At 39.8% G+C, this 144,179-nt stretch overlaps 1 protein-coding gene across 1 annotated transcript; it reads left to right on the top strand.

Annotated features, from left to right (window-relative positions):
• The first annotated feature begins 64,441 nt into the window (after window positions 1-64,441).
• On the top strand, window positions 64,442-133,195 carry LOC107179178 (transient receptor potential cation channel subfamily M member 3-like). Its single transcript, XM_015535431.2, has 6 exons — window positions 64,442-64,517; window positions 77,771-77,984; window positions 81,400-81,524; window positions 95,638-95,809; window positions 112,583-112,657; window positions 133,017-133,195. Exons 1-6 carry the CDS (start codon window positions 64,515-64,517, stop codon window positions 133,193-133,195), a joined length of 768 nt encoding a protein of 255 aa, XP_015390917.1. The 5' UTR covers window positions 64,442-64,514.
• The last annotated feature ends 10,984 nt before the right edge of the window (window positions 133,196-144,179 follow it).

The following is a 144,179-nucleotide window of genomic DNA, read 5'->3' as shown; positions in this document are numbered from 1 at the left end:
ACAAAAACAGGAAAGTCTATTCTGTGCGTTAGAAGTCAGAGTGGGGATTACCCTGGGGGAGGGAAGGCAATAGGACAAGAAGGAATCATGAGGGCAGCTTCTGGGTACAGGTAATATTCCGTTTCACAGTAAGGATGCTGGTTGCATGTGTGTTCAGGGTGTGAAATACACCAGGTATGTATAAATTTTAATAGCTTTACAATAGTTCTTATTCTCTGCAATCATTAGCTCTATGTTCTTATGTATGATTAGACACTACCAACTCTGGGCCAGTATTCTAAGTGCTTTGTCAATAGGAATGCAATTAATCATCATAACAACCCTAGATGGTAGTTATAATTATTATCATCCCTGCCTTACAGAGGAGGAAACTGATGCATGGACCTGTAAGTAACTTGTCCAAGGTCCCATGGCCAGTATGTGTTAGAGCTGGGTTTCTAACTCAGTCTGTTTCTCTGCAAATTCGGTGTCCTTACCACTACTATATTGTCACCGCTTCTCGAGAAACTGGACATCTGTGAGGTATGATTTCCCATTTTTTAAAATTGCGATGACAGTACACCAAGGGCTGTGTTGTATTAAGAATTAAATGATATAATATAAGGCAGTCATCGGGGCATCTGGCTGACTCAGTCAGTAGAACATGGCAGTCATCTAGCCTACAAGGGACTTAACTGATATTGGCTAAAAGCATAACTGTTGTACCTTTCTGATCAGAGATGACCCTAGATCTTCTCACTTCAGGGTCAACAAAGTTTGTTGCTCACATACTTCTTTCTCCCTTTTCTGGCCCTCTTGGGACTGCACTGTCTCATTTTTATCCCCCTCTCTATCCTCCTAGCCAGTTTTTCCTACACATTATAGCTGTCCTGCCTGAATAAGACAGTCTCCCTCAATTTTAAATTTATTTGAAAATTTTTCAATATTGTCGAGTTGCTAATGGTGGCTAAGTGACAAGAGCTCACCTAATTAATATTAGCCCATGAAGGTAAGCAATTTATGTTTTGACAATAGTCAGCCAAAAGCCAGATGAGGGAATCTAATATTGGAATTTATGAGCCAGGAATTATTCAGGGAAATATTTTGGGATAGATAGTGACTTGTAGTAATAAGAATAACATTTCTTGGCATTTCACACTATCCACATTAGTTTACGTAGACATGATTTCACTGAATCTTCACAGCGATCTAGTAGTGTAGGTAGTAGTATTTTGATGAGAAAGCTGATGCTTAATGGATTTAAATTCATTTATTTGACAAACATATAATAGGGCAACTGCCCTATACCAAACATTGGTCTACGTTCACTGGAGCTTACAGTCTTGAGAGAGAAGAGTGGCTATTCACAAATAACACCCAAGTCTGTAAAGATCATTTCAGTGGTAGTAATGCTGTGGGGAAAAGGTAATGAAACAGAATCATAGGTTAGAAAAAAAGTGGCAGAGCTGGGCAGGGGCTCTATTTCATCCTGAGAAATTCAAGGCAGAATCTTCTATGCCTTCTCACTTCCTTGTAAATAATATTTCTCCACTCTGGCTGCACATAAGAATCACCAGGGAGCTTTTTAAAAATACCTATGCCCATGCTCTACTCCCAAAGAGACTTTATGATTAGATATGACACATTTAAGAGCAAAAAACAATTGAATGTGGCCCATAAAATGACAGCACTTGCTTCTGTTGATGCCTTAAGTTTAACGTAAAACATGGACAGACACACATACATTGGTCTCTGATCACTCACCTAGCTTTATTGAGGCTTGTGTGGTGTGTGTGTGTGTGTGTGTGTGTGTGTGTGTGTGCGCGCGCGCGTGCGCACGCACTTCCCTGTGAGCATTTGTTTCTACACAACAGAAGAAAATACACCCTACAAAACATAAATGAGCAGAAATGTTTCCTTGCAAACCACAAATGATCACTGTTAAAATTTTTAAAATCAGGGATTATTGCTGTCCTTCTAGCCATTTTAATCAAGTCATCTTTAGGGAATCTTAAGGGAGATCTTAAATTGTGCTATATATTACCCTAAGTGTTCTTAAATCAAGTTTCTTGTTGTGTAAACTCTCTGCATGGAGGTATTTTCATTAGTGTCAAATGATATTTATCACCCACACTCAACCCCTTAAGGTATGAGGGGTGTTGGTAGAGAAGGAAAGGAGAAGTGTTTATAGGGAGAATCTAGAATCACTCTTTACTTGTGACCTTTATTGAACAATAAAGAGATCAGAAAAAAGAGGAGGGGGGAGAGAAAAGAAAGGAATGAGAAATTAAGAGAAAGCTGGGGATGTGGAAATGAAAGAGAAGGATGTGGGCTCTGTGGTCTAAAGCAGTTGAACCCACTCAGAAGTCAGAGAACAAAATAAAGAAACACCAGAGAATCACATGCCTTGTTCCAAGGCTGTTGCTCACTTGGGCTTGTGGCTTCCTTTTTTTTGCTTATTGGAGGAGGGATTATTCAAGCAGGGTGGCCATTAATGATGCTGTGGCTTGTTTTCTCTGTTTCCATTCATCCACCTCCAGCCTTCCAACTACTTCCTCCTTTGTACTGCCAGCTAAAGCAGAGGCCAGATCCAGCTTGTTTCTGCTGCTTGTGTAACCCTGTGGAGTCCTCTTTTTATGAAAAATTACTGTAAAATCATCATCACCATAATAACTAATACCGAATACAATTAGTATTCAATATCAGATATTTTGGAGACCTTGAAGTCTATACAAAAGCATTTAGCCAAATGACAATTTTTTTTAATTTAATGAAGCAAAAGAATGGCTTAACTCAGAAGCGTAGTTCGATAACTCTGACCCATGTTTGCCATCAGTTATGATTTGGATCATAGGAGGATTTGGATCACCTAGTTAATAAAAATAACTTGTAACCCAGCATAACAAAATCTGTTATCAGTCTTTTTGGGAAAGTCAACTCAGATTATTTGAGTTGATGTAAGAACCTGATGGGTTTTACAGGAATTGTGGATCGTATAATCAAAACATTTTGTATCATAAATTTTACTGAGTATCATGTGTAAAGGCAGTGACAGCCATGTATTCAATTGCTACATTTGAGAAATATGTAATCTATTGAAAAAGTCTTGAAAGAGTTTTCATGGAGTAAGTTTTATGTCTAGAGGGTTCTAAATGACTTTACAAATACAGGAAGAGATTCTGCTTTGGCCAACATCCATCCTCCTGTGAGCCACCCTGTCTCATTAAATTCATGACCCCTCAGTGTGGGAATCATTATCCCTGTCTAACAAATGGGCACACTTTGGGTCACACAAGTTGAGTGACTTAGGCAAACTCCCACAGTTAGTAGGCAGGAGAACCCACATAGGAATTCAGGTCTTAGATTGCAAAGACAGCCCTCTTTCCATTTTACTACAAAATCCTAGTTAGAAAACATTTATAGATGTCCAGGTGCTTGTTAAAGTAGCTCATCTTTAATTTCCAAAATCAGTGAGTTTCAGAATCACCTGGGGGACTTGATGAAAATACAAATGATCTGGCCCTGTCATCCTTTAAAGAGCTTGGCTTTTGTGTTCTTTATTAGCTTGCCACCAAAGTTTGAGAGCCACTGGTCAAAACCACCCATATTAGAGATGATCTACAGAGGTTAGTAGTTTCCCCAAAGGTACAGCTACAACTGGTGGACCCAAGGTCAACCCAATCTGACCCCAAACTCTTTGTTTCTGAACTCGGAATGAGATACCACTAGAGATGGAAAGTATGGAAGGCATATGCTACATAGAATCAATATTCATTATGAAAGAAGATAGAAAAAATGATAATGATCAAGAAAAAGTCTTGCCCAGAGAAATCTCCAAGCAGTGTTTTGACCTCCAAGAGCCAGAGTTGATTTATAAATAACATGTCCATGTGCCAATGTGGTAATTAACGTTGAGATGCTTCTCTTCTTTCTGAATCTTGCCATCCTTTTCCTTTGAGTCTCCTCTTAGACTTCCATGCATTTTTGGCCTAAATGTGTTTGTCAATCTCTGACAAACTCCCTACTACACCTGAGACTCCCTACACTATGAGACTCCCTACTACACCTGAATGGTTAGTTCAACTGTGTGTGTGCGTGTGCATGTGTTGTGTATGTAAATATGTAACTGTTTGAGATTCTCAAGGTTAGTTCTAAAAAGGATCCAGGAAATGGTGCTAAGGTAGACTTTTCGGAAGGAAGGTTGTCTCTTCCTTTTCAAAGATCTGTTTCTGGAGAATGTATCAGTTAACAGGAGTCCAATTGCTCCTGCTAGTGCTGTCTTGCCTGAGCTGCCTGATGCATTTGCCTCACAGATAAAAATCAAATGGTGTCCAAAAGGAAGTTGAAAAGAGTATACAGTAAGACTTTATAGGAAAAAACCTACAGGTTTAGAGCAAAATATTTTACCAGATTTCCAAGGGCCTCTACTGATTCTTTCTGGAACTGATAGAAACAGCTTAATTTTTTAACTGATGATTTGGGGGTTGAAACTACTTGCTGACTGGAGGAATCAAGGTAAATGGTAATAATATCTGTTTTTCCAGAGTCCAGTGAGTTCTAAGAACGTGCCTGACATTCAGGGAAGCAAAGTCTGGCCCAGATGTCCATTTGGTACAACCCAACCCCTCTGGGTCTTTCGCAGTGTGAATTGGAAACTGATAGTTTGCCACCTTCAGTAAAATGCCTCTTGGCTTTCTGCTTCAGTCTGTGCATCAACAGAATCTACAGGACATGGGAGCACTGCTCAGCCCAGGGCCGATGGCACACTGATACCCCCTCAGATTTCACTTTAGGCTGCAGAATGATTTTCATATTCTGTTCTTGCATTCTTTAAGTTCAAACCATTAGAAATCATGAAGTGTTCATCATTTCAAAGAGGAATCTTAAATGCTTCAGCTGTAATGCTATCTCAAAAGAGAGTCCGTTTTGTCCTTCACTAAGAGACCACAATGCTGGCCATCTTTCATTTATTCAAATACGAATTAGCTCCTTCTCTCCTCTGGTCCATGCATGGCACTCCCTCCCAGCATCTAACATGCGCCTTCTCTCCACTTGCCATCCCTGCCCCCAAACTTGCCTCTTCAGAGAAACCTTTTCTAACAATGTTATGGAAATAGGTTTGTGCTTGGTGTTCTATTTGTTTCATGACGGTTTCCTTCACGCCATTTATAGTGTATGCTGTTAAATGTTTATATATATATTTTGTTTACGTCCTTTGTTATGTATTTCTTTTAGTTCCCCAATGTACTGTGAGTCCCCTAATGGCAAGGAACATTCCATCACCTAGCATCACACTTAGCACATTGTAGATGCTCAAGGAATTTTTAATGGATTGACCAGCTAAACCAAGAGATTGAGACTGAGCCAGTTTCTTGTCTCCATTTTCTCCTGATTATCCTCCAGTCATGTCTTTACACTCCAATGGAGCCCTAACAAGGTTTCAAATAAAGAGACAGTATCACTCGATGATGAAAAACTTTGCCACTTCAGATTGGAGAACTTAAGCAAAATGTTTCACCTTTCTGTGGGTAAGTTTCTTCATCTGTAAACTGGTGATCATATCTGCATCTAATTCAAAAGGTTATAGTGAGTCTTCAGTAAGTTATCAGATGTTACTTGCCTTTTTTTTGTTTTTAACAGTGGCTGGCACATATGTTCTGGCTAGTATCCCCCAGGAAATAGTTTCAAACGCTTTATACAGGGGTTCCAGCACCTTCAGGAATCCTAAATTCACGGCAGGAGGTTAAAGCCAACCAACTGAGTGCCCGTGTTGTGGGTCTTAAATAATGATTCCTCACTTTAGCTTCTTGAGCTAGAAAGTAGGGTACTGTAATTATAATGGAAAATATGCTTCATCAAGCTGAATTCCAAAGGACTTTAAGCACTCTGTTTCCACACACCCTTCACGCTTCAGGGAGCAGCATCTTAAGTCATTAGCAGGATTAATTAATTTTACCTTAATAGATGGGTACATGGAGGAGTTCTCTCACCCCAGGGCCAGAGAAAGAGTGAACAAGATGCTTGGGAAAGGTTGGGGCAACTCTGTTTCCTAATTCAGCACTCAATCAAAAGACGGAGCTGTCTCTCCTTCAGATTTCCTGTTCTGTCTCTCAGTATAAACTTTAATTAGATTTATCTTAGGAAATTTCTCTCTCCAATTGTTCACTGGCAAAATCAACCCTGTGGGTATGTCCAATCTCTATAACCCAATTAGGAGTTTGTTGATTTATCTCAAGAAACTGTTCCTTGAAGCATATTAGGTAAATCTCCCCGCTGCTATTCAGATCCTGTACTGCTCTGGGCAGTTGAGCTGGCTAATATTTGCTCTGCTGCTGAAATCAGAGTGGGAAGTCATTAATCTTACTGAATAATTAACACATGAGAGAAAGGGAGGAGTTAACTATCGACATCTGAGAGAAGTTTCGGGGACCGTTGGGTAATTAGCAGCAATAGTAGGTGGAACCTCCTGCTCACTTTGGAAAGTTCTGTCATCGATACAGAAAATAGCTTTGGGGAGAATTTTGGAAAAGAACAACAGCCTTAAGCAAACAAAGAGTCATTGGTGACCCTAAAGGGAGCAGGCTTGGGGCTCAGTGAACCGTGAAGGGATTAGGACCTGAGGAAGCGGACAGGATGGCTATTGCGTGTTGGAGTTTGTTCTTCAGAATCTATCCAGGTCTCTGTAGTGTTAGAAGCAACCTCAGGGAACAGCTCAAAGCTCGTGACAAAAGACTGTAGTTCACTCTGCCCCCATTCTGCATACCCAGCACCTCCTTGCACTTAAAGTCCCACAGTCCCATGTCCTGGGGCCCATCCCAGCAGATCTCAAAGTCCTAAAAGTGGCTATTCGACTTCTGCTTACTTACCGGACAGCATAGACTGAAGCAATGTAATAAGAGGAGAGGGTCCTCATTGGAAATTAGAGAACAAATCCTCAGAAACCAACTGAGAGGTCAAAATTCAGAACTGTATTAAATCATAACAAGAGTTCTTTACAAGCAACCGCCTCCCAAAACATTTGCTAGCTTTTAGTCTGAGAATCTAATCAGGTTCTCAGCCGATTTCTGCAGGGCCTAGGAGAGGCACAAGGATTCACAAATACAATTTCTAGAGCCCTCCTGCCCCAGGAACTTGGAAAGATTTCACAATCCATCCAGTAAACCTTCAAATCTCTGTTTACTGATGGCCACATTTTCAGTCAGGTACATTTTGAAGCTGCTTTCCTGGTGAGATTTCCTCACAAAAGAGTCAATGAGTATGCTTCTTACAAATATGTTTAATTTATTTTAACTCAAAAATTGGCAGTCAATTAAAATACTGTGTGTGTGTATGTGTTTGTTCTGTTTTTGTCTACAGGGAGATTTGTATGGTCTCAGTAACTTTGGACACTTCTGCCTGCAATGTGTTGCAGAGTTATTTCAGCAAGAATGAAATATTCTAAAACATTACCATGTTTACTGTTTCCACTGTAGCATCATACAATCCAGATATTCAAAGGATTGATTTTAGAATCATAAATACATCTTCTCATGAGGGTACAGGGAGGGAGATCAGAGATTTTCCCAGAGATGCTAGTTTGTGGCCAAACTGAGAAGGGAAACCAGAGAAGAGAACCTAAATCTAAGTCTAAGCTCAGTGCCTGTTTCTGTGCCAGTCTGTCTACTTTTCACTAAACACTTTTGAAAATTTATTTCATTTTGAAATGGGCATTTATGAAGTTGTCTCATCAACTCTTGCTACCTGGGGAAGATGCATCAAAATATATAGGAACATCTGGATGGCTCAAGTCCTTTGAGTGTCTAACTCTTGGTTTTGGCTCAGGTCATGATCTCATGGTTTGTGGCTTTGAGCCCTGTGCTGACAATGTGGAGCCTGCTTGGAATTCTCTCTCTCCCTCTCTCTCCCTGTCCCTCCCCTACTTGTATGCCCCCCCAAAATAAACTTTAAAAATTATATATATAACATAATTCCTTTAAAACTCTATTCAGCTCATGGCACATTTCCTCATTGAGTTAGTATTGAACAAAAGTGTAAGATAATTAATGCCTTGGGCTGATTTGCTTCAGAAGGTATATGAGTTAGCAGAGATCAAAAACTGGTGATAAGCCAGTTATCTTTTGTAGGATCTGGGATGTCGAGAGCCAGCAAGATCTTGACAAATGTGAGTTATAGCAGAGAAATGATATTCGAATTTCCTCTTTGGTGTGGAAGCTTGGAGTCAGCTGAACTGAGTCAGAAAGAGCTTGGTCTTAGTTGACTTCAGCTACAGGGACTGCTCTTCTCCTGAACAGAGAGAGTTCATCCCATTTTTCATAATGAAAATCTGTTTACAGAGTCAGAAGAACTCTAACAGTTGGAGGCTTGTGTGAAACAAGCCCCCAGAGCACCTGAGGGCAAAGGTTGTAGCTGTGTGTTTATCTGAACCATTACCAAAAACACTCATTAGCCTGGTAGTGATCAAACCATGATCGGTGCTGATTTCTCACCTCTTCTAGCCCACAGTGGTGTCAGAATAAATCAGTTGCTTTCCAGCTGAGCCTTTTCCATTTCTACCAGTTCTACTAGGTTTCCTTATCTGATTCTAAAGAGTTAATGATGAAATATTCTGTCGGGGACTATAAAGTACAGAACCCTACCCTTAGCTGAAGCTTCACAGAGGAATGACACGCTCCCCTCTCTCTTCAAGGCTGCCAGGTCTTCACAGGAAATTTAATGAATGGACTTCAGTTTTTATAAAGTTTTATTTTGGTTCAGAAATCCCTGCAGATTGAATCAAAGGAAAGCAATACTGTTGTTCACCTCTCACAACTGGTACATGTAATCATTTATTTATGTGTTAATTTGCTACCCTTTTTGAAGTGACAAGCATTTATGCCATACAATTAACTTTCAAAACTTCACAAGCTGTAAATTATAAAGTTACTTCCATGGATCAATTGCCCCAAGAAAGCTCTCTCTGCCATGTTTGGAAGCCAAAGTCATTCCCATTGCTAAGCAATGCCAGGTGTCTTTGGCAAGCCCATAAAGTGTTTGCAAGAAGGAACATGTATGAATGTGCCAGTATTTGCAGACCATTTTTTTTCTGGCACTTACTGGACCACTCATACTCCTTTTCATAAGCCTTGCAGCTTTGAAGCACATTAGAGCAAATTTGAAAAAGGGGAACCGATTGGAGTGAACAGCATACCAGAAGATATGGTGCAGAGCATTTATTATGCTAGGGGGAAAAAAAACCTATTTCCTCTTTTTAACGTCATAAATATTAACAAGATTATCTTTAAGTCTTATCTAGAAAACATATCTGGGTGCCTACCTATTCTTGGAATCAGTCCTGGTACCTGGTGATCCAAATATATAGGGCAAAGATCCCTGAGGAAAGGGACAAAACAGATGCAAAAAGACAATAGGTAATATAATGCATTTTCAATGTGTACAGGTCAAAGGTTAGGTAGATTTGCGGGTCACCTGTAAAGTGTAAACAACTTCCTGTTTGGATAGTATTATTATTTTTTTCGTTTAGAGAAAGAGTATGTGCATAAGTGGGGGAGAGGTGGAAAGAAGGAGAGATGGAATCCCAAGCAGGTTCTGTGCTATCAGCACAGAGCCCATTGTGGGGCTCAAGCTTACAAACTGTGAGATCATGACCTGAGCCAAGATCAAGAGTCAGACACTTAACCAACTGAGCCACCCAGGCACCCCTCAATAGTATTTTTTTTATTGTTTTAATGTTAATTTTTGAGAGAGAGAGAGAGAGTGTGAGCAGAGGAAGGGCAGAGAGACACATACACACAGAATCTGAACCGGGATCCAGGCTCTGAGCTGTCAGCACAGAGCCCGATACGAGGCTTGAACTCACCGTGACATCATGTCCTGAACCAAAGTCAGCTGCTTAACCGAGTCACCCAAGCGCCCCAGTATTAACCAACTGAGTCACACCAAGCGCCCCAGATACACATGTTAGATAATTGTGTGAGTCAGCCTTGTTATTTAAAATATCCCCAGTTTTCATTCTTTACTTCACCTAACACTTCTTGAATGCCCTGATACTCTAGTATCATAGTAGGCACCAATGTGATACCACGAATGAATTGAGTTTTTGAACCCAGAGGTGCTCACAGCCTGGTCAGGAAGGCAAACCCACTAACAGCCTAATTCCATACAACCCAGTAAGTATTACAATAAAGATGTGCTCAGAAGTCTCAGAGTGCTATAAGCCTAGAGGAAAGAGGAAAACCAACTACCTGCAGAATCTGGGAAGTCTTCACAGAAGAGAGTATTTCAACTGGGTGAGTGAGAGTTAATGAGATAGCCATGGGTGTGGAGAGGTAGAAGAAGGGATGGGATGGAGAAAAAGGTTTAGTTGCAAAGGAGGAGAGAAGTGATAGATGATGAGGCTGTGAGGTAGTCTGGGGTCCACCTAGGAAGGGTTTTGTAGCAATTTGTGCTTTATTCTCTGAGAACTTGATATCAGACCTTCTGGAATGCGTGTCTCACCTACAGAATTTGTGTCAGCCCAGGAACCCCCTAGCTGGGTTTTCTGGTCATTCCAAGGCATAATTCATAAACCCCCCAGTTAAATTGCCCAGAGCTGTACCTCAGCTCCTCCTCTCGGAAGACACTCATGGGTGAAAGAAACAAAAACATATTCTGAGGGAGAGGAAAATTTCATTGTAGTAGGCATTTTACGTACTTCTCAGCAAGTTTCCGGTTGTAGGGATTATTCATTACTCATTTGTAGGATGGAGAAGTTGAGGAAACAGATACTTACACTATCATAATAACTTTTCAAGTTCCACTTCATGTATTCCAGGTGGTATGCATATATTACATATATTTTATATATTGCTTGACTTAATCTTCACAACACTATGAGATCATATTTTGTTCCCTTTCAGTGATGAGGAAGCAGAGGCTGGGAAAGCCTAAATAATCTGCTTGTGGCAAAACTGGGATTCAAAGCCAAGTGTAGCTGATTTTTTTTACCCATGGTTGTCACTTATGCTCATGAAGCAAACCCAAAACATTCTTAGTTTGTACCAGGCCTAATCGCAGAATCATCAAATACCATGTTTTTCTTGCCAAATCCTCCCATTATCCTTCTGTGTTGCACACTTGTCCTTTGTGTTCTTTGTGTCCTTCTTTGTTATTCCTGAGTCTACCCAGGACTCAGCACCCCCTGATGCTTTCCTGTGCATTCAAAGGACTTGGGTGCATTTATAAAAAGACATAGATGTGGCCTGGGTGACTCAATTGGTTAAAATCCAACTCTTGATTTTGGCTCAGGTCATGATTTCATGGTTCAGGGGACCAAGCCCTGCATCGGGTTTTACACTAACAGTGTGGAGCCTGCTTGGGATTCTCTCTCTCCCTTTCTCTGCCTCTCCCCTGCTCTTTCTTGCTCTCTCTTGCTCTTGCTTGCTCTTTCTCTCTCTCTCAAAAATAAAGCAAAACATAAAAAGACATTGACAAATACATGTTTTGGACAACCCAGAGAAAATCCTTCAGCATCCAGCAGGTTGGTAAAGTAACAGAAACCAGGGAACACAGTTATATGACTTCCTTAACTTCAGGGAGTTAGTTAAGTGACAGAATTGATGCTGAGGAGGATGTTCAATTATATACTCATTAACCTGTAAACACAGAAACATACAGGATAGGAAAACTGCAAGATTTATCATAAAACTTTGATTTTAAAGTTTGGCACAAATCCAGAAAGCTTTGGTGAAAATACTAAAAGACTTGTCATTTGAAGAAAATTCTATCTTTCTCTAGAGAGTTCATTTTTCTTTCTTTTTTGGTCGTCTACTCTGGAATGAATATATGGAGTGAAATAGTGATCAGTCCTGTGTTTCACTTCTTTAAGTGAATTTATTTCAAACTTCATTTTATTATTACCATTTGGAAGCCAAGAGGTAAAAATATTTGGATCTAGGTCTATTTTCTGGGTTCTGTCTGTAATCCATTTCAACCACCAAAAAGTCACATTTATGAAAACATTCTTATTTTTAATTATGGACATGTTTTTTTCATGCATTTTCTTAATGCCTTTGAATACACCATCTTTAAAATTGATACCTTTTGCCTTTTTGTCTCTTGAATGCATTTGGAAATAGGAGTTTTTAAAAGTTAGTCATATTTGTTTCCAAATACAAATTACACATTTCAAATTATTCTTAAAACTTATAACTTACATATGCATATAAACACATTTGCTATAAGGATAGCAATTGTAATGTCAAATGCCCTATGGAATGTAAGTTTCTTCTACCCAAAGTCACATTGCTTATCATTATTCTTATATAACTCATAAAAGGTAGGAAACAATTCTATTACATTCAGAAAGTAAAAGCTCACTTTTTGGAAAAAAGTCAAAGGTATACATTCCTTTATCCAATCCAGAGCTTGGAGGATATGGTAACTGGAGCCCCCAGAGTTCAAGGTTACCTACCTTTGGTTATTGCATTCAGTGCAGGTGAGTACATGTACCATACTTTTCAGCCATTTTCCTCTACCCCACTTCCTGTCTCTCGAGGCCCAAATCTCAGTTAAACACACGTGGTGTTGTCCTGTTTTCAATGAATATTTAAAATGAACTACTCTTGGGGCGCCTGGGTGGCTCAGTCGGTTAAGCATCCGACTTCGGCTCAGGTCATGATCTCGCAGTCCGTGAGTTCGAGCCCCACGTCGGGCTCTGTGCTGACAGCTCAGACCCTGGAGCCTGTCTCAGATTCTGTGTCTCCCTCTCTCTCTGATCCTCCCCTCTCCATGCTCTGTCTCTCTCTGTCTCGAAAGTAAATAAATATTTTAAAAAAATAAAAAATAAAAAATAAAATGAACTACTCTTCCCTTTGCCAAAGTGTTTATGGAAACCGCTTTTGATATTTAAGTTAGTTGAGTTTAAATCATATTTCATTACAAGAAAACAGCCATGGAGTCCTATTTCCAGGACATCCTCCCTCCTCGGTAATCCTGCATTTTATTCCGTAGCAACTCCTAATGCAACATTAATGAGAATATGTGATGCTCGGCTTTATCCTTCACTTGCTGTTTATTGTGGGCTCAAATAATATTGTGGCTTAAATGTTAAGATTTGAATAAATAAAATAGGTCAATGACTTACAAGTTACACTTTTTAAATAATCAAAACCCAGTTGTAAGCAAAAGATAATAAAAGATGATAAAAGGAAGTCCAAAAATTCACCCAGAGAAATAGTTTTCATGGCACTTCTGAATCCTCATGTAGGACCTTATGGAATCCTCATGAAGTAACAACGTGAACAATTCCTTAAACTGTAATTTTGAAAAAGATGATTATTAGCCCTTATTTACCGTTTGATCCCTGTATAAAGCATTGTGCCAGGAACTTGAAAATGTAACTATATTTCTCTCTGTTAATTTGGCTTTTCCCACCCCACCCCCACCGTCCATTGTGTGCTTTCACATTGTATTTCTCCCACCACCCCCAAATGGATGGATATCCACAGTAAAACCAATGGAAGCCCAAGATATTGCCTCCTACCTCCACCGTTTACAATATGTACTTTCTCTTCTTAGAGTTTCTGAGCCTCAGTTGCTGCAGGTAAAATGGGAATAAAAATATCTACCTCATAAAAATTGTTGTGAGGAACAAATCACATTTTGTACATCCAGTGGTTGAGACTTAAGATTTCAGTTTATTTCTCTTGTAGCCGAGGGACTGAAGAGCTGAAGTTTTGAGGCTAATTCTATTTCTACACAGGGAAGGGCGGCTAGAGTGAGGGGCTGGGAAAGAGGATAGCAAAAAGTGTCCTAAAAAACAAAGCACAAAAAAAATCTAGGTGTATTCAAGCACTTAGTGAAGCTCCTGGTTAGGAGAAGACCCTGTGCCAGGAACTGTAGGAGAAGCAATTTTTTTGAAGTATTGTTGCCACACAGTGTTACATTAGTTTCAGGTTTATAGCATGGTGATTCACAGCTCTCTATGTTCTGCTCTGCTCACCACAAGTGTGGCTACCATCTGTCCCATACAATGCTACTACGGTACTGTGGACTGTATTCCCTATGCTGTACCTTTCATCCTTGTGACTTCTTCTTTCTGTAACTGGAAACCTGGATCTCCCACACTCCCCTTCATCCATTTTGCCCATCCTATCTATCTCCCTTCCCTTTGGCAACTATCAGTTCTATGTTTTTATGGGTCTGTTTCTGTATTTGTTTATTCATTTGTTTTGTTGGGGGTTTTTTGTTTTGTTTTGTGTTTTTTTTTTAGATTCCACATATAAGTGAAATCATATGGCACCTGTCTTTCTCTGTTTGGCTTGTTTCACTTAGCGTAATACCCTCTAGGTCTGTCCATGTTGTCACAGATGGCAAGATCCCATTCTCTTTTATGGATGAGTAATATTTCATTGTATATATATGCCATATCTTCTTTACCGATTCATCTATCAAAGGACACTTGGGTTGTTTTCACATCTGGCTATTGTAAATAATGCTGCAATAAACACAGAGGTGTTTTCAAATTCATATTTTCATTTTCTTTGGGTAAATACCCAGTAGTGGAATTGCTAGATCACATGGTATTTCTATTTTAATTCTTAAAGGAACCTCCATATTCTTTTCAGAGTGGTTGCACCAATTTATATTCTTGCCAACAGTGCACAAAGGTTCCCTTTTGGGAGAAGCAATTTTTCTCTGCCTATGTTAAAGATAGATTTTGTAGTAATCAAGATCAGCCATAAAGAGACCCATCTAGAACCCAGTAAATATGTGATTTTGGATAGAACTGTCCTCAAAGACCCCTCCCCCCAGAATATGTGATTTTGTAAAACACAATTTATCATATGGCTTGGACTCCAAAGACATGAAAAAGTATGAAGAAGAATTACATTTAAGAGATGAGGCAAAAAAAAAAAAAAAAAAAGAAGGAAATGTTTGAAGACTATTGGAATTTATCAACTACTAACTAAATAAAACAAGAGACTTTTTTCCACTGTTTGTGAGTGAATATGGCTAACATGTCTCTGAGGATGTAGAATCCTTTCTCCCCTGAGAAGTCTCACCTGGAATGTAGACGAAGCCACAGTTGGCTGGCCAACTAAGAATCAGTAACTCATATCACACATGGTGCTGTGCAAGAACAGGAACCTGGGGCTTTTTTAGGGACAACTTGGTTGCAAGCTACAGAAATCTATTCCAACTAGAGGCTGTGGTAGGTGGTTAATTGTCAGGACAACCTCTCAGAAAGCCAAGGGCGAAGAGCAAAGGTTGTATCACACCCTGCCTCATCTTCTCTCCACACACCTGCTTTGTCCTCCCACATCTCTCCAAGATTGTGTTTCTCAGAACCTCCTGGTTTCAATCCCTCCATAGCATCAATGGCTCGGGTTTGTCATGTTCCCTTTGGAGCCAATTGAAAATGTTTAGCTAGCAGGTGCAATGAAGCATACACAGAAGCAACCCCATGTTGATAGTCAATATCACAGAGTCTCTGTGCTCTGTATTGTCTCATGTATATTTTGTGTGTGTCTTTTAGCCTCTCAAGAAAGACCCCATAATTGGCTGTACTTAATCTGAGGATGGGTTCCCTTGAGATCATGTTTCTACATTGTTCTGTCTATATGGCCAGAGGGTCAAGATCATGTGAATTAAGTCCAGTGGTCCCTATGATCACTCTTTTAGCATGAATTGAAGAGAGAAGGCAATTTTTTAAAAGGAGTGAGGGGACATGATCCGTTCAGACAAGTCCAGATGGCTTTCACAGGGCATTAGCTTGCAATCCTGCAAGTAGTGTTATCTGTAGTTCATGGATGAAGAAACTGAGGCTCCAAGACCTTAAAGCTCCCCAGTGTCATACTGAGTAAGTTACAGAAATGACACTTGATCCCACATCTATCTCTCTGACCACAAATCCCATGTTCTTCCCATCTTGCCTTACTAGCTAAGTATTCAAATGGCCTGAAAAGATGGAGGCAAGTAGCTTGAAGAAGTGAAAACTCACAAAGAACCAAAATGGCTTCTCCACTTCCAAGTAGTATAATCATTATCTTGGAAATAAGAGATTTCTAAGAAAAGTTTTTAATAAAAAATAAACACTGCCTATAAATGCTATTAGAAACTAGTAATTAGTGAGAGGTGAGGAAGCTGCTCCAGAGCTGAAAATAGGTAGAAGGCAGCTTAAATCAGGGGACAGTGGATGATACCCAAAAGCAAAAGAGAGACCGGTCGATTGTGCTGGCTTCATAGTTTTGCCCTAAATCATTCCCGCTGACAGGACCTATAAGCTACTGTGACTTTGCCATATCTCCCTTTGTACAAAATGGGAACCTCAGATTCTGTGTCCCACCCTTAGAGAAACACTGGAAAAAACAATATGGGAGAAAAGTATTCAGAAAATCCTTGCAAATGGTGAAGATCATGAAACCAACCTTTGGAAGCTGGCAACTGAAAAAAGTATATAATAAAACATATCCCACCCCACCCCCCGCTGCCCTCTCTCTCTCTTTGTCTGTCTCTCTGTCTCAGAAAACCTTAATGTACTTCTCCAATTCACAAAATTGGAAGATTTGGATGCCTTTAAGTCTTTGCTCATTGCATCGAAATCCTTTACCTTTTCTGATGCTGTGAATTTCCTGAAATTTTGTCCATTGATCTATATAGCTGTCTGACAGGTGCTTTGTGGACAGCATTTACACATTCATTCAGGGAACATTCAGTAGTGTCTTATCTGCAATTCATTGTATTTTCACCTCCTATAGGCATAACATAATAATAAGAAAATAAATTTAAATTTCTATAAAAATGTAAGGAGAAGCTCTCTCTCTTTCTAGCTTCTGTATAAGAGAACTTTGGCCTCCTCACCTTCCCATGAAAAGAGAACTTGAGTACAATAAATTCAGATACCCAGTGATAGTAAACAGAAAAACATTTCAATATGTTTGTAATAACCTATAGTATAAAACCATGATCAGTAAGACTGAGCCCTTCATCTGCGACAGTCATGGAGAATTCTAGAATAAGTTGTGTGTTATTTGAAATGGAATTTCCTTATATGTGGTACATTTTCAGGCCAGCATTCAACCTTCAAGCTGGAAATTTTCTGATTAAATCCAATGCCTGCCATGGGGAGAGCTGTCCACACAGGCCTCCTCTGATTGGAAGATTTAATTGACATGTTCTGCATTGTGGATATCTGCGATCTCAAACCTGCAAGCTTGCAGATACCTTTGAAAATGTAGTCTTCAATATACTTTCCCTAACCACACCCACGACTGAGATTGTCTACCAGTTATAGCCTGGCAGGAGCAACACAGTCAAGTCTGTCAGACATGCAGAAGACTAAGTAAATTACAGCAAATTTCAAATAATGGTTCACAGAGAAGTGGTTCTGTTTGTTAACTTGTATTATTAAAGCCCCAGACTGGGATGTAAGATGAATTAAAAAAGTGCTGTTATATCTCTTTGAAGCAGATCTACTTGAAGAAAAAGTTGTAGCTTGTTTTCTGGGATGTTTTAAGATCTAAAAAAAGTAATTTTACCTTTGCTGTCTTTCTTCCCCCTTTTCAAATCCCTAACACTTCTTTTTGGGAGAAGCTACTTTTCATTTTTTGGTGAGTCTGTCCATAGAATCACAGGTAGTCTTGTAATTTTGCAAAACAATGGGATTCATAAGTATCTCTGAATTATATAGCCACAAATCTTTACAAGTAAATACAGATAGCTTCACAAATACAGTAGTTTGGGCTAGACCTGACATATTGTACAAATGCTGCACTGTTTCATTTTAGTCTTGGGGATCTCTCTCTCTTGAAGATCAGCCAAACTCAGATTTTAATTTATTTGAGTTTCTTGTCAAATTACAAATTTGGGAAGGAAACCATTGTAGGTTATCTTCTTGTCAAAACCATTGATTATCAATCTCTTCATCTGCAACCTATGGATCATCTTTGGTCTTCCTGAAACATGGATAAGTTTTCTATGTGGATTAGTAATAGTTGTTTGAGATCATGCAGATTGTTTGTTGATTTTAAAGGTGGTTGGAGTTGTTATTTTTTTTCCAAGCACACCTTTTTATTTCCTAGTTACAAGCAGATCATAAGATGCCTCACTGAAACGGAGCCCTCACCTAAGCTGATACTCAGACTGGCTTCATTTCTACATTGTAGACGATTTCTGAACCCCAGAAAGACTCTGTTCTGCTCCAAGCCCTAATTGTGTTTAAGGGAACTTCTAACATGTATTGACAGTGAGAACTTGATCTCCACTGGGCTAGCTGAAAGAGATATTGTGCTTCTTCATCCAACATTAAATTATGTGGAAAATGTTGATGCTCCAAACCCCCCACCATCTAATCCATAGTCCACCAACCCTTGTTCTGTGATATCTACCGTAGAAACAATATAGAATATGTATAATGACTTCTAATCTTTCTATAACTACTCTGTGTGAGACCCACCGTGATTCCTACAGCCTCCCCAAAACATTTACCTTTGTGTCCTTAGGAAAAAGGTTTGGTTTAATAGGTCATTGCAGTAGGGTGGTGATTCATCATTTATTTGCCCTTAGGACTCTCAAAAACATAGTGTTTCCATCAATACTGAGCAAAGATTGGTTTTGTATTTGAAGTATGCTTCTAATTTTCAGGTTCACTTTCGGGCTTGTGAGCAATTTCAATAATACCCTTTCAATAATATACAAAGTGGACTTCATTGAACACCCTTAAGCAAGCCTGCTCAAATCAATCAAAAGTTGCTGTGTAGCAAATTTAAATGTTAGAAAAACAGCACCATCTACTGGAAAGGGGCAGGTAGGGAAACACTTGTTAGCCAAGTATTGGAGAGTCTGAAGGCCAAAATCCTTGACTAGCTTGAATCTGTGCATGTCTGCATTCAAGTAATTTGCATTACAAAATGGCAATTTTGTTATTTCAGTGATAATGAGGCTTCATGGTTGAATAGAAAGAGCACAGAATGAAAGTAGGCTTCTTGCCCTGATTTCGCCTTCATCTTATTTTCTCTTTCTCTTTCTCTCTCTAATCTGTATAACCTTAAGGATATCACTTCTTTAAAATAAGAGAGCCTTGGGAGAGAGTTAGAGATGCAGAGTAAAGTAGGGGTTAGGAATCCAGGCTCTGAAGTCAGAATGGCTGGGTTCAAATCCCAAATCAAAACCCACAAACCAGGAGATGATGACCTGATCAGAAGTCAGACGCTCAACTACCTGAGCCACCCAGGTGCCCCCCAGGACTTGTATTTAATGGCTGTGTGGTCTTTGGCTGGCTCTAATCCTCTTTCCCATCCTCATCTATAAAATTGCTATAGGGGTGGTAATCAAAACAAAGACACTGAATGAATGAATGAATGAATGAATGAATGAATGAATGAATTCCTTATGTGGGTCTTGGGGCATGAGTACATAATAGTAACTAAACTTTCTACCTTACATTAGTCAGCTGAGACAATGGTTGCTAGAGTGCTTAATACCCTGTAAGTCACATTATACCTAGAAGATATGTCTTAGTGTTAGCATTTAGTCAAATTTTAACTGAACAAGACTGTTAGAAGCAGCACAGACCTGATGAGGACTCCAATACACTGCCAGAGAGACTGTTAATTGAAAAAAGTAATTTGGCAGTAAGAGGAAAAGCTTTAAAAACATTCATTTAGTTTGAGTAAGTAATTGTACTTCTAGGAATCCACCCAAAGAGAGTCACTGGAGACATGGAAATAGTTTTATGGTCAAGAATGTTCATACCAACATAGTTTACAATGTTGAAATACTGGAAAGACAATGAATGTCCATCAGTAAGAAATAAATCACATAGAATACTGTGCAGCATTAAATGTCATGTTTTGAAGAATCATGCTATAAGGAAAGTGGATGACCAGTATGATTATTATTTTGGAAGGAAAAAAGGAATCAAGGAAGGAGAAAAGATCTTAATGGCCACACAACAAAATGTCAGCAGTGGTTATCTCTGTTAACGCTGTCAGCACTGTTGACACTCTGAGCCGTATAATTCTTTGTTGTGTACATGGCGGGGGGGGGGGGCTGTCCTGTTGAAAGAAGGATGTTCACCATCCCTAGCCCCTAGCTGTGACAACCAAAAATGTCTCCAGATGTTGTTAAATGTTCTCTGAGATGGGGGTGGGGGATCACCCTTAATTGAGAACCACTGGTTTAAAGGAAAGAAGTAAGTAATAATAAAGTTATTTCTGTGCATGTACATTACTAAGCCCAGCTTGATCAATAAACTGGTTACAGGTATCAAATGGAGAATGTTAAGAGTGACTCACTAGCTCTCCAGGGTCTTGCCTGAAGAAAGTTCTTGGGAAGTGCATTTGACATCTGGCAAGGACTCCTAGGAGATACATTCCTATGCACACATTGAAGAAAAGATTTTCTAACGTATGACCCTCAGACCTTAGGCATCTTTCCCTTTGTATCAACTATATTACCTTACAGACATCTCTTGGCAGAAAAGACTGAATTCTCATCACTGACAGGTGGTGATGACTTAAAGTTTTTTCTTTTTAGTACTTTCTATGGGTTCCATATTATCCTACAATTAAGGTGAATCAGTGTTATCAGGAGAAAAAAAAAAAAACAACTAAATATGTTTTAAGAACTACCCCCACCCTCGTAGCAAGCTAGGAAGGAAGTGCTGTAACCCTGGCTACTGTTGTCCTCACGTAATCCCAATGTGTTGCATCTTCTTTTTGTACTTCATCCATCATCTTCACATAGGACAGACCTTCATGGTTGCAATTGTAAATATGAATGTGTATTGAAAAGGGTGAAATGCTATGGGAATGAAAACTTAGTTGCCTTAAGTAGCATTTCCCTTCAGGTTCTCTAGGCTTTGTTTTCATCAACTAGTTTACCAGCTTGTCAAAGAAATTAACAAACCAAGCAATTTGTAGGCTCTGGTGAATTGTCCCTGAAGAGGCACCGTAGTTTCTGATGGCTCCAATAGCCTACTCCGCTTAGAAAGTCAGAGTCAGGAAGGCCAAGCACCTATTATTGGTGGGCATGATTTCTGAGGAGCCAATCAGTCTTATCTTATATTCTGATAAGCCAGTCAGCGTCCGATGAGCCTCTAGCTGGTGAGCTTCCGTGGAACGTGTTTACAAAGTCAATTCTCTTTCCTCAGGGTCCAAACATTATATTCTTTACAACAACGTGCTGGTTATGTTCAAAATCTCCTTTTGAAAAAATAACCTCTTTGGGAATCCAACCTCAATATTTGGAGAGAGAACGAGCCTGAGACCCCTTAGCTGCACAACAATAACTGAAATCAAATAAAATGAGCTGGCAGTTTCCTTTAACAATTTTTTGAAATGAAATTTCCTTACCCGTGGAGCATCAGTGTGTGAGGGTTTCACCACAAGCTAAGTTAAAAGAGTTGTGATAAGTTCTGAAAGCAATGATTTGGTAGAAAAAAAATGGTAATCAAAGGAAAGTATTATTTATCTTAAAATAACAGCAGGGAGAGTATCTACAGAACACATGCAGAGATACCAAAATGTAGAGATAGATTTTGTGCTATTTAAACTCCTTTTCAAAATAGCTTTATCGATGTATAATTCACATAACTTTAAGTTAATTCATTTGAAGAGTGTCATGGAATAATTTTGAGGCAAGTTACAGAACTGTGTATTTTTAGCACACCGGTTGAACTTCTTTTTGAGGCCTGACATTTGATTGTCCAAGTCTAACCTAATAGCATGATGCATGGGGACGTGTGTGTGTGTGTGTGTGTGTGTGTGTGTGTGTGTGTGTGTGTTTGGAGACAGGCTTCAGAGAGGCGGTGTTTATTCAGAATTTAATTCTTTTGCTAAGAATTGACTATAGAGGAATGTAGTGAATGCAGAGGGAAAGATACTCAGAGTCCTAGTTTAGAAAAATCTTTTTTTCAATCTGCACATAGATAGGTATGGAATAATGTATTCTTTGTTATATCAATTTCTGCTTAACATTATGTTGGTGAGAATCACCCATATTGGTGCTTGTAGTAGGAGTTTATTCTTTCTTGCTGCCACATAGTATTTCATTACGTGAGTATGCCACACATTTGCCTATTCTACAACGAATAGAAATTTGGGTTATTTCCAGTTTGAGGCTATTATAAATAATGATAGCCTACACATTGATCTGTACATCTTTTTGTTAACCCATTATGCACCTCTGTTGCTATCTTCCTAGGAGTGGGATGGCTGGTCACAGGGTATGCATATATGGAACATGAGTACAAAATCTGAAGCGGTTATATCAATTTACAGTCCAAATTAAAGCAATTTATGCACCGCCTACGTCATCACCAACATTTTATATTGTTGGTCTTTTTACTTTTAGCCATGGTGGTCAGAACGTACCAGTATTTCATTGTGGTTTCAGTTTTCATTTTCCTGATGACAAAGGAGGTTGAATACATTTTAATATGTTTATTGGCCATTCGGATTACTTCAAAGGACCTCATCAAGTACTTTGCCAACTTCTCATTAGATTGTGTGTTGGATTCAAGTTATATGCCCTCCCCCCAGCAGTCCTCCTACTCCCCATCCTTGAATCCTTAGCTACTTGCCCAATGGACTGTGCAAGCAGCCCATGCTGTTGCCTCCTTTCCTACACCATAGGCTGTTTAGGGCTCCCCCATTGTGAGGGCTGGTCATTAACATGGTCTCCCTCATGCCCATCATGCTGGAGCTGCAGTACTTCTGGCTCCCAAGCCCAACCTATTAGACTATGAAGGGTCTCCTTCTCCTACCACTTCCCTAGAGGCTACCTGGAAAGGCCAGGTGACTTAACCCAGAAATGTAAAAAAGTTAATTAATGCCTTATTGTGGAGTACTTTGACCATAAGAAACAGGAGCTAGAAGAAAACCCAGGATACAAATTCTTCTCCTTCCCTCATTCCCATATACTCTTCTGATCTAGGTATCTGTGTCCTGTTTATATGTCCTGTCTGGAGACTGAACCGTCAGATATGTTTTCTTATAAAGCTATGTATGGGTAGCTAGGTATTTGCTCTCCCTTCTCTGCCTCTCCTCCCTGTTTTCCTCACTCTTGCTGCCCTAGAATTTTTACCTTCCAATAAAGGCCTATCTCATTAGCTCTCCCTCAGGGTTGGTTTGTTAGGGGACCTGGGCTATTGATTTGAATTTGTTGATACAAATTCTTATTTGGTTGTATGTATTGCAAATACCTTCTATCATGTGACTTGCCTTCTAATTCTTACAAGGGACTATCTCTTGGGCATATTTATTAGCTACACAGATGACGAATGGTTATTCATTGTGCTTGTAATTTCCAGGTATTTTACAAAGTGTTGTTGTATCTATTTATGGCAGTAAATCTGTTGGTCTCTTTGTACAGTGGTATGTTACTCCTCAGAGTAGTTAAATACACTTTATTGGAAGAAAAATGGCATCATTACAACTAAATAGAGGCCATTCCCCTCAGCTAGTTTTAAAGACAGTGAAAATTCTAGTATAGGCATTTGGTGTCTTTTGCAAGATGTTAACATTTGCTTCTGGTCTCTACATACAGGGAAGAGGGACTTTTAATTAGTTTTGAAAATGTTGATTTAAGAGTTAAACAGCTTTCTCTACTGCAATATCTGTGCTCTTTAAAATGTTCACGTGTATTGGGTATCTCTAGAAAGAGATTACAGTGTGCTACAATCTCAGACATACTTAACTTCAGATGTCTTTTAAGCATCATGTTGCAGTAATGATGCTATGAAAAGCATAGATTCGGAAAGACTACTCCAGAATGTGACCTACATTACATTTGTATACTTAGAAATTCTAGTGGAGGAAAATGGATAATTAATGAATGGCAGGAGCCATATCTATCAATTATTGATGCTCTTGAGATGGCTTTTCAGGATTATTGGCATCTCCCCCACATGTCTTGAAACCTGCCAAAACAGTTGAGTTTTTGCTTACATACTTCATTAAACCACACTGAGTGAAGCAGATGTTATGAGATTCAGGGATCACTAGAAGGAAAGCGTCCCCAGCCATAAGGAAATTCTTTGGAATATAAACAAAATTTTAGAAAAGCTCCCTTCAGATTTTGTTAATATCATAAGAAGCTGGTATTCAGTGAAAAGACTCCCCTTAAACTCCTCTCTTAAAATGTCTTTAAGTTAGCAAAATTTTATTTCAACACCTTTGAAAAGAAAGCATTCTAAGTGATTCCCAAACTCAGTACACCAAATCCAATTTAGCCCCTTCCTTGAAAGTGGCATCGTTGTGTGACATTTTGTGCTGAAAGTCAGTGCTGTTCCAGGTCCATTAATATATGTTGGCCATTAACCTCATCCCTAGATGATCCCAGGTTGCTCTGATTTCTGACGTTGTTTCTTATCTCCCTTTGACAACCTTTCATCTTACCCCCTTTCTTCACACCCCTTCCAGCACTGCTTTTAATCTGTTGGGCTCTTGGGAACCACATTCATGCACCAGCCAGTACAGGTGGTGAATTAGAGAAGTGGGCCCAGAATGAACATCTAAGTTGTACTTCTCTGATTAGAAAGAAGTAACTTCTGGGGCACCTGGGTGGCTCAGTCGGTTAAGTGTCTGACTCTGGCTCAGGTCACGATCTCATGGTTTGTCAGATCTCAGCTGACAGCTCAGAGCCTGGAGCCTGCTTCAGATTCTGAGTCTCCCTCTCTCTCTGTCCCACCCCCTTCTCTCTCTCTCTCTTTCTCTTTCTCTCAAAAATAAATAAACATTAACAAATTTTAGAAAGAAGTAACTTCTCAGAAGCTTTCTTAATTCTTACAAGGCAAGTATTCAATCAACAAATAATTACTATGGCTTGGAGCTGTGTTTTGGATAGTCAGGTTTGCCAGAAAAGTGAGTAATCTTTAATTGTATTAATTAATCTTTATTTGTGTTCATTGATTTCAAAAATAGGCAAAAAAGAAAATATATGACAACTTCAAAATCTACATAATTCTGTATCACAGAACATTTTCTCCTTTCCATTCTTGAGTACACAAAATGATGCTTAATTAAACAACCTTTAAATAAACTCATTTATTACATGCCTCTTCTATCTGAGAACCCTGCTATTTGCAAGGAATACGACCAAAACTGTGGCAAATTAGATCCTTGCACTTAATGTCTAGTAGACCTAGCCAATAAAGTTAAATAACATTCTACAGTAAAATTTAACTTAAATCACTCTTTACTGTTTTATATTCAGCATTTTGCTTTTTCACATTTTAGTGATAAACTCTACAAAATTTTTTTCAGTTCCCTTGTCAAGAAAAAGATACTTTGATTCCTAATTTTGATCCATTTCTTCCTACCCAAGTCCTTAAAAAAAAATCCCAAGAACACTTTAAACAGAGTATTTTAAGAGAAATTATCTTTTGAGTGAGGGGTGGATAGAAGCCCCCATTCACACTTTAAGAGATCCAGAATGTTAACGTAGGGATGCCAACGTGGCATTTCCATACAATGAAGCTAATCCCCACAACCAAACATGTCAGTCATTTCTGTGTGTATTAATGCCCAACTCTCATTTAAATAGCCAGGAAAACTCAGATCTTTAAGTGCAAAGCCCTGCTGATGAGTCAACTTTGTTCAGGCCTCCGGCACATTGTTTGTGCTTCATGACCTAGAAAAAAGACCCATTATATCTGAAAATGTTAACGTTTCCGCACAGGAAAGGACAGTAAGGTACAAACCAACACAGAGTCATCTTGCCTTTGTATTAGATTTAGTTTCTGAATTCTTTCCTGGGAAAGAGCTCGGGCTGTAATTTTCCCCCCGGCCATCTACATGGATAACATCTTCACATCCCCCATCCACTTTGCCTTCTCTTTCACGTTTACAGCAGAACACATCATATTGTTCTTATTATTTGTATTAGTGTACAAATTGTATTGTTGTATTCATTGTATTATTGAATTGTAAGTGTTTGGGGCAACCTTTACACCAGACTGTAAACTGGAGGGGAACAGGGTTATATGGCTCTCTTTATGGCACAGCTGTGAGCTCTTTCAAAGGATTCTTTGACTTATTCTAATGAGATTCAAGCCAACAACTTTGTTTACCCTGAAGCATTATTATGTGCAAGTCAGAGGTCATTCATTCCGTCATTAAAGATGTATTAGGCAGGAGGCACTGTGACATTCTTCAGGGAATCCCACCACCTAGAGTGGTGCCTGGAGCTGAGTATGTCCATGAAAATTGAATCAAGTGAATGGCCTGTGTTTAGCTCATTGTAGCTTTTCTGGGAGAAGAAAAAAGCAATTGACATGATTCTTATTCAAATTATAGGTGAAAGATTGGGAGGAAAACCAAAGTGACCCTGACTCACCTCAAAAGGATGGAAAGAATTTGTGCCTCTTGTACAACATCTGAAATCTGTGTCCCTCTCTTTATCTTCCTCCAGACTAAAATGCTTGGCCTTCAGAGTAACAAAATAAATCTTAACTGGTTCCCATTCAGTCATCAACACTTACTAAATATGTACCATGAGTGTCAAACACAAAAGAGATTAGGCATCTCAGATCTTGAGTGTGATGAGGTCAGGCACAACCATGGCTTTGCTGAGTATAGGAGTAAAGAGATGAAGGGACTTGCCTGGACCAGAGCTGCAGCCTTGACCTACCTTGCAAGATTATGCTCATTTGCACCTCAGACTGTCCTGAAGCTCCCTTTGCTAGGTATCATTTGCTTGCAGGTGTGGTGACTTTGGATCCTTATCAGCTAGTCATGCAGGGGAGAAGCAGGCTTCCTAAAGGAGAATTACTTAACATAATTACAGCTGTATGATATTCACCCTTGACGCTGTTCTATGTGGCCATACCCCCAACCACCAAAGAACAAGAATGTCAGTGGCCATACCCCCAACCACCAAAGAACAAGAATGTCAGTGCGTAAAGTTGGCTTTGTGTGGCTACAGGCCAATGTCATCCTGATTGTAGTACAATATGTGACATTTAATAGATGCATAATGATGATGGACATTATCAGCTGGTTGAAAATGTATGCAACACTTTTACGAATGTGCTATCATGCACTCTCCTATCAGAAGTCATCCTCAGGGGACATTAATTATTAATAATTTGGAAATTTAATAACTTGGAAACAGACAAAAGTCGCCTTCTCTCTATTCTTTTATGCTATCATGGAACATCAAAACTTTAATGCTTCAGGTGCTTCAAATTGTCAAAGTCTAGTGATCATTCCTAGCAACATATATTTCTCCTCCCATTGCAAACAACTATTTTTTTTTCTATTTTGAATGTTTAAATTTTGCAATTACTTAATGAATTTATTTCTGGATATAAAATAAAATTCCTGATTATATTTCTTTCCACAATATATTTCAAATTCCATAAAACGCTTTACCACTACAGACATGTTGCTAACCAAAGTCACGTTTTACGTACCTTGTTAAGAAAAAAAAAGTTGAACCTTACATCTTGATAATTTATTCACACAAAATAAACCATCAGATTAGAAAAGCAACTCCAGAATGTCTTTTCTTTCATGTTACTTGGCAATATTTGGAGCTACCTTGTGGAGATTTTCTCTCCAAGAACTGACTCTATTCTTTGGAAATGCTTATGAGATCATTAATGTATTGTCTCTACTGAGCTCAGTGATGAAGGGTGTTTCCCTCGGTTTTAATTTGTGTGGGTCACAGCCACGCCCATAACAATCCTGTAGGTTATTATCGTATGCACTTCTCACTACTTCCTGGTTACATTTTGGGTCTTTTTTTTTTTTTCCTTTTTTTCATACCCTTTTCATTTTCGGCTCTCCTGTTCATTCTGGAACAAGGCAGTATATAAATAGCTGAAACAAAGCACGGTGTTAAGACAAACCAGTCAGGAATTTCTCTTGAAAACAAATGGGGGAGGGGAGGAAATAGAACTTCACACCGCCCCTGCAAATATCGTAGAACACAGTTTTGGAAGCTCTGTCTACACCTAAAAACATGAGTGTTCATAGTGTCTCTGGCCCAGAAGGAAAGTATTGTCCTCATGAAAGTATTGTGACTCTGTGCCTCTGAGACCAGAAACAGATTCTTTCTCTAGGCTGACATTTGTCACCTCATTTTCAGTCCTATGAGTCTGGACCATCACCATGATTTGAGGCAGAATCAGAAGTCCTGCCTTAGCATCCAGTTGTGATTTACTCTGGCTAAGAAAATAATGAGAAGAGTGTAAGTGTAAAGGTTGGTCCAGGTGAACCATCCACTGAGAATGAGAAAAGACTAGAAGTTCTTGTTAAAAGATATTTATGGATACTTCCCAGTTTTGTGCTGTAAGTTATAGACTATGCCTTTTGAGGTAAAGTACTTAATTACTTGATTCTCTCTTAAATTTCATAATATATTTCTATAATGCTTTGGTCTATTTATTTTTCTTGTGTTTTTCCTTACTTGTGTCCTTAAATTCCAAATTTTGTTCCAGTTTTTTTCTTTTCTTTCTTTTTACTTTCCTAAGCTCTGCAAGGTGGTATTAAACTATGACCCACGCCTGTATCTCATTTACTTGATTTCCTAGAGATATATTTCTGGACCTCTAATCCGTTTGAGTGTATCTCTATCATGAAAGTTATAATTCCTATATTGGAACTTGATTTTTCTATTTTGATGAATTTATTTTTAAGAGCTCTTCTGAAATGTCCCTTTTATTCAAGCAAGAAAAGGATAATGAGAGTTTATATAGTGCCTGTTTTTACATTCTTTATAGATACCTTAAAGCAATTATAATGCCACAGTAGTATCATTAAGGCCAGTGTCTTCAAGTATACATTTATCCAGTGATTGGTTGACCCACTCATTCATTCATTTTTTCTTCAAACATTAAGCAATTTCTCTATGCAAGCACAATGCTAAGAACTGTTTCTATAATAATAAAGCAGAGAGGGTTCCTAACCTGGAGGAGTTCACAGTCCAGTTGAGATGAACACACAATTAAGCAGATGCCATAAAGTGTAATCATTACTATGGTCTAGGCATCTGTGGGGTGCACCGGGGCACAAAAGAATGGGTAGTCAGTTCTCCCTCAGATAGAGGTATAGAAAAGCTTTATAGATGACCTAATGATTTAGTTGAGTTTTCAACACAGCAGATCCCTAAGGGGTTGGGGAAGGGATGGTGATTTGGGTGGAGGGTAGAGTACCAAAAAAAATAAAAGTCCAAAGGACATAAACCTGTATCAGCAGCTTAGAGTCTCAGATGTAGTTTTGTGGCTCAAGTGTGAGGTCTGAAGGGGAGACAAAGTAAGAAATGAGTAAGGAAAGAGACATGAAAGGGCTCAAAATGCTATGATAAGAAGTTTGGACACAAACCTTTACCCCATGACGATCTGTTTGAAGAAGATGGTCGGATTTGCCCCAGAGACCATGTTTTAATACATGGAATCTAACCATAGAATTACCTGCAGGAACAGCAAATTATCTTTTAAAACTACAGCAAAATGTGGTGACAGGTTTACAATGAGGGGTGGTAGTTTGGGTTATCTTATAAAATGAAGTCTCTCTTTCCCTCTTTTGACTTTGTTCTGCTCTATTGCTTTTCCATCCTGGTTCGACAGAGGTCGTCTCTCAGCCTTTTCAAGAGACTTCCATGCCGTCCTCCTTTCTCTCTGCAACATCACATTTCAGGTTCTCTGACTACTTCATGCAGGCACTTGCCTTGGCTTCATTTCCTTTCACTGGCTGTTCGCTACAGAGGGGTATTTCTGTTGTCCAAGCTCCATATTGCTAACCAGTTTGCCAGTTAGGCACACATTTCCCCAAGCCACTTAGATCACCTTTATTGCCAGGAAGCGTTTTACTCCATGAGACTTCTTCAGTCCAAATTCTATCCCAAGCTTGTGCTCTCCTCCATCTGCTTTCAGATCGGTAGAAGTAGAGAAAAACTCAGACAACCATTCAAAAACATTTGCCTTCTAAAAAAAATTTTGTTTTAGTGTTTATTTTATTTTTGAGAGTGAGAGACAGAGCATGAGCAGGGGAGGGGCAGAAAGAGGGAGACACAGAATCCAAAGCAGACTCCAGGCTCTGAGCTGTCAGCGTGGAGCCTGATGCGGGGCTCGAACTCACAAACCGTGAGATCCTGACCTGAGCTGAAGTCAGAAACTTAACTGACTAAGCCACCCAGGTGCCCCAAAAACATTTACTCTTAGGCTTACTGCGAGTTGCTGAGTGACAATTTAGGATCCTGCCATGCCAAAATAAAGAGTGTTCTAACAGGTCTCTCAGCACGTAGTACCTGTCACAGATCTCATTTAAGCAGGGATATCTCCAGAGCTAGCAAAGCTCCAGAAATTGAAGTTAATGCTTTATCTTGAACTGTTAATTATCTGTGATTTAATGACAACTGCTCAGACAGCTTGAGCCTTGCTATAATTTACCAGTCTGACCCTCTATGACCTTCACAAGAGATGCTATTAATGGCCAGTGAGCTGGTGCACAGCAGTACAGAGAATTGTCTTCTACTTCATCAGCATAATTCAGAAGCCATTGTTTGTTGAATTTTACAAACCATTAATACTCTGCTTCTTCCTTTCACTAAATGTAATCAGCACCTTATCCAAAATGGAGACATCTACCTATAGATTTTACAATTTTTCTAGGAGATTGCCTCTGGCAAAACAATTTCCTCTTCAAAATTCAGCCTAGACTTTTTCAAACGTTTTGGAGCAACCGTCCAATGTAATTAAAGATCTCTACAAGGAATTGTTGGAAAATCAGGATCTAGTGTCACACTGATATTTATTATCCCTTGTGTACCTGGGTTTTCTCACCTGTCTAAAAGATTAGTCAGGATGTCTCCTTAGCTCTAAAATGTTCTGTGGTGCTAGGCAGTTTACACTGCTTTGTCCCATAAAAAAACATTGTAAACTAGAGACATCGGTTTTAATAAGACATAAATGTCTTGGTTTAGGCATTAGTCCCTATAAGTCTCGTTATTTGTCAGAGGTGATCTTTTTGGTTTTTGGTTTTTGTTCTTTTTTTTTTTGAGAGAGTGTGTGTGTGTGCATGAGTGGGGGAGGGGCAGAGAGAGAGGGAGAGAGAGAGAATCCCAAGCAGGCTCCACTCTGACAGCACAGAGCCCGACGCAGGGATTAAACTCATGAACCATGAGATCATGACCCAAGCCAAAATCAAGAGACATACTGACTCTTAACTGACTGAGCCACCCGGGTGCCCCAAAAGGTGATATTTTAATTAAAATCTGCCTTATCTACTCCAAGAGTGATCTACAGTGAACTTTAAGGCTTCTGTTAATAAATGTTAAAGTATCTTACTGCACAGTGAACATCAGTTGTGATTAGGCAGCTGCATTTTTGTGTGTCTTTTGTTATTGAAAATACTCATTGTCTCTAAACGTTCACAGATTGATTAGGTTTTTTTTGTATAATAATTCTTGCACATTCACTTTTGAATTCTTTTGTCTTTTAGCATCTGGTTCTTGATTTTCTGTGACTGTATCTCATAACAGAAATCAGAGATATGGCAGTTATCTGCTTAATGTAATCAATATGTGTAGCTGAACTAGAAAATTCATCCAGACCTCAATATATTTTGAAGGGTTTTAGCCTTTCAGTGATCAATTTAGCTAAATAAATTTGTAAGATTAAATCACCACTTTCCACTAGAGCCAGACTGTGAAGCCTAGGGTTGTTTAATACTTGTGCTGTCTCTAGTCACATTTGCTCTCTCTTCCAGATGTGTTCCTTAAGAGATTACCCCTTTGGTTTTGGGGGTGTTTTGAGGGTTAGTTGGTGGTCTCTTTTTATAAATTATAAATATCATGTAATTTTCTGAGGTCCTTCTATACCTGTACAATATATTCTCTATGCAGTTTTCCTCACAATGGCTTGTGGCACAGTAAATTCCTGGAAAATGGTGTTTTAAAATATACTACAAAGTAGAAACTTATCTCAAGGAATTCTCTTCACTCATAAGTACTAGGAATTTTCTGTAATCTTTTTGCCTTGTCATAAATACTGGGATTTATCACAGGTCACTTTTAATTGATCAGTTTGTTGTATTAGATAATCCTAATTAAAACTATCAGATGGGAAGGAAAAGAAAAACTAGGATTCCATTTGGATATCAATGACATAGTTCCATTTCAAACAGCTTGGGAATTTAACATGCTTCTCTAGATTTTTAGTGGTGTGTAAGCTATTTTGTGGATAGATATGTCTCGTTGGAATGGGATAGGTGGTCCTGACCTGTTGTAGAAAATCAAATCATCTGAAAAGTTAATAAGCATTAAACATAAGAACAAAATTCAGAGTGGTGTACCCTTGAGAATTCTATACAGGACATAAAATGCATCAGCTGATCCCATCAGAGCACAGATCCACATGTGTTTGGAGTGGCCTATGGAATTGTCCTGCTATTCGTAATGTTCATATAGCACTTGACCCTTTGCAAAGTGCTTTCATGGGCAACATCTCTGATGTTCAGTACACCTGATAAATAGAGACTCTTGTCATCTTCCCCGGGTTTTCAGTATAGGCTCTGAAAAGTTAAGTATCTTCCAGGCCTTCTAGGCTTCTGGGCCCCAGTACCCAGGAAAGCTCACACTCAAACTGGTTGTTGTCTGACTTGTAAACTTGTGCTCTTTTTCCCGTAGCAGATTCACAGACCTACCAGCAGTGGCTAAGTACTTGGGTGGGTCCTGTGAGAACCAGTGTAGCACTAGGATGTAAGCTGCTTAGAGATATAGACCCTGAAGAAAGTCTGTTGTAAGTAGCATTGTCATGATACTACCAGCATTTATGTAGCAAACTGTCAAGTGTTATATAAGTGTTAGTAATACTATGACAATTTTGTATGGCAGCCCAGAGATCTGGACCCTGGAGACACTCTGTGCCTTATTTTCCATTCTTTACAGAATTCTCCAATGCATATAACCTTGTATTTTATTCTTCAATCCTCTTCACCAGTATTGTACAAATACAGTATTTGTATTTGTATTTGTATTTGTATTTGTATTTATATTTGTATTGAAACAGTGCCAAGTACCTGATAGGTACTCAAGGAACATTTGTTGATGGAAAGTGATAAAAGTATCTCTGACCTTTATGCCAAAGGCATAGACCTTGAGTTATGAGATACAAACACTGAATATAACAAACCAGAGTGATGCAGTCCCAGAAAGGCCATGTGACATCCCATGGTCCCTCTTGCCCAGGTATCATTTCGCCCCCATAGCCCAGGGCAAACCTCCGCTGAGTCCTGAGTTTGACTCAGCTCCTAGATGTCAGAGCCATTGGACATCCCCACTGAAAATGCTCCTTTTTGTTGGTTTAAGTAAAAATTCCCAAAGTGTTTTCACAGACGTTGCATTTGAGCTTCAGAATAACTCTGAAAGGAAAAATCCAAGGTCCCTGCACCTTCCCAGGCTCCTTGGTTTCTAAAGTTCTTTGCCATCCTGGTGCTGTAATTCTGAAGACCATACTCTTTCCTCATTTGTGAATTAGGGACAAGCATATATGTGTAATGAAAGTACTTCCCAACTTTTAAGCAAAACAAAAAGTTTTTCCTCCAGTAGTTCCTCCAGTAGTTCATATCTTACTTTTTATTTTGGTCTTAGATCATATTCCTGATGGTTTATGATAAAAGCACCCAGCACCCAGAACCTCCACACATGTGCATGTGTGTGTGTTTGTGTGTGTGTGTGTGTGTGTGTGTGTGTGTGTATGTGAATTTTATGACTCTATATCATAATTAGATGAGTGTGTACATGCAAAGATAGATATATATCTGCTGCATTTGTACAAAATACTGTATTAAGAACACTTGTAGCTCAACAAGAAGCACATTAAAAAAAGCTTATATTGATATTGAAATTTGCTGTGATGGCTTTAGACACCTTTTCATTCTGTCTGCTGTACATTCTCTCCTCTAACTGTTCGAAACAAGATTTTCAAGTTCCTGGACATCCATGACCCAATTTGCCTTCCAGTATAGTACGATTTCCTATATGTAGAGTGATGCCTTAAGCATATTATAATTTCTACTGTTTTCCAGTAAAAAAACAAATTATGCTTACCTCGTCATATTTTTCAACGTCTTTAAAAATAACTGAGAGGCTTAAAATGCTTTGCATAAGACTTCTTTCGTGTCCTAGGCCTTGTTTGGGAGAAAAGAGAAAGAGTCCTTTGATATAAATCTTTTTTCATGTAATCCTATTCTAATATTAATCTTATTTACTCTGTGTCAGTCTTTAATTACCATTAGCCCTTTAATCTGACCACGTGTGGGATTTGGGGGGGGGGGTATTTGCTACCAAAATAACATGACTCTAAGTACATAAATTCCAGTTTTCCTTTTCCAAAAAGTAAGAGTACAGAGCCCTAACCATTCCAAATCTAAGAGGTGTACTTTCAATCCCAAAGTTACCAAGATACAACTGAAAAATTGATGGTCACCATGAAGCATCTTGATATTTGTTATGTTATTATTTGTCTTCGTAGTCATATCATTGTAACTTGTATTTATTTTAATGTTTATTTTTGAGAGAGAGAGAGAAAGAGTGTGAGCAGGGGAGGGGCAGAGAATGAGGGGAGACACAGAATCTGAAGCAGACTCCAGCCTCTGACCTGTCAACACAGAGCCTGATGCAAGGCTCAAACTCACAGACCATGAGATCATGACCTGAGCTGAAGTCGGACGCTCAACCAACTGAGCCACCCAGGCGCCCCTATTGTAACTTGTATTTTTATGGCACTTTATCATTTGTGAAAGAGCTTACACAGTACCCATTCATATTATGTATTCATTTGAACCTTGCAAAAGCCCTATGAATCAAACAGGGCTTCCTTTTTATGGATGAGAAAACTTGGACGTGGAGTGTTCCACTTATTGCCCAAGGTTCCTTGTGGTGACGCCAGCTCTGATTCCAGCCCTTGTCAGGTCTTTGTGCCTTCACCAAACAAATCACATCATGGTTATGCAGTCCTTCCCATCTGGAGGACGTATGAGGAGTAGTTTCATTAGCTAATGTGTTACTGTTGTCCCAGATAGTATCTGCACCTAGATATGATGATAGCAGCCCAGTGCGGGAGACTGTTCCTTGGGGAAATAGATCATCAATGTTGTCTCTTTTTCAGAGTAGGCTGTATATAGATGGTGCTTTGTGCCTGTTTAAAATGCCATCTCAGCGGCCCCATGAGTGGCTCAGTAGGTTGAGTGTCCGACTCTGCTCAGGTCATGATCTCATGGTTGGTGAGTTCAAGACTCACATTGGGCTTTGTGCTGATAGCAAGGAGCCTGCTTCAAATTTTCTGTCTCCCCCTCTCTCTGTCCCTCCTCCCACTAGTGCTCACTTGCTCTCTCCCTCTCTCAAAATTAAATAAACATTAAAAAAAATTTTAATGCCATCTCATGTTGAAGTGTGTTTCCAACCTCATAAGTAGTTACAGCAGATGGTTTATTTTCTCACTTTTATTTATAGGCATATTTGGTCATGTAATTAAGTAATGTTTCTAGACACAGGAAGGTAAGTAACAGAACAAGGACCCTATAGTATTTTTTAAAATTGTTCAAGTTATTTCCTACTCCACCTGTGGCATGCATATGATTGAAATAATAATTACCAATATTAACCACTTGCATGCCATATTGGTTAAGAATTAGAATAGCCTCCTCTTTAATTGAAAATCCTTAAACTGCATGCAAACATAGATACCTTTAGAACTGTTTTTCACCATCTTTGAACATGATAGTTTTTCATAAATGCTTGAAGATTTGCTCCTCTTTTTTTTTTTTTATTCTTTTTTCTTGAGGACAAACATGCAGGCATAAAGCTTGACTCTAGAGAGAACAATGTATTAGAGATTTTTTTTTAATCCTAAAAGCATAAAAAAAAATGGAAGTAACCAAAATTGGACCAAACCACAGTATTTCTTTCAAGATAACTATTCAAAAAATAAAAAGTGGCCTAACCTCTGTAAATCAGCTAAAACTATTCCCCAGAAAATAATCAAATTCCAGAAACTGGCTTTGATTTAATCTCAGAACTCAACATCTAATCCCATTAATAAGGAAGAAAGTATTAATCTAGGAGAATTATCCTATTTCTAGATATTCCTAGCAATTTATATATGCCTAGTTTAATGTAACTATAATAGGGGCTTCTTTGAAAGATATTGTACTTTTGGTAATGTATACTACCCTGTTGACTAAAAAAGTAAATCCTTAGAGCATTGGGGTGGCTCAGTCTGTTCAGCACCCTGCTGTTGATTTCAGCTTAGGTCATGATTTCATGGCCTGTGGGGTCAAGCCCTGCGTTAGGCTCTGCGCTGCCAGCACAGAGCCTACTTGGGATTCTCTCTCCCTCTCTTTTTGCCTCTCCCTTGCTCCTGTGCTCTCTCTCAAAATAAATAAATAAACTTTTAAAAAAAGAGTAAATCCTCTACCCCCATGAAAAATTAATTTCTAAATATAGTTTTTCAAAACATTTTTTTAAGTGATCTCTGCCTTTCATGTTAGAGGCTTTCCTCAAGTCCTAGAAACATTTGGCTATTATTATATCTTAAAACAAGGCACCAAAATGCAAATTGGGAATTCTTTGTGCTGAGATGGGACTTACTTCCTGGTGACTTGTTTAGTGGGTACCCAATATTTTGTTGGGAGAGCCCCCAAAGTCAAGACCATTAGGTCCCTATTTGGTGCTCTTTAGTATTTCCAAAGAAAAGACCTCCAAAGATGTGTGCAGGGTGGGGTAGGAGTGTGAAGGGGTTGTGGGGAAGATATTCAGCCACATTGCTCATGTTCTAGCAGCTGAGAGAGGTAAGAAACCTGGGGGCTCTCAATGGCCCTTTTGTAGACTTTGATTTGATCGTTTTGTTTCCAGTCTGGTGCTTCATGCCTTCCTTCAGCCGTGCCTTAGGACCCAATCCACTGAGAGTCAACCTTTCAAAGGAATAAACCTCTGGCTTTCTGCCTGGGTGGAAGAGGGTCATTTTCCTGGCTATGTGGAGTGGAGGGGGAAATTTGGCTACTTGTCTTAAAGACTTTAAACAAATTATTTCATATGGGTTTGACTCTACAACCCAACCACTCCTCAGCCTTCAAAGATACCTGGTGCCTCAATTCCTAAGGCTGCCTGAGATTCAGCTGAGTGAAACAACATGGTTCTTGTTGGCTTATGCTCTGCTTTCCAGTCACTTATCTTAGAACAGTCCCCAGTCACCTCTACCAGTTGCCACTCATCCACTTAAAGCTTTCAAAATGTTGTTGGCATCTACCATGAATTGCCACCTCCTTCTCCCTCATGGGATATGCCTTTGTTTTGTTTTTATTGTTCCTTTACCATCATTTTAGGAGCATATTTGAGAGAAACCAGAAGAAAAGCATATATTCAATCTTCCATGTTTTATCAGAAGTGCTCTGAATGAGCGCTCTAAAATGTACATTATTACCTTATTCCAATTGTACGTCATCACCTTCCATTGCAAATTGTACATCATCACCTCTTAGAGGTCAGCCTGAAGGGAACCATGTCTCCTCCCTATTCTCTATGCCCAAGAATCAAGTCAGTGTCTCTGCTGAGCCGAAGTAGCTGAATGGAAATGGTTAGTGAACTATCACTGGCCCAGGAGGAGGATATTGTATAGCCATCCCTCCCAATTATCACAGAAATTTTTTAAATGGCATGGATTATACATTAACAATGGAGATAAGACAATTGACAAAGTTGAAAGCAAAATATGTATTGATCAATGGCAAAATAAATTCAAAAACAAAATCCCCTAACAGATAAAAGATAAACTTTTGAGAAAAATCTTGGAGTATATATACTATTGGATCACTTCCAATTTTATAATTAAAATAAAATTCTGGATAATTAAAATCCAGAAAATTTTACATCCAAGATGGGACAAGCCACGCACACACACACACACACACACCAAAAACAAATACAAAAAACAAAAGCAAAAAATACTCTTAATTCCTATTAACCCAATAAACCTTAAAAAGTGAATACACTGTCATAAAAATTCAAATTTTCAGGCAACTACTGTATGTTAGGTGGTTATAACAGTTGAGAGGAAAGACTGAAGCTAAATCCCTTTAGTCATATAAAGCCTCATCATTATAGTGACTTAGGGATAGCCAAATCTAGTTAACACGCCTTCTTGGTTCTATGGAGCATACTACAATCTGTGCCAAATGCAATTAAAGAATGGTTCAAATGGCAATCTGTAGAGCTTTGAAGATATCCGTGGGAAATGGGCTGTCTGGCTGTTCATTACTGTTGAAATAGATTAGAAGTGACATTGGTTTAAAAAAAAAAAAAAAGCAACTCATCATTCTGGTCCAATTGACCAATTAGGGCTTTCACACTTGTCATACTGCACTTGCACAACTGTTGACATTATTTTTCATCGTATGATGTTTATGGGAAAGAAACATGGTGCTTGATAGACTCTTGTAATATCTCTGCCTCCAACCAAATTAAAGTCTTCATGCACACATGAGTTTAAATATGTGTATTTAGATACATAGGTAAAATGGAACAAACCCAGTGTGTGGTGATAAGAAATAAATGAGTTGATACTTAAAAAGCAGATGTCTAAACACAGATAACCAGATAGCAAGAAAATACAAGATTTGTATGAGCTGCCTCACTTCTCTGTGACATAAATCATATGAGAATCATAACTACTGGAAAAAGGAACTTATGGTTTGCTAACAGAAGTTTTTTCTTGTCATTTCAGATAAAATCCCTTCTGTAATATTTCATAAAAAGAAGGCATTAATATTGACGTAAATACTATAGCATCAAATTATACTGATGGGGTTTGCATCAAATGTCCATTGCAAATGCTCTTTAAAAATGCAACAGGAAGCATTTTTTATACTTCTTTTCCTTATATTGTTTCCCACTATTTTATTTGCACTTTAGATGAGGAACAATTGTAGTCAGGAGTCATTTTATCATTGAACAATTAACTCTTCAGAGATCTTTCCAGATTTTAAATCATCTTCGCCTTTCCTTCTGTAACTTCAACACTGAAGTTAGGAAGAAAACTACGCATGTGACACAATTTGCACTTGATAAGACCTGGACCAAGCTAAACTAAGTCACCTGAATTCATGTTCTCAGCCCTCTCTCTTTCTAAGCAGGAGCCCAATCACCTAGATGGAGGTGATGTGATTAAAGAACTCCAAATGACAGAAGTTAGGCGGCCTATATTGGTAAACTCTAGGCAGAATTACAGATCTCCAAGATGAGGGAAGGTCCTCTTTGTTTTGGTTTTATTTCCTCCAGGTTATCGGTTAAAATGTTTACACCTTATGAATGAAAGCAGAAGTTCTCCAAGGGCCTCCAGCACCACAGCTATTTCTTCCTCAGTGGTCCCCACTACCTCCTTAAGCCCTTGTCTCCATCTCTCTCTGAATTTCAGGTAGTTAAGTTGGTAGAAATAAGCCCTTGAGACCTGAGGCTGAGACTGGATGGTTAGGGTCAACTGGATGCCTTTGTTATGCAACATCAAGTAAGGGCACTAGGCAATGGGAGGGAAATGCAGACAAGTTAATTGTTGTCGATTACTGTAATTGTGAAGCCAATAATAGAGGAATTCCTAAAACCTAGAACTCCTTGGGAGTTCTCTTTGTAACAATTCCACCAAAGGTGCTAACGCAGCTCCTACCGGAGTCAGTGCTTTTCAAAGATGATGTGAGGTATAATTTAGATCTATTAAAAGAAAGGAGAAACACTAAAGTGAAAATAGCTCTTGGGCTGGTTTGGGAGTGGGGTGGTTTTACTTAGTATAGGCTGCTTATGAGTAGTTTGGTCACTTGTTCTTACTGGTGTTAACTCTGGTTAAGGACTTAATGCAACTTAAATGTTCTAAAATGTTGATGGCTCTAAGTATAACGCTATAGGTAGATAGCACACACGTTTAATTTTATTTCCATTACTCTTGGTGAGTCAGTGACAATATATGGATTTAAAAAAAATGCTTATTCTCTGGTAACCTTTAAATGTCAAATTTTAATTTATTTGCACAGATGTTATGAAGGACCAACTTGTGCTTCACCTATGCTACATGTTAGTGACCTGGGAAGAAATAAGATCAGGTCTTTGCAATCTATGGGAAAGAGATGGGCAAAATTTGGGTTGCAGGACAAGTTTGAAGAAGTTCTAGGTAGCAGCAGAAGTAAACATGTGGTACACAAGGAAGGAGTTGAGATAATTAGGAAAATCCAGAAAAACTTGAGAGAAAATGAATTCTGAGCTAAGTTTGAAGGAGTCAGTTTTTCCTGGCAAGCAAGCAGAAAAGAAAAGATACTGAAGGCCTGAGAAAAAAGGAAAAGCAAACGTACAGAGGTGTGAATGGGCTAATGTGGTGAAGAGGGAGGGTCATCGAGGAGTTTAACAGTAGACAAGGCCGGAAATGTGGTTTGCAGATAAATCATGTAGGTGTTTGAACACCATGATAAAACATTTGTACAACAGAAGACACCAACCCATTCTTCCCTAAGGTTTAAGAACTGTGGTTTGCAACCAAGGTCAACTTTGCCCTAAAGGGACATCTTGCAATGACTGGAGACAGTTGTGGTTGTTATAATTGGAGCTGACGATGCTACTGGTTTCTAGTGGGTAGAGGCCATGAATGTTGCTAAATGCCCAACAAGGACAGGACGGCCCCCCACAACAAATTATTCAGCCCCAAATGCCAATAGTACTGGGGTTGAGAAACTTGGGTTTAAGAAGATATTTCTATGGCACTCATTGGCGAGGTGGAAGAGGGGCTGAGGGCAGAGAGGCACTGAGAAAGTTATAGTTACAGGGTTGGGGTGTGATGACAAGACTGAACTAAAGCAACAGCCATGTGTTTGGCACATTTTAAGTAATCATAAGCAGCCAACTTTGAGAAACTCCAATCCCAACCAGTGACCAAGAGGAAACATTAGCAGTCGTATCTCAGAGAGTAGTTGACAGAATTGTCTGTGGTTTAAAATTTGAAATGCTGGAGACCCACCCTCACCGACAGATGCAGAATCTGTGAGCCAGGGACCATCATGCACATTTTCCACAACTCCTGGGGTAATATTCAGTTGGAGTTCGACCTCAAATCCTTGATTCCTAAACTTGTTTTCTAATCTGTCAGAATGCTTACAATGATCTCCAGGATTGTCCTGATTTTTTTGATCACTTATATTGGAATAATATTTGGCCCCATCTCTGTGAAGTAGGGACATAAATACATTTAAGATTTCGGAAAAACAAAGGCATAGCCATGTCTTCTGTATAAAGGAACAATTTGGGGCATTTATATAAAATGCCACATCTCTCCAGAAGTAAGGCACACCTTTGCTTCATTTTGCATGCACACTTTGTCCCGTGCTGGGGCCATTACTAGCCCTGCCTCTCACATGCCTGGTCAGCACATTCTCAGATGAATGGTTAATTCAGTTCTGCATGCTTTCACCAGGTCACTGCATCCCAGGGAGAAATTAGACATTTGTCTTGTTGGCTTCTGGGATATCCTATACTTTTCTACCAAGAACACATGCCAACATGTTATCAGAGTTCTCTCTGGGTGGGAGTCAGGGCTAGAAATAATGTGTATTTTCTTTTTCTTGTATAACTATTTCCCAAAAGACCCTCATTGATTCAGCACAACTTTTGTACTACAAAAAGAATATACAAAACGAGTTGTCAAAAAGCATTTGATGAGTTTGCATTTGGACCCTGTCCCTACAAGAGATCATTGTAAATCACACCCTGATACAGATCGACACCCTAGGAAGCCCTTCATTAACAACAGTGGCAAAAGATGGAGACCAAAAAGGGATGAATTTGACAATAAAGATGTGTCCGTCCCTATATTTCCTGAGATCCCTAAAATATGTTTTCCAATACAGCCCAGGAAACAACTTGACCAACCATCGAAAGTCAAGTTCCTTTAGGTGAGTCCCATTAAGTGAAATGTTGGGACATCCAAGACCCATGGATGTCAGAGCTGACACTGTAATTCCAAATGCAAAATAACAACTAGGATTCCGCCCCTGGTATAAACAGAATGTATCAGCCTCTCTGTACTTATCCTACAAATTAGCCCCTTTCCAGAGATGGAAATAATAATCTTAGAAGCTAGCCAACTCTGCCTTCTACATGGAGGGGGAAGTGTGATCTGATTGGAGTGCACTTAGTGTGGTTGGTATCTAGGTCAGAAGAGTTGGCTACAATAGTTGGCTTTAATACTGGCTTTGCTAGTGGTGTGACCTTGGGCGAGTCATATCCCCACTCCAGATGTCAGTTTCTTCCATTGTGGGGCTCACATAGATGAAATGAGATGCTGCACTTGAGAGCTGGATCTGGGACCTATGAAGAAATAAGGTTTTTGGTGCCTTTTGGCTCATATGATTTCCCTGTTACCTTTCCTAGCTATACTAATAAGAATCACTTGAGTCACTTCAGGAGAAAGGAAATTACTGTGAGCCTAGAAATTGAATGGAATTGGAATGGGAAAAAAATCAAGACTATTCTTTCCATCTCTCTGAGTTGTTTTTTGTTTTTTGTTTTTTTTGTTTTTAGGTTTTTAAATTTATTTTTGAGAAAGAGAACTTACGTGGGAGGGGCAGAGAGAGAGAGAGGCGCTCCCAAGCAGGCTCTACACTATTAGCACAGAGCCCAATGCAGGGCTCAAATTCACGAACCTTGAGATCATGACCTGAGTCAAAATCAAATGTCAGATGCTTAACCGTCTGAGCTACCCAGGTGCCCCTCTTTCTGTCTTTCATAGAATACCTGATTTCTTTCTCATACACAACATTTCTTCTTCTGACTGCACAAGTCTTATTCAGAACTCTGATGATGCATGTGTTCCCCTCCAATCTCTACTGATGCATAGGGGAGGTCGCCTTTTTGGAGCTTTGTCTACCTCAAGACTTCTTTGCAATTAGTTCCCCATGGTTCCTGGCTCATTTTTTCTAACTTCAAATTTCCAAGAAAAGGAATATGATTGATCAGCTTCTCTTTGGGGGCTAATCTATAAGTCAATGGTAGTGGCCCACCTATCAATTTTTTGCTGTGGAGTCAGGCACCACCACTGGTCCATGGGACTGTTTTAGCTGTGACCACTGGGGCTGGGTGAGGGGGTGGTGTCGTAATAAAAATCACCACAGGTGGACAGAGACGCACTGACTGAGAGCTCCAAGAAGTACCCTGGTCTGATTACTTGAGTACTTGACTATAACTCCTGGTTTTAGCACTCCTACATATGTATCCTTTTGAAGTTTGTCACTATTCTATTCTGTGGTATAGGAAACATACATGTCTAGGGATATCATCTTGGGAAATGGGTCCATGGTTTAAAAGCTACCCAGTGTAGGAAAAAGTCACTACTCACTCACATGAAGGAGCAAAATCAGGTTTCATTCTCTTTTGCTCTTTGTACTGTTATAAAGTCACTGGGCACAGTTTCCACGACCTACAGGCAAGCATCCTTGCTAAGTCACATGGTAGAATCTTTAAGGGAGAGGGGCGCCTGGGTGGCGCAGTCGGTTGAGCGTCCGACTTCAGCCAGATCACGATCTCACGGTCTGTGGGTTCGAGCCCCGCGTCAGGCTCTGGGCTGATGGCTCGGAGCCTGGAGCCTGTTTCAGATTCTGTGTCTCCCTCTCTCTCTGCCCCTCCCCCGTTCATGCTCTGTCTCTCTCTGTCCCAAAAATAAATAAAAAACGTTGAAAAAAAAATTAAAAAAAAAAGAATCTTTAAGGGAGAACTTGGTAATAATTCAATATAGACCTCTTATGACTAACAGTACCAAGTGGGAGACAGAGAAGTGGGATTGAGTTCACAATCAATTTTAAGGAAAGTGCTATCTCCCAGAATACTCAAAATTGCTTGCCAAGTTTGACATTTGGGGTGTCATTCTGAAAAAAATAAACTACCTGAAAAGCCAGGGGAGAATAAACCATCAATTCCCGAAGACTCAGTCTCCACACCTGTGGTCTTGCTGATATTCTAATATCCAAGGATAAAAGAGAGAGAGAGAGAGAGAGAAATAAAGAGAAAAAAGAAAAAGAAAAAGAAACAAGATTGACTTTGGAAACTCATTTCCAGCCATTTCAAACAGCTTTGGCATTTCCTGTTAAGAAACATTATTTATGTCCAGTCTTCCAGTGTCGCATTTTTCACTGCCTGCTTTGTGACCCTGTTAGAAATATGGTAGACCTAGCAATCCAGGGGAATGAGGACTCTCTCTCTCTTCATGCATGCTACCAAATCAACTAAAGTCAGGACTGGGTCATGTTAAGACACTAAGTTAATTTGTCTAGCCAACTGACTTGAGCTAAATGCTCCCTGTGGCCAAGAATCTATCAGATAATAAATCATTTCCCTCATTGATACAATCTCTTTCCTATGTTGACTCAGTCTTTTGGCTACAACAGCAACTTTATATTCCCACTAAGACTAACTTCCCAAAATGTGAAGCCTTGGTGATAATGCTATTCACGAGCATACTTTATGATTATTTAAGATAATTCATTAATTTGATAGGCAAACAGACTGAGTTTCTCAAGAGGCCAGATGCTGTACTAGGTGCTGAGGAATCAGTTGAGAGAGATGGTCTCTGCCCTCCAGGTACTTAAAATCTGGACAAGGGGATGGATGAAAAATTGTAGGGAATGGCAAAGTTGTGACTAAGGTAGAAGGAAGCCTGGTCTGAAGTGAATATTTGTGTTCATGGCTCACGTTTCATGTGACCACATCTTTAATTGGTCTAGAAATGAAGTAATTTGCAGGTGAGAGATCTGGGTGTCGCCTGCGAGAAACGCACAGAACACGAAAGGCCATACTCCAGCGCAAACTGCAGAAATGCAGAAATGGTCAAAAGCACCATTGTGATGTCGCCTTTTATTAGCCCAACTGAGGAGATGTAATTATTCTGCTAAGTCTTTGTTTGCTATTTGAGAGCAACAAATTAAACCCCACTAATCTACCTTGCTGGATGGTACTTATCAAACCTAAGAGGCTTCAATTATCAACAGCTTAATAAACTTACTAATCTGCATTAAATGAAATCCTTTGCAAAATCACATTGAAACAATGCTTAAGTCATAATCAGCCTGCCTGGTGTCCACAGCCTGCTGTGGCAGAGCCCCAGAATGCACTGTGTAATCAAATTCCATGTTAACTTAAACTCAGAAAACTCCTAATAGTTGGTCACATGTATGTGTGTGTGTGCTTTTTTTTAAAGTCACATTAATTTATACAGAGTCATTTTAATCCAAAGAAAATTGACACTTAGGTATAAGTCAAACAAGAATGTAATATAAAACTGCTTAAATTCTGCCACTGGTTGTACGAAAAACACTTCAAAGAATGTTTTATTTTGCAAAGGACGAGCCAGTGCGGCAGCTAACAAGTCCTCATATAATACTCAAAGAATCCAGGGTTGTCATCACATTATCAATCCAGACCACAGTCCCTTGGGAGGTAACAAGAGATGGGCAGTATGCTTTAGGTTTGCAAAAGGAGAAACTGAGGCAGTGGAATACTTTGCGACTGATCATAATCAGAAACACAAGCAGGCTATCGCTTTGCCTCTCTCTCTTTTTTTTTCCCAAGCATTCTAGGAAAGAAGACTATAAGCAAAATCACTAACTGAGTGATTTAGCATTCACGTGGATGTTCTCCAAATGATTTGTTTCGATGCCTGGCACAGGGACTCAGGGTGATAGTAACAGTGTCTTGAGGAATGCATCGGTTAGGTCTTAAATGTTAAATCATGAGCAGAGCCGTACAGATGCAGGTAAATTTGTGCATCGAAGAACACAAAGAAAGGGAGCCATAGAATTAAACTGAACAAAGCCCTTCAAGATTTTGTCCTCAATCATTTGGACTAATTAATCATATAAGCCCATCCAGGGCATACAGAACTCCACACATATGCAAATACCAACTAACATCCAGCTATTTGGGATTCTATTGGAACCATTTCATTTTTTTAACACAGAAAATGCAGAACTTTCTGTTTGGATACAATAGAGGCTGGCAAGGACCATCACTTAAAGGCTATCTAAGAAACAAAGGTTCTGATCTTCTCTGTTATTTTGAATTACACGACTATAATTATTTTTCGTATCATCTACATTAGCCTGTATTTTCTATGACTTGAAGATTTTTGAGCAGAAAAGTGGTATAACATCTAAATTCAGTGGGAAAACATAATTGACGGGCAATTATACTACTTAACAAATGGTTGGATTTAAATAATGACATCTAACACTAAGAAAAGACTTCTTGTACCTTCAAAATAACATATTGCAGTCAAAAGACTTTCTAAGATTTTTTTCCTTAGACTCCAAAAATATGATTTCCAGACATTCAAGAATGATAGTATGGACCCATTGTTCTTCAAATATGTTAGTAAGCTTTAATGCCAACAAAAGGAAGGGTGGAGACTTAATACATTTTTATATATTTCTCTCTTTTCACTGCTTTTCAGTATGTTTTCTGTAATGCAGAATTGGTAAAAGCAGAGGTTGGAGCGTGTCTACCAGATCCCAGCAACAACAAAAAGAAATGTGTGTGTGTGTGTGTATGTGTGTGTGTGTGTGTGCGCGCACGCGCGCGCATGCCCCTGCATGGTGTGTGTGAACATGTGATCCAGTAAATCACTCAGCCAATTCAGTGGCAATACTTTAAGACCGATGGGTTCATTTTGCCCAGTATTTTAAGACTTGACGGTTCCATTGGTGCAGAGCATGTCAGGAAAACAGAAGAGTAAAGTGTCCATTGATGAACATCTTAAAGAATGCTCCATCCACAGTTGAGTGATCTATTTTCTTGATAACTATATAGTATTATCCACTCTTTTCACAAATATTTCTTAAGAGTCTATTAGGGACCAGGCACTGGGGTAAGGGAAGAGAGTAAAAAGGTAAGTAGATATGGCCACTGCCCTAAGTGAGCATGTGAGGATATAAAATAACTGTGCACCATCAATAAGGACAGAAAGTGGTAACAGGCAGGGAAAGAAAAGTACGTACTTGCAGCTCAGGAGGGAACATTTTTCCATTGTGGAGATGGAAAGAGCAGAAGAAAGGAAAATTAAAGCTAAATCTTAAGAAGTAGAAAGCATGGGAATAGGTAATTAAATTGAAGCCACCTCCCTGAAATCATAGAAATGGTGAAGGACAAATTTAATTAATTCGAAACACAACAAAAATCATTTAAGTGTCTATTCTGCACCAGCTGTCTGCCAGACTCAGCTCAGATACTTCTCTTGGCCAAAACTGGGTGGTGCCTTACGGTCTGCAAGCTGGTGCCAGCCCCCAACCTGCTTGTGAAAAATGAGAGAATGGCAAAAATTGAGAATGAACAACTAGAAATTTTTACAGCGATTCGCCACTACCACAAAGTCCACAGGCATCATCATTTTAGGGCATTTTATAAAAAAGTTTTTAATGGATTGAACACTTACTTTAAATGATCCTTCCCCACAAATCATTTGAAAAGCATTGCTCTGGAACACAGCATAAACTGAAAAGTAGGGTCTTCGTAAAGTTTTGTACTTCTTCTGCAGCTTAAAAAACATTTGCACATGATTTAGTGTTCAACAGATGTTCTTGAATGCTGATGTAAATTAATTAAGAAATAAGCAAATCCAGGTCTGATGGCCCATTTTCAAATTCTCCCTGTAGTGGTCAGAGTCAGGCTCTAGGTAGCATCAACTTTAATGAAGTGTAATTACCTCTGCAACAAAGCTTTTCTTTACATTTTGTTCTTTTTAATTTTATTCTTTTAGTGTTTATTTATTTTTGAGAGAGAGAGTGTGTGTGAGCTGGGAAGGGGCAGAGAGAGAGAGAGAGAGGACCGAAGCAGGCTCTGCACTGCCAACAGAGAGTCCAATGCTGGGCTTGAACCCATGAACCACGGGGTCATGACCTGAGCTGAAGTTGGACGTTCAACCAACTGAGCCACCCAGGTGCCCCTATGTTTTATTCTTAATGGTTGTTGAAAGATTTCTGCCCTGAGAATTGTAAGCACAGAGAGCTGTTTTCTCTACCTGGTTCTCCCTTATGAAATGTTGGATTTGTACATTTGTGAAATGCATACCCTCTCTCGTAATAATTCACCTTCAAATAGCTAATTCTGGGATCCCAAGTGGGACACAATGCATACGTGTGCATTTATATGTGTCCCTTACTTTGTTACTGTTCTTCATTTACTGGGACCTCAGGGAGGGTCAGTAGTTAACAGTCATGTCCACATCAGCATGACCTGTGGTACTCAAAACAAAAAGGAAAAGGAAAAAGAAATACTTGTTTGAATAAAAGACAGTGTGTGTGAGAGAGTGTGTGTGTGTATATTTATGACTTTCCTTTGCAGTTACATCATGAGCTAGCAAAAAAAAGGTGTGGCTCCCAAGTTTTACTAAATATTGGGGAAAGGACCAAACATCTCTTGCAAACTTAGGGCTTGGAGTTTAAGTTGGTAGGTGAATCAGGATACTTCATCTCTGCTCCATAATTTCCCAGTCGTTAATGACCTGACTTTACTTACTGAACACTTATTACACTTAGCCCTCATGTGCCAATAGGAATCTTAGATCACATTATTATTTAAATAAATCTGTAAAGAATTGCTGCTTATGAAAATTTACATTTGAAACATTGAAACATTAAATCGTCCACAACCCCCTTCACCCAGGTGGTGAATATTATCTGTTCATGTTTCCTCAAAAAGTAGTATTCAAATTAAAGACTAATGACATTTTTACTCTTCTGTCTTTTTATTTGGAGCAGTCATGGATCTGAAAGGAGGTTGGTGTGGCTGGAGGGAGTGAGCAGGGATGAGGAAACTATGCAAGACTGAGGACCAGTTGAGGATCTAGATTTTCTTCTAGAAGTAGTGACAAGTGACAAGCTGGATGATTTGGGGGCCAGGGAATGTCACGAGCCAGTTCATTATTTTAAACAGCCATTACTAAAACTGTTCCACATGATACTGCAATGATGGAGTCATGATACTATGCATTTGGCAAAAACCCAGAGAACTGTGCAACACAAAGTGTGACCCCTGATATAAACTGTGGGTTTTGTTAAGGCAAATGTATCCATATCAGGTCATAAATTGGAACAGATGTAGCACACCAGTGCAAGATGTTAAATAAGATGGAAACCATGGGGGTGGGGAAAAAATGAGTCTTCTCTGTATTTCTGTTCAATTTTTCCTCAAACCTAAAACTGGTCCAAGAAAATCTCTTTAAGAGGGAAAAAGAGATTCATGCTAGATGGACAGCGAGGGGGACAAATTAGGAAGCCAGTACAGTGTGTTTTTTTAAATACCTTTATGGGGCACCTGGGTGGCTTAGTCCGTTGAGCGTCCGACTCCAGCTCAGGGCATGATATCGCTGTTCGTGAGTTAGAGCCCCACGCCGGGCTCTGTGCCGACAGCTCAGAGCCTGGAACCTGCTTCAGAATCTGTGTCCCCCTCTCTCTCCGCCTCACCCCGGCTTGTGCTCTGTCTCTCTGTCGTTCAAAAATGAATAAACAAAAAAATTTTTAAAAATTAAAAATAAAATAAAATATCTTTATTAGCATAGCTTCTTTCAAAAGAATATTGCTATCAGACATTCATTTTGGTATCAAATATTCAAAGATTGGAATTCTCTACATTAGAGTGAGGTGAGGTGCTACGAAAATAGAGGAGAAAAAAATCATGCTGCCATCCAATGGAACACAAATTGGAGATTGAATCTGTATTTCTGTACTACCTACTGTCATTTTTTATACCTACTTTTGAATTTGTGTTCATTTCTAGGTGCATCAAATTTAAATTAATATATTTAGAAAAAGCTAGCATATGTATTTATATCTTCCAGGTCCTAAAATCTTCCATAGAGATTTTATATTATACAAAGATAAGAATAAATGAAAAAGATACGAGCTTTGGTATTGAGTATGTAAGAGAAGACAAGGACAGTATTTTGAAGCTAGGCCTAATAAACTTGAACCATCTTAAAACTTTCGTACAACATAAGCAGAGGCTGAATTTATGTGGATGGTTTTATTTTCTAGCTAACAATCTAGTAATTAGAGAAAGATGGCTATCAGACAGAAATACACCTATGCTGCATTAACTTAACACCTAATAATTTTTCATCTCCAGAGAGTAATAGGAAGTTTCACATTGACATTGCTGGATCTGTTTGCTTATAACTTACTTCTGATGATGAAAATGAGATTGATTTGATCTCAGTCTCTCCAGTTAAATAATGCTTGATTGTTAGGTTTTAGAAAAAAGTACAAATCACAGGCAGTCTGCATATTCTGATCTGAATGATCACCAAGATTTGATTTATCATTTGGTGGTGGATGAGGGAAGAGAACTGGTCTTGAAAACTCTCCCAATGGCAGAACTAGAAATGTCAAATATTAATTAATTGTAATAATGTCTTAATAATACTTGGAATCTTACTGAAACAGAATTAGAACTTCTCATGTGTGCCAGATTGCTAAACCGGGGGCATTCTTAAGAATTGTTGGCATCTAGTGAGAATTCTTTAAGGGATTATTTATTAATTCAAATCTCCTTATGTACTTTGTCTCAGTAGGCACAAAACCGTGTGCTCTCTGCTACATTTTTGTTATCAAAAGAATAATGGTTCCACGAATTTGCAAAAATTAAAATAAAAAAAAAACCCTCATTTTCAAAACGCCTCTACATGTACTCTGTAGACAGTAATGAGGGACTCACAACAAAGTTGTCAGGTTCTGACTCGCTGAGTCCCCAGCTCTGAGAACTGAGGTTGACCCAACAGATCACCAAGATTGAGTCCTTTCCCCAAGATCACACACATAGTCACCAACAAGCCATGGCTGAGATGTGTATTTCGGGACTCCTGATCAGTCATGCTTCCACCAGGCTCTGCCTCATGACAGCTTTGAATGGATAAAGACAATCAGAATTTTAGGAATAAAATCCCACAGCCAGATTTAGGTCTTTCCCTCGTGGGGGTAAAGAGTTTGACCTGAGAACGGAAATCACTCATTGATTAAGATAAATCAGTATCTCAGATAAATCAAAATACTTTAAAGTAGTTAGAATGATAAGAATTTTAAAAATAACTTCAAAATGTATATATAAAAATATTTATAAATATATGTAAATATAGGATTACAAATATATTTTAATAATTATAAAATATATTTTAAAAATATAATATGCAAAATTAAGAGCAAATGTAATATAAAAATATGAATACAACATAAAACAGTAATATAGAATATAGAATATATTATGTATTATAGAGATAGATATAGAAATACGAATATGTATTTGTATGTATATTTTAATGTTTATTTATTTTGAGAGAGAGAAAGTGTGAGCAGGGGAAAGGGGCAGAGAGAGAAAGAGAGAGAGAGAGAGAGAAAGAGAATCTTAAGCAGGCTTCACACACAGCGCAGAGCCTGATGCAGGAATCGATCCCATGACCCTGGGATCATGACCTGAGCAGAAATCAAGAGTCAGACACTCAACTCACTGAGCCACAGATACCTCTTTTTGTTTATATCTTAAACTTTATCTATGTGTGTGTATGCACACACACACACACACACACACACACACACACACACACACAGAGGGTGGGACAGAGAAAGGGGACTGGCTTCCTTAGTAGTGAATCCTGATGTGGGAATTCTACTACAAATACAACTACAGCTACCCATCCATCCTTACCCTCTTCTCAAAGTCTTTGGTCCTTCCAGGACAAGAGAGGTAAACAAAATAGAAATTAGCCTCTGAATCTATGATGTTATTTGTCATGTAAATTCCACATTTCTACATAACACAAAATGTTTCCATTTCACAACTCAGCCTATTTCTTTGGCTCCTGACAAAGTCAGAACAGCTCAGGAATGAGTAGTAAGGTAAACAGAATTAAGGGCATAAAGGAGGACTTCACCTCGCTCCAGCTCCTCATTTACTTGATAGAAAACAAAGTTGTGTTTCCCATGGGAGCAGCCTCCATGAATACAGACCCCCCTCCGCCCCGCCCCGCCACGATTTGTGCACCCACACTATTACACAGACACTTCTTTCCAACGAATGACTCATCATTTTAAACATCCTGGCTCTTATGGAGTGTGTCATTCTCCTAGTTTTGTTGATCGTGAGTTTTTCTTTCATTTTCTCCTTCTCTGAAGTTTCTCCTATCATTATCTCTTAAAAGACGTACAGCAGTTTTACGGGGTCAGCACTACTGTAGCTCTGTTTTTCTGTCGATGGAGGCAGTCAAGTCCCTGAGAGTATGTATGTGGCTGTTAAGTATTTATGTTACCATCTATGGACACAGCTATTACTTTCAAACAAGTGGCTAATCCTTGACTAAAAAAGGGATGTTTTGAAATAGAGATCTACATCCTCATTCAAATTTTCAAGTCTGTTAGGCTTGATGAAGTATGTATACTTTTGTTAAGATCAGGATGATGACAACATCCTTGTTGCACTACAGAGAAGAAAAGGGTCATTCAGCACCCCTAAAATCACCCACAAAATATAAAGAGATGCAGGGTTCACTGTACCCCAATAGGAGCACAAGACTTTGGGTTTCTCAGGGTAACACAGTAGCTGATGTATAACTTTGGCACGATGCTTAACCTCTGTAAGCCCCAGCTTTTTATTTGGGTAATGGAATTTTATAATACCTGCCTTATGGAGTTCCTGGGAATATTTCATGAAATGCTATTTATGAAAGCATTCTGTGAACTGTAAAATTCTTTATAAGTATGATGTATTATCGCCAAGCAGTGATTAGCTGCTTTATGATGAGGAAACAATTTTCCAAAGAAACATGGAAACATATTTTTAAGTGGTTTATGAAAATGCCTGTGAGATTAACATTCCTATATATATTCGTATTAACGTCTACATAAAAATTTTGAATGTGTTTAAGTATAATTTACACAGCATTACCTATTGATAAAAAATGAGTTTCATTTATAATTGTAAAGCATAACTTATTGAATTTTTTCCCAATCTGGTAATAAAAATATAATTTAACTTTATGTTAAGGTGTCTATGATTTAAGTTGTAGAGGCTATAATGTGAATTTTGGTATAAATAATTTCAGGGCATGAAGAATTCTCCCCCAAAGATGATTTATTAAAAATGAGAAATTGGGGCCCAGTTGGTTAAGCATCTGACTTCGGCTCAGGTCATGATCTCATAGTTTGTGAGTTTGAGCCCTGCATTGGGCTCTGTACTGACAGCTCGGAGCCTGGAACCTGCTTCAGATTCTGTGTCTCCGTCTCTTTCTGACCCTCCCCTGCTCGCACTCTGTCTTTGTCTCTCTCTCCATAACAGACCTGGAGTACTGAGTATTTACAGGGGAAATTGACAATGAATGATTATCAATTTTGACAGGAAAATCAATAATTATATACCGTATGACTTTTCCCCTAATGGAAGTAGGGGTGAGGTACAGAAGTGGAATAGTAGTTGTGGTGATTCATTGTGTCTGGCACTGGGCAGCCGAGCCTGTTAGAATACACAGTACTTTGTACAGAGTCTGGAAGAACGAAGAGGCATTGACTAAGTATAGAACCCAGAACTTAGCATTTCCAGGCAAATGGGACAGCATATTCAAAGGTTGAGAAGTGTGGAATAACATGGTACATTAGGGGAACAATCAATAATTTAGTTTGCTGGGGCACAATGTGTTCAAAGATTTGGAGGAAAAGGGAGAGATTGTAATAAAGTTACCTCCAAAGCCATTTCCTAAAGGTTTTAATTACTGAACTGACATGATCATGCAGGGGATGGGGAGCCACAGAAGGGTACTGACTGAGGGGTGTTCTAATCGATTATTTTAGGAAGAACATACTGGTGGCAGCACGCTCTGGAGGAAGCTGGCTTTGTGATGTTTCTCTAGCATTATTTTTACTTTATAGGTCAACTGCAACTCTAAATGTTAGAGACCACAGTGTGTTTATTGTCAAGCGTTAGAATGAAAACAAGGAACACTTAAGAAGGATTGTTCCTGTGTTTCCCAAACTCCAGTCACTTTTGTGATACATCATGATTTGTCTCTGATCTACAAATGATTTTTATTCTAATTTATTAAACATTTTTAACAGACTCATTTTTTCCCAACTCCAAAAGGGAAAATGCATGTCCCCAGGGAATAGCATTTGTTAAAGTACAGGTTTAGCCACTGCATATATATTATATATTAACATAAACCCAGCTATTAAAAATGCCCATCAAAGGGTTGCCTGGGTGGCTCAGTCGGTTAAGTGTCCAATTTCGGCTCAGGTCATGATGTTGCGGTTTGTCAGTTCGAGCCCTGTGTTGGGCTCTGTGCTGACAGCTCAGAGCCTGGAGCCTGCTTTGGATTCTGTGTCCTCCTCTCTCCCTGCCCCTCTGCTGTTCGTACTCTGTCTCTGCTGGTAACTCTGCTGTTACAATGGTGGAGATAAATGGTGCCACAAAGAGCCTAAATTATTAACCATCTGACCCCTTACAGAAAATGTTTGCTGACTCCCACTCCACATCATGTTCTTTTTGTTGCTGTTGTCAAATGTGGACCTCCAGGAAAAAGTAAATGCTTTGGACATCTTTATGACAGTGAAATAGGCATTTTTTTCATGTCAAAATCTAGTTGCTGCTTGTAGAAAATCTGATTTCCATTTTTAAAATTGATTTAAGTACCAGTGGAAAGTTTTTAGTATATTCTATCTGAGCATGATCTTTTTCTTTAATGATGAATTAGGAGGATGATGTATTCTGCCACTACGTAAAGAACAACCATAGTTAGCATTACCCTTGTGGTTTCCTCTTGTTAGTATTCAGATTATATTCTCTGTAAACTACATCTGAAACAGGCTAGAAATGTACCCTGTCAGGAGTTGCATTGTTGGGTGATGCATAAGAGATTCTAAAAAGACCCATATGGACAGTATGGCCGAGAGCTACAAGTCTCTGTGGAACTAATTACCTTCTCAAATCAAAGGGTCCTGGAGATCATCTGCGGCCTCTTGTGAAAGCATCTCTGTGCTGACTTTACCTGGGGCTTCCCATTCTTAAACAAAAATGCTCATGGTTCTAAAGATAATGTTTTTGTCTTTGGTATAAAGTTCGTGGAAGATGCCACATGTTCTGGTCCCTATCAAACATTTCCCTCTATAAAGGAAAAGAAGCAAAAAGAAAAAAAATATATATAAGTAAGATGAGAGAGAATAGAGTTAAGAACAATACAAGGGCAGTGTGAATGGGAGGGAATTCAAGATTTAAAGTAAATCAGATGAAGGTTTGAAGTAGCATCTGATGATGAAGGGGGTTGAAGAAAGCTGAAATCTTAAAATATTTCTTACATTGGAGGGATCATCTATAACAAATTCATTCAGTCACACAGATAGTCTACAGCCTACCAGCTTCTTGTCTCTCAGGTGCTTGCCTGCCCACCAACCCTCCTCCTCTTCTCTCTCTCCCATTTCTTGTCTTTTTCCTTTTCTTCTCTGATCCCTTCCTTCCCCCACCTCCTTTAAACTCGAGAAGTCTCATCCAGCACCATACAGAAATTTTCTTTCCAACTATTCCCCACTGAGCCCTCTGTGTTTTCTTTCTTTCTTTTTTAATGCTTACTTATTTTTGAGAGAGAGAATCAGAGCATGAGTGGGGGAGGGGCAGAGAGAGAGGGAGACATAGAATCGGAAGCGGGCTCCAGGCTCTGCGCTGTCAGCACAGAGCGTGATGCAGGGCTCAAACTCATGAACCATGAGATCATGACTTGAGCCAAAGTTGGATGTTTAACCAACTGAGCCACCCAGGTGCCACTCTCTATATTTTTAAGTAATCTCTACACCCAACGTGGGGCTCAAACTCAAAACCCCCAAGATCAAGAGTCATCCACTCTACCGAGTGAGGCAGCCAAGTGCCCTCTCTTTTGACTGAATTCTTCCTAAGTCACTTCCTGAACTACTCTTCTTAGTGAATTCCTGTCATCTTAAGCTTAATAGTTGAAATTTAAGAAATCTGGAGATCTGTCCACAAAGAATTTAGTTTTATGGCTACAAATGTATGGTTAGAGGGGAAAATTTAGGAAAATCTAGAAAAAGAAAAGGAAGAAAATAAAAATTAGTTCCAGTTTGGGGCGCCTGGGTGGCTCAGTTGGTTAAGAGTCTGACTTGGGCTCAGGTCATGATCTCCCAGCTTGTGATTCTGAGCCCCGCATCAGGCTCTGTGCTGACAGCTCAGAACCTGGAGCCTCTTCTGATTCTGTCTCCCTGTCTCTCTGCTCCTCCCCTGTTCACACTCTGTCTCTCCCTCTCTCTCATAAATAAATAAACATTAAAAAAATAAAAAATTAGTCTCCCCTTTAAGTGTATTTCCTACCTATCATGTCTGTCTGTATTTAAAATTTATAATTATTCTTCACTTCCTCTTTTATGCCTGCTTGCCTCACACAAGAATGTGAAAATATGTATTTCTGTATGTAATTAGTTTTCTGAAACTTGATTATGATCATCATCCAACAGCATGAGCCTAGTTCAATTAGCTTCCCCTTGCTGAACTTTTTCCAGTTTTTCTGTGTTATAAATAAAGACGCAGTGAACATCTCTGTGGCTCACATCTCTGGTGATTCCCTGAGAATAAAATGCATAGGAGTGTTACTGCTGCGTGAAAGGAGGGGATGCACATTACCAAGGCTGTCACTATTCTGTAGCCAGCTCCTGAAGACAAGCGAAGGGACTTCTCCATCACACATTTAATGCTGAAGCTCAGTCTGATGTTTCACTTGAACGTCTTGCTGATTTTACTGCATCCTCAGTTGAATGTCATTAGGTAGTTTATTGACTCTTGTGTCTGGGGTGAACTTGGTATGTGAGAGACCGGAGTTTGAAGGAGATCAATCCTGGAAACAGCAGAGAGGCCAGGAGAAGGCTAAGTATTCCATCCAAGTTTGGAATAAGTCATCCAGTTCACACTGTGACTACCAGTGAATGTTCTCTTAACACATACTAGGTATTTTCAGGGAAATAAAAGATCAAAGTGGCATTGCCCTCACAGATTTACAGTCCCTATTGTTGACCATAAATACCAACTCTCTGCTCTGACCTCTTTTTTTTTTTTTTTTTAATGTTTACTTATTTTTGAGAGAGAGCGTGCACGTGCAAAAGAGAGCACACCAGAGCCCGGGAGGGGCAGAGAGAGGGAGAGGATCCCAAGCAGACTCTGCACTGTCAGTGCAGAGCCTGACTCGGGACTCAAAACCAGGCGCCCCTCTGCTCTGGCTTCTCTCTGGAAGGGAGGAGATAAATCCTTTGGAGATGAAATGCTTATATATTTACTTTTTTAAAAAGTATTTTTGCCTTGTTGAAATCAGAGCTCTTTACTCTCCCAATTTGTTCACTTATCTAGTTAAGAACTACTGTTAGGTAAAAAATTCACTCTTGGATGATGTTTGAAAGGGACCTTTTTGTGTGAGCCAGAAGCTCCCAGTCGGGCCACCCCAGGCAGACACCATCCTGCCTAAAGTCTGCGTCCATGATCTGGAATGGTCCCGGCTCATCTCTTTTTCATAGGGAAACAGGACAGTGTAGGTTTCCAGTCACACATTTGCAATTGTCAGGGAGGGGCCAAGGATGAGAGGTGTGATCAGACAAGTCTTATCATTTTATTGACATTTTAGAAGTTGTGGAAAGACGCTGACAAAGTCCAACTTTATTCTACTTGTGTTCCCTTTCAGGGACCAGACCAGTCCTTTGAAACATTCAGAGTTTTTAGCAGTTCCTCTTTAAAGAAATGCTATCATTCCATTCTTTGGGGAGGAATGAACAATGCCCCTTGTGTGTTCGAACCACTCAGAGCATTAATACACTGTTTCTTTAGAAGGATTTGCTTTCCCAAGTTGAACTTTTCAGAACTCAGAACACCTTATCGCACTTGCAGAAAGCTTCTCTCTGAAAATGGAAAAAGCCAAGGGGGGAGAGCCTGTCAGGACTTGTGCCAGTTAAATCCGATCTCTCCGGGGATTTGTTTTTCTTCTGGCGTCAGATTAGATGTTCAAATCAAGCAGTATTTGAGGGCTGCAAGGGAATGTCCATGGGATTCTTAGTGAGGCTAATCCCAAAGCGGCACATTCCAAGGGGCTAATCTGCCCAAGTTCATTGCTTACTTGAAACGTCTCTTGGGGGAAGAGCTGGGCAAGTGGCTTTTTTTCCAGTGGGCGGTCATAAGAGCATTATTAACGGGATGACCAGCCCCAGACGCAGCAAAATGAAAGCAACAGGCGCCGCTCGTGAGACTGTCCCTGCCGCCACCCAAGAGTCAGTGCTCAGGTAAAATGATTTCAGCTCGTTTTCTTCTTGTTCAGCCTCCCAGGAGTGGATTGGGGGGGGAGTGGGGGCCTGCAGGAAGACCAAAGGAATGCCCAGGGAGATGCTGAAGGAAAGCAAAAGTCAAAAATGAACCTAGGCACACAGTTCCTTTGGGTCTTTGGGGTTTTGTTCTGATCAGGACAGAGTGTACATTTGAAACAGGAGAGTCTCCAAAGAAGGAATATAGTAACATTTCACTTGTAATTTGTTCCTCTGAAGTTAGCGAATTTTTTTCTCTTCTAATCTTGTGGTTACTGGTCTGGGTTGTTGTCGTTCTGTTAAGTTATCCAGCTCTAGGGTGGATTGCGGTAGCACTTTCCAAGACATTCTGGAGACAGATTGAATAAGATTTAGTGCATACTCGATGTATGTGCTTGTAAACCAGTCCTGCCTGGAGAAGTTCTTGATTCTGGAGCTGGTGGGGAGTCGGAAGTAAGAAGCATCAGAGTAATTTGGGGAATTAATGTTTGTAGCAGAGCCTTTGTGAGAAAGAATTGAAACGTGCCTAAGTGAAATAACTTAATCTTTTTTTTCTTTTGAAGGCAATATTTACAGCTTTTGTTTGCTTGTTTCTATCATTTTTATTCTTTACTGACTGTACATTTTACTTTCAAAGTTAGTACTTTACTCTTTGAGGGTAATCATTATACTTTGTTCAAAATGTGAATGTCCTCATTTTTGCTTTCAGTATTATTTCCTTTAATTATTAGCCTTTGAAACCACTTCCCTGTTACACATCACACATGACTGATAATGCAGAAAGACAAGAAAGAAAATAGCCCTTCACAAGCTCAGTCACGGCGATGTGACCATTCTACCTTTAGAAAAGAACGTACAAAGTGGCTTTCTAAGGTCTGGTAGAAGCCATCTTTTCTAAGAATACATGAGACTTCCGAAGGATATTTAAAAATAAAAGATTTTAGGGCGTAGTGTCCATTGAAGTTTTGCGTTAGAAGAGAATTAAAGGGTCAATGAGAAACATGGCATGTCAAAACTATTTCATGCTTTCTAACAACAAGGATAGCCATTCTGAGCTAACTAACTTGGATTCCGAGGGCAAGTATAAAACTCACACAAAGCAGTTCAAAGCCTTGGGACAAAAGAAAAGGGAATTAGTTTAGGGAACAAGTTAAACTATGATTATACTTTAAATTTGCCCTCTCCAAGAAAATAACTTTAAAAATCTAAGATCTACCCACACTGAAAACCTGAATAAAAAGCACAATAGAGCAAAGCCCACAGTAGAGCGTAGTCAGTTATGCATATACTTTGTAGAATTCCTAATTCATGTGTTTTACATGCATTCTTTCTATTATATATTATAAATTTCTTCTTAAAAGAATCCAATTCAATTATGAATGTTGGAGATATTTTTTTATATTACATTTCCTCCCCTGCCCCTGCAATTTTCCATGCCTTTACAAGGGGAATTGTTAATCTGCTTGTAATAAACTGGAAACTGATGTTCATTCCTTTTGCTAACAGTGAGGTAGGTTTTTCACCTTTGAAAAGGCAATGAGGGTGCTAAACTGCAACAAGTCACATTATTTTTAGAAACTAAGTAGAGTCGGAAACTCTATGTAGTATTTCTGAGTAGAACTTGCAGGACCATCCAAGTTGAAACTGGGATCCATGAGTGAGAGAAATAATCAAGGTGTCCTTGAAAAGTCTAATTCATCCGCCATGGTCCCCCCTCTTCTCATGTTGTGAATCCTGTTGTAATTACATTTCTTTGTTAGAGGATCATTTGTTGTAATGATCCTCCTTCTTTTACTTCTTGCTCCTATTATGCGGTCTTCCTAATCTCCCACCCCAGTCCTTTATCCTAAGGGGAGAGGTAGAACAGATAGTGGAGGGTTTATTACTCTACGTGTGAGGATAGAAAGAGGGAAAGATCCAAGTATGGGCTGGTTCTAAGCTATGCCTCTAGGAGTCCAGCACTGTCCAAATACCAAGGCGCTCCCAGGCATGCCCAGATGGCACTGCCCAGATCAAGGGTATTTAGTATCAATAATGTGTGATTTGGAGAGGCAGTTTAGCAGACTGGGTAAGAAGAGTATGAACTCTGGAGTCATACTGTCCAAGTTTAAACTTGGTGCATCTCTCTGCCTCAGTTTCTTCAATGGTAAAATGGATATAATAGTAGCACGTCCTTCATGGCATTCTTATGAGGATCTATGGAGATGATACATGTATATGGCACAATTCCAGGCACATGATGAGCCCTTCATAATATTAAGTATCGAGTGCCTACTGAGTTCCAGGTGTTCTCCCTGAATCAGGTGCTTCAGTAAATACAACAATGCTCTGAAGTAGCTATAATTATCTTTATGTTATAGAAAAGACTCAGGGAAGTTCAATAACTATTCTGTATACCTTGTTAGTGGTCAGCTAGGCTGATCATCCTCCAGGCAGAGAGAGATCAAACGAGGTCAGTTCTGTTAGAGCAGGGTTCATAGTGCTCTTGTCTGAATGTGTGTCAGAACTTTTAGTACCAGAACCAACCCAGTGGTCCCTTTTCTTGAAATGAAACATGGTACCCAAATAATAATGCTAACAACTCAGTGTGTCAGCTATTATTATTGTGCCCATTTTATAGATCAGAAAAGCTGAGGACCCCCAAAATTATGTGACTTTGTCCATGCCGTAGAGTCCCACTCATGCCACATTTTCTAACAGCAGAACTCACACTGTATTCATGATACTGCTGTGTCTCGGGGAGTATTGATTAGCACTCCCCCAAATTTGCAGATGCTTCCCCAAAAGATCCTTCTGAATTCTAGCCAAAGTGATCCACAAAGAAGAAAGGAATTACACTCTCCCTTTTCTGCTCCCCGAGGTGTAGGGAAAGTTGGTTTCAAATGTCCAGTGAGGAATATTTTTACCGTCTGTCTGCCAAGAGATGTTATCAATGAAAGTATTCAGTGTCTAGGAAAAATCACAGCCTATGAATAGTTTAACTTACAGGCTTTTCACAAAGATCAAGCCTGGTTATCTACGCCATTCAGCTCATTTCTGTTGCAAAGATGCAACCACTGGCTTTTCCTATATATTTGAGAAGAAAAATTTCCATGAACAGACACTGGGGCCTTTCTCATGCCTAGCTGACAAAGAGAACTGCAAATGTTACCTTCCTGGTGTGAGGAGGTGTGAGGAGGTGCACCTTCCAGGTGCAGAGGGCCACCTGGACCCAGGGATCTCTGAGACAGGATGGGTGCTCCTCTTCATGTAGACGGTGCATAAACCCTGACAAATGTGACTGTGTGACCACTTGTGACCATGACTGAAACAGGATGCAGCTCCTTTGTACCCCACAGGCATCCCCCATGTTGCCACTTTTACAATGTGCTTTGTCATATGAGGTAACCATGGCCTTCACTGCTGCGTGCTTACATAGACTCCCATCACAAGAGAGGAGGGAGATGCAAGACTAAGGATTGAGAGCAAATGAGAACTTTGCACAGTTTATACAGATGTCTAGGTCCTTGGCAGAGTCAATATCAATTAGGGCCACACATGGTGGTTTGTAACAGTCAACACTGGTCACTGAGGCCAAGCAAATCACTAAGTTGCACTTTGGGCCTGTATATTTCAAAGGTATGAATTTAGCCCTAATACTGTGTTAGAGAAAAGATGATGTCATGTAGAAGTAACCTTACAGGATGCTCCAACAACTTCCCTCTTAAATGCTTAGAGAAGGAATCTTCTGAGTAGTTTATAGGATCTCATGGGAGACTCCTCTACTCTTTCCAATGCTGGTAAAAGCTGCACGATGGACACTATGCTTGGGAACAAAGATGGTACAATTTGCTGGAACTTCCTTTATCCTTCTGGGAACCAATCTCAGTGGCTGGACTTCTGGGCAGACAGTCCCAACAATGCCCATTCTAAGAAGCTGTGTTTCCTGTACTTAAAGACATGTGAAAATAAAAAGAAAAGAAAAAGTGCTATCTTCCTTCCTTCCAAAGGCATTACCTGTGAAATTTCTGACTGTGATAAAGACATTTATCTTCCTATGTTTCCATTTCCTTTTTCCCCTTCTGTATTTAAGCACTGCTAATTTGGATTTTAGGAAAAACTCCATGATGGATTAGGGCTCTTGAGTTATATAATTCTCTTACCATTTCTCTTTCTTTGTATAAGAAAAATCGAATGGAAGTGTTAGCCACGAGAACTTCATACTTATTCACATATATTTCTTCCCATCACTGAATATTTGTTAGGTACAGGAATATAAGCATACTGCTCTGTGTTTTTCATTATCTCCGTAACTAGCATTGTTTTTCTGTTCTTCAAAAAAACTTTAAGAATCTGTATAAGGTTCCATCACTAACCATTTTTTTTATAATGGTCCTTTTCTTTGACTCAATATTATAATGTTAACCTAGTCAACAGGTTCTGGCAGTCATTGGTTTTTGTTATATGCAGTGTTTATGTTTGAAGTAACTATCATTTCAATTCAGTTTATGAGATACTGAATCATGATGTGATTATGAAATTTTTGCTTCCTACTCAAAAATACTTGTGGGTTATATTCACCTTTCCTTTTTTTTTTTTTTTCAGGCTCAGAAATCCTGGATAGAAAGAGCATTTTATAAAAGAGAATGTGTTCACATCATACCCAGCACCAAAGACCCCCATAGGTAATCTTGCTGTCTCTATAATACAGTGAGAACACAGAGTAGCAATTATGGGAACAAAACTATAATAGTAATCACTATGCGTTACAAGGGAACCAATGTCAAAATAAGATCATTTTTTTTTAATCGTTGCTGGACATCTCTGAAGCAATCTTATATGTATACACCATATAATGTGTCGCACCTGCAGTTAATTCTCTAAGAGCCTGTACAAAATAACAGATACCCCATTGGGAAGGAATTAATCGCTGTCTATAAGTGGGCTATAAATATTTTTAGTATGGTTATTCATTTTCCCTTTCAAGCATTTCATCAAAATGCTTAGTTTGTACCAATATTCCCTGCCATAATGAAAAGGTATTTTTAAATAAAAGACTCCTAGAAGGTTACTAATTAGACTGCAGACCTTCAGATTTCTGTCCAAGTACGTTTTTAATATCCTACTAATCTTACCTTTAGCTATCCTACTTACCTTCCTGGTTTTGCCTTAAAGATTAACAGCATATTAGGTAGGAAGCATTTGGGATGAAGTAACATATGACTGTCTGGAAATGCCTTTATGAAAAGGCCATATAATCAAGTAATTTAAAATATAGACTATAAAGTCCTATAGACTAGCTGTGTAACCTTGAGCAAATTACCTAACCTTCAAAACTGCACTATTTTACTCCTAAAAGGAATGTCATATTATTAGTATTCAATAAATGATAACCATATATCAGTATTGTCATTAATAGTTATAATCGTGGTACTAGTGAAGCATGAAGCATATGTATCAGTATTATAATGGTGGTGGAAAAGTATGAAAGACATTTTCATGATGTAAGTAGTGAATTTTGTTTTCAAACATCTTGCAAATAATATTTCCATTATTTCAGGAACGCGTAAGCTGTAGGTTTTTATTCTTAGTATTGGATATTTGACAGTGAATGTCAATTGGGGAAAGACAAGTTAGGTTGTGACTCACATATGAGTGAGAGTCCTTATTTAAATGTGCATATTAAAATTCTTCCCTCAAAGCTGTGCAGTGGCCTTTGCGCAAGATTTGATAGATGGGAGGAGTGAGAAGTAGAAAAATCTATAGGACTTTTGTTTGCAGGCTCCAATCCTAAACAGTATGGCAGATGTGGAAGGGGTGGGTGGCAAAGGCCAGGAGGCATGTTACAGCTTATACAGCTGAAGGAAAACGAAAATTGGCAGAAAAGAAAAGATCTCTGTCGGGTAAATCCTGGGTTCACTATTTGCCTGGTATAGCCGTATTGTGGGATTCTGCCTAAGAATGGACTGGCTCACTATGGTTTGCAGATTTCTCCAGTAATGGCTGATCCAGGGGGTTCGCTTTGACCTCTTATGTTGCAGGTGTTGCTGCGGGCGTCTGATTGGCCAGCATGTGGGCCTCACTCCTAGCGTCTCCGTTCTTCAGAATGAGAAAAATCAAAGTCGCCTCTCCCGAAATGACATCCAGTCAGAGAAGTGGTCCATCAGCAAGCACACTCAACTCAGCCCCACGGATGCTTTTGGGACCATTGAGTTCCAAGGAGGTGGCCATTCCAACAAAGCCATGGTAATGAGAAAACCCTTCAGTTGCTTCCCAAGTTCTATCTCATGTCCTGTAAAGGTGTGGTGAAGAGCTGGAGGTTTAGTCTTTGGGCTTAATCCCCTCTGCCAAGTCTTGGCTGGGCAATCAGCTCTCACAACCTTGCCCCGGTGCATTTCTTCTCTCTTCTGTAGAATGGGGGAAAGAAAACCTTCCTCCTAGGATTTTTTAAATAATTAATACTATATCAGACCATGACTATTGCTATTATTAATAGTAACAAGAAGCTTTCTATAGTAATCCACTATTTATTACTTACTTTCTGGGTCTCATCCATTAAAGCATGTTTTTTCTATCTCCTTCAGTTAAAAAAAAAATCTTACCTGTAAGTCTCTATTTTGTCCTATTAGTAACTAGCATTTCTCTCAATTCAAGGTAGAAATGATCATCCCAGACTATTTCCTTCCCTTTTCTAACAGAGATCTTGCCACCTAAAGTGAGTGCTTTTGCTCTAAGCAGCTGTGTTCAATAATGTTCCCAGTAGAAGAACTCCATATGAAAAGCATTTTGTTTGGAAAAGAGGCTTTAGGAAATAATACAAATTTTACTTCTAAGAGTTGTTGCTTCTAAATTTTAGCTTTCATCATGAACCTCTCCCTACTTGGCTGACAGATTTTGCCAGGAGAAAAATATACCATATGTTTTTAGAAATTCTAGAAATGCTCTATTTCATAAAGCTTGCTTCTAACAGAGAGTTGGTTGAGGGTGGGACAGTTGGAGGTAGCTGCTCTCAGGCACACCCCAAAGTTTTCCAAGTTTGGAGAGGAAATTTTGCTTCGAGAAGCATACTGCAAAATGCAAGGGAAATCACTCCACACTAGTTATAGTCTAAAAATGGGCAGGAGAGCCACCCCTCTGCCCTCTCTCTTCTCATCTTCCTCCTCCCCCTTGCATCTTTCCCCACTCTTGTAGGATTTTCTTCACCAAGAATGGCTGACTGCACTATTCTCACAGTATTTCCTTAAAAAAATCAATTCTGAACTGTACATTAGAGTGAAACCAATTTTGAGCAATGTATTGGGAAGAAGAGGGTGCTGGGTACAGCCTGGGGAAAAAGTGGGAGGGGGTGGTGGTTAGTCTTGGCCTATACAGAACCAAGGGCAGTGGAGATCTGGCAACTTCCTCATCCACCCAAGGGATGTTTTCAGCTACACAAAGTCATGAAGGGTCCCCAACTCAGCATAATTCCCATTCACAGTATGGAATGGAACCATACACACCGTGCATTAATTAAAAGTCATGCCAGTTCACACTATAAGAAAAATGCTCAAAAAAAAAAAAAGAATAATCATAGTAAGTATTAGTAGCAGTAGTTAGTAGAAGAAGAGTGAAGGGATGGAAATGGATCCATGGAGGGCCCAAGTTCTTCACTGGAAATACAATACGATAATGTTGAGAATGAAGTGATTAGCCGCCCCCTCCTGCCCCCACAAAAAAGCCAAGTGCTGTAGATGAGGAGGTGGCTTAGCAGACAATACCATCATAGAGTGGCACACCCAGGGATGTCATAGAGTGCTTGAATGGTGACCCGAGGCTTTGTGCCCCATGTCGCACAGCTGATAAATGTGGGTTTTTTTTAAGTTTACTTATTTATTTTGAGGGGGGGGGAGAATAAAGAATATGTAGGGGAGGGGCAGAGAAACAGGGAGAGAGAGAGAATCCCAAGCAGGCTCTCCACTGTCAGCACAGAGCCTAACCTGGGGTTCAGACTCATGAACCATGAGATCATGACCTGAGCCAAAGTCAGATGGTTAACTGACTGAGCCACCAAGGTGCCCCCACAGGATGGATGTTTATTATGATATTTAATGGCAGAGGAAAAACCTGCAGAGGCACATCTTTCACTATGCTCTTCAAGTGTGAACACATAGGACATCGAACTTTGCGAGCCCTCCCCAAGCCCCACATAGCTCTGTGAAACCCAGAACTATCTGTTGGCAATCGGGTTAGGCACGGTCTGCTACATGATTTTGTAGAGCCCAGTGTAAAATGAAAATGTAGGCCTCCAGCAGGGGCAGGGAAAGCAATCCCCCTTCCCACGGCCAACAACCCCAACACACAGTGGACAGGCGACTTTCCAAGAAACTGCTATCTCTGTAGTGGGACAGTTTCAGTATCTGGTGTGGGTGAGATTTGCCACGGAATCACCTGTGAAACACACCAGGGCCCTGCCAGCCTAAGGAAGGGACAGCTATGTCCTTGCTCTGTCCTGAAATGCTGCAGGGAAAACACCCAACCCACCCCTCACCTTGCCTGTGCTCACGTCCCAGGCAGGGATGGAGGGTGATGATGGAACAAAACCCCATTGCTTCCCCAGGCGACATTGTGGAGGGAAGGTTAGACTGGCCAGGACATCAGAGGTGGGAGCAGATGGTCAAGATCCTCTGCCCCAGGGAGGCAGCAGGAGGCGGGATGTGGGACCATGGACCACATGTGAGCCAAGGCTCTGAGCCCTCTGCACGGGCTCCACTGCCCCATCAGACTTTACCTACAAAACACAAATTCCAGGCTAAAATTGTTAAGAATTCCAAGAAAGCAAGTGCAGAGCACTAAACCCTAAGCACTGCCTTTCTGAGCGGTGTGACAATGCTGGTCACACACCCTTGAAGCTAACACTGAGACTGGGTCTCACCTATACTAGATGCTGTCATGGCAGTCACTGTGAGGACAAACCTTTCTTTAAGAGTCTAATCAGCCAAATGAGGGCCAGTTTTCTTCCCTTTTTTTTTTTAACCAAATATTTAACAAGTGGGAGTCCCCACTATTCAGACACAATGAGCATTTTGTCCACTTGGAATACTTGCCCTTGGATTATTCTGAGTCTCCTGTCTAAACAAAGGGGTGGAGCTGACAGCTGGTCAGATGTCTTGTTTTATCAGGCAGGATGGTTGTTTTGTGCCAACCTGTGCCTTCCTTACTTCTCCCCTCCCCCCACCTCGCAACAAACTGGCACACAAAGAGAAAAGTCAGCAACTACTGTCTGTTAAAGAATATCAGTCTTCAGATGGGGAGGGCATGGTTAAATATTCACCACGATTGAAATGAAACAGGTCAACTAACTTCACGTCTTTGATCCCTGTTCCTGACCAAAATATTTGAAAGTTGAGATGGTTTTTAACTCTAAAAACTCTATACAGGGCAGATTAACTTTGACCTTTATTATTGGGGAAAAAAAAAAGATAGACCATTAATTTTTTTCCTTCAAAGACAGCCCAAGATGAGGTGCTTGGGTCTTCAAAATGCCATTGTGGTCTGGACACAGTGTGAGGCAGAATCTGCCAGCGTTTGGTAGAAGTTTCAGTTGGAGAGAAGAGAATCTTTATTAACATGTGCTGGGCCACATGGGAACCATATCTGCTCAGGAACATTATGCACGTGTGTTATCACATAGGCAGTATAGCAGGATGTCAAGGAGCTTTGGTCACCAAAGATGCTTGAGGGGATTGATGCAGTGGTTCTCTGCTTGGAGGCTCACGGTAGCCTGTGGGCCACTACCGACGTCCATGGCCACGAATCACGCCCAGAGAGTCTCCCTCGTTGGTCAGGGATAGAACTTGGGCATCTTAAGTATTTGAAAAGCTAGCCAAGTTATTCTATTCAAAAAGGCTTAAAAAGTGCTAAATAATCTCGCTCTCTCTACCTGTATTATAGATGAGGCAACTCAAGCCCAGAGAAATTAAATTGTTTTCTGAGAGCTCCTCCTTTATTCAACGACAAAGATAATTCTCAAACCTGGGCTGCTCAGGATTCCCCATGAGTTCTATTTCTTCTCTGTCGTGAATGCTTGGTGTAGTCTATAGGAGATGTTTCGAAGGGAAGCTAATTACTATTATTTTTCTAGCTCTTTTATAAGGGTCTTGAGAACTTTGTAGTAGAATTATAAAATTACTCTTATTTGATGAGGTTAATTAAACTCAAAAGCTGTGAGCAGGAGGAAGTCTTTGTAACATTACATCCTAGGTTAGTAGAACCACTTTCTGAGCCTTTCCTAGCACTTTGTGGTATTCTGTCCTCAATTCCCAGGCGCGTCGAGCCTGGGAAAGTACAATAGCAATGAATCCAGCATCTCTCTCCTTTTGCAGAGAAATAGTGATCCAGGAAGGAGGCACTCATAGCTGATAGCGAGTGAAGGATCCTTCCTCCCTTTCTTCTCGGCACCAAGCCGCGTCCTACCAAATTGCATGCCCCAAATGTCATCCCTGGCAGTTCGTTCAAATACCTCATAAGAGTGAAAATGTGAGGACCAAGGAAGAAGATAGTGAGATACTAAAGCTCGGGCGAGACATTGTCTTCCTAGCGTGAGCGCCAGGTAGCTTTTTAAAACTAACTTAGGGAGCAGTAGGAAGATGGCCCCAAAACAGACACTGGGTCCTCTCTCAGAGACGCTTCTTTATCTGGGGCTACAGCTGTAAGTTATTTAGAAAAAATGACAGTGCTGGACTTGATTATACGGAATCGTATTTGCTACTAATCATCTCTTCCAATTAACGCTGAGCGGTCTTGTGGAGCAGGTAAGTATCACCTAATTAAGGACTTGTGTTTAAACCTCTCAAGTCATTCGCATAATGATCTTCAGGTTTTCCCTTGCTAGTTACTCTGCTTATTAGATCGGGTTGAGCCCCTTGTTATAGTTTTTATATAATTTAGATAATTATTTCTATGCCTCATTGTCACACTTAAAGCTCTCACTGTTGAGTGTGAAAGCCTTATTCTCTGAGCACTGCCAGGGGGAGGGAGGGCGAGAGGGAGGCAGGAGGTTCCAGGTTGCTGGGGACACCCCAGGGAGTGAGGAGTCTGTCAAGAGTGAGGCAGCTACCATCTTATACTCTTTAAACACTTCAGGATTGAATTCGATTGTTTAAAAAATGTCTTTCTTTGCATTATGCACATTTAATCTGGGAATCATCACTGAATGGCACATACCAAATATGAAATTAAATGAATTCTACTTTACACAATAAAAGAGCCAATCACTAGACTATGGCTAGCTAAACAGCTTTACATAAGCGTTCATATCATAAGATATCATAAGATATTTGAGGGGTTTGGTAACTGTTCCCTTGATTTCCACTTTCCACCTTCTAATCTTTAGGCCGCTGAATTAGCAGTACCTTGGGAAGTCCTTTCTGAAACTGAGACTAAAACTGGAAATTATCACTCAAACTACCGGTCCCAACACAGACCTGTAGGAAAAGAAGGAAAGAACCAACTTTCCTCTGAGAAACCCATCTTGCCTCTAGAAAAATTCCCATCTCCTTGCCTCTACCAAATTTTATGCTATATAATTCTGGCAGGAAATGCAGAGACCACCCCGTTGAGATCTACTTCTATCTCAGTGAAGTTTTATATTACTAAACCTTTAGCTTTGGCTTATCAGCCAGCACCATTGACCTGGAAACACCCAGTATCTAACATCAAGAAATCACAAAAACAATACAGAATAAATTACAACGGCACTTTCATTCCCAAAGTTTTGTGGGTCATCAAACCAGGAATGCAGTAACCAGTGACACGACACACTTGTTTTCCAAGTATTTTCTTTCTAGGGAATTGTACATGCATTGAACCTCCACCAGTATTAAACTCTCACTGCAAAACTAACCACGCCAGAGACTTAGAGAGCCAGTATCAGCAAAATTATCTTAGCAGTCTGATATGACATGGTCTTCTTGGCCACAGCTTTAATTAAAAGTACTCATTTAAGAATGTGGCTACAAGAATTAAAAAAATAAAATGATGCTTATCACATTTTTCAACATAAAGAAAACTAGGCCAGATTTCCCCCGACAGCCTGGGAAGAAAAGCTTTAAAAGTAAGCGTTCAAATAGAGTTAGCAGTGGTAATTCCATTACTCTGAACAAGCGCTACTCACAAATACCACTCGATGATTTCCCAGAAGTAAAGATGGCTTTGCAGTATTAGGATTTGTCATTTATCGTTTCCAGGAGTGTAGCCAGGTTTATCATTGTGCAGCTTTTCCATTTTCATTTAGGCAACTGGGCAAAGTTATGTGAGTAAAAATTTAGGGCTGAAGAGGTCACTCGTTCATTGTCAGAGCCAAATTGTTCCACCCACTCTCAAGTCCAGAATACCACAAGGAGAATTATTACATCCTAAGTAAACAGCCCCAGCCTTCTCTGAGTAGTAACAACTATTTCTCTTCCCACCCCACCCCCCACGCACACATACAACACACAGCCAGCCTCTGCCCACCCTGGGTGTTATAAAGGGAGAATGATGCTGTCTAGTCTGTGACACGTCTACAAGCCCCACATGAGTGGGGAGTGAGGCCATGGTAAAGTTGAGTCCTGTTCTGATGAACGAATCGTAACATTGCTAGTGAAGAAGCAGGAAGAGTGGCATTAGCAAAAGCTGCCGTGAAGTCGCCTGCTTTTACCAAAGAGACCTTTAGAATCAAGAACAAAAACTCAGGCTTCAGTTACCAAAGCCCTGTGCCCTTCCACCAAAAACAAAAGAAATCCTTAGTTTTCAATGATCGTCTCTCACAATTTAATTTACCAGCTGGTGGTTTGCTCTTCAAAATATGTGTTCTTTATGGAAATCATGCTGGATGCATTGGCCTCTAAAGCACCTGAGAACAGATCAAATGGTACAACTTCAACTAAATCAAACCTCTATTTACTGAAGAGCATTCTTGAGGTGCTGGCCTGGATGTCATCCGCTCATCACACATCAGCCAGGCAGGGGCACTAATGATAGAAGGGAAAAGAAGACGATTATTCTAGGCATGGGCAACTGGTTTGAGCTCAGCTTATCTCTAGAAATTATAAAGTGAGGAACTAAGGGCTCATGAGAGAAGGATGGGCCAGGCAGCCTAGAGCAGAGGTGGTAGTTTTGCTCTCAGCAGGTGCTTTTATATAGATAGATAGGGGCGCCTGGGTGGCTCAGTCGGTTAAGCGTCCAACTTTGGCTCAGGTCAGGACCTCGTGGTCCGTCGTTCGAGCCCCGCGTCGGGCTCTGTGCTGACAGCTCAGAGCCTGGAGCCTGCTTCGGATTCTGTGTCTCCCTCTCTCTCTGACCCTCCCCCGTTCATGCTGTCTCTCTCTGTCTCAAATAAACATTAAAAAAAATTTTTTTTAAAAAAGAAATGCACAGATATAGATAAACAGCTGCACCAGTCACTCCCCAGATAACTCCGAGTTGAGAAACAAAAGGCTACTTTAACATATCCACTAAAGAGTTAAAGGACAGATATTTGGATCCCATCGTATGCACAAGTAATTTAAAAGGTGAGTGTAACCTGTATTCAATTTACATGTATTGGTTTTTCTCCCACACCAGGTGAGTTTCCACAATTTAATCCTCCTAGCATCCTGTGAGGTGGTCAGGAGCGCCAGCATTTCACAAGAGAAGGTGCTCAGATTGGCCAAAGGTCTTAGAGCACCAGTGCCTGATGCTAGAGTGTGGCGCTGCCCATGATGGGAAAATCTATAAATGGAAGCACATATCACTCACCACGTCAGAGTAATGCCCAGGTGACCAGATTTAGTATACCCATCAGGAAGATTTCTTGTTATTTGTAAGGTGATCCCTTAGCAATTAATGAGCTCACATGTGGACAGTCAAAACTGCTTATCTTGACGACCAAGAGAGCTCCTCGTTTCAAATCACATTGACCGTTTATTAATTACTCTGGGAACAACCATTTATGACCTTGAAGCCGCTGATTCGGCACATGAGTTAGCTGTTCTATTACAAGCACCTGGAGAGTTCACTGACTAACTTGCTTTTTATGGGTGTAAGAGTAGAATTTAAAAATTGACATCTTCAGATAATTGTACAGTGTCATTGTATCCCTTCATTTTAATTAGCCTCTTATTCCCAAACCACTTGCTGAGTTACTAAACAATAACAATGACAAAAAGCAATTAATTGATTCATTTAAATTCTTCCTTTTTAAAAAAAGAAAAAGACTCTTGCCTTTTATTCTCCAAGGGTCAGGTAGTTGGAGGTAATTTGGGTAGTCTGAAAATGGTTGCACTTTCCTATTTATTGTCACCTGAATAATTCCTCCAGTATTTCCTCCGTTCTTCTCTATGATTTTTCATGTAAAATACTGAGTGTTCTTTCTTCCCTTTGGCCCAATGACAAACCCAAGACACCACTTAGAATCTTTGGTCTGGGGAGGAGTTGTAATCCTTGCTTCTTACATAGTCCCCGAGGAGCTAGTGAGAAATAAAAAACTTCAAACACCACCCCGAACCTACTGAATTCCAACCTGCATTTCCGACAAGGTCCCCAGGCGAGTTGTGCACGTTAATGTTTCAGAAGCACAGCTCACCCGAGAGTTTTGCACCGCAGCAGTAGCTTAAATAATGGATTATGTGAGTGGTTGATTATTAGACAGCTAGCTCTCAGGTCTCAGTCCCTCATCTTCTAGGGGTCTGCTGTCTTGCCCTGTAAAGCAGAAAAATTGAACTAGATGATTTCTAGTTGCCATGGTGGCCAAGATATTGCTAAGTTCCCTTTGACTTCTAAGACTGACTACTTCGTAGCCAGTGTGAAAGATCAAAAATCACAGTCAAGTCAAACACAGTGCCTGCCCTCACAGATCTTGCAACATGGGCAGAGAAAACGGGCACGTGCAAGAAACAACCAGAAAAAAAAATCCCATTGGGTTAGGTTGATAGTTATGCTGCATCAACATGAGCTTGCATTCTTAGGAAAAGTAAGTAAAAGCCTTTGAAAGGTGGGAATGATTTCTGTAGATGACAAAGAGAGGAACTGGGTTTCTAGGATTTAGGGAACAGCATTAGCCAAATGCAGAGAGAAGCGGGGAACACCTCTAGGTGGGGTCAAGCTAAATTGTGGGGGATCATGACAGGCAGAATTAGAGTTTATATATAATGTAACAATTTGAACTGAAAAATAGTGTGATCAAAAAGGAATTGTAGAAAGATCTCTGTCGGTGTCTTGTTGAGGACGTGGGGTTAGAGAAGCCGTTTGGAGGCTGTTGGCATAATCCAAACTGACATCCTAGTAAGGAGAATGTATTCCTAAAGTGGCAACTGAAGGAATAGAGGGAAAGCCCTGGCTGAAAACATTCATTTCAGAAACGGATCTTTAGAACTTTGAGACTGCTTATAGGTAAAGCAAAAGGAGACGGAAGGTGGAAAGGGCACTTTTACTTTGAGGTCAAGAGCAAGGACTCTGGCATCAGCAGACCTGGGCTATGGACCCTATCATTACCACTTACTATTGGTTGAACCTGATGGATCCTTTCTGTTCCCCATCAGTGAAATGTGGATGATACCAACCTCGTCATTACTGGGAGGAGTCTGTGAAATAATGTATGTTGCAGGAGTGTAGTAAATATACAAGGGTCTTGGTTTTGGGTTTAGGGTTTTTGTTTGTTTGTTTTCTCAGACAAGACACCTAGTGCCTCTGTTTCCCCATCTGTAAGACAGAGCAGGGGACAAGGTGATTCAAGGTCGTTCATTCCCTACTAGAGCATTTACCAGATTAACAAGAGCTCTGTGATCATGAGCAAGCTTTCCTTAACTGGGAAAAATACTAGGCTAATTCAAAAGGAATTTTAATACATTCAGTAGATTTTTTGGTCACTTTTATGAGGTTCTTTTTTTTTCTCTTTTTTTTAAGGTGTAAGAGGATGAATAAGAGAACAGTAATTTAAAAAAGCAATTTTTTATCATCTCCCACAATAAGCATTTTTGGTTTGTCTAGTTGGGAAGCCTTGTGAGTCCCAGTCCTAATTTATTTCACTAAACACCCCTTTCTGGAATTAGTCAAAATGACATAAATTCAATTCAGCAGAGCTGCCAAATTTTAACTACTCAAGTGGCATAGATTCAGTGCATGGGGACAGAAAGCACTTTATTCTTTGATCTTATAGCATTTGTTATCTAGATATTTTTCACAGAGTCACTCAGTGAGCTAATAAATGTAATAATAGAGAAACAATAACATAGTCTTTGTTTAAGAAACACTGTGTTTGCATCTACCACTCCAATACCCACCCTTCAGCCCCAAAGCTCCTTGTGTGGCACCAAAATGCATGCCTGTTGTTACTGAAAATTTCTGTTGGTAGATCTCAGAAAGGTCTTATCCTCTGCAGGAAAGCTTGTGTGTAAACTACGCCAATTCACACATTGTAAACTCTAGTTACAATTCTCTTGGTCTAATGTATTTAGCTAAAATTGCCAACCTTTACTCTTTCTGTTCCGGAATTGGTTTTTGCTACATAGATTAAATCAATATAAAACCAGCTCATTAGATCCCAACACCTCTTTGGATTTCTGGTATTGGTACGTAGGAAACTTTAGCTCCTTGGTATTTCTGGATGATGCAGTTTATTTTGTCAAGCTGCTTTCATGTTTTCAGCTACTTTGCCTCTTGTTTCAGTTAAATATATTTAAAATAGGCTTTAACAAAAGCATTGACATAATTTGAACTTTTTTTTTTTTTTTTTTGCAACAGCGGGGGCTTTTAGATCCAAAAATTTTGCGATAAATTGTCATCTCCTGTATAACTTTCTTTACTTATACATCTAAAAGCATATGTTTGCATTGCATGCACGTCTGCTCTTTTCGTGGTTCTACTACTTCAAGGTGAATACTTAACAATTTCCGAAGTTAGTCGGTGCCTTTCTTTTCTCTCCCACGGGACATACAGAGTTTAGAATGCTTTAATGCTGATTGCTCCCAACTCACGTATATGCTGTAATATCCACTGCTTTAGCTCTTTCCCTTCCCACCACACGTTAGATATTATCATCATTTTATATTATACAGGCGATGCTTTTTTAGATTTACAGTGTATTTGCTAATTTTTTTGTTTGCCATTCTTTCTTGTATCCCAGATCGTCCATGCGGGATCATGTAATTTCTCCCTGCTGTATATATCTTAAAACTTCCTTCAGTGAAGTCTGCCGGAGATAAATGCTCAGTTTGGGTAGTCTGAAAATGTCTATAATTTGCTCTCATCTTTGAAAGATATTTTCGCTGAATATAGAATTTTACACTGACAGATAATTTCTCTTGGCACATTGAAGGCACTGGCTTGTGGCACACATTTTTGCTGTTGAGGAGTAGACCTTCTGCCTTAAAATGACTGTTTCCTTGTAGGTGGTTTGTCTTATTTTCTAGTGGCTTTTGAATTTTTCCTCCCTTCTTTTGGTGTTCCCTGTGAGGTGTTGCTGAGTGGGGTTTGTTTTTGTTTATTCTGCTTGGGATTCATTGACGTTCCCCGATCTGAGAATGTGTATCTTTCAACATTTCTGAAAATTTCCCAGCCAGTATCTGTTCAAGGGTTGGTTCTTCCCTGTCTCTTTTATTTCCATCTAGAATTCAGATGCTCTGTTCCAAGGTTTTCAATGTTGCTTCTGTTTTCAATTCCTTTGTCTCTTAAGGCTGCATCTGGCTTATTTCTCTGGATCTATCATTAGTGTGTCTAATCTGTAGCTTAACTTTTCCATTGTATTTTTCATTTAAATTATTGCATTTTTATTTCTAGAAGTTGTTTTTGATTCTTTTTCAAATGTATTGGTCTTATAGTCTGTTGTTCCTCATTGATGCCTTCAATAATCTCATTCAGGTTTTTAATATATTAAAGATAGCTATCTTATATTCTCTGAATATTTCAATATCTTTGAGGATCTTACTCTGCTACCTGTTATTTTTTTTGGTCCTCACTCATACTGCTTCATTTCCTTGTGCAATACATTTCATTTATTTATTTATTTTTTACTACGACATGCTTATTTTCCAATGGGAACTATCTGAGCGCTGGATTGAGCATGCATTCCTCCACAAACGATCTGCATTTGCTTCTTCCTGTTATCTGGAACCACTGCCCAGCCAGAACCATTTCAAATTAAATAGTCTGGTGTTTTTCAAACCACACTGATAGCGTCATTGTGGATCAAAGTCTGTGTGAAGGGGGGGCCCCTTGTTTATTTTTTTTTATGTTTATTTTATTTTTGAGAGACAGAGAGAGAGGGAGAGAGAATGAGAGGGGGAGGGACAGAGAGAGAAGGAGACACAGAATCCCAAGCAGGCTCCAGGTTCTGAGCTGTCAGCACAGAGCCTGACACAGGGCTCGAACTCATGAACTGTGAGATCATGACCTGAGCTGAAGTCCAAGACTTAACCAACTGAGTCACCCAGGGGTCCTGAGAGCCCCCCTTGTTTATAAATAATCAGAGAGGAATTTTTTCCCCATCCACTCAGAAACAAGGTAGAAGCAGGCAGGCTTCCTTGCTGTCTTCTTCTGTACATCAGACTTTCTTACTTTTTTCCTCCTTACACTTGAGAGTGGAGCCCTTTGAAACAGTGTCCCAGCTTACCTGGGGTGGCCCATTAGACTCATCCATCCTGCATGATGCCAGGAAAGCAGGTGCCGTTTTGCAGAGTTGAGGAGAAACGCTCAAGTCCAAAACCTGCTTTGGTCCTTCCTTGTCTCCTGAGGACCCAGCTTCTACTCTGTTTTAGGAATCTGGATGTTTGCTCTTTAAATGCCCTCTCAGCAATGCATTTCAAAAGGCTTTCAAATGTATTTGCCCGGTATTTCAGTTGTTTCCAGCTAAAGATGGAAATCCTTATATAATTAAACTGAGATCTAAATGAGCATGTATATGATTATATAGATGTTTTTCATTGTGTGTATTTATAGCATTTCCTTTATGTATACTTAGTATCACTTATTTCCAGTTGCATCTGCTAACACCTTGAAATCTGATATACACTTTCATTTTTTAAGATTATTCTACAAGAACGATGGGCACGTCTTTCGTCACTTGTCTTCTTTAAAAGATAAATGTTTGGTATTCAGTTTTTGTAAATTAAATAAAGATAGCTATTGCCTTATTTTAAAATTCTTATTACATGATGTAGAACTGCAGAATTTCTCAAAACCTCTCAAAGTGACAGGGTCGCAGAAACATCTATATCTACGTCCAGTTGGCATAACTGGGCAAAGCTGGGCTCACAGTGCATTTTAGAAAATCGAACAATTTTAGAGTCTGTAATAAGTCACAATTTCAAGAACACCTTTAAAAGTGGCAAATGCCTTCACCTAACGAAGACTCTCGTGGTAAAGAAAATGATTTGCCTCTTTTCAAAAATCAGCTGTTTTAGGAGATGTTTTCTTCTCGTGCTACACCTATCCTTGCAATCGGGAAGGATAAGCCCCAGCAGCCAGCCCTGCCCTGTCTCCCTAATCGGTGGCCACTCTTGTTCTAGTACGTGCGAGTATCCTTCGATACGAAACCTGATCTCCTCCTACACCTGATGACCAAGGAATGGCAGCTGGAGCTTCCCAAGCTTCTCATCTCTGTGCACGGGGGCCTGCAGAACTTTGAACTCCAGCCAAAACTCAAGCAAGTCTTTGGAAAAGGTCTCATCAAAGCGGCCATGACAACCGGCGCGTGGATATTCACTGGAGGGGTTAACACAGGTAACTGGAAGTCAGACAGAGGCAACCTAAGGCCATGAGAATGTTGTACCTAAGATCGTTTTCTCCTAGGGCTAACAATGTTGACATTCCCACGGCTATCTCTCTTCCCCATGTGTCCACGTTCACTGGTTCTCCCTCGTCTCACAGATTCTTCTGCCCTCCCTTAACCCACACGATAACCATACAGTTAGTTTTCAACCAAGAAGAATTACTTACACCTGGGAAGCAGGTTGGGCTATTTAATAGTTGACTATCCAGAATTTGTAAACATGACTAATGGAATTTCACAGGATATTTCAAGTTGCCAATTAAGTATCCAGTAATATTTCAAAGAATAACTTTTGCTCTAAACTTGGAAGCTCTGTGTCTGATCTTTAAGTAATTTTAAGTCTGGTGCACATAGCTCTAAATTTTGCAAAATGCCCATTTTATCAGGGACGTAAATTGTGACAGCAACATCTGGAGTATTGTGTGTTTATTATTTAAAATAGTTTATTAAGGGGCACCTGGGTGGCTCAGTCATTAAACGTCCGTCTTTGGCTCAGGTCATGATCTCACGATTCATGGGTTCAAGCCCTGCAATGGGCTCTGTGTTGACAGCTCAGAGCCTGGAGCCTGCTTGGGAGTCTGTGTCTCCCTCTCTCTCTCTGCCCCTCCCTCACTCATACTCTGTCTCTCAAAAATAAATAAACATTAAACAAAATTTTTTAAGTAGTTTATTAAATCAACTCCAATAGAAGACACATCACACTCTGAATTCCAAGCAATTTTTTCTACCTGCCAAATGAGTTTCTCTGTATTGTGATACAGGTAGGCTGTCAAACCAATTCTCCCAAACCTTTAAGCGCTTACATGCAGCACATTATTAGTGTGGAGCCGATCATGGAATGGATGCCTATAAGTTGCTCAGACATATTTCCCCAGCCTGACACACTTCCCCAGAAGTGCCCATTGGAAGTACACAAGTTATAGTGTAGCATGTTCACTCAGACTTGTTTCCAGGCTCCATGCAGTGTGGAGTTGTGGAACAGTCTGAACATAACCCTGGACCAACGAATTCATCTCAATATTATTTACTCATTTGTTCGCAGCTTGGGTGATATGTGACCAAGACCTACACTCAGAATTCTCCTCAATACCTAGAACTTGTGAAGGCTCAGCCTACAACCCTGTAGGCACATTTCAGCAGTGAACTCTGCACATGGCCCCGCTCCTCATTGTTACGTGAAATCCTGACTCAGTCTGTAAACTGACATGATCTTAGAATGCTCTGTGTCAGCTCTTTGCTGTTTGTTTTGTAGTAATCAAGTATCTACAAAGCAATTAGCTTTTGGTGGCTGTTCAGGCCTTAGGCTCCTGCTTTCATTCAGCTTAGCTGGCATCGTTCACTTGTGATTATTCAGTGTTTTGCTTTCCTGGCATAATCTGCACCTCATATACACACCCACTCAAAGGTTTCTAAAGGTCCCAAAGAAACTCTTTAACAATCTTCTGTTTCTGGGAACTCAGAGCACTGTTTATTACTTTTCTTCCTTTATGAAATGTACCCCGTATCAAAAGAAGTTACAGCATGAATTCTGTAATAAACCAAAGAATTCATCTCTGCCTCACTCCAGGCTAGTGTTCAATCCAATACCCAAAGTGAAGTTCTAATGATGGCATCTCAGATTACCTAAACGGCAATAGAATTGTGGCTGATGGAGGGCATAGGAAGTTAAACTTCTTGTCCAGGATGGGCCCTGAAAGGAGTTTTGCATGTAAATAGGGAAACACAATGAATACTGATATTCACAGCTTGACTCTTACATTTGTTTTTCTTCACCGGTACTCTATTTTAGAAGATCCCTAGATAAGCTACGAAGTGAAATTGTATTCTTATCAACACGCCAGCATATCCCAACATGGATTAGTGTTATTTACACGGTTTTAGTTGATTTTTTTTTTTAAAGGAGGGTGTTTCTGTTTGATCTTCTGAATATTTCAGAATGGAGTGATTCACATAAATGTGTCCTCTCTCATGATTAAATTTCCTGGTGCATTTTGACAGTTTCATGCAGTATTAGAACCCTTACTCTGTGCTAGCACGTGAGGCATACAAAGATGAAGTAAGACACTGACCCCCCCCAAACCTTCCCTGCAAGGAGTTTTGCCCTTAGAGGAGACAGCCTCATGTGGGATTGTGAATCTCGGAAGAATATGTTAGGTAACATACAGCACTGTTTGAGATATGCAAACTGCAATCCTGTTCAAAGGGAGGAAAAAATCAAATCCAATTGAACTTTCACATAGGAGATGGCACTAGGTGTGGATTTTTCCTTGAGGAATAGGTGGAATTTTGATAAGTGGAAATAACTTTTCTTAGAAAAGATATATCGTCTATAAAAAAATGATTATTTGAGAGGGAGGTTAACAGATTAGAAGTTGCATCTTTTTTAAATGCAATTTATCTTTATTAACAGATAAGAGAGAGGTTCCGTACCGTCTTGTAAACTGATTTTTTTCAGTTTAACTACAGTGAGGAAGGCCACAGTGATGTGGAAGGTCATTTATGACAGGAGAGGAAAACACTTTCATTGATGAAGCTAAAAAGCTGTATTTATATATTTTCAACATAAATTTTCCACGTAATATGCCAAGGTTTTCTTTGTAAGTAGGGTCTCCACCTTATATGTCAATAAATAGGAAGATGAAATAAAGGTTAACAAAATCTGAGCTAAGTAACTACTCTATTTGAATGACCCTAACTCATACACAAACTCTGGTATAGAGTTAATATAATATTAAGCATGGTGCTTTTTTATAGGATGTACTCATGGCACTGGTTCTTAGTCATACTAACATCATTATGCTTATAGAACAAGAAAAAGATTCCCTAAGTTTAAAGAACTGTATTCAATTTTTTCTTTCTTTCTTTCTTTTTCTTTTATTTTTTTAATGTTTGTTTATTTTTGAGTGAGAGACAGAGTGCAAGCAGGGGAGGGGCAGAGAGAGACGGAGACACAGAATCCCAAGGAGGCTCCAGGCTCTGAGCTGTCAGCACAGAGCCCAATGCAGGGCTCGAACCCATGAGCCATGACATCATGAGCCTAAGTCAGATCCTTAACCAACTGAGCCACCCAGGGACCCCACTTTTTTTTTTTTGACATTGGATGCTTTCTAATTTTTTTCTTAGGAAAAAAAGAATTTAAAGGAGAATAAGAAATGCATTGCTAGAGTTCATATACAAGTCCTGCAAATGTATCTGACATTAAAGCCATAAATTTATGTTCTCTTCTGAACACATGTAGAAATGTGTCAAAACTTTATATTCATTGTGTATAACCTTGTGAACCACCCTTATCACAGTTTCCTTTAGAACAATGGTGAGTAATTGCTTTAAAAAAAAAAAGAGTAATACTTCTCTTTTTCCTCTTAGGTGTTATTCGCCATGTTGGGGATGCCCTGAAGGACCATGCATCTAAGTCTCGAGGGAAGATATGTACCATAGGCATCGCCCCCTGGGGAATTGTGGAAAACCAAGAGGACCTCATTGGAAGAGATGTAAGTCCTAGAAACTGCCCCTGTCTGTGACTTTTCTTAAAGGTGATATCAAAAGAGCAAAATAAAATGAGAATTCAAAATATGCGTATTACAGTATTCTCTTAGCCCACACCTCCCACAATGAAATTCATGTTAGGAGTAGTTTACTACAAGACCATGTATTTTCCAAAATCTGTCTTTGTAAACTCCAATGTCAATTCTTATGATCAAAACAGGTCTGAAGTAAGATTTACTAACTATCCTCTTGGTTTGAATCAAGCAGTGGTCTTTCCTCACCCATCAAACCTTGCTAGTTCTCTTGACACAGTCCAGTTAAGATGAATTAACACCAGGTAACATAGAGCAGCATGAGTTCATTGACTGCAGTATTAAATGGGGACCCTCTCGCCCCAAGTCTCCAGCTTCTTTATTATTTGAGTGCCCTTCCACTAGCTCAGGAAAGCCACAGAGGAAGATGCTTTCCATTCAAGCTGTGGCTTCCCTGCTTGTGCAGGGAGTGTGCACAGCATCATTCTAGATCTTCCTTTCAGAAACTACTCATAAACCCTTGACCATACTCTGCAAGGTGCCAACCTCTCTTTCCTTTTCTCAGGTCCAGAGCCACACATTGACTGATCAGTCAAAGGGTTTTGCCAGAGAGAATTTATCTTACTTTTTCTGAGTCATCATCTTACTTCCATTTCTTCTAGGGTCTTGTTTTTGTTTTGTTTACCACAAACAGATTATCCACAAACTCCCTGAGAGGGTTTTCTCTCCTACTAACCACCAGACTTTCTCTTATATAACTCTTCTCAAAATGCCACTGATAGGAATTGTGCTTAAACTCTAATTGCCATACTTTATTCACTGCTTTTTCCACTGATAATTTTTACAATAAACTATTGGTCATTGCACCTCTACATCAGATCAATATAGTCTTCCCTTCCTAATCAAGGCCTGCCATGAAGTGTAACACATGTGCTAAGTAGTTTTTTTCCAAGTATCTGAGCCAAAAAAAATCAAAGAGGTTGAGAATTGATGGGTCTTAAATTGCTTCTTCTATTGTGCACTGAAACCATCTTATTTAACATTTTTTTTTTAACATTTTAATTTATTTTTGAGAGATAGAGACAGAACATGATCGGGGGAGGGGCAGAGAGAGAGGGAGACACAGAATCTGAAGCAGGCTCCAGGCTCTGAGCTGTCAGCACAGAACCCGATGCAGGGCTTGAACCCACAAACCATGAGATCATGACCTGAGCTGAAGTCGGACGCTTAACTAACTGAGCCACTCAGGCACTCCTGAAAGCATCTTATTTAATGTAACACAACATGTGTAATTTTTTTCTTCCAAATTTTTATTTAAATTCAAGTTAGTTAACATAGTGTAATATTGGTGTCAGGAGTAGAATTTAGTTATTCATCACTTACATGTAACACCCAGTGCTCATCACAACAAGTGCCTTTCTTAATGCCCATCTGCCATTTAGCCCATCCCCCTACCCACCTCCCCTCCAGCAACCCTCAGTTTGTTCTCTATAGTTAAGAGTCTCTTAAGGTTTGCTTCCCTCTCTGTTTTTTTCTTATTTAGTTTTTCCTTCCCTTCCTCTATTTTTATCTGTTTTGTTTCTTAAATTCCACATAAGAGTGAAATCAAACATACACAATTTTTAATGCAATGCAAAATACTTTGAATAAAAAAAATCAAACGTCATGAAATACAGTAGACAAACACTCTTTACATCCTTCAGAACCTTTACGTGATAAGAGGTGTCCATATCAATGCTACCAAATTACATGTAGAAACACTAATTTACTAAAAACAGAGGGTAAGAAATGAGGTCCTAGTTTTATCAGTGTATTATTCTCTTAACTAAAACTTACTGGCTGTTTTACAACACACATGCTTTGAGTATCTCAAGCAGCAATTTCCAAAGTGATATGTAGGCAGAACTGACCAGAAAAACAAGCGTTAGTAATTTTTTTCAGAGTATCTGCAACTAGTCTTTGATGAAATATACTTGAGTTAATCCTTGCCTCAGATTCCAAGCTGGCTTTGAAGTTGCTTATGAACTAGAGCAAATATATTTCTTAGAGAATTCGAATACGCTGAAGCACCCCTGGTACCAAAAGTACTTAATAGTGCATTTTGTTAACAAATGAATTAATTATTTAAAATGTGATGATTCAGAAGTCATTTTTAAATGTCCATTGCTTCAGGACGTCTTAGTATAAACCTGAGTTACTATTATTCAATTTTTGAGGAGGGGGGGAACCATTTTGGAACTTTCTTACTCAGATGAACTATGAATAAACAGCTGCTTATTTCTTTATTCAAGATAGAGTAACCAAATAATTACCTCAGTTGCCTAAACATTTGCCCACTGCCTTTTTGTGTCATTTTGTGTGTCTTGTAAATTCTATATGAGTGCAGAAAGATAGTACTTGCTTTGCATTTACTTGCCTTGCATGGTTGGAGAAATGACCCCTGATTCATCTTCTTCCAATTCGCGTTCTTTTCCTCTGATTTCACCTCTTCTTGTGCTCCTCCTTTTAACTTACTTTCTTTCTCCCCATATTTCTTCCCAGTGTTACGCCAATAGAAACTTACACATGCCTAAGCCAGTGAGGCTGAGTTGCACTGTCTGACTTCCCAGTGAAAAAATAGCCTTGACCCCAGAGGACAGTAGGAGTCACTCATGTTCAGTAAAATGTGCACATTCATTCTCCCTGCTCACAGGGGCCTGATAGAGGCACACCGTGGCTCATACAGATCCAGGTGAACCCTGCAGAGACCATCAAGAAAAGGATTGACATTGACAGATCATAAAGAACACAGGAAAAACAGTGAATTTTAGTTTCTTACTATCTTTGACCAAAGTCTATTGAATTTCAATCATTCTGTATATTCCCACCCTCCCCCTCAAAATTGGGGAGTTGGAATATGCATAGGCTTTCTCAGGGTCTTGAACAGTAATCGAATTTGTTTTTCACATTATAAATTACTCAGACCATAAATGCTGCTCTTGGTGTACCTGATTTATGACACAGTTTGAGGGAAATTTGTATATGTGTTTACTCTTCTAATGTTATGATTAAAAAGGAATATGGTGCCAGGTTGTCCTAAAAAGAAGTATTTGAATAAAGTATTAGTTAGTGGTCACTTGTGAAATGTCCCCCCAAAATCATTGAAGTAGAAGTCTTGTCCGATAAGCTTCTTAAGTAGTTATAAGAATTTCCATAGCTTAGCTTAATTTACTGCCTTCTGTCCTTTTCCTTTCATCATATATAGCAAAAACTACATATAATAAACATCAAGAAAATAAACCTTTTAGCATCAGACACCAGGTATCAGAGGGAAAAATACTAACACATTATTAAAAATCTTTACCACTTCAGAATTCTATCAAAATGCACTCATTTAAAAAAAATGATTTGTATTTTTGGCCTAGTCTGTGTGTAGATTTCAGAATAAGGTTGAGGTGGCACAAAATAATTTTCAAGGGAAATCTAGGAAACTTATATGAAATAAAAATAGGATAAAAGAAAGGCTCTACTTCATATGCCGAATATTTTATTACAGTAGGTTTATTTCCAGACAGAGAGAAAATGTAGATCTTTTTATTTCTGTGGGGCTGGCCCTCAGATGAGCACTTTGAGAAGCTGAACACTCAAGTAGTTCTATGGATATTCTAGTGATCCAAGTTGTAGACAAGGCACTTACTATTCATCTTAGCATTGATTACCCCTTTGGAATGGCACTATAAAGGCAAAGACTAGCCCTTAACATAAAGAAGAAAGATTAACTTGCCTTTAGGTCTGCTTCCAGATATTCTTAAGCATCTACCTCGCTTCACGTCTGATCTCTTGGCTAGATTTTAGGTTAGACTTTGAAGATACAGGGCATTAGCTTCGGATTCTCACAGCTCAACTTAGAGCCTCACATGTAGGAGGTGCTCAGACCATGAAGATGGATTGGGCATGATGAAATTCAGGCTACAAGGAAAATTGACATTACAGAAAAAAAAATATAATGATAAATCTTACCTAGTTCACAGCTTTACCACGGTTTCATCTCCATACAGGCCCCCAAGCTTGATTATACTTTAGTAACTATAATGAGGGCATTTTTTAACCAAGCATCTAAATATAAAACTATTTTCTTATGTAGCAAGTTAAGGTGGGAGGTGAATGATAAAGCTTCTATGTGTTGGATATGGGAGCAAAGAAGAATGGAATGAGAACAAGTCTTTCTGTAACCCTTTTGAGAGGTGCATGGTCCACCCAACTGAGGAATGAACTACCCTTGATTCTTCAAGTTTAAATATCTTCTATTTAACCAAACCTCCAATTAATAGATCAAAACAACAGAATTTGATGAGCAATAAGGCTACAAATATTGTAGACAGTAATAATTTTTTACCCTGCCTTTAAATGTGAAAGTGAATATTGTTCAGCTATTAAGTTTCACTACTCTGTCATTTCTCCATATGATTCCTACTGCCCCATTCTTTTATTACAACCCATAATCTACTCTTGAGTCAAACTAAGCTCAAGGCTCACCTCCACCAGATGTCTTCCATGACTAACTTCACCCATAATGTCATATCCATGATTATAATTCTCCTACAGACCTCCTCTTCCCCAATTTTGGTAAAAGTTCCTCAAAATTAGAGATTGAATTTTTGTTTGTTTGTTTCTTATCGGTCACTAATATGATATTTGGTGTGAAGGTGAGGCATTGACGTGTGACTTAAACTCTGTAAGGGTTGATTTCATCATCTTAAAGTGGACTCCAAAAATACTTGCTCTATATTTATACAGTCTGTATGAGCATAATCATAATAGTAGTACTTAGAACTTATTGAGCTCCTGTTTGAACTCTCTGTGATTGCATAGCTTAGGCTTATGAGGTATGTATCATTATGTAAGAAAACTAAGTAAGAGTTACTGTCTCCAAAGCCCATACTCTTTTTTTTAAAATACATATTCATTTATTTTTTAGAGAGCACAAGCAGGGGAGGGGCAGAGAGAAGGGTACAGAGGATCTGGGGTAGGCTCTGTGCTGACAACAGCAATGCCCAATGTGAGGCTCGAACTCATGAACTGTGAGATCATGACCTGAGCTGAAGTTGGATGCTCAACCGACTGAGCCACCCAGGTGCATTAACTAATAGTATGCCAAGTGATCTATAAGAAAATATTTAATGATGTTTTTATTATTAGTTGAGATACTGGCAACTATCTTATGCCTGTAAATTGGACTCAAAAATAAACTACAAGAATGACCAGAACTATTTTTTTTGTCCCTAGAGAATTTCTATCTGAACAGATAATGAAAATATCCCCAGTATAAAGTCAGGAAAGAATTTCCATTGAATTACGATTTTTCCATGACTCATTTTAGCCTTATATTTCCTTACTTTAGAAAACAGTCTGACCAGAATTGTTTCAGGTAATTGAACAGTTTGTGAATCATTTGTAATTTGTCTTTTCTCAAATCTAGATTAACAAAATACATGCCAAATTAAAAATCTAGCCATGATTGTAAGAAAAAGCACTTTTCATTTTAACTTGCGGATAAAATTGTATTTGGGAAGATTTCCAACACATCATCTTATGTGGTTATTAGATTATCATGACTTTCAATGATATCTTCTATTTCCCCCTGAAGTATATATTTATTCTGAGGATTTTATAACCTTTAACAGTTCTTATATTTAATTGGAAAGTGTTGTTTTGATGCCATCTCTATATTTCAGGCCCCCAAAACTGAGGTTTAATAGTGCATTTGTCACCTATTTCTCAGGCAAACCAAACAGGATTTCAAATTGTGAGCTAGGAAAACCTTCCAGTAGTGGTTCTCACATGGAATTTATTGGACTTCTAGGACTAGGTTATATAAGATGTATCGAGAGGATTCGAGAAGAGAAGTTCAGAGACAAGGAGACTCAGCCAAGTGTGTTGCAGTTATATAGGAGCTAACGCTAGCTAATCATGGACCATGTTCAGATTCTAGGCTACATTCACTGACATAGGAACTGCTGTTTCAGTGATGACAATGTTGAGCTTGGATTTGGATGTGCTGATTTCAAAGTTGCTTTGAGATATCTATGTGAAAATGTCCAGCAGGACAGTAACCTCCAGTATGAGGTGGAGTCGCAGAAGCAAGATCTGGCTATACCCTCAAGACTCAAGTGGCACCTGCATATAGATGAAAATTAAAGCCATTGTGGTGAATGGGATCACCAAGGGAGTGTATGTAGAGTAAAGGAAAGGAGGGCCTACACCTGGATCCTGGTGGTGTCCAATATTTAATGGTTAGGCAGAGGGAAACCAAAAGAAGGGCTGAGAGGTAGAAGCAAAACCAGAGGCTGTTATGAAAGCCAAGGGAAAAGTGTGCTCCAGGAGGATAGAGTGAAGGGCAATGTCAGGTACAGTTGAGAGGTGAGGAGGATGAGGACTTGGAAATGTTCATACAGTTCATCAAAACAGATGTCACTGGCATCACCAGTCAAAACTATTTCCGAAGAACGATGAAGGGGCTGGTCTCAAGTCACTGGGTCGAAGAGGGAGAAGGGGAAGAAGTAGAGACAGCCAACGGAAACTAACCTTCTCAAAGTTTAGCTCTGATGAGAAGTGATATGAGTAGCTGAAGGGAGCCATTATTTGTGAGATTTTTTTCTTCAAGGAGGGAGAGACTTGAGTCTGTTTATGTGTTGATGGTAGGGGAGAAAATAAAGGTAGTGGGAATATAATTGAGGAAATATGTCCTCGATCAGCCCCAAGATGATGGGGTCCAGAGCTAAAGGGAAGAGGAGCCATCTGCATCCTTGTAAATGAAGAAGAAGGAAAAGAGTATGTAAGCAAAGGGTTGGTGGCAGGATATTAAAGTGTCAGCCTGGACGTTTAGCATTTATCCATGAAATAATGATAATAATAATAATAACAACAACAACAACTCTCATAAAAGCACCACTTTTGTTGAGCTTAAAAATGTCAGCACCCATCACAGATGACCATTTAATTCTTATAATGGCATTCAGAAGTTGTTGCTTTTAGCATCACTCTCATCCTTCCGTATCACTGATGACAAAACTAAACACAAAACGATTAAGTAACTTGTCCAATCTTACATGACTAATAAGTCACATAGCTGGTATTTCAGCCTTGGCCATCCAGCTCCCAAGACCACATCCTTTCCTACGATGCAGTCTGACTTCTCCATGATCATAGCAATCATTTATTTGAATGCATATATGTGTTTTAGATCTCATTTAATCTTTACAGTACCCCCACTGAGGTGGTTATATTCATCATTAATCTCCATTTCCATATGGAGACTCTGAGATGCAGAGGGTAACAACCTGTGTAGGGTCACCCAACTAGCTGTTGTGTAGGTAAGGGAGTCAGACCATCTTCCCAGTGAGAAAAGATGGTGTGAGGAGTCAGACAGGTACACTGAGACAGTGGAGGATGGCAGCCCCTCCACAGCCCCAAAGCTGACTGGAGCCCTGGAAAGATGCAGGGGGGCTCTAGAGGTCATGAAATTACGATGCACCAGTGATTCCAGAATAGAGAGGAGAGAATACGTTTTGAAGTCTCAACATAACATTAATATGCTATGGTGTTGTCTAGTGCTGTGTAACAAATTACCCCAAAACTTAATAGCTTAAAACAACATTTCTTGTCTCATGGTTTCTGTGGGTCAGGAATGTATCAACAGCTTATCTGTGTGGTTCTGGTGTGGGCCTCCCTTAAGGTCACAGTCAAGATATCAGCTGGGGCTGCATCATGTAAAGGATCGAATGGGAATATGGTACCTTCTTCCAAGATGATTCACTCACATGGCTGTTGGTAGGAGTTTCCCACCATGTGGACCTCTCTAGAAGGCAGCTTTATTATGGCAGCTGGCTTCCCCCAGAGTAAATGATCCAGGAGAGCTGAAAGGAACCCTTTTATGACCTAGTTTCACAAGTCATACACCATCACTTCTGTTTTATTCTATTTCTTAGAAGTGAGTCACTGAATCCACCACAGACCAAAAGGGAAGATTTTCAGAGAATTTTTTAACATATATTAAAATCATCCCACTGACACGTGGTGACTTCTCAAGCAAGTAACCCCTTTTAGAACTCAAGGTCATTTTCCCACTGCTAGTAGGCTCTTCATGTGGATCGTCCATGGCTCCCCTCAGGACAGGGCAAAGGGAAGTGAGCCCATTAGAACAGAAAGCCTGTAATGAGGACACTGTAACCCTCTGCAAGCCCATGAGTTGAGGGACATGTTTGCAAAATGCTGTGGAACGATGTAATTGCTCATCCCGTGGATTTTGGTAGGAAATATGCAGATGAGGTATCTGGGCCCTCTTCGGGATAGATCCCTGGGTTTGATGGTTTCTTGTTTGGATTGCTGGGCTGGAGGCAGCATCTGGGTTTCATATGACCCTGCTTTATCCCTAGACTTACCGCCGGGCTGGCTGAATAGGAAATAACGGAGCCCAGTGTCCCTGTGAGTGCAGACCTCGCTATGATTTGAGGACACACAGTGCCTTCCTTTATTTGTTTTTCATCTCATCCTCCCAGCCCCCCTGTTCCTTTATCTCCGACACAGAGGCTGCTGCCCATGTCTCAACAGTATCCCCTCATCCCTCCCAGAGACTCAGGCCGGATCCTAAGAGAACCTTGCCCCACCCCTTTGTTTCCTTTCTCCAAAGCACAGACCCCATCTCGCTGCCTGCTAGTGCTTCTCCTGACCCCTACATGCTATGCAGTTCTAGGTGACCCATCTGGAAATCATCTCATCAGCTGTCAGAAGGATTTTAGCACTCAGCTGAGCCACTGGCAGAAATGTCCGGCAGCAAAACCAATCAGAATATCCTTTATGAACTTAAAATCAGGCTGGGCCTTCCATCTTCCCTCTAAATGCCTCCTGGCCTGCACAGGAGCATAAGTTCTACATGCTGCATAGAGTCAGAGGAAGGGTGTTAGTGGGGCACATTTGGGCCAAGAGACTTTACCTCTCTGAACATCTATAGTTTTGCCTATAAAATAAGCATGGAATGGATTAATCTATGAGAAGGTGTCTATCACAGTACCTGACATATAATAAACGGTCAATGAACGCTACTTTTCTTCCTGCCTAATGTGAAATCATAGTGCTGTTAGGAGGGAAAGGCTGATTCAATGTGCCACACGTCCCTTAGCCTGCTACTTGCCAGGGGCATGTTGATACATACCTCACCAGATTGTAAGTTCAGGGATTGCCCAAGGCCTGTGATTGATGACTCAAAAATCCAGTTTAGCTCAAGTCAGTTCTGTTCAGGAAAGGAGCTGCAGATGAGCACCCTGCTCTTGCATTGTGGAAAGGGCCACCAAAGAAAAGAGACCCCAGGACATGAGTGGACCACCTTTGTGTCAGTTTTCTGTACTCACTTGGAAGAAGCAAATGTACTTTTCAACACAGGCTGTCCAGACTCAATCCTACAGGTAGAAAGCCCTCAGAAATTATAGTCAAACCCTCTATTTTATGACAAACTACCAACCAAAAAGTTTCTTTCAATACGTATAATTTGAACACTTAGTGAGAGACATTACCTAGATGCAGGATTATATGTTTCCTCAAGCCAGCCCAATAGTCATCACATACATTTCCTCAAGACATTCTTAATGAGTGAATAAACAAAGGAATGAATGAGTTGAAAGACTTGTTGCCCAAGGTCACACATTAGTAACTGGAAGGAACTAGAACCTCCATCTCCTAACTTCCCACTGAGTACTCCTGAGTGAGACCAGAACACATGTGAAAATAGCTAGGAACACTCAAGCAGGTATCTTAGATCAGCTCCAAAATGATCTACTTAAGCCCATCCAGGGATAAGAAATGCAGCACGCTGACACCCACCCATAAAGAATGTTCAGATTTTCCATGACGCCTCTGGAGCGTTCCTCTCCTGGCATTGATAATGACAAGCGCATGACATAAAGGGCCTTCACCTTCCTTAACTTCTTACACACCTTCCACTTCATGGCTTCTCTTTCAGAGTCAACGTACACAGAGGCCTTGGAACCAGAATTTTACCAATCAGCCAATACACAGTGGTATACAATGTATTAAAGAGTGAAGAATTCTCTCATCTACCCTTGGGGGACAAGAAAGAGGGCAAAATGTTATCACTTAGAGGTATCCTGGCCCATGATACCCAAAGAGTGCAAAGTATCTAAAATCCATTTCTAAGCAAATTTCCCTTCTGGGTATACATAGTCCTGTATTTACCAATCATGCAAGACCCCTTTATATGTAGGCCTTTGTGATGTCATTCAGCCTTTCTCCTCCCAGGTTCCTCACCTGAAATATAAACACAGAAAATTGTTTGATTGACTCTTTTCTTAATTCTCTCAAAGATGGTACATAACCTGGACCATCCTATATTCTTAGGAGAGGTGGTCCATTATGTATAGGCATTAGGGCTTGATTCTCTGAGAAAACACTGGCTGAAAAATAAGCTAGAGCCTACAAGTCTGTCTACAAGTCCTGAACATGTCACATTTGTTCTTGTTATGCACTCTCATGCACGCACACACACACACATGCACACACACACTTTCCAAAAAAAATCCTTTTCTATGAGCCTTTAACAACAAAAATGGATGTGTTACCTCCAAAATGTTGTCAGAGGGAAGAATTCATCTGTGGCACAAAGACGTTATTATTTTCCTATTTGAGAAACATAACAGGAAGATCAGCAAATCTTTTGTAGATATGCAAATTGTAACTCAAATAAGAATAGACTGCTGGTATGTTTGTTATGAAGAATATTAAGTGGATTTGGTAGGCAAGTTAGGCCAAGACACATTCCTCTTCTGAAGTATTTGGGAAGTCGTTTCCACCTTTGCAGTTAACCCACAAACAATTCCAGAGCATCACCCTCTGAAGTGGCCTGAGAGGAGGTGACAAAGTAGAAAACACTTTGTGTGTTTTGCCAACTGACTGCTAATTTTTTCCTTTACTTCTATTGATTGATTTAAATCCCTTGCGTAAAACAAGAGACGGTGTGATTTGTCTGTCATTTTGTTCGCTAGTATAGTTGGTAAAATAAAGCCGAGCTTGAGAAAGAATTCACATTTATATATTGCCTGCCAGGAACCAGGCAAGGTGCCAGGTACTTTGCACCTCAAATCTCATCTAACCCCCATGAGGTAAGTGGTTTTTATCATTTCCCTTTTACAGATTAAAAACGTGTGCCTCAGATTCACACAGCCACTTGGCAGAACGAAGGGGACTGAAACGGATTTCCATGGCTCATATGTTCTGAGTTTTCCAGGGTTCAGCAGATCTTCCTCCAGTGATGACAGGAAAATAAATTAGGGCATTTAGTTATTTTTCAGATGTATATCCCCTGTTAAACAGCAGACAAAATCTCTACCGATATATGCGCACCTCTAACTTACCTTCATACAAGATCAAATGAAATGGAGAGGAGTTAGACAAAGAAGTTAAAATTGATGAGTGATGCTGGAAATTTGACCCTCTAGCCATGACTGATTCAAATGGACAGTATTCCCAAAGAGCTGGTACACCATGTTTCACCAGGAAAGAAGGTCAAAACTCAGAAGACTGAAGCATCACTGTCCTTAGAATCCTGTAGTGAAGGAAACATACATACAGAGTATAGTTAGATGATTTATTGGTGTTCTCTTCTCAGTTTGTGGTTATGTCACTTGACTCAGAATTATTTTCACTACTTTATTCATTCAAAAATTTGATGTTCACTGATGGTCCTTAATTAGTTCCCAGGAATTAGAAAATGTATTCTCATGTCTCACCTAGAACAAGTGTCTGGAATTCACTATCATGCATAGTTTAACCTCTAGAAAATCTGCTGTCCCCTGCCTCTCAAGGAAATTCTTTGGGTCTTCCTCCTTCTTGGCATGGTGCCTTGGAGACCTGCTGTTGGAAAAGAGAGAACAGTAACTACAGCATTTTCTTTTGCCCAAAGGTTCAATGCAGAGGCACTTTAAGAATAGGAGAAAGTCCGTCTGCTAAGCCTCTTTCAACAAAGCATTAATATTTATTAACTTGAACTGTGCTGTAGAATGAATGTTTTATGATCACAAATGAGTAACAACAAAATGGGAATTTCAACCACAAGCGACCCACTCTTCCAGTGATGAAGAACTCAGGATGGAGTTAGCACACCACTCTCTCTGTATTTTGGGGACTTTCATTCGCTCATGTAGACAAAGGAGTAATTGAATGCTGTTCGGTTACAGGAAAAAAAAGTCCCATCCATTACTGGAAACAATAATCAAAAAGTTATGAGTTTCCTTTATCATTAAGAGTCAACTAAAATGAAGCTATGAATTTATGTTATATTAATGCTACATTAACAAATAAGACATATATTAAAAGGAATGAAGGATATTTCAAAAGCTTAAAATTACACATTTTAAATTTAGATTAGATCAATTCCCAAACAATTCAGAAAACAGGGTTCTTTCTTTTTTCTAATTTTGAACAAAAGCATGCCTGTCTCAAGTTTTCCTGTTCATTCATTCACTATTTATTGAGTAGATTCTGTTTGCCAGGCACATAGAAATGGATTTTGAAATCAGCATCAAGATCTAAAAAATGACTTTTATGAGATCTTTACTATTAAAGACTGTCCTTGCTAAATCACTTTGTAATTTCTTTAACAAACTACTCAATCTTACTACAGCTTTTCATGGTGAGTTATTACATACTAAACATTAACAAGAGCATCTCAACTCTGTAATTAACGTACACAGTGCACAAAGGCAGGAAATAAAAACCCTGTAGCATTTATCTCTATTCTGTCAATTCTGATGATTTAGTACAGGGATAACTATACTGGGTCTGTGCAATAGTGTGCTTGTCCAATGTTCCATTTTATAGTCTTGAACGAAGTCTCTACCTAAATATTTTAGGAGATTTCCAAAACATCATCTTGTCTCCATTGTGTCTAAGCAGTGGGGGGAAGGGGAGTACACATAGTAAGCATAGATTTTGGAATCAGACCTGGGTGTAAATTCTGGGTTTGTGTGTAATACACTCTTGAAGAGCCTATTTTACCTCCATTGCTGTTTCTCCATCTACAAGTTCAGCAGAACAGCGTCATGCGGTATTGTTGCAAGGAATATAGATGATGTACGTAAAGCCACGAGATCTGGCAACTAAAACTCACGATAGGTTTTGCTCTTCTTTTCATATCAAAAATATGAAAGACCACCCTAAGAATGACTGTTTTAGGTAATATAATTCGCCACAAAATTAAAATAATGCAACCACAAAAAAAGACAGAGATGAACACTTTGATGCATATCCATTTCATGAGACAGGTATTTGATAGTCAACGTTTCCACTTAGATAAGGTGTCTAATAAGAACAGTGTTGATTTTTGACTGAACAGACCTTCAGATTACTGAATGGGCTTGACAGAAAGAGAACCCCGCCCCGCCTCCCATACTCCAGAACCATGATTGCTCTGCTGTTCCTATTAAGAGTATGGACGTCATGTGGGGCCCCTGGATGGCTCAGTTGGTTAAGTGTCCAACTCCTGATTTGGGCTCAGGTCATGATCTCATGATTTGTGAGTTCAAGTCCCGAGTCAGGCTCTGTGCTGATAACACAGAGCCTGCTAGGGATTCTCTCTCTTCCTCTCTCTCTCTGTCCCTTCCCTTCTCACTCTCTTCCTCTCTCTCTCTCTCCCAAAATAAAAAAAAATAAACATTAAAAAAAATATGGGCATTGTGTAAAAGAGAAAGAAAAAAACCAAGATTACTAAATGTTAAAATTATTTGTGGTTCATCAGCAGGCAAAAGATCGACGTCAACATGAAACCATCATTCACATGGCAGTTTTTGAGCCCAACTAGAGCACAAACTCTGTTTTCTGTATAAATTCGGCATATAAATACATACGTTATTCTTTATAATCTTGCTTGGACTGGGGAACACTGACTGTAACACTTGCTTCTACTCACCGTGCTAATATTTTCACCGTACCAAAGAATTGATTTTTCCTTCTCTCTCTGTCTCCTCTCTGTCTGGTTCTCCTTTTCATATTTTGCCCTTTTGTTCTCTGACTTCCGCCTCTTCCTTTTGAAACCCTGCAGGTTGTGCGGCCATATCAGACCATGTCCAACCCCATGAGCAAGCTCACTGTGCTCAACAGCATGCATTCTCACTTCATTCTGGCCGACAATGGCACCACTGGCAAATACGGAGCCGAGGTGAAGCTAAGGAGACAACTGGAAAAGCATATTTCTCTCCAGAAGATAAACACAAGTAAGTAGGCTACCCTTCCCACTGTTGCGCCTCCTACGAAGCATGCTGAAAGTGAGCAACTCAAAGTACACCTTGTGGCAATGTTATAAAAACTTGAGCAAGTTTCAAATGCAGATCATTATGTGTCTGCTGGGCCAGTGGTTAGAACCCGAGGAAGTCATCTGGAGGAGAAGACTAGACGCATAAGACGTGTGGTCACAGGATGAGTGGACGTTTGTCAGGCGTGAACAACTCAACCCACTCTGGGGTGTATGCATGCTGATACACTTCCCTTTCCAGACTTGTCCTACATCCTTTATACTGTACTTTAAGGAGAAAAGGCACCCTAGAGAAGTTGTTTCTATTTATTAAGCTATTTTTGGTGGCTAAAGTATTTTATACACACACACACACACACACCACACAGGTATATATACATACACACAGGTTTTGATCTCCACTATGCCTGTAGAAAGGCATTTCAAGGCAACTGATGTTCTGTAAACAAAAGTATCTTGTGTAACCATCTTCATGAACTTTCATTTGGTGTCTTAATTTGATGTATGCATTTATTCATCTTTAAAAGTATATGTAGTTATATATATGTGCATACGTATGTGCACCACATAATACATATCTGGTGGTTGCACTAAAATTACCTCTTAAGTATTCACATGTTATTGTGCCCACAGTTAGCTATGGAAAGGTACCATCGTGGAGACAGCAGTGCTCCCCAAGTTGTGAAGCAGCTTCCATTTAAAAGTAACAGAGGGTACCATCCCTCCTCACAAAATAAAGTTCAGTTTGTTCCCACAAAGTAACGCTTGAGGAGGATTCCGGGCAGGCTCAAGCTTCAGGGTAATTGTAGGTCCCACGAGGGAGACTTGGATCTAATCGCTTCAACTTTCAAAGCCTGCAGTTCCAAATAGCAAAAGATTCTCTTTGGCTGGATAAGTTTCCAAAAGCTCAGTGTGAAGTGTTTCAGCTTGTCCAAACGGCTGTTCTCCTCTCCGTTTTTTGCTCTGCATCTGTCCAGGATGGCTTTTCTTCGCCAGACCCACCTTCCTCCCAGAACTGGGATGTTCACCCTCTCTCTTTCTCATACTTCTCTTTTCTGGTTCCACCTTTTAGGTGTTACTCCTGTTGAAGCAGCCAGGTTTCACACTTTGATCTTTTTCACAGAGGAGTCTGGAATCGTACATTTTGGGGTAGGCCTGAAGTCCACACTGTATTAGGAAACTGTCTTCTATCTAAGAATCCCCAACTGTCTTTGGAAAGAGGAAGCAGCATTATCCCAAGATCAACATCTTTTGGAAAAAGAAAAGGATAGAAAAGACTTGAATCAATTCAGAAACCCATGGAGACCAAATGTAATAAAGCACTATAACCAATGGGTAGTAGGTTTTGTGATACTAAAACTGGATTGTATTAGGATAGTTGATAGGAAGGGCAAATGTTGTCTTATCAATGGTATCTGTTTAGATGTTGATAGGCTTAAGCATTAGTTTTTATACACCGTCAGGTTAAGAATGAGCCCCTAGATGGGAATGGCCCGAAAGATGCAGGATGGGAGCACGACAGACAAAGAGAAAATTCAGAGTCAGGTTCAGTGCTCAGCAATGAGGCAAAATCTGTTCAGACAGACAAAGCACGTCATTGTGCCAGGACCTGGTGGCAGCCAGGCCGGTTAGTCAGTAGTTAGGAGGAGAGCTAGGTATGCGGCTATATAAAGTACATACTCAACTAAGGGGATGCTAGGGGAAGTTAAAACCCAGCTAAGGCTCTGTTTGCCAAGCTCTGCACCTTACACGCTGCCCAAGGAAAGGAGACCTTTTTTTCTGATTAGTAATCCTAGAGGGAACACCTTTTTGTAATTTATGTGCCTAGAAGGGCACCTTTCTCGAAAGCTCACAGAGGTGCTGTATGTGTGGATGACCCTGCCGGAGAGGCCCAGAGGGGCTCCTGTACTGTGACCTGGCCTCAATGAGGAGCAGAGCCCAGCAGCATGGAGTCAAAGAGCAGGCCAAGGCTGGTCATGATGTTAGGGATGCTGGAGGAGTCAGGACCCTCTGCATGTGCCTCGTGCCATTTATAGGGAGCGTGGACCCTTGGTGGATTACCAACGCAGGAAGCAGCACACAGAAACATTGACAAGTAGGGGCCCATTCAAAGGAGGGGAGAAGCATGTACCCAGGTACCAAGCTCAGGACAAGGTCAGAGAAGCAGGCTAGAGACTCCTGAACGGCTTCAAGTCCACACACAGGATTACGTCTTCAGTAGGAGATGTGACCCCAAAGTGGGTTAAGTGACAGTAAACTGGAACAAGGTGGGGAGACAGGGGGAGCCAGATGGTTATTGGAATTATCATAATTTATAAACAGAATTTTCCTCCCTTCTTTGGGAACTGTATTTGAGGATTTGTAGAAACCCACAGGCTTTCATTCAGTGAAAATAATCAAATGGGAAGAGGAAGTTAAAGACACCCAGGGGAGATCTCTGAGGTCACAGGAAATAAAAAGGCTCTGGGTCAGCAATTTGCCCATGAGCTGTAGTGAAAAGTACCACGAGTTAGCTTTACAGCAGCTCTGTCCCTAAACTTCGTTGTGAGAGTGATCAGCTTATCTCAGCTGCCTGAGACTGTCTTAGATTTACCATGGAAAGTCCCATGTCCCTGGGTCCCCCAAGTGCCAGGCAAACCATGACTGCAGGTCGCCCTCCAAGTGAGCGACTCATGAATCTTTTTCTCTCTTTACTGCATTTACACCACAAAGCACGAAGGAGCAGAAAAGTGTTTAGAGCTTAAGGAGTGACCCATTGCTCCCTGAAGGAGAGAAGGAGCTTGAGGCCTTGATTCAGTTAGCAGCCAAGTGCCCCCTGAGAACACAGAAGCCTCCAGAACAGGACTAACAAGGGGGAAAGTTGACCAGGTTATAACAGGAAAGAGTGGAAGTAAGAATACAAAGCTTTATTGCAGTCCATGCCTGGTCAACACTTGAGAACAGCAACTCGACTTTCTAATGTGAACACTGTTTTTTTTTTCTTTATATGCTAATTAGCAGTAACGTAGTTCTTCCTATTAAAAATAAAACTTTGTGGCGCCTGGATGGCTCAGTCGGTTAAGCGTCCGACTTCAGCTCAGGTTATGATCTCACAGTTCATAGGTTCAAGCCCCGCATAGAGCTCTGGTGGTAGCCTGGAGCCTACTTCAGATTCTGTCTCACTCTCTCTCTGCCCCACCCCCACTCATGCTCTGTCTCTGTCTCTCTCTCAGAAATAAAATAAACATTAAAAACATATTTTTAAATAAAACTTTGTAAGCTCATTTTAAAAACCTCATTTACTTTTTTATTTTCTTATTCAAAAGTTAAAGAAATCTAAAACACCATTTTGGGCCCCAGCTTGGTCTCATGAAAATTAGACCCCAGACCACAATAATACGGCTTGTCACCCATTATACCTCGGATGACACCAGGGATGTCTGAACGCACTCAGAGTTTTTCTTATCAAAATGCCATTCTTCCTCATCACTTAGGACTGACTGCAAACCACAACAGCCTTTCAGCAAGTCTGTTTCTTACTTAAAATGACATCATCTTCTGAAGGTATTTTTCTTAAATATTAAGTGAATCCTGCTCAGGAAACCTTTAAACCCTTTCTCAGCAAAATGCCAATTATTAATGATAGTGCATTACAAGCACCAGCATCTTAGATTTTTCTAAGCACTCTGGCACCTGTTACCTTGTCTCTCCCCTGCCCTCCCCTGCTGTGAGCTGTCCTTTCTGAAGTACTATTGCTCGTTACTGAAGGACTTTGTTTTTAGAAGAGAGTCCTTTTGGACCTGAGCGGTTACCTGCTTCGGAACACTCTTCCATCTGCAATTTCCTAAACTTCACATTTACCATGCAAAGCCTCCAAGCCTAACAAGCCTGACAATCCCAAGCCTGCCTTTTAGGATACAGGTATTTCTTGGACCCCTGTTATACACCCGTCCTGGCTAAGGTCGAGGAAAGCAGCTGTTGACAGTTCACTGAGCTTAAGTCAAGAGGGGCAAACAGAGTAATAAGTAAATGAGTAAACAAACAAATATATGATGTCTGGTAGTAAAAAGAACAATTAAAGAGAGAGCAGAGGAAGGTATAGGACTGTGGACCTTTAAGCACGTGTTTGCACACATGCACACGTGCGCATTGGGAGGATGATGGAGATTAGGTGGTCAGGAGGGGCCTCTATGAGGAGGTGACTTATAAGCAGAGACCTGAATGAAGTCAGGGTGCCCACTGTGGGGAGAACATTCTGGGGAGAGCTAAAGTAGGACAAATGCCCAGTGGTTTGAATGTGGTTTGAAATAGAAGGGCAGCGACAGAAGTGGTACAAAGTGGTTGGATTCAAATATATGCATACATATTTTCTCAACTGATCTTTTTTTTAATGTGAAATATACATAATGTAAAACTTACCGTTTGGACCACTTTTAAGCATACAGTTCAATGGCATTAAGTGCATAGACATTGGTGTGTAACCATCACCACTATCCATCCCCAGAACATTTTCATCCTTGCAAACTGAAATTCTATACCCATCAAACACTAACTCCCCTTTACCCACTCCCTCCAGCTCCTAGTCACTACTCTTCCACTTTATATCTTTATGAATTTACCTGTTTTCGGTGCCTCATATAAATCCTACAATATTAGTCCTAAGACATACTGTGAAGGCAGAATTCAAGAGGACTTGCTAATGAAATGAGCGTTCAGGGCAAGGACTAGACACATCAAGGAAACTGCATGGCCCTTCTTAGCAACTCTGGTGCATTCTTAAAACAAGGCAACTAGTAAGAGCCCCAAAGGAGTAAGCTTTTGCAGAAAAACAAGGGAGTTAAGGACCCATCTCTAGGGAATTGAGACAGTCTCTATGAGAGAAGGAGGCGATGAGATTCAATGCACAAATAAAGAGCTTGGCCTTAGGACAAGGACAGTTTCATCCATCCCTTCCAAGCAGGAGGGAAGGCAAAGTATTATGGACTCAGAGGTGGGTGGGACAGAACATTCTCTGCTGGGATGATCAGGTATTTTCTCTGCAGATAGTTGCTTTATAAAGAAAAGCATAGAGGAGATGATCACCAAGAGTGTGGAAGGGGAGGAGATGGAGGAGATTAAGGAGAGGAAAGAACTGTGTTAATGTAGAGACAGGGAGAGTGACTGGACCAGGGAAATGTGGCTTTACCCCACAGTACCATGGTCCCAGTCAGCATTTGTGGTGGTGAATTTCAAGAGGCATGAATCACCAGGGCTGTGTGTTTTCTTTGCAGCCATGTTCAGCTCAAGTAGTGGAACAGACATAAAATTGGGTTAGGTACCTGTTGGGATTTTGCCTGGCAAATAAGAGGAAGAGAGAGAGCAAGGGAGTGAGGCCATCTGTACTCTGTAATCCTGTATACCTGTATCCCAGAAGTGTTATCAGTGTCTGTGGATGAAAGCCACGCTGCGGCTGAGATCCACAAGAACATAAAATCATTCATCTAAAAGATTAGACTGAGGTTCAGGGAAGTGACTAAGAGAATTATCAAAGGTGACCCACCCCTTTGGTTAACATTTCCAAATACATATACTAAGTTTGAACTATTTAAATAAACAAAGGTACATAATCAACACTTACTCATATTTATTTTATTGCTGTCCACATAGTCACGTACATGGAGGCAACTTGGCACATTGCTGGGAACATAGTAGCTGTGCAGGAAATATGTATTAGCTAAAAGACAACCAAGGGCCTGCTCCAGAAAGTAGCATATAAGCAGCCTAATGGGACTTTACAGTCCTGAGCATATTTTTTGCACACATTTTTATTGTTACAAATATTCACATACAAAAAAAATGGAGAATATTATGATAACCTCCGTAACTATCACCTAGCCTCTACATTTATCAACCCTGGCCAATCTTAGAATCTCTCTCTATATACCCGCCTACATCCTTCTCTGGATAACTTTGGAGGAAGTCCAGACAGCATATCATGTCACCCAAAATGTTCAATATGAAAGCACTTCTCTTAGGCTTTCTTTCTCTGTGAACGAGTTAACATAGGAATCAACATATGAAAGGATTTGGGCATGTGGCAGTTCAGAAACACTGTTCCATTTTTACCTTGCTGGTGGTACAGCGGTCCCGCAGAGGGAAACCATGTCCCATGCTTAGAGAGCCTGGCTGTGATGGATTCCAACCTGAGACTAGATGCTCTCATTTGAAGCCTGTCAGAGTCAAGGGTATTGTTGATCACAATATTTTTACCACACATCAAACCTGACTCTGCTTGGTAAGAAGAAGCCATTGTATCTCTGTAGTTGCTGAAAAGATCCAGAAAGAAAATGAGGTTCCAGATTATGTTCTGGAATATATCATCAAGTCTGTATTCAACATTATTTGTTAAAGAGTAATTGATTTTAAAATCTTGACCATTGCAGCAATAACCAGAAAAATTTTTTTCTATATTGTTGAGAATATATTCTACACCCTACTTGTTCCTCCTGCCTGAATAAACAGAGCAGGATGGAGAAAATGTAATCTTTCTTTAGACATCGAGCTATTCCAGTGTCTTGGAACAATCATGGTGAATGTCAGTTAGGATTGTTGAATACTGTATTTGGTGGAGGTGTTAGAACTTGCGCTAAATGTGAATTGGCCCAGAATATATCTTACACTTTAAATTTTCTTCTTGTAAGTTACCATTTTATTCAAAAAGGGGATTGAAAGAAGAGGACAGAAATCTAGTTATCTTTGGGCTCTATTTGATGAAAATGCTATTCTTTTCCTGTTTGAATTTTATTTTAAGTTTGCCTAAATGCAAAGTTTTGTTCAGACTGCATATCTACTTACATTGTGAACATCAATTTAGGTTGTAGGAAATTTCATTATGAGGCTAGAAATTTCTGCCTTTGTCATCTCCATACTCTAAAGTGAAATCTATGTCAGACTAAATCCAGCCTAAGGGATTATGTCCCCATGGGAGTCATTATAGACACATTTATTTTTTGCGATACTAATTAATGGGAGTGTCTGGGTTGGTTTAGATTTCCATAACCAGTACTTTTGCTACTGTCAGGGTTTGCTTGAAAGAGAATTTGATTCTCCACATTTTCTTTGCCCCAGAGTAATGACTGACATTTGAGTGTAGCCTCATCTGATGAAGATACCAAGAGTACTTCCTCTAAAGCAGCAGATTAAATTGGGCTTGGTATTTCTAAGTACACAAGTAGCACAAATGATTGCAGAATTCATAAAGCATAATCACATTTGGTATTTGAGGATATTGCTGTTTAGAATTCTCTAAGAAAGATGTATGTTTTATTATGCAGTCCCTAAGCCAACACACCTATCTATATACGATTGGAGGCTTACTCACCCAAACTAACAAAAACAATAATAATAGTGTCTCCCAATGGTACAAGGATGTCACCCCTAATAAATTATGCTTTATTGTGAAAGCAAATATATCCCCTTTCCACTGAGTTATACGATACATGAGCCACATAAACATACTAATGCACAGATTGAGTCAATACTGGTGAAGTCCGATTGGTTCCAAGAGATTTTATTTTAAATAGCTCATCTCCATGACATGACACACACTAATTTAAAGCATTTTGTTTCTGTGAAATTTCCATAATCAGAAAAAAGTACTCATGACTGCATCGTTTATAGCCTACTTCCTTTACCACCATTTTTGGTGATAATTCTTAGACATGACTATAGCGGTTGACTACTAGGGTGACACTGGTCCCCTAGGAGTCATTTAAAAATATCAGGGGACTTTGGGGTTAGCAAAATTTCTGGCCTTCCTGAATGGCATGAGAAAGGAGGCAGGAAAGTTCATATTCTACCTTGTACAGAGCAGTTTCACATAAAGACCTGCCTGGCAGGTCTTCAATCACTTGACTTATGAAATGTCAATTTCATAATTGTCAATCACTTGACTTATGAAAACACTAACCCAAATGTGTTTCCTTGAGTTTTCTTTTTTTAATTTTTTCCAATCTTTCCAATAGCCCACACCTGATTTGTCAAGGCCCCACCCTGCCCAGATACTCTGTTCTAGTCTAACGACTAGAGAAGAAGCCGCAATAGTGAGACAGCAGTGAGATTTAAAATCTTGACAACCTGCGAAGACTTTGGTTTCCCAAAGCAACAGAATAGGCTGAATGTCAGCCCTAGCACACGCTTCACATCCTAACATCATGTGTCATTGGGAAGTTCTTCCTTATATCTGACTTCATTTGCTCTGAATTTGTTCTCTCCTGGGTGAGGACCAAACTCATTATCTAACTTTGAGCTCTCGGCATATTTGAAAATGGACTTGAGTTGACCTTTCTGCCACAATGGTTACAAGGAAGCTGTTTTTCATTTGAAGAGACATACCAACTTAACAGGCAGAACTGACTCATGAAGTAAATCGGATCAGTATTTTTAATTCAGCAGCACCCGCTCTGAGCACCACTGCTTTATATGTTTCAGGCATGGTGACTCCAGAAACTTGCTTAATGCTGGGAGCTCTCCTGTCAGGGTCCCTGATACTCAGAGAAACCCTACAATCCACAGTTATTAGCTGATGTGGGGACAGAGGCAGAAATTTTGATTTACCCATAGGCCCCTGGAGAGCCTCCTCACCAGATGCATTACCCAGGGAATATTTTAATAAACCAAGGTGCTAGAAGAATAAAGAGTTTGAAATTGAATAAAAAGAGAAATCTCATTTTTAATTTATAAATTACTGCGAATTTGGGGGGAAGCAAGGGAGCGGGGCAGTAATATAAATCTTGAGTGAATGAATAGATTGGTCATATAGAATCCCATGAAGCAGAGCTTTTAAACAATTCGCCTTCCATTTCTAGTATTTATTTCCCATTCCCTGGACTGTAGTAGACCCCTTATATGTATTATTTTTCTATGTTAAATTATGAAGCCATCTTACCCTGGAAATTTAACATAGATTATCTAAAGAGTACCTTTGACATCCCTAAAATTGATTACCAGCCTCTCTGACACTCAAACTAACAATGTTATGCATAGTAAGTGCTCAGTGAAGACTTGCTGGTTTCACATGACAGATGTTTAAGTGATTTGATCCCATCCTATTATTATAAGAAATGTGTGAATTTACAGCTTCAAAAAAAAATCCAAAAATATTTTAGCAATGGCAATATGACTGAAATAAGCACATAGTATTTCAGGGGGTTGTATTAAAGGATTGAGGTCATTTATATATAAATAAATGGTATATCCTAAACACTACACATATTATTTTATTCTTATTATGATTAAGTCAGTCTCATTTCTTTGTATTTATGCCAAATAGAGAAAGACTAAGCCTGAAGTGGTCAACAATAGCACAGAGAGAAAGACAGGCATATGGCCTATGAGTGACATGAGAAGGTTTTTTTGAGAGTTTTCTATTTTGGAGTAGGTTAGCTATGTACACAGTAAGAGGTTAGAGTTGGCAGGAGACCATTGGGTCCCTTGCTCATAGCTGGCATTGCAAACCTAGCATGACACTTTTCCTATTGAGTCTTGATTCAGCTCGGAACTATTTTGAATTCACTAGGGCACAGGTTCTGCTGCTGTAACAATGGCCCAAAACAATGGGTGCCTAAATGAGGCTAGAGTTTATTCCTTCTATATATGATATTCTGAGCAGGAGTCCAAAATTTATGTAGTGGCCTCACAGTGTTAAGGACTCAGATCCCTTCTTTCTTTTGCTCTTTCTATCCCTGTCTTCATGGCCCGTGGGAGTTTGCCATCACATCTACATTCTAGCCAGAAAAAAATCAGGAAAAAGGAGTAAGGGAAACTCATACCCTTTCCCTTTAAAGTCACATTGAGGAATTCATACACACCATCTTGGATTACATACTGTGCACCAATATTTGGTCACATGCTTACACCTAGCGAAAAGGGGATTTGAAAATATAGTCTTTATCTTGTACAATTACATAGCTAGCTCAAATCCCATCACTATGAGGGAAAGGAAGAATAGATATCAGGGTACAGATAACAGTTTTTGTCGTATCTTTTCAGCTTAGCATTCCAGATTGTTGTTAAGAAATGGCCAGAGCAGTCACATGAGATAGAACATATCTGCCATTCGTAAAAAAGATTGCCTATAGGTTCCAATATGTTCACTGGAGAGGCTTGTCCATAAATAGCTCCTGTAGCATATGCTTGGTACCATGTTCTTTCACTACCTGTGAGTTTTTTAGTGATAGGTGGTTGAAGGGTCTTGCACTGGCTCTGGAAATTATAATTTCCGCTTGAAATTGGTTTGAGATGAGATGTTTCAAATTATAGAGATTATTTTAGACCATTCTCATTTAGTTACCTTAAGTTAACTAACTCAAACAGATCCCCTAAGCCTCAAAGTAATTGCCTATGCTGTGCTATGCATATTGCATGTGTATGCCATAATGGATCCTTGATGGAGCCACATATTTTGTTGTACATCATTTGGTAACATTTTAAATCCCAAAATATTAAAAATAAATTAAAAAGATTCTGTGTTTCTATGACACTGCACTCTTGATATGAATGTTTCAAAGATAAACCCTGGAAAATAATTCTCATGTGACCTACACATGACTGTATTCTTGGTAATGAGCAGGAAGATGGGGATTGGGCAGCCTCTCAACTCCATACATTATAACAGGACTTCAGTCCTGTTGGGAGAAAAGGGCGAGGGAGCTAGCTGTCTTTGGGAATAAGAGCATCTCCTAACTCTGTTGAGGAAATATTTGAGGAGACCTGATGAGCAGATGAGTTTCTTATGGATTTAAAGCCCTCTTATGCCAATTATACAATATGACATTCCTACATTTTAATAACCCCTAAGTGACAACCAATAACTTGTCAAAACATAACTGAAGAGCTCTTAAAATGTTTTGAATGACAGTAAATATAAAATTGAGAGTATTTGCTGACACTGACAGTTATAAAAAGATTAATTTATGGAGCTTCTCTTAATAAATGGTGAATTGGGTCCCTTTAGAGACTGGGATATATGTGTCCTTATTCATCTAACCCTAGTTGGTTTCTTTTTTCTTTTTTTTTTTTAGCTTGTGTTTTTCTATACATCTACCTTTGTAAAACCACAAAGGTAGATGTATAGACAGTTGGAATTTATCTTCTGTCTTGCTAAAGGAATAAAGCTAGGAAGATCTAATGCCTTACAAATTTAATGAAACCACAGGCAAGTGCTTTGAAAACAAACCTTACCTTTCCTCTCTGGATACTCCATATGTGGCACAGTTATTTTCCCCTGTTTCTGTCTTGCCTGGTATATTTTTCCTTCTTCTTATAAACCAAACTCAGAGTTATTATGACTTTTCCATTCACATAAGCTATGTCACTGTAGAAAACAAATTCAATGTTTAGAAACCCTATTAGAAAATACTAGTTCAAAAAACAAATGGTAAAGCAAAGCCAATAGTTGTGACAATAACAAAGGGCTAATTTCTATAATAAGCAAAGGGCATCCACAAATCCAAAAAAATTCTATAAGAAAAAGGGCAAAATATATGAACAAGAAGATCACATGAAGAAAGTACAAATACTCAGCCTCACTAGAAAGTAAAGAAATGAAAATGAAGACAATGAAATGTTTTTAACCTATCAGCAAAAAAAAAAAAAAAAAAGTTTGCCAATATCTACTGTCAGTAAGTGTATATAGAAATACTCACTAGTGTGTGTACAAATATGGGCAACCTTATTTGGAAGACAATTTGGCTGCCCCTATTAAATGTTGAATGTGCATACCTTTTGGCCATGTATTTTTACTTCTAAGATTTATTCTATTCGTATTTATTGCAGTATTGTTTACAGTAATAAAATGGAAATAACTCAAAGATTCAGGAATAATTGGCTAATTAAATTATGTTGTAAACATATAGTGAAATACTCTGAAGTTACTATGAATAATGGTCTAGCTCTGTTTGGGCTCATATGCAAAGATATCCAAAGGTATATTTTTTTCTTAAGTTAAAAAGCCCATTGTAAAACAGTACAAGTGTGTGGTTTTGATTACATTTATGTTTATAAAAATTTGAAAGAATATATGTATATGCTTATAAAATACTTGAAAGGACACAGGTGAATAAGTATTAGTTGTAACTTCTAGGCAGTGAAACCTGAGGTGAGGGAGGTAGGATAAGAACTGATATGTTCCACTTATACCTTTGAACACTTGTCAATGTTGTTTTTTTACAATGAGCAAATATAGCTTTTGTAGTGGAAGGGAGTGAGGAAAGGAAGAAAGAGGGAAAGGAAGGGGAGGGGAGGGGAAGAAAGGAAATGAAAGAAAGGAAAGGGCCAGGCACAGGCACAGGGGAAGGGAAGGGAAGAAGGAAAGGGAAAGGAAGAAAGCAGAGAGAGTGAGAGAGGGAAGGAGGGAGGGAAAGAGGGAGAGAAGGAGAGAAGGAGGGAGAGAAGGAGGGGCTGAGGGAAGGATGGGGGAGAGAAGGAGGGAGGAAGAAAACATTTGTCAGTAGTCAGCCTATCCATGTAATGTACGAGTTCAGAACCCTCCTCCCTCAAGTATATATATATCATTCCTGACCTCTGGGTAAGGAGCCAGCATAGCCGCGTTTTCTCTTGCCCACTCAATCTGTTGGCTATCCTTGGCTTCATCTAAGACAAGAGGAAAGAGTCAAGTCAGGAAACCTAAGGGAAGAGGCTGGTTAAGAACATGTTATGGAGAATCATACTGTCCAATCATACATAAGGGATGTGTATAATAATTATGAGACCAATGTAGCAGATTTGATGCTTACATTTGATAGTAGCTGAAATCATAAACAAAATTATCTTCCCTACTTGGAGTTAGTGAATGACAAAAGAGCCGAAATTTATCCCCAATTCTTAGCCATAACCAGACACCCTAGTATAATGGGACTCTCAAAAATGTCATACTTTTATATTTCTACCGTATGTACAATTCAGTAGAGCTGGAATAATTCATTTTCCCTTCCTTATGGTCCTGGCCACCTGCAAAATCCAGCTCCGCTCTCCTGGGGTCCTTGGGAGCTGGAAGGTGGATGGAGCTGGGTCACACAATAGCTCATTCAACAGCTGTTTCATGTTGGATGTTGTCTGTCATGCTCACTGTGGAAAAGTGGCTCCCTCTATATTCTTTGTTCCACTATACCTTTAAGATGCTTCATAGGGAGCCAAAACACAGGCTTAAAGCTCTTCAGCTTTTCAAAATGTAGCAAAATGAGAACTCAAAATATCTGTCATTTAAAATAAGTAGTGATTGTTCTGCTCTATATTTCCCCTTGACAGTATTTCTATCGCTCTACCAGTATTGGCTTGTGCACCTACAACATACCAAGCACTGTAGGGGTTGCAAGATAAATAAGGCATAGTTGTACACTTGAAGAACTTAGAGTTTGACAAATAAGTTAACAATAACTAGTGTTTAATTGAGTGCTAAACACTTTACAAGAAATCATGATTTACTCCTTACGACAACCCTGTGAAGTGAGTACCATTTATTATTCCCAGTGACCAAACAAAACAAAACAAAACAAAACAAAGAAACCTGAAGTAGGAAGAGGTCAACAATAGCCCCAACGTCTGGCTGGTAATAAGAGGCAAACCCAAGAAGTCAGCCTGTGTCAGCCCCCACCACTGTGCTCTTCCTGCTCGGGATACAAAGAGCTGCATTATCATAAGCAGCAAGTGTTAAGTGCCCTTTAAAGACATAAAATACAACAGGAATTCAGATGAAGAGTATTTCTAGGTAGAACATTCAAGGGGGGTATGTGACAGAGATATTTTAAGTAAGATTTTGATGGGTGGAATGTGGGCAATGGATTATAAGTCATGTAGGTGAAAGCTTTCAACCTCCAGAAACTTAGTGCACAGCGTGTGGTCTAATTGAATTTGTTTTACTTTCATTAAATTGTTTATCCTCTCTCTACATTGCATTATTTCAGCTGCAAACATAAACAAGATCTACATGTGAACTGGGGTTAGATTTTTAGGAAATACAAACATCAAAATCATGAGGAAAAGATATATATATTTCATTGTTTCCTTTTTCTAGACATTCCTTGACAGGGGGGAAGTAAAGGTACACTATAGAATAATATATGATAACTGAGACATTATTACATATAGAGAGATATACAGATGGGGCAGGTGTACAGCTACACATGCTCATGAGATTTTGTATAACCATATATATATATATACACACACACACACATTATTATAAATATATATGTATTTATATATATAACATATAAGATATAACATATAAGATATAACATATAAGATATAACATATAAGATATAACATATAATTAATATATAATATATAATATATAATATATAATATATAATATATAATATACAATATATAATATATATAACATATAATGTATAATATATAATATATATATAATATAATATATATATACTTTACAAGAAATCGTGTATCTGTGTGTGTGTGTGTGTGTGTGTGTGTGTGTGTGTGTGTCTGTGTGTATGTGTGTATCTCACCAGGTTCACTGCCTTCATTTTCCAGATGGGAAAGCCCACTTAGAAAAGGTCAGGTGTCCTACCTGTTTTCATACCGTGCATCTGCTGGCACAGATCTTAGCTGAGCTGAGAATGCCACATGCTTAGTCTGCTGCTCAGCATAGTCACTGAGTTAGTTTGGGAAGTACTTTTCATGTATTTAACATAACGTCAGGGGAACTCAAATAAGGCAAAGTTCTCCATGCACCTCAGCCAGGAATGAAAGCAGGTTTCTTGGGGTATCAACCTCATTTGATGCAAAATCCGTGGCCCTTTATTTCCCCATTTCCCCCCTTGAGACCACTTTTTACACCATGCCCGATAGGGTGATCAAGGAAATAATGAGACAATTGGGGTCACCGTCACCAAACGCCACATGTTTAGACATTTCCATTTCCAGCCATGCAACAAATCTTCAACAAATCTGGTTAATCTTCACTAAAATGTTGTTTTAACTTTTGTTCGTTAGGGTTTGGTAACTGGAAGCAAAAAAGAACTACACTGAAAATACCAGCGTGCTCTTCCCTCTGCAGGAAACACATAGCCTGGCCAGTTTTGTAGCTGGTCCCATAAACAAACGCTCGTGCTAAATTTGCCAGGAGGTCTTGTGTTTTTCTCTATCTGGGGCTTTGCTCATAGTATTTAGCAAGCAGTCTAATTGTCATACACAGCAGCAGAGCGGCCTGGGGAGGCATGTGCTCCCCAGCTGAATTTATTTCTCAGGAACATGCTAACTGGTAAGTTTCTGGGAAATACACAGTAGTTACTCTTGGCTTGTTATTTTACAAATTATTAAGAATCCAGAGGAATCCAGAAACCAACTCTTACATTTTGTGTTTCAAGGGATATTTATTTGTCTTACCCCCAGTGAGTACGTTCTTATGACAAGGCACCTCTGCCAGGTTGTGGGCACTGAGGAATCACCAAGCAATGTTCTGTAAAAGTGGATTAAGACCTTACTGTGTCTCTCACACATTGGCTACCCTCTGCCCAACGACTGCCCCCGGTTGAAGCTCCTCTAGGAGTCTGGCTTGATCTTAGGAAGCTGGGGCCTCCATAAATGTTTCCAGGGAAGGAAAAAAGGAGCAGAAACAGAACTGTTGGTGGGATTCTCCTCCGAGGCCTAGATTTGAAATGAGGTACTGGATCATCTCACCCCAGCCTAGCTTGTTTAGTAAATTAACAACTCCAGAGTCTTGATATTACAATTAAATTCACCTCCCAGTTTGGGATAGTATAGACAAATTGGTAAGGAAACCTATTATAATGAAGTGGCTTTGATGACTTTTTCTTTGGATAAATAGGTAGGTAGATATATACATGTATGCACACATGGAAGGAAGGAAGGAAGGAAGGAAGGAAGGAAGGAAGGAAGGAAGGAAGGAAGGAAGGAAGGAAAGGAGGGAGGGAGGGAAGGAAAGGAAAGGAAAGGAAAGGAAAGGAAGGAAGGAAGGAAGGAAGGAAGGAAGGAAGGAAGGAAGGAAGGAAGAAAAAAGGGATATATATGTTATATATATTATATATATACCTATATATACATATGGTTATGTCTGTGTATCTAATTAGTCATTTTCTTGGCAATGAGAGAAAGAAGAAGGAAATGTGGGGATCTTTTCAGTAAATAATATTGTGCATATTGAATGATATGTTGTCATTGGTTTCAATTATTCTTTAAAAAGAAAAGAAATTAAGTACATTAGCCAGTGGAGGGGAAAAAATACTCCTTGTCAAAAGTAGCTAATCACCTGAGAAGAGGACACATATCTCCAAAAACAAGAAAAATTAATGTTTTTAAAAGGAGAGAGGGGGCAATCCAGGTCTTGTGCAGTCTTGGAAAACAGCATCGAAAGATTCATAATTATTATTATCATCATGGTACCAACAGCTAACATTTCTAGAGGATTTACAAGGGCTAAGCACTCAACACGGATTGCCTCACTTAACCCTTTGAGCCCCACAACATTCACCTAGGCTGACACAGAATAATGAGGGATGCTTGCTCCATCCAGCAAAGGGGATGGCTGATTTTAAGAACCCAAACAAGTAGAAGAATGAGAAAATCAGGTATAGGTGCTACAGAGGGCTGTTTGACGCTTTGCAAAAGTCTCAGTGTGCAACTTGGATTGCCATCACATGTATACATTTATAAAGTGGGTGAGTCCGTCTGCTTTAATAAAATGTATATTCAACCATTGGGTTGTAGAAATTTCAAAGATTTTATTTTTTGACAGGATGCCTGCCGTTTTTCTCTCTTGACTCCCGCTTGTTTTATTCATTTTGGGGTAGTTGCCAATTAGACCCAATTGGTAAGTATAATTAATGGACAACATGAATCTCCTCTTAAACCCCAACCAAGAAAATTAACCATAAAACCATTCATTTCCTTTCAAAATTCCTAACGCTCTCTCTCCCTATGACTGCTGTTTATCTCTTTCTAAGACTTCCAACTGCATCCGAGATGATGATGATGATTATTCCCTATTATTTATCATCTTAAAATCCCCCATAAAACAGAGGATAAAGATGAGCATTTCTGGAGGCGCTGGTGTGTTCCAGGCACTAGGCTAGGCGTTTTCTTATATACTGCTCTTAATATATGAGCAGAGATCCTTCAATGCAGAGATCCTTCAAGGTAGGGATTATTATCTTCCTTTTTTACAGTTGATGAAACCGCATTTCAGAGTTACTAAGCCCTTGTTCTAAATCCAGTTAGTGGCACAGCATAGCACAAACCAGGCTGATGTGATTCCCAAATCCTTGCTCTTTTCACCCCACAGAAGGAAGCATTGTTTCACTCAAAAAGGCACTCCCCTAACATCTTGTTACCTTGGAGGGTTTAGGGGTCTTTATTTCATTCAACAACTGTTTGAACACAAGTTCCACATCATACACGGGTTGAACATCAGTTCAGCTGGAATTCTTCAACAGGAGAACTTTGGGCAGAGGACGGTGGTTAGTGGCAAGATGGTGGAGGAATTCACAGGAGCAACGTGAGGAGGAAGTAGGGCAGGGTGATGGCAGGGTGGGGGTGAAGATAAGCAGAGGAGATCCTGATCGTGTACCCATGGCTACAGTCTTTCTTCATGTGACTCGTGGACTTCCCTTTGTCATCCTATGCCTGAGAATATATGAAGGAGGCTGGGAAGGCAAAGGGACGTTCAATTGTCATCACTGGCATCTTTTTTGATCATTGCACCATGTTCAAATGCATTGGGGTAACCATGACATGAAAATTTCCATCACTGAGCCCATAACTGTTCCATGAGACCAATAGCAGTCAATAAGTTAAGGGTCATGGCAGAACTTCATCCAGGGAGACCTGGAAGTAAGAAATAATGAATTTATATTCTCATAGAATGAAAGCCCTGAGTTCAAACCACATGACCTGAAAAGGATGTTAAACTTCCCCTAGGTGGGTTACATGTATATCAGGGACATTTCATTGCCTTCTGTGGATGCTCTAACCTGTTCAGCCCAATTGTTTGGACTTTCTACTACCTGTAGACTCAACAGATCAAGTAAAAGACCATCCAAAATATGTATATCAAATTCATGATCAGTTAACTTTGGACTCTGATGACCTGCCATTTTTCAGACACCCTCAACTGAACGTGTTGTTCGAACTTTTCTCTACTTTTTAAAGAATTTTCCCTCTATAAATCTATAAAAGAATAGATTGTGTGAAAAAGATAATACGGTCTAAACATCTGCCCTCTCTTATCTTTTGCAATGGCCTGATACAAGTTGGCTGTCCCTGAAATGTTTGTCATGCTTGGTACTAAAATGTCACTTTGTCCATCAAGACAATAATGGACTCAAAGGAATAATGTTGGGGGAGTAGATCTCATGTTAGTGAAACCTGTGTCTTCGCAGTCTGCCTAGCTTGTTTATCTGACTCATTTTCCAATCCAGGCTAAGCAAAAAGCTTTCTCTTTTAGCAAAGAGCTCCTTTCTGCATTAGAATGACTTTGTTCAGGGACTGGGGCAGTTCCTGAATGAGTCCAACAGGGGAGCTACCCACCATTCCGATAAGATCTCTTAGGTTCTTTTACATGCAGGAAAGAATGCTGAGAACTCTTTTCAGATTAGAAAGATGTGGATAGCAAATATTTGGCATTTTGGTCTCAATAGTCAGCAAAATCTGCTGTTATTGGTCAGCCCCATAATAGGTTCCTCTCATGATAGCATAGACCCTCTTGATGTGACCCAACCTCTTCCTTATTCCACTGCTAACCAAAAGTCTTTCTATATGTTTTCATCTGTTGTTTCTCTGGTTTCCCCTTCTTTCATAATTCATGGAGACCTTATGTTCCACCCCTTTTAAGCTACTTGCAATTTCCCCGTAAACGACATGATGACATTCCTCATTGGAGGTGTTTTTCTCCTGTATTGACATTTGCTGAAATTCCAACCTCTTCCAATTCTACTTAAGGACAAAAACCTACACTCCAAGCCTCAGCTTGAAAATCTTCTCTTCTATGAAATCTTATAACACACACACACACATGAACGCACGCACACACACACACACACACACACACACACACACACACACATTCTTGTAGGCTCAATTATTTGCCGTATAATCCATGTTCCCACAGCACTCTGTGTAAGCCTCTGTCACAGAACTGCCTCTTTTGGTAAAGCGGTGATCTCTATCTGCCTGCACCGTGCTCCGTCACCTGTAGATTGTGAGCTCCTTGTGAGCAGAGTCTGAGTCTTAGTCATTTTTGTCATCCGGCAAACCTAGCACAGTGCCTGGTATATGCAGGTAGGGGCTCAATAAATTTTTATTGTAAACATCAATAAATGTTTTTCTGGCCTTATTTTTAGCTCTGGTTTCCAGCCCGACATAAAAATGTAATAGACGAGCTTAGATGTTAAAATCTTCAAAGGAAAGACACGTAGTAAAACAGTAACACATAGACAGACTCTGGGCAGATAAATGCATAGGAACATGTACTGGCAAAGACCATCATGAATACTTCTGTCATGGGCATGAAAGTATTTATTCTGGAAATTTGAATCATGATTCTTGTTGAATCATGATTCTTATTAAATCGTTTCCATCTTAGGAACTTAGAGAGTCGAAGGATGTGTATTTTTTGGAGCGGCCAAAGCCATCACGGCTCCATTATTTCCATATACACAGAAAAAGAAGTAAGTATTGATCTTCCCCCACTTATTTAAAGTGATAATTGCCTATGGCTGCTTTTCAGTCTAGATTAGGATCAACCATTCAGTAAAAAATGCATAGCTACCTTTAGGAAGTTAGGCTAACATAAAATAAATGGCAGAACTTGTGCTGACTGGCTGACTGAGTACTTTTCTGCCATAATCAACAATTTTACTGTGGGATATATTTAGAGAGGATAAGGTATCTCACTCTTTAGGGTTCTAAAAGAAAGTGGGCTGAGATTTTAATTTGCTTGAGGTGATTAAGGCCAGGGAATTTGTCACGGGACCCTTCAAAGCCCCTTTCCCAGAATTTAAAATAATTTGCCTATCCCTTCAATAAGTGTTTGAATCATTTCACACCATTGACACTGATGGCTGTAAAAGTGAAATGTATTTCATATAGGCTTGAAGAGTGACCAGAAATAGTGCTCCCAAGATGTCAGCAATAAAATTGTCATAGATTCTAACAGAATAAAAATCTTTTAACCTTGAACCCTTGGCTCAAGATATTAACCTCTGAGGAAAAAAAAAAACAAAAACAGGAGACTAGAGACGTTATTCCGTAATACCGGCCAAATAGGCGAAATTTTTTTTTTCTTTTTTGGCATCCAGAGCTGAAACAAGCAAGCAGCTCTTCCCCTTATTGAACAGGCTGTTCCTGTTCTTTGAGCAGGGTCAGATTTCAAAAGCTGCCTTGAGTTCCACAGGCTGCAGCCCTGTAGGCAAATGCTGAAGTCCTAGATCTCAGGCAGAGGAATCAACAGTTCTTGCTGGCTAATGAGCCTGGGCGTCTTCGCGACCACACGGGGTTCTGTGGGCAATTCCTGCTGGAATGAGGGAGGATGAAAAAACAGGTGTGCCTTTGCTAACACGGGGGACTGAGGATTGAAGAGTCAGCTCTTCTGGTCATCAAACAAATCTGAGCTGAACCTTTCCTCATTAGCCACATTTCTTCCACCCAGAGGGAGAACACAGGAAGTGAGTTCTGACTCGGGTGCACATCAGAATTTATTAGGAAATCGTGGCGGGGGGGAGGGGGGATTCTGAAAGAAGTAACAACTAACGTGGCCAGCCTGCACCATCAGGAGATTGGGGACAAGTAGAAAGTTCTCTTCTCCCTTGTATTTCCGTTCTTAGATTCTGTTTGCAGGTCCGTGCATGGAGCAGGATTTGTTTGGTCCTGTCAACTTACTTGTTCCCATTATTCAGGTAATAAGAACCGTTACAGTGAGTATGAATTATGGTTCATAAACTTAGGTAGGTAGGAAATGTTGCATAATAAAAATTTTCCTTAAATCAAATAAATCCAATTCTAAGCTCCCTTTCCATCTAGTTTTGGTGAATTCAATCTCAGTTTTTATGATGTCTCTCTTTCCCTCCCACTCCTCCTGATGTCCTCCCTCTGACCCCTCCCCTTCTCCCCTTCCTTTCCCATCTTCTCCCCCTCTCAGCTGCTCTCTCTCTCTCTCTCTCTCTCAGGTATAGTGTACCTGGGAAATTGGGAAGAGGCCTCTTATTTTCCCTCAGCCAAGGTAACCATTGGTACTGGAACTGCCCAAGTCTGCATGGTCCCCCACCCCACCGCCCCCACCCCCAGGCCAGGCAGAAGGTTCTGGTGCTCCAGTGCTGAGCGCAGCACCAGGGTGCACTGCATAGCAGTCCCCTTCAGGCCAGGTGTCTGTGCTCATCCCACCCTCCTGGAGCTTGCATTTGGGTTGAAGGAAACCAAAAATAAGTAAAATATGTAGTGTATTGGGTAGGAATAAGTGTCAGGGAGAGAAGGAAGGCAGAGAGGCCAAAAAGGGGAGTGTAAGGAGGAGGTTGCAGTTTTAAATAGAGTGGTGGAGAAGGCCTCACTGGAAAGGGGACACTTGAGTGAAGACTTTAGGAAGTGAGGGAGCAGAGTATGTGACATATTGGGGACAACCATTGCTGGCAGAAGGAATGGCAGTGAAAAGGCACTGAGGCAGGAATGTGGGCTACATGATCGGAGAACATCAGGAGGAGCCTGTGTGGCCATGTGGAAGGAAAGGGAGGAGAGGAGTAGGAGAGGAGTCCAGGGAAGGAATGAGGGCCAGATCCAATGAGGAGGGTAAGAACTTTGACTTCTACACTTGCCCTGTGTGCAATAGTAGCTTGCAGAGTTTTGAGCAAAGGAAGAAGTGTTCTTGTATGTTTCAACAGTATCACCCCACCTACTGAGTTGAGTAGCCTACATAGGGAGCAGGTGTGAAAGCAGAAACAGAAGTGAAGAGACCATGGCAAGAATCCAGACAAAAGCTGGCAGTGCTTAGACTAGGTGTACAATTCAGGCTATAATTTGAAGGCAGAGCAAGCAAGATTTACCATTAAATTTGATCCAAGGTGTGAGAGGGACAGATGAATCCAAGGTGACTCCCAGTTTGGGGGACTGACCAGCTAGAAGAATGTACTGCCATGTATTCAGATGGGGAAGACTGGGGAGGAGGGTAGAAGGTAGAGACAATATCAGGAGCTTACCTTTGGTTGCGTCTTATCTGAGCTATCCCATGGCACTGAGGCCATGTCGAGAGGAGCAAGGTTGGGCAAGACTGAAGCTCAGTGCAGATAGTGGTCTGGAGATATAAACAGGGAAGTCGCCCGTGTCTGGCCAGTGTACAAAACCATGTGAGTGGGTGAGATCATCCAGGGAGTGAGTGAGGAGAGGAGACAAGGAAACAGCAGAGGACCAAGAACTGAATCAGTCCTTCTACCAGAGGTCAGGGAGGTGAGAAGGCACCAGCAGTGATGAAGAAGGAGGAGCTAGTGAAGTAAGGAGAGGGAGCTTCTGGAATCCAAATGGAGAGCATATTTCCAAGAGGAAGCCATGGCCAACTGTGTAAATGCTTTTGATGGGTCAAGTAAGATGAAACCTGCGAACTGACCATCGGGATATTGCAAGTCCCTTCTCCCTGTCTCATCCCATCCCATGTCTACCCATCAGAGACACTTGCCTTGTCTTCTTTCTCTTTAAGACATTAATGAGCTTAGGTTTTTAACAAAAGCCATTCAGAGAGCTCATCTTCAGGCCAGCAATGCCAACTTTCCCTGAGAAAAGACAGCCCAGTGGGCCCTTTTGGAAATAAGGAGAAGGAAAAATAAATGGAAAACAAAATATGAATTAGTAACTCAGTAAATGATCCTGTTAGACAGAAAATACATTATTTGCTTTTAGGCCACATACCAAGTAGAGGATATATTCAATATAGGTAAATAATTTTCAGCAGTACAGTGAATCCCCTACTGAAATAGGATGAAGTGGGAAGCTATTCATTTTTAAAGAGTTGGTTCTAGGGGATGAACTAGGGGAACTGGTTCTAGGGGAAGAAGAGCACATAACTTCCAGTAAGGGCAATGCTACATCAATCACATACAACTGAACTGGATGTCACCGCTTGGCTTACACAGCTTTCCAGCTTGGTTAGCTTCTCATTGATCATAGATGTACTCAAGCTTGGCAGACTAACAGATGTTGCTTCATAGGAATCATTTTTATCACAGTAGTTAGACCCAAAGGTTGGCAAACTACAGCCCATGGGCCAAATCCAGCCTGCCATCTGTCTTTGTAAATAAAGCTTTATTGGAACACGGCCATGTCCATGCTCATTCTTTCATGTACCATCTATGGCTGCCTTCAACCAACAGTGACATAGTTGAGGACTTACAGCAGAGGTTGTCTGTCCTGCAAACCTGAAAATACTTACTATCTGGCCTTTTGCAGAAAAAGTTTGCAGACTCCTGATTTAGATTTGTTCCAGGGAACAAATCATGGATGTTTCAGTCCTACTCCATGGGCTCTCATCTTAATTTACTGCAAGGGACACATCTTAAGATTCCACTTCTTTTCATAGTTGGAAGTCTCCTCTACTTATCGCTTAATGCTGGGGCAGCGGTTCTGGTCCATTGGGCCACTGGCAATAGCATCACCTGGGAACTTGTTAGAAATGCACATTCTCAAGTCCCATTTTAGACCTACTTGTCAGAAGCCCCGGGAAGGTGTGCAACAGGGTGTTCTCAAACTGCTCCCCAGGAAATTCTGATACATGCTAAACTCAAGAGCCGTGTGCTACAGCAGACTCTGATCAGAAGAGCTGAGACCTTGACATGGGCATTTCTGCACACCCCTTCCAATGATAGTTTTCAATGCACAAACTAGGTCTTTGCACATTAGAATTAGGGTTTTGAGAACAGTCCTTAGATTGCCACTTTCTTATATATAACGTTAGGAGAGCCCATCTTCTAGAATGATGGTATTAGCACTTATTATTGCAGTCAAATGGTTCTTGGTGGCAGAGTAGGAATAAGCCAAGTGTCTGTTTTCACATGAACATGACAGAGTAGGATAATGACTGAGTGATTAAGGACCCAAAGTACCATTGGATGCCCTTGGGCCATGACTGTCTGCTGATTCCTCATTGTGGCCTCCAGTATGTTTAAGTGATAGAATGTAAGGAGGCATTTACTTAGAGAAAAGTAGAAGGGATTTATTTTCAGCACCATCAAGGATATGCTAGAATGAGAAAAACTTTAAATCAGTATTCTCCCCCTACAGGATTTATGCAGGTGCTGCTGTGTTATAGTTGCTGTTTTCCTTTGCTTAATGATCTAATCCCTCCCTGGAGCTTCATCCTTTTGAGTACCTAAGGGAAGGAATATCTCTGATAATGAATAGCTGTGGTTTAGATGGAGCTGGAAACCTGCTCCCAGGGAATCAGAGAGGGGTAGCAGTGAGTGTTGGCCTTATTAAGCCAGGAAGAGATGCAAAAAGGGAACAGTGAACAAACTCAGGCCCCTTTCTAAATATCTGACGTTGCCATCCATTTTTAAAATTTTTCAGAAATGAATTTGGAACTCTGAGGCATGAGAGAGAGATAGAGCGACCATTGTACTGGTTTGTCCAGGACTAGATCTGGTTTATACTAGTCATCCCAGCATAACTATTAATGACTGACAACCCTTTCATTTGCAAAAGTGTCCTGGTATTTGTATGATAAAACAAATGGTCACCCTAGTGAGAGACGACCCAGTAAGAGTGCAAATAGTGTAGACCCAGTTTCGATACTCAGTTTACTCTCTGTGCCTCAGTTTATTTAAGTGTAAACTGAGATTTAAAATCTTTCTATCATAGGATTGTTGAGCATGTTGCGTAAGCATGTGCAACCCGCCTGGCTGCTGTCCAACACCTGGCAGGTGCTCAGCAACTGCTTGTTCCCCAAAGAGAAAAAAAAAAACTGCCTTCAGCCAGTTGGCGGAGTGGACTTCACTATGAGAGATCATTCACTGCAACCCAGAAATTCATAAGCAGCCTTGTTTTGGCACCATTTGTAACTAGGTTTTTTAACATATTGGAATTGTCATTTCCTTGTGAGGAGCTATAAAAACATAAAGAAGGGGTGCCTGGGTGGCTCAATCCATGAAGCGTCTGACCTCTGCTCAGGTCATAATCTCATGGTTCATGAGTTTGAGTCCCGCGTTGGACTCTGTGCTGACAGCTCAGAGCCTGGAGCCTGCTTCAGATTCTGTGACCCCTCTCTCCCTGCCCCTCCCCTGCTCATGCTCTCTCTCTCTCTCAAAAATAAATAAACATTAAAAAGTTTTTTAAAAAACATTTAAAAAATGTCTGCTAGAGAAGGCCATCTTTGCACTTGAAAAATGATCTCACATCACAAATATGAACTAGAGGCTCAAGTTTGTTAGATGTTCTGATGCTAAGTGAATACAAGCAAGAGAAATAACAGTATTATAATTCATGGTGTTAGAGCTTGAGAAAGTCTAATACATTATACTTCACCCTTGATGGAACAAGACTGAAACTGACTGAGAGTTGGACACCAGAGTCAGGCAGATGGAGATCAAAACATAATTTTTATTAATGGTGAAGTTATGGGAAATAATGACTTAGTGTGAGGGCCAAATGGGTTTGCCTTTTTCAGCCTCCAGACAGCCAACCAGAAAAGAAATCTGTGTCTACAAAAGACACCTTTACTAATAGCATTGACTGGCATTGGTCCATGGAGGACAAGGAAGAAAGAAGCTCAGCTCTCTTCAGTGGGAGACTAGTAGTAGATTTGTTCTATCTAACCAAGAAACATAGACATTAGTCACCCCCAATCAAGTTGCTCAGTTTTACATGTGGAGAGGAGTAAGGGAAGGACAAGGGGCTAGATATGTTCCACTAATGGAGCTCCATCCACACGGAACTTGAAACCAGAGGAAAGAAGTTTCCTCATGTCATCATCCATATTTCCCACTGAGTATTTAGTCATGATAAAGATTTGAACAGACTGGACTTGACACATTGTCTTTTAGAAAAGATGCCCAGACAGTCAAATAAAAATTTATCACTTCTGCCAACTGCTGGTCAGAAATTGGACTAAATACTATTACTAGATGTCAAACAATCAGTACCCTTCCTTTGTCTCATATAGGATAATGGCAGTCAGTTAGTTTAATAACCTTGGTGGTGAATGAAGGTCATTTCTAGCCAACAGCACCGTAGCTGCTGCTGAATCATACCAATCACCTCAGAGAGAACAGAATTATGTTTCCATTTCAGTCACGTAGTTCCCTATTCATTTCATGTGGAGGAAGTAATAGCTTTCATGGATATCGTTCCAGCAAAGGGAAGAATGTAAACCTTTGTTTACGTCTTTCCCCTCCCAGTGGCCAGGACACGTTGTCACTCCAGCTGGGTCCAATTCTGAGAAACAATGAGACTTCAATTTAAAAGGACAAGACAGCTGAACCGAAATTGGCTATTTGAGTCGCTAAGAATCTGGACTCTTCCAGACCTAATTCAAATGGACAAGTGAAATGTGAGCACTGGCCCAGGTGACTCAGCAGCTCCTTCTCTAGGTCTCTGACCACTGCTGAGGCCGGGTAGTTAAGGCGTGTGAAAAGACATGATGGGGCCACTTAAATGGCTCTCATGTCAACTGTCAGAAATACACATCGATAGTATTGAGATATGGTATTCGGTCCCTGTATAACCACCAGTTTATTCCTGTCCCTTCAACTGTGCTAGTCCCAAGGCACTGTACCTGGGGCACTGTACATTTTAATTTTGTTTTATTTCACAATTATCAAAACCATCTTCTACATGTGAGGCACTTTTGACACCAGGATGTTGCCTAAAGGTGGGGACAGGGGTCTGTTCAAGAAGTTTAAATTTAGTGGATGAAACTTTCATTAAAGCAAGGCAGAATAAAATACCTGCCAAAACATAGATAAAAGAAAAAAAATCAGGGGCGCCTGGGTGGCTCAGTCGGTTAAGCGTCCGACTTCGGCTCAGGTCATGATCTCGCGGTCCGTGAGTTCGAGCCCCACGTTGGGCTCTGTGCTGACCGCTCAGAGCCTGGAGCCTGTTTCCGATTCTGTGTCTCCCTCTCTCTGACCCTCCCCTGTTCATGCCCTGTCTCTCCCTGTCTCAAAAAATAAAATTAAAAAACGTTAAAAAAAAATTAAAAAAAAAAAGAAAGAAAAAAATCAGCCACAGGCTACAAAGGAATGAGTGATTAATACTACCTAAGGGAGTTAAGAAATACCTCAGCAATTAGTAACATTTAAAGTAGACTCTGAACATTGCATTGGGGTCTCTGAGAGGCCACAATAAAGAGTACCTGCCTTTCTCATCGAAATTCTGAACAATCTCAGAAATAAAAAAAAGTACTTGATGAAACTCAAAATACCAGTTTTTGTTGGACAAGTTAGCAGGTATGGCTTTAAGACCATTGGCCAAGTGGGTTTAATGGCTCCCCCAGATCTGGCAGAATCCCATAGTGAGCCTTTACCCCACCCCTCATGCCTCACCAACATACCTTTAGGGGCAGAGCCCCCAGAGAAGCCGGGAGACCTCACTCTTCCTCATGAAACTGGGAGTGGGGAGAGATACTCCCCTCTGAAAATTTGGATGGCTAGGAGGAAGTTAAAACAGAATCCTAGCTGGCAGATCATGAAGATAGTCTGACGAGACCAGAATTAAGGTGAACAGAAGATCTGGAGGGAGATGAGGCTACAGATGAAGGTTGGGCCAGAACACGGGGAGCCTCGCCTGTCACGTGAAAAGTGTGGACTTTGGTCTGTAAGCAAGGAGAACCCACTAAAGACAGCTACAGAGAAGACTGTATTTATGATGATAACTAGCCGGTGGTGATTGCTGTGGAGGCAGGGAAATAAGGCAGGAAGCACTTCGGGAATGAGCCAATGAATGAACATAAAACCCTAGGCATCTGGGAAAATTCCCGATTTCATGAAAATTTAAATCAGATCTCAGTGCTCTGGATCTCAGGCCTGTTGATTGAGGGGAAGTGGCTCACGTCAGAAAATATCTAAAAATTTCTGTGGAAATAATTATATTGTCATTTAACCTATAAGAAATCAGGATTGGGGCACATAGGTGGCTCAGTCGGATTAGTGGCTGATTCTTGATTTTGGCTAAGGTCACGATGTCACAGTTGTGACATGGAGCCCTGCTTTGGGCTCCTTGCTGGGCGTGGAGCCTGCTTAATATTCTCTCTTTCTACCTCTCCTTCTGCCCCTCTCTCTCTCTCTCTCTGTCTCTCTCTGTCTCTCTCTCTCTCTCTTAAAAACAAAAATAAGAAAATAAAGAAAAAAGAAATCAGGGTATACTTGATAGTAATTCAGTATCCTGCCTTTTATACCCCAAGTTTTAGTGAGCAACTACTATGTGTAGTAGCAACGACTATGTACATGCCATGCAGGGAATACAAAGATAAACCCACCTAATAGAGAAAAGACATGTCCAAACATATAATTAATGAGAGAAAACTTCAAGAGATAGGAAAGGCACTATGAGAAAGTTTTAATGCCTTTTATGCCAAAGTAATTGATAGACAAATTTTAAAAATCTCTTCATTGGCATGGGCTTTAAAAAAAAATGCTATGAGGCAACACAAGTGAGAATTATTAATTCTGCCTGGTGGGTAAAGGGGGGAAGGGGCTCAGGAAGGCTTGTCTTTGAACCTGGAAACTGCAGGGTGAGTGTAAGTTCCTCACAGATAGTAAGTCAAAAAGAACATTCCTTAAAGAGAGAAAAGAACTTTTCACATTTGGGGGAGGAAGACACAATTGTTATAAGGGGAGGATGGGCATAGTATTATAAAGTCAAAGGAGTTAGAACCACTCTGATTACCTTACATCTGAGAAGGCAAAGGATGCCTTTTGATGTGGGTTTGAACAGAGTAGAAACTAAGAAGACTTTGGCTTTGTTTGGGCGAGTTTTCTTGTAGACTTAGATCAATTACATTAAAACATTCAGCCTGCAAACAATGGCCTCAAAGAAAACGCTGGCTCTTTCCTTTTATGAAAGTAATACTTGCACCACAGCCCATGGGATCGGCTGTTCCTTTTCTATTGAAATGATTCACATAGAATGTTACTTGGATGTCCCGGTAATATATGAACATTAATAGCAGGATATTTCAATTAGAACTGGCGTGCTGTAAGGGAATAACTGTTTCCCATTGACTAAGTCAAAAGCCAAGTCAGTTTATTAGCATATAATATACTTGGAGTCGGTTTATGGATTTTGTTATTTGGCATTTACATCTTTGTCCAAACCACAAAACTCAAATGGCTTAACAAGCTGATTGAAGCACCCAGAAGAGGCCATGGTAGAAGGCATTTGGGGAGTGATACAAAAAGTCACCTAACCGCCCCTGCCCCCCACCAGAAAGAATCACCTACCCCAAAACAAATAGTTTTAGCTTTTTGGATACAAGATAAAAAAAAATTTGTCTTCCTCAGCATATTATTATTGGTCTGCATGAGAGGACATTCAAACTTTGGAAAAACGTGTTTTAAATTATTTGTCGACTCCTCCTTTTGGTTTAAGTATATGAAGCACATTTATTTTTCTGTTATCCTCATGAATATTTATACACATTTAAATGGGAAATCTTTTATAAGCTTAATAAATATAAGAATCTTTTAAATTTTTTTAATGTTTATTTATTTTTGAGAGAGAGAGAGAGACAGAGACAGAGACGCAGAATCTGAATCAGGCTCCAGGCTCCAAACTGTCAGCACAGAGCCCCATACGGGGCTCGAACCCACGAGCTGTGAGATCATGACCTGAGCAGAAGTCGGACACTCAACCGACTGAGCCCCCCAGGTGCCCCTAAATAAGAATCTTTATATTTGTGTTTGTTTAACCATGTAGTTCTTAAATGCCAGACTCTGTTCTGTATGTTTTATAAATAATTATAATATTCATATATTATTTTATAACATGTAATATTATATAAGTTTATATAAAATATATTTATATAAATATAATTATAAATTATAGTTTATATGACTTAGATAATTTATATATAAATTACAAATAAATAACATATATAATATACATTTAAATATATATTTAAATAAATGATCTCTCTCTCTTTCTCTCTTACTCACACACACACACCCTTCCTTCCCTCTCACTCAGGCCACATGATCCCTTCTCTGTGGTATCCTCTGCCCCCTTTCTTCCTTTCTCATGGTCTTCTTCCCTTGTTTAGTCACCCACCCATTGTCCTACCAGAGCCTCAGCTGATAGAGAAGCTTCACTCTCCACCAACCCACTTTCCGGAAACTCACTTCAGCCCTTGGGTTTCCACTCCAATTCCAGAAAGGCAAATGTGACCTGTTGCAGGTCTGGAACCCACCTCTAGACCACCCAGCTTTAAAAGAAGCCAAACAAGGCAGACCTGTGGACGGGTCAACTCCTCAGTAGGGGAGTGTGGACAGGGAGGGCATGACCAGTGTTTCCAGTACGCGTGCCACAGTGACGCCTTTGCATGACTTACAGGATCCACATTTCATTCGCTCATCCGCTCTCTCCGTCTGTCCTTGGTCCTCTGGCTACCAGACAGAAAATCGAAGCAAGGCAATCTCTAAAATGAAAGTCAGGTCGTAGGAGCTAGTACACGGTTCCTGTGAAAATACGCATTGATAATACGCAAAATAGATGAGTTCAACAGTATTGAAAACAAGCTGGACAAAAAGGGGTTTGCGGTATTCATCAATAGCTTTTGCATTCACTGTCCCCGGGAGAAGAAATGCTACACCATAGGTTTTTAATCTTTTATCACCAGGAAAGGCATTGCCGTTAATTCAAACTCTGTATCTTTAGGGTTTTAACGACTGCCTATCTCCAGAAAAATTTGCTGAGATTTTAGATGAAAAGATAAAATATACATGTGTGTTTATTCTGGTATACTGGTGTGTTTATTAGCTGTAATTATGGAAGGACTATACATGGAGGGGGTCCATTAAGCTAAATATCAGTAAGGGAGTTGCCATAAGGATCACTGATAACAGGAGAGGATGTTTAAGAAATTCACATTATGTTCCCCCTGCCTAGTCCTAAAGTGAATTGGAAATTTGTACATTGGGAAGTCTCAGCCTTAAGGAAAGTCCCCAGCCATCTTTCAAGGAATTTCCTTCCCACTTGACAACCATAAGTATCCAGAAGTGAAGCGTCTTGTTGCATGTGGCTTTATTTCTACTGCCTAATAGTTTGTGTGGTACTTGATATTCCCAGATGCTTTCCTAAGCATTAGGTGCAGAATTATAGTGATGAAAAGGTATAGTAATAATAATGACACACAAGATTGATTTGCGATGGGTTTGGCATTCCCAATTGGTTACCTCACCAGGATTCACTAAAAGATAATTGGGTTCATTACCCATTTCCAAGTAAGGCCAGACTCACTCCAGTTATAGTTCTGTTGTCTGGAATAGATAGCATATTCTACCTCTAAAACATGAAGGCAATACCCAAAACATCTGCCTCCATAGAAGAACTGCAAAGATATTCTACTTAAAATGAAACGTATTCTTTTCTTGTCGGCCCCTAGATATTTTCTTGGTCTCATTCTGTTCCTTGGTAGCTTAAAGATTTCCAATCATTTTTCCTTTTATAAAATACAGCATATAAAAATATTCTCTTTCTGGATAATAATATCCTATCATTGTACCTAAATATTCATGTGTTATGAATCTTCCTAATTAAACTTAACAAACAAGAATAGTTTTAAGTGTTGTCACTTGAACACAAGTGATTACCAGATTTACATACTTTTCACAAATCTATCTCCAATTTCTCAGACCATAGAAAAGATTCACTAAATCGACAAGAACATGAAGAATCTCAATCTGAAAGTATCTGTTGAAAGTTGTGGTATTATGCAGTATTATGCAAACTTCAGCCATTATTTCTCAAGTAGGTAGCAAATTAGTGTCCATTAAAATGAGGCAAATAGCTTACTGCTTCTCTTCCCATCACTATAGTAATTGCTAATGTCCCCGAAGTCTGTGCAAGGTTCTGTTTGGAAAAGTGCAAGACCTTAGGAAGTTGCTGAGTTTTTATGACCTCATTATGTAGTCCAAATACAGGAGATAATGGCCAATGTTCTGTTGGTAGAGTCAGCCATTGAACCAAAGACCAGGCTGTTCAAGTGGGAAGTTGGATGAAGGGGGCACATTCAATGTTTTATAATTTTAAGCAAATTTTAATTATGGAAATTAAAAATTGTGAAACATAAAATACACTGGTAAAGTCTTACTATACGCATAGTTTCAAAGCATGTGAATTCTCCACACAAACTTCTAAATCATCAAGAATCACATACTCCCATAGCTGACAAGGCCAGTGAATTAGTTATGTTCATGTTATTGCTACACAACTTTAGGGGTTGAGAGAAATGCTCACCCACCATTAACATTCTCAGTCTTGAATGCATTAAGACCTTTGGGAAGTCATCTCTCACATAAAGTTTGAGCCCTCCTTTCACAGATCACACGATCTGTGGCCTAGGTCATTACAACCTACCTAAGATCCAGCCTTCTATACTCCATCTCCATATAAATATGAACCATTGTCCAATAGCAAATTATTCCTTAGGACCATAGGGATTTTAGATCATATGCGGTGATGTGACATGAAACCAAAGTGTTAATTTACTTTGATCAGAATTCTCACATTATCCAGGCATTTCACGTACAACAGACTGAATGTTTTTACAAGTGCCTGAACTGATCACAGATTATTATCTCATGTCAGCAGAGAGGGAGAGAAAAGAGGGAGAAAGAAAGAGGATGCTTTTGGAGTTTGAAGACATTCTCCTATTCCTGCCACCTTCCTTCCTCCCAACGCCCAACCCAGTCTTTGGTTAAGCCAATTTTGACACTTTCTGCCTTATTGGGAACCCAAGCTAAGGTACATAGCAGTCAGAACAAAATGTGACACAAGTCCAAGAGAATATCTTCTGCAAAGAACAATTAATTGGGGTGGGGTCTGTAATTTGAAAGCCGTAGGTCAGGCTGGAACATTGTAGAAGGTAGCTGTTAAATCCATTGCCCAAGCCCACATTTTTGAAGGCTAGGCCTCCAGTTCCAACACTGCAAAAGCTAAAGAGTGTAGCAAAGCCTCTTCCTGCTTAAGCATCTCCACATTGGTCTAAAATTAAATTCTAATGGAAATCTCTGAGAACTGCTGAAAGTCTTTGGTTATGGTGAAACATGTAAAATTATTGCAATCGACTAAAGAATTAACCTATTTTTCCCCAAAAGCACAGGAAAAGTATTCACACACACAGAAGTCTCTGAAGGCTCTAGATAAAATGAAAAAGCTTTCTGAATAATAGAGGTTATATTTTTTAAAACTATAGATCTAAACAGCTATTTTGTGTGTCTGTGTATGTGAATGGCTAGTAGGTTTGCTGAGCAAGGTATAAATTTGTGATTATCTTCAAAGGAATTTATACTAATTTTGTTATGGGCATAAAGAAAATAGAAATGTGCCATGTGAATTCAGCTGAACATGCAGTGGATTCCATAAAGAAAAATGTTTTCTTTATGTCATTAATAGAAAATGGTATTCATGGTATTTTAAAAAGCCTTTTCTTTACTAATGGAGTCATATACTACAGATTCTAATTTTTACATTTATGACTTTCTCTAGAGTATTTTTAATATCCTGTGTCCAAAATGTAACTTAGAAACTAAAGTGTGAACAGAAGAAATAAGGAGAAACAAGAGAGAAAGAATGGAGGGAACGGTGACATCCTACAGATAGTGTTTATTCTGAAGTTTAGCCAGTCAATATAACTGGGCAACAATAGCATGATATTGTTCCCTTGGGCATAGAATTTTGTTGGCAAACCCATTCTAGAACTTGCCTCACAGGCCCCAGTGAGCTTCAAACTGATGTTCTTTATAGCTATATCAATGTGCTTAATTTAGGTTGGAGTTTGGTAAGGGTCCATTCACAAGTTTTCATGAATCTCTTTCAAAGATCCATAAACCCTTGAAATTGCATAGAAATATTTTTGTGACTATCCATATGTGCACTTATTTTTCTGGAGAAAGGGTCAGTAGATTTAATCAGATTCACAAAAGTATTCAAAGATCCTTATCTCCAAAAAAATAGGCTAAGAACCACTTCGTTAGTTCATTACTGATTATTTGATATCATTTTCTTTTCTCGGAAACAAAGGCAATGTGTGTGTGTGTGTGTGTGTGTGTGTGTGTGTGTGTGTGTCCTGACAGAAAGACAATGTTACCATATACTGGCAGGCTAAATTTACACAAAGCATGGTATTTTTAGGTATAGCCTGATTCTCTACCTTTCATAACTAAGATATTCAGAAGTGCTTTTGTATTAGGCTATAAGGGCTTTTATTGTCTATAGAATAAATTTCCATATATTATCACTGTAGGAAATGGGTGAGAATGTAGAGGCCAGATATATTCAGTATTTATGCAAAGGGAGATGATACTTTGATACTTTATCCAATTTTTAGCACTGGATTATAATATAATAATAATAGTAATATAAATTTATATATTTGTTTTCATATTTGAATTGGTAACAGCTTCATTCTGAAATTAGGAAATTTAATCATCTAAAATGTTTCTGTATTTCTAGGGGTTACAACACTTTGGTACATTGAGAAATACATTGTTATGAAATCATTTGACGGTTTGTTGCTCTCAATGTATCCTATGTAAATTGATCCTTTGCTCCTACATATCCTCTCAAAGGGAAGAGAGGTTTCCAGCCATCTTGCCTATTGTCTGGTAGATTCTAGATAACTGAAACATTCTAGAAGGCCCATTCTAGGACGTCTTTCTCCATGAGAACTTTAAGTGGATCACAGCTGGTCTGTGAGTTGAAGTAAAGATCCCACTGACAGAACCAGTGCTCAAGATCAGAACTTGGCAAAGGCTTCTCTTGGAAGATCCTAGAATGAGTCTAAACATATCATTAGGTATAAAAAAACGCAGGTATGGGATATAATTGTTCCTTGACATGAAACAATGTGGTAGCATGTGCTAAACCAAGGCAAAGGGAAAAATTAAATAGCATAGTACTTTGGCAAATACCTCATAAAATAATTTTAAACATTGGAAAAGAGACCCTTTTTTAAGGCGTTGAAATAAAAACCCAGGGCGCCTGGGTGGCTCAGCCAGTTAAGCATCTGACTCTTGATTCTGGCTCAGCTCATCATCTCACCATTTGTGAGTCTGGGCCCCACATTGGGCTTTACACTGACAGCACTGAGCCTCCTTGGGATTCTCTTTCTCCCTCCCTCTCTGCCCCTCCCCTCCACGCTCTGAAAATAAATAAACTTTAAAAAACATACAAACCCATATAGGGGTGGATATTTCTTATGTCAGCAAGTTCTCCTCCAAAAGAAGTGTGCTGTATTAACATTTCAAGTTAGCCCTTAATCTTCAAAGTGCCTTTCAGTAGGAAGTTACTTAATCCTCCTCATCAGCAGTGAGGAAAATGTCTCCTCTACAGACACGTAAATAGTTTTAAAGTTTTAAAGTGCCCTTTTGTCTCAATCGTTAAGGGCCTTTTGGTCAAAAGCATAATCTTTTGCTTCCCTCTCCTTGGATTTGAAGGAGTATTTCTCAAAAGTTCTCCATCCACAGAAGAATCAGATGGGACCATGGGTTATCCCTCCCTCCTCATACCCTCTGGAGCACAAAAAGAAATTTGGGGACAACAATTGTCATTTTCTTACAGGTTTTAAATGTTGATATAAAAATGGCACCCATTTTTGTGTAACTGACATTTTGGACATTTCCTTTAAGATGAAAATCAAACCATGAGAAACACTGACTTAGAAAAGAGAAGGCCCCAGGACACTGATACACTTTAGAAGTATAATAGGTCACACAAGTCAAATACAGTCTCTTATTAATGGAGCAAGGAACCAAACCTCAAACTATTATTTCTCACAGGGCAGCAGTTTCTTGATAAAAGAAAAAAAAAAACATAGCAGGCAGGAGAAGGGGGGAAATGGAGATGATTGAAGGCTTTTTTTAGTTCATATTTACAGAAGTGGCACAGAATCTTGATTATTTCTTTTTTAAGATAACTGTTCTGTACGAAACCATCTCATTTTTATGGTACTGCTCAATTCCTTAACTATTCTGGGAAGGTAAAGTGAGAAAATATAGTGTGATACCAAAATGAGCAAAAGAAGTTATTCAATGAACAATGATGGCACTTGAGAGAACTCTTGAAAATGTACTTCAAATCTTTTTCATCATGTCTCTCATGGACATTCATTTTTAATACTTCTCTTTAAAATGTCAAGTTGAACCATATGTGAGTGCTGATGTTAGGGCACTTTTTACATCTTATAGCTCACTGATAATAGCTTAAATAGTTTAGAAAAAGTCTGTGACACCCCCACACACACACCCCTGAATTCAACTGAATTCATCGAATGTTTCCAGAAGACCCATCATGAGCCTGGCACCTTGCTCGGTGGCTAAGGACAAAGCAGTAGCAGATGGCAGATGATATGTCTCCTGGGTACTTTATTGTGACTGTTACTCTATTAAGAATCAATAATCAAGCTTATCATTTATGGTCAGACATAGATAGACCACTAATGTAGCTAGTAGTTAACTCAACAAGTGAAAATGTGCCTCCAGCTGATTTTGATTTGTTGAGTCTTCAATAGAGAACCATTCAGGCATTTTCTTAGTGCCTCTGATGACTTCAGGGATCTGGCCTGTTTTAAATTCCCATTTTTCACGTAGGAAACTCAACAACTGGGTACATATGAGACTTGCTTAAGGTCACGTTTCACTTCCAATCTTCTGGTTGCTGGCTCAGTGTTTCATCTACTAACCGATTCCTTTCTCTCCCTCCTCGCCCTATGCACCCCCTCCTATAAAAGTATGGCAATCGGTGCCTTCACTGACCCCAGCATCCCAGGAGCTCTGGGGAGAGGGCAAAGTCAAACAGACCCCCTGGTGGGAACCTTCTGCTACAGGAGTCTGTAAAAATTTTGCTCCGTATTTTATCCCTTCATGTGTTATCTCCCCCGTGCTCAGTAATTTTAGTTTGTGCTTTTTGTTTCTCTTTTTGTTTCTTTGGTTTGCTGGCTTTGTGTTCTTTTCTCTTTTTTTTCCTTTTCTTTTCCTTTTTTAATGCAGGAATCGGTCAAGGTGTTCCGGTGGTGGCACTCATTGTGGAAGGAGGACCCAATGTGATCTCCATTGTCTTGGAGTACCTTCGAGACACCCCTCCCGTGCCAGTTGTTGTCTGCGATGGGAGTGGACGGGCATCTGACATCCTGGCCTTTGGGCATAAATATTCAGAAGAAGGCGGGTAGGTAATGAGTATGAAGCCTATGTTCCAAACTTGGAAAGATGGTATTAGTAGATTAAGATGTTTGGTTTGGGAAGGTGGTGGGGAAGAGCAGGGGAACGTATTCTAAATGTCCTGGGAACTGAGACATTCCATGAAATCTCCACTGGACTAGCCCAATAAAGAGGACAAAGGGAAAGGAAGGGTCATAGGACTCGGTAGCCTTTCTCTTCTTTGATTTCTTCTCTCTTTTGCCCCTCTCACTAAGGAGAAACAGGAACTGGGTTTTCACACACACGGCACAGCTAACCTGGACCATATAGATCGGGTTAGTACCTTGGGAAAAGCTGGGATGTGCAGCCTCCAGGCTCAGCCTCCGAACACCAGCTTCGCCAGACTGCTGCGTGTTCACAAAGGCAACACCTTAATGAAAACTTCCGGTGGCCTGTGCTGTCAGATCCCTGTAGATTGGGTCAGAAAGCAGAGTCTATAAACACTCTGTTCCTCGTTAAGCCCCTCCTGGACTCCCCGCCACGCCACCGCGAACTTTCCTTGGTCTGTCTACCCCCTAATGCTACTCTCAACAGTCCACAGCCCCCACCCCCCCACCGCAAGGAAGACTTCCCTCCACAGCCTTCCCTGTCAATCTGAGGTCCCACCCAGGGAATGGTGACATCCAAGCAGTCTTGGATATTATTAGATTAAAGTGACTCGCCCCAAGGTATAAATGGGTTTAAGGAGGAAAACTCAGGGGGGCATCACTGAATTTTTATTTCATTCAAATTTTTAAAGTTGTTATTTATTTAAGTAATCTCTATACCCAACGTGGGGCTCAAACCCATGACCCCGAGATTAAGGATCACATACCCTTCTGACAGAGCCAGCCAGGCGCCCCTAAGTCATTGAATTTTTAAATAAGGAACTTGCTAACCGAAACAATTCTCCTAACACATGAAACTGATGGGCGAAAGGAGCCCCAAAGGAGATGGGGTCTTTTGTTCATCCCTTTTACAAACATACATCGAGTGTCTACTGGGTGCCACACACAGAGATGGGAACAAAGAATAACAACTCTCCCTGCCATCAAAGAGCTCATAGTAAGTCTAGTAAGTAGATAAGCATGTAATGATTAGTAGTAAGTGACTGGCGAGCTTGGCTGCTCAGGACAGTCCCTTCTCCACCTGTCTGCCACGTAGCCTTCCTTACAACAGGCTCCTCCTGGCAGCCCAGTAGTGTGTTTTCTCTCCCATTCCTTTCCTTGTCTTTGCCCGAGACCCAGCAGTGCTCCAGGTGAGTGTTAACCCAGCCCCCTTCCCTGATAAGTGTGTGAGCCTAAATATGGGAAAGAAAGGAGACACACGTAGGAGAGTCACTGGCTTCCCACTAACGTTGCAAACACTGACAGTGATTTGGGGGCGCCTTTAAAGCTTCTGATGTGAAAAAGAAAAGAAAAAACAATACTCATGAGCATGAAGTTGGAGTTTGCTTCCTGGCAAATTTAAATTCTGTCTTCTCCTTTCATTGTAAATATTGGTCCATTTTATAGCTAAGAAACTAAAAAGAACATTTGCCTGAACATCTCCATGTCTGTTACCAACCAGAATTCAGGATCCTCAACTGTGCTTTGCTTTTATTAAAAATGTAGCCATCGTTCTCATCGATTTAAATATAGCAACGTGTTTCTTTTTCAGAAAGAACTAAAGACTTTATACAGTTTTTAGCTTCTGCTAACTTTTTTTCTTCCTAATGCTTGCAATTATTTTATTGTATTTCCACAAAGTAAATGCAAGTTTGCATTCAGAAGGCACATTTCCCTTTCAGAAAATTCATGGAAAAGTGAGCTCTTCATCCTAACATTTCAGGTTTTTAAAGTCTGTACACAATGAAGGTCCGGACCCAGGGCCTACTTTTTGTCATTATCATGGGTTGTATAGTGTGAAAATGTTACAATTTTTGATAAGTTGCTCTTCCTGATTCTGTTTTATATGTAGGGGAAATGTTACACATTTTAGAGCTGGGGGAGTGGAACTCTGTATTTTTTAACCCAGGGGACAGATACACAGAGCAATTACGTGGTTTCCCAAGGTCGCATAGCCCACGATCCCAGGTCAGGATTCTTTCTGCTCTCTTAAAAAGTTCACTGAAATGGATTTTTGTGGCCTGTGCCTTGGTTGTTTCTTATATGTTACCTCAATGGCACCGTCTCTTAAGTAACTTAAGTTCCCTTCAGCTTCCCCTTTACATTAGAATTTCTTAATTTTTTGTATTATTGCATGTATCCCCAAAGATAAAATCAATGCATTCCTACGTGTAAACCTACTTGTTGGTCCAAGCCGACCAACCCTACAACACGGGGATTCTTTTCTTCCCCCTGACCCAGATCCAAATTAGGAGGCAGAAATACCATGCCTTTTTAACTTTAATTGGAAATTTTAGTTTTAAAACCAAAGCTTAGTTTTAGTTCTGATTATTTTATGACCAAAATATGCAAAAGCATAATCTATACGGGATCTATGCAAACATGTAAACCATGGTTGATTATCAAAGAGTATGAAGTCATGCACATAACCCGCGTGGAGATAAAGAATTAAGATATGATTTCATACCTTGGGAATTATTAAGATTAAAACTTAAAAAAATTTACGAACCGTTTAGAAACACTTATTAAGAAAATAGAAGCTTCAAGAGAAGCTTTGTATTTGCCAATCCAAATAGATAGATCTATATTTATTTATTTTATATGGTGTTATAATAAATGTATGCTCTTGCTCCAGGAAAGCAATTATAAATTTATCATGATCAAAAGAATTCAGATGTTTGTCTGTGTCATCTGAATAACTGCCAGAATCATGTTTATTTAGCTTGATAAAAAGTAGTCCGGCCACACATATGCAACCAATTTAAAAAGAACATTTCCAAGGGCTCCTGAGTGGCTCAGTCGGTTAAGCATCCAACTTTAGCTCAGTCATCATCTCATGGTTCATGGTTCATGAGCCCACGTCAGGCTCTGTGCTGACAGCTCAGAGCCTGGAGCCTGCTTTGGCCTCTGTGTCTCCCTCTCTCTCTGCCCCACTCCCACTTGCACTCTGTTTCTCTCTGTCTCTCAAAAACGAATAAATGTTAGAAAAAATTAAAAAAAAAACATTTCCAAAGAACATTATTTTGCAGTAGTGTGTTTGCTTTATGCTAAAAAGAAAAAGAAAAAGGAGAGATAGAATCCCAAGCAGGCTCTGCACCATCAGTGTAGATGTGGGGCTCAAACTCACAAAGTGTGAGATCATGACCTGAGCCCAGACCAAGAGTCAGACGCTTAACTGACTGTGCCATCCAGGTGCCCCTTTGGTGATTTAAATATGATGTAAGCATTTTTAAACTCATTTATAGATTGTTAAATCACACAGGTCCAAGGACTGTAAGTGTGTATATTTAGCTATAAAGCTTTTCACTTTATAATCTTAAAGGAGTGAATGAAATTTACACACCTTGTATTTTAACTTTTATGAACTTGGTATTTTGCCCTTAAATTCCCTATTGTTAACCAGCTTCTAAGAATATGAATTTGAAAGGTCATCACTTAGGAAGCAAATCGGAATTGGCAAAACTAATTTGTGTCGATGAGATTACTTGAGGTAAAGGAAGACAGAGCGTATCCATACCAAAGTAAATGGGTTTGGATACACTAGGAGGGCAACTGCAATTGAATTCATTTGCCTTCTTCTCCCTCTCTGCCCTGCAGCAGGTGCTACCAGAAAGAAATGGCCAAATTCTCTTTTTCCCTTAATGTCGAACTAGATCATCCTATTTCTCATCTGTCATAGTTTTAAAATGAGTCACAACTCACTTTCCCGGACTAATTTCATTCCGTAAAAATATTATCAAATTTTTCTTTTCTGAATCACAACTGACTAAACACTGCCAACAAACAGATTGATGCTACCCAAGTGGCATTAGATTCACTTACCTAAGTTTTCAAATAGGAAGATTCCACATTTTGCTGTGTTGAGGAAGCAAGCTGACCAACTTTGCTTACAGTCAGAACACCTTTCAGGTGGTAGCTGCCTGCAGTTAAAGTCAGAGATTAGTTTGCTTGGAAAGTAACTAAGTCTCAGGTTGCAGAGAAATGTGGTGTAGCTCCTCATTTATCAGCCATTGAGAAAGTGCCACACAGATGAAAGATGTCAGCGTGAAAAAGGCATCCCGGACAAATGTGTACTCTAAGGTGATGCTCCTCATTTATCTGGATTTTATTACTAAGTCTTACATTTATTTTGGTGTCTTCTTCCCGAAAATATTTTTAGAGAGCCTAGGACAAGAAGTAGAGCTTGTGGTAACAGAAAGCCTTAAAGCTCTTACATAGACTGTTGATAACTCTGGGGACGGCACCAAGGGGCAGACGCCAATAGACTGTTCACATTCGTATTTGTCTGGAATTTGTATTAGATATCATGGAGAAACACTGAGCCACTAATGGCTTGTTCTTGAGGAAGAGAATAGATAATATATTTCAAGGAAAAAAAATCTGATTTTCCTGTTTAAAGGGGACTTAATAAAGATCCCTTTATTTTCTGATTAACTGAGGTAAAGGCATAAATGGAACACAAAGTAGAGATGAGAAAGGAAAAATCCATTGCATGGCTTCAAATTATATCACTGTGTCCTAGCACGGATGTAACGAAAGTTTGCTTCTCTCCAAATATACATCAAAGTGACCAAAGTCAGGAGGAAGTCACCAGAAAACTAGCCATTTTAGAAACCCAGGTGCAGTCTGTATTCCCTAGGGCATATCACTCCATGCAGTGGTTACTAATGTTTTCTTCTGCTTGAGAGATTTCCATCTAAGGCTGAAGGATGTCACAGCCCTATCATTTTTCTCTATAAGATCTGCTGAAAGGAAGTAATTGATCTCAGTAGTCTGTATCCCAATATGATTTAGACATAATTGGAATGTCAAGTGAGAAAGAAGGAAACAAATATCAAGCATGCTGACTTCCAGTGTCTATTTTAGTTTCCATTAATTTCATCTTACCTTGTCTCTTTTCTAGAATTTTCTATAAGAAAGCATGTCAAAAGTTGATTCTGTTTTTAACTTTCTCAGAAGGGACGGGAAGAAAGTTGGAAACATCTTGTATAGACAAAGCATACCAGGAGCTTTATTTAAAAAGGGGTGTTGTTTTTGTAAACCGTTTTCTAAGTTAACCTTTATTGAGTGCCTACTATATGCCCTCAACGTAACTGTTAGAGAATGAGCAAGACATGGCCCTGGCAGAGATTTTATAATGGAGGTTAAAACACAGCCATGAATTACAGATAACTAGAAGGTCACATGTGCTGTGATAAACGTACAAGAGGCCAGAGGACAAAGTACTTGAGTGTGGCATTTCCCCCAAGAATCTCTTCAGGGGTGCCTGACTGGCTTAGCTGGTAGAGCATGCGACTTTTGATCTCAAGGTCATGAGTTCCAGCCCCACGTTGGGTGTTAATTACTCACATAATGGCATAATAGTCTTTATTGCTCCTGTTCCCCTTTTCCATCAAAAACTGGATCCAAACTGAGGATCAGCCTGGAAGACAAGAAAAGCTAATATTTGACCCTCTTTTGTGTAACTCAACACAGAAAAAAAAAAATCAGTTTGAAGAGTATTGAAAGAAAGACAATAAAAGAGATAGTGTGTTTGTATGTGTACATACATACTATTATGTTGAATTTATATATACCCAAATATATATTTAAATACATTTGCATGTTATTTATATATTATATATATTTATATATTGAATTTATATATTTCAGTTTAATGAAATCAAGTTAATTGACAAATTAATTTAATCCAATAAAATCAATTAAATTATATATAATTTATAAATATACTAATGTCTATAATTATTGAATTGCAATTTTTATATTGCAATTTTCCCCTCTGTGGAATATATTAAAGATATTGATATATAGATACCTGTGCCATCGTATCTAAGTTCCTCAAGGTTGGAGTAGCTTCATTTATTTAGGAAAGTTCAAAAGAAAATACTCCATCTTCCAGTTTGCTGTTTGGTCCCTCCATGTTGTGTCAGCATGGAAAGAATAAAGCATTGACTAAAAAACAATTATGTAGAGTTCATGGAGGAAAGTACTAGTGAGGGGAAAAGTTCTATTGATCCCTATCAGTCAATCAGTTCTCTAAATTGATTAAATTTGCTTTAGAATTGCTCAGCTCCAGGCTGGGAAAGTGTGGCCTTGAACATAAACAGCAAACATTAGAAAGAACACAGAGCTGCATAAGCCATCATGGTAAAGAAATCCTTTTTGGAGAACCACTGCCCATGACTTTTAGACAGCCCATCAATATCAATTGAAGATTGCACAGGATGGATCAACCATGTTTCTCTGAGATTTGCTCAGTTCACTTCTTGGCCACTTGTTACACAGAATACATTCAAAATAGGCAGGTGGTTGTCACACTTTAGCATGCCTGAGAATCACCCAGAAAGTGTTAGGAGACACAGGTTCCCCTAAGTATCCTGATTCGGTGTACCTGGGCTGAGGTACAGGAAACTCTATGTGAAAACAAACTTGAGGTGATCCCAACCAGAATGGTCCATAGACCATGCTTTCGGAAACTCCTTTTAAATGTATACAAATTAGCCTTCTGATGTTTTCAGAAAGAGCCTCCTCACTTGCTGTGCCTGGCGTGCATTCTCCTCACACCAGTCATGGCACTGTTGCTGCAAGCACTTTGCACCCTCTGCCAAATTTTGTCCCTGGAACCCAGTTGGCTTGAGAAGTTGATTTAGCATGAATCACCTCATTTATTTCTTTATCACAGCTGTTCTTAGTTTCAAACATCTGTTAGACTTGAAAATTCCTCCCTTGAAGAGAAAGCTATACCATAAAAATACTCATTTTGACAGGACTGGTAGATTTTTCTGTTCACATTTTTATTTACATGGATTTCTTAAGGGCGTTCAGTTCATTTTATTTCTTTCAAAAATGATTGTCCAACTAGTTCAAAATATATGACCCATTTCCAAAGAGGAAAACACAAGAGGATGAGAAACTTGAAAATATTTAAAACTGAATGATGGGTCTCTGCTGTTGGAGACACCATTGACAGTCATCAAGGACATTACGTTCAGCATTAGAAGGTCTTAGCTCATTTTCCTTTGACTTTACAATTGCGATAGGCAACCATTTAAGAGTCCCAATTTCCCACTTGCCTGTAGCATTGATTTTCACTTTTTTAAAGTCTGTAAGTCCTTTCTCATATGAAATCTCAGATAGAAGCGCAATATATAAAATACAGGATACATGTTCACTCTGTTGAAGCTGGGGTGGAAGGCCTAGACCAGTGGTTCTCAAATTTTTATCTTGCATCAGAATCAAAGGGCTTATCAAAAATCAAATAGCTGGGCTCCATCTTAGATTTTCTAATTCAGTAAGTCTGATTGGCCAGGTGATTTGCATTTCCAAGAAATACCCAGGAGATGCTGATGCTGTGGGTCCAGGGACCATAATTTGAGAACCACTGGTCTATAGGCCTCCTTTCTGTGCCTGGCTCTCACCCACTAATGCAGCTCTGAGGCATCTTTGGGGCACCTCCTCAGAATTCTTGGGGCTTCTTTGTGGAAACCAGTTGACCATTAATCCACAGGACAAGTCCAAATTCCTTGGCTTGGACTGAAGACCCTTTGCATTCTGGCCCCAGCTTTCTCTACAGTCATGTCAATGAACCTTCCATTCACCAGACAACAGAGCTGAATTGTACTTCCCATTGCTGCCATACACCTCTCTGCCTTAGTGTGAGATGTACACGTGCATTTCTTTACCCACTTCTACGACACATCCTCTTTCTCTTATGAAAAGAAGCAGTGAGGACTTTAAAATCCACAAAGACATTTAAAATGTATTTGAGGGAGCCTTAGATAATAAAATGTCCTGGTATTTAATTCCTCTACCTTAGAGGAGATGAATTCTGAATCATCCTGGCTGATATTAGAACCTGCAGCTGCTAGAAATAGAGTGGATTAACATCTCACCCTGTGGTATCATTAATAATAGATAATGTTTGCAGCGTCCTTAATGGATCTCCATTAGATTCCCCATGCAATTCTCCTTGTTGATTATGGACTACAGGATTCATAAAAACTAGATACAACAGTGACCACCTGCTATAAAACTTCTTCCACCAGAGACACACTAAAGATGCATTAAAGTAGTATTCCAAGGTTAACTCAAGTCTTCACTACTGTTGTCTAGGAGAGGCTCCACTCAGCTTCAATACACTTTTTCTTTAATTGTCCTAATTGCTGGACAGCTGTCCTATAGTTGATATACATATTTATGGTATTTTCTGGAGTTATTCCATGCAAATCAAGTATCCATAAGCAGTGATCCCTAAAGTAAGCGGTAAAAAATCAGTTTCTTTAAATTCATGAAAGCCACAGTTCATTCAGCGTCTTGGAGACCTAAAATTTACAGTTCTTTAACCCTATGATATCCCTGGTATTCACCATTTGATAGTATATTTGAGATTTTCTTATCTCTCGTGCAGGGATGACAAATGGTTTTCATCTTGAGTGTCAACAACAATCAACTGGTACCGGCGTCCTAAAATAGTGTGTTGAGAATTATTCTGAGGCCACATTGGTGCTCAGGGGAGAGATTATTGTGATAGATTAACAATGATGCAAAGAAGGAAAGGGACACTCAACATGCCATGGATGTCTACTTTTGTTCTAGAATGGAGATAACATCTTATAGGTAGCCCCATATATCACCATCAGGCAATAATCAAATAGCACATTGGATTATGAAGCCAAGCGAAAAATAAGAAATTTATCTGCCTGAAAGATACCTGGGAAATACTCCATCTTTAATCAAACCTGTGAAGTGCATCAGTCTAAACTGTCTGACAATATGAGGCTTTCCCTACGGGCATAATACATAGGATATCAAAAACAAGAGGCTCTTTGTTGTGGGATACTGTTTGAAGCTGGATTGAGGGACAATTCAGCAGTTGTCTATGGATAATTAATAAGAAACACTAATTTATTATTATTTTTTATTTTGAGAGAGAGAGAAAGAGAGAGAGAGCATGCACAAGCAGGGGAGGAGCTAAGAGAGAGGGAGAGAGAGAGAATCCCAAGCAGGCTCTGTGCTGTCAGAGCCTGATTCAGGACTTGAACTCACCAAATTTGAGATTGTGATCTGAGCTAAAATCAAGAGTCAGATGCTTAATTGACTGAGCCACTCAGAGGCCCCAAGAAAGACTAATTTTAAAACAGTGAGGAATTAATCCATCACTAATCCATCTAAAAAAAAAAAAAAAGAAAATTATACTTGTTCCAGCATCTCACAGAGTAGGATATGGGGGTAGAAGGAATCTTTGACAAACTGCCTTGAGCAAGAATTGAGATTTACCCCACCCTTTTCCCCATACCTCTGACCCCCTTCCCAAAAGCATACTTGCAAAAGTGAAGTTACTATTTTTTAAAGCTTCTGCATGCAAGAACCTGGTCTAAACACTGTCTTTCATTAAACTCTATGGGATAGGTAGGATAATTATCCCCATTATATAAATGAGGAAATTGAGGATGGAAGGATTACAGAGTTTCCTCAACATCTCACCAGTAGGGAGTGGTCTGCCCAGGCAAATGGGGGCCGGAGCCTACACTCCTAGCAGCTACACTGTATCACCTCTAGGAAGATGAGACCAGTAACGGCAGGAAGTTTGCTTGCCCCAGAGCTGTTATTATTTTTTTAAGTTTATTTATATATCTTGAGAGAGTGCATGCATGGGAGGGGCAGAGAGAAAGAGAGAAAAAGTATCCCAAGCAGGCTCCACACTAAGAGTGTGGAGCCTGATGCCAGGCGCAAACTCCTGAACCATGAAATCATGACCTGAGCCAAAATCAGGAGCAGGATGCTTAACTGCCTGAGTCATCCAGGTGCCCCAGGGCTGAGTTATTCTGAACAACAGCTTCCATCTCCGCCCCCCCCTCCCCCGCTTTGTGTCACATGCTGGTTAACTTCTCCTTTGAATAAATGTTGGACCAACCTTTAAAGCATATCCCTGAAAGAGATGCCAGGGTCTTTGCCTGCCCAAGAACCTCATACATCTAATTCCAGCTCTGATTCTCTCTTTTGTAGAGGGTCTAAACCAATAAAACTTTGATTATTCCTCTTTCCTGGCCATGTGCAATTATTGTTGATGGGATTTCACTTGGAATGAACACAGAAGATGTGTCTTTCCCTTTAATTTTGGAAGCAGAGAAGCTGCCTGACCATGTGTCAGTCCCTGTATTCTTTGGCAACACTTAACAATTTCTACTCTTAGCCATAGTCATAAACAATAGCAAAAGAAAGGAGAGAAATTACAGATGCATAGCCAACACTGTTGAGGATTTTTCACCTGAGCGTCCTGCTAGTTTCTGCCCAGGGTAAAGTGCTTGGCAGTCCTGTCTGCCTCAACAGCAGTTCTGTAGAATAGAACTTTCTGTGATGATGGAATTGTTCTCTGTGCTGTCCAATAGAAATATCTGTGATGATGGAAATAGTCTGTGCGTAATCAGATAGCCACTGAGCACTTGAACTGTGACTAGCGTGACTAAGGATTTGAATTTTAAATTTATCTAGCTGTAATTCATTTTAATTCAAATTGCCAACAGCTACCACATTGGATAACATAGCTCTAGTATTTCTGTAACTGAGTTCCACCAAACTGGGAACCCTTGAATGTCTGATAGATTTTCAATATTGACATTTTCTCTTTGTTTTTTTTTTATTAAAATTAAAAAAAATTTGAAGTTTAATTATTTTTGAGAAAGAGAGACAGCATGAGTGGGGGGAGGGCAGAGAGAGGAGACACAGAATCTGAAGCAGGCTCCAGGCTCTGAGATGTCAGCGCAGAGCCCAATGAGGGGCTCGAACTCACAGACTGTGAGATCATGACCTGAGCTGAAGTTGGATGCTCAACCAACTGAGCCACCCAGGTACCCCTTCCTTTTGTTTTGAA

The sequence above is a fragment of the Panthera tigris genome, chromosome D4 (assembly GCF_018350195.1).
Source record: "Panthera tigris isolate Pti1 chromosome D4, P.tigris_Pti1_mat1.1, whole genome shotgun sequence".
NCBI classification, from domain to species: Eukaryota; Metazoa; Chordata; class Mammalia; order Carnivora; family Felidae; genus Panthera; species Panthera tigris.
The sequence above is the reverse complement of the archived record's forward strand: the minus strand, read 5'-3'. Positions and strand labels throughout refer to the sequence as shown.

What these genes read in the sequence shown, in the direction of transcription:
- LOC107179178 (XM_015535431.2), top strand. An exon ending in AGGACCTCATTGGAAGAGAT is followed by an intron (nt 81,525 to 95,637) that starts GTAAGTCCTAGA and finishes GAAACCCTGCAG; the next exon opens with GTTGTGCGGCCATATCAGAC. An exon ending in TTGCCAATTAGACCCAATTG is followed by an intron (nt 112,658 to 133,016) that starts GTAAGTATAATT and finishes TTTTTAATGCAG; the next exon opens with GAATCGGTCAAGGTGTTCCG.